Raw genomic sequence first — 136512 nt, 5'->3', positions numbered from 1 at the left:
AGACCTCGGTTCAGTTCCTGGGTTGGGAAGAGCCCCTGGAGAAGGAAATCGCAACCCACTCCAGCATCCTTGCCTGGAAAATCTCATGGACAGAGGAGCCTGGTGGGCTGCAGTCCATGGGGTCGCAAAGAGTCAGACACGACTGAGTGACTGACACTAACACCATTAAACTAATTATCTTATTTAGCACCCAAACCAGAAAATAATTTTCCTCCAGTTACCACCATTCACCTGCTTGCTCAAATCCAAAATATGCAGGTCATCCTAGAGTCCATGTATGTCCCTGAAAACTAGTCGATTATCGAGATTTCTGCCTCTGCTTCTCTATGTGAACCCTCTCCTGCCCCAAACTAGGCTGACTTACCTTAGCCTCTTAAATTTTTCTGCTTGGTGAATCTGCCCTGATGGCCCAGACAGGAGATGCTAATACCTTCTCAAAGTACTGAGTTCTTACCTTACTGCGTTCTTTCTGTAATTAGTCACTGGAAATTGGCCTTCTCAATTAGTCTCTATATTTGTTACTATGTTGTAAGTGCCTGTGAGGCAGGCAATTGAGGCCTCTCAGAGGTCAAATGCCTAAACCATCCTTATTTATTTTTTTAGGCTTCTGGTACATGGGAAAAAGGGGAAGAAAATTCCAAAACAGGTTACCAAAACTGGCTGCTTTTAAATGTTTAGGTTTCCCTAGTAAATACTTTGAATCCACGCATAAAATTTATTGCCTATCTTGGTAATAACATGAAAGTTTCTGAATTGTGCAGCCCTAGACCAAATCCACCTCTATGACCAGCTAACAGATTACCATACCCCCAAAGGCTGAACACAGCAATGTATCTTAGAACAGCCCCCGGGATGTGATAGGGTGGCAATGAGGAATAGTTAGTTGAAAGATTTTGAGATGATCAGAATGGGGTGAGAAATGTCTTCTTTTCCTATGTCAATTTTAGATCTTCTGTATCTTCAGCTTTTTAATCTGAAACACTCTGATGGTTCCAATCTTTCTTTGTTTAAAAAACCCAAACAAAATGAAGTCAAAGCAGGGTTGCTATATTCGCCTGGCGAAGGGACCCAGCAGACCCAGTTTCTCCTAGCAACAAAAATGGCACTCATTTGATTTCACTTCCATTGTGGAGAGAGAAAACTCACTCAGAACCTCAAACATCACTCCAGTCAACTTCTAGACCACCGCCACCTGTATATCAGTCTATTGTTCCCTGCTTTACTATTGCCTGCAGGTGCAACTGCTGGTAAGAACCTAGGAATCCAAGTTTAATTAGATCTCAATCCATAAAGCAGATATGTTGCCCTTGGAAGGAGAACATGGGGCCCTCCTCCACAAAGCAGAGCATACCTGCCAGGCAGACAGCAGAAACCCCAGGGAAATCACCAGGCTAGCAAACCAGAAGGTCCTTCCTCAGCATCCTCCCTGCTTGATTGCACCACTTGCAATCTCGTGCAGAAGAGGTTCAGGCAGCCCTAAAGTGGTGGGCTTCAAGGTTCAATCACTAGCTTCCAGCTGCCAGCCATCCTAAAAATTTATACCCTTCCCCATCCAGAGAAAAACCTCCCTCCTAATGACACCAAACATCACCCCCTGAGCTAAGACAAGAAACAATACCTGCAACCCATATTGGCTGCTTTTTTCTGAACACCCCCTGACATACATGAATACTCACCACTCAAAAGGGAAATGTTTTTAAACTCTCTCACTTAAGGATAATGGGAAAATTTCAAGGTCTAAATCAGGTGTTAGGGGTTCATTCCCATTAACCAAAGCCACTTAAACCAATGGCCAGGCCTGCGTACGGAAAGAGAGAACTCCAAATAGCCTAGAGATAGAGATTCTACAATTTACTTGTTGGATTTTCAACCTCAATATAAAATGAATACTATGGAGAAAAACTTAAACTAAAAATTCAGCTTGAACCATCACCAAGATGAAGTATTCTTAAATCTTAGTGATTCATATTTCAAGACATTTACATATTCAAATACACTAAACCAATTTGAACTATTTCCTGAGCTCACTTTACCTCTTGTCTTAATTCTCAAAGCAACGTATATACAAGTATATGTAGCTTTAATTACATTTTATTTTCCATCATTCCATACCAGTTCTTTCTCTCCCAAATTTCAACTGTTTTTAAAGACTCTTCTTATTTATTAGCAGCATTATGAATAAATTTATTATTAATAAGTTAGCCTTACATTCACACTTCCTCGGTGTCAAGTCCTATGCAATTCTCTTCTTCTAGAAGAGAATTTACAATGGCCCCAGTCTCAAGAAGGAAAGGCAGATACTGACTGACTTAAATCTGAAACTGCCCCCTCTTCCTTCTTGGAGACTATTCCAATGTCCTCACATCTTTCCAGCTTGAACTTGAGCAGATATGTCTTCCGAACATGTCACAATGCCTGCATAAATGTGAATCTAAGGACCACCCCCTTTTGAACACCATACCTTCCGGTCCAAATGTTGTGCCATAGAGTATTTCTCAATGAGACTCACCTTGACACTCCATTCACATGACCACAGTCATGTCCCACCTGCTGTGAAAACCGGAGCCAGAGCGCATGTCTGGTCTTTACCCTCTCTCATCCGGGCCATCAAGATGGATAGACGAAAAGGCAATAGCAGCGGTAACATAATAAAGCCTGACTGAAAAGACTGATAACGACAAACCATCTTCTAACATACAGTGCCTCAAGCAAGAGATTGGCACAGGTGCTTAAGTTGGGAGCCACAGCCAAAACAAAGTTATAGGAATAAGATGATGGGAAAACATTTAACTAGGTCAATACTGAAGGTCACTTGTCTTCAAGGAATACACAAACTGAGCTGGGTGAATAAATAAGTTAGAATAAATTTTTATAAATCAATATGAAGCTTGCACAAAGTGATGTGAACAAGAAAGAAGCAATGGTCTGACTCTAACCTGGAGAGCCAGAAACTGCTACCTATCTGCATTCAAGTCTTATTTCCTCCTTCAGTGGAAACTCTTGGTGAACAAGGGCCATGTCCCCTAGAATGCTTCATACCTAGTTAGCACTCAATAAATAGCCAATGAATGATGAGCTCCTACTTGGGACCCCACCTCCCTGAAACACTGGCCTGAGTGGCAACCAAGATCAGAAAGAGTCAGAGTGACTAATTGCAAATTTCTGGGCTCACTTCGTATCTACTAACTCAGATTTAAATGTGGCCACCCCATCAGCATACCCAGAGGTGTTTGTCTCCCATCAGTACATAAGCCATGATGTGTCTGCTCATATCAGGCTTCGTATTAGACAAGGGTGGATGGTGCAATAGCTGCTCTTGAGACCAAACGATAATCTGTCTCTGTCAGATGACAATAACCATTCTAGAGTGCTTCCATTCTATTTATTTTACTCTATTTTATCATGTATTACTAAGACATTATTTTATTTTGCTCTCTTCTGTACAGTTCAGTTAGGTTCAGTCACTCAAATGTGTCCGACTATTTGCCCCCGCCATGGATTGCAGCATGCCAGGCTTCCCTGTTCATCAACAACTCCCAGAGCTTTCTCAAACTCATGTCCATTGAGTCAGTAATGCCATCCAACCATCTCATCCTCTGTCACCCCCTTCTCCTGCCTTCAATCTTGCCCAGCATCAGGATCTTTTCCAGTGAGTCAGTTCTCTGCATTAGGTGGCCAAAGTACTAGAGCTTCAGCTTCAGCATCAGTCCTTCCAATGAATATTCAGGACTAATTTCCTTTAGGATTGACTATTTGGATCTCCTTGCCATCCAAGGGACTCTCAAGAGTCTTCTCCAACACCACAGTTCAAAAGCATCAATTCTTCAGTGCTCAGCTTTCTTTATAGTCCAACTCTCACATCCATATATGACTACTGGGAAAACCATAGCTTTGACTAGACAGAACTATGTTGACAAAGTAATGTCTCTGCCTTTTAATATGCTGTCTAGGCTGGTCATAGTTTTTCTTCCGAGGATCAAGTGTCTTTTAATTTCATGGCTGCAGTCACCATCTGCAGTGATTTTGGAGCCCAAGAAAATTAAGTCTGTCACTGTTTACATTGTTTCCCCATCTATTTGCCATGAAGTGATGGGACTGGATACCATGATCTTAGTTTTTTGAATGTTGAGTTTTAAGCCAGCTTTTTCACTCTCCTCTTTCATCAAGAGGCTTTTTAGTTCCTCTTCAGTTTCTGCCATAAGAGTGGTGTCATCTGCATATCTGAGGTGATTGATATTTCTCCTGGCAATCTTGATTCCAGCTTGTGCTTCATTCAGCTCTTCTGTACACTTGGTTCTTATACCCATAATTCTTTGCATTAAACATTTCCATAACTCTTTGAGTTAAACATGGAGATGTTTAAATAACTAAAACCATTCATGTCACATACATGGGCTATCCTTAACCACACATTCAGAACAACAAACAGAACACTTAACCTGAAAATATAAGACAGGATAAGGCAATCCAAAGACTTATATCTTGAAAAACAAAACCGACAAGTAGTAAGAACAAGTATCATGTCATATTACCTGCCTGTAGCCAACTCTTCAAAATGTAGAGGCCTAGATTGTTTCTGTTAGAAGTGTCGCACCTGAGGTAGGTAGGAAGCTAGCATCTACTATGTGCTAAACTTTTCATGTATTTGATTATCCTTTGAGAAAACCCAAGAAGTATGCTTTCTACCACAGGTGTGAGGAATATGAGACACCAAGAGATTAACTAACCAACACTAGGGCACAGAGGCTCCTCCCAGGTAGCACTAGTGGTAAAGAACCCTCCTGCCAATGCAGGAGACCTGGGTTCTATCCCTGGGTCAGGAAAATCCCTTGGAGAAGGACATGGCAGCCCACTCCTGTAGTCTTGCCTGGAGAATCCATGGGCAGAGGAGTCTGGCGGGCTACAGTCCTTGGGGTCACGAAGAGTCGGACATGACTGAGAGACTAACACAAGGCACAGAGTTGGTTAAAGATCAGAGCCAGGATTTCAAGTTCTTTATATGTCTGACTCCAAATCCCATTCTGTCCCCCTAGATCAGGGCAAAGACTAGAAAAATCTTCTCAGCTAGCCCCATCAGACAATCTTCATCAACTACATTTGTGTAGGTTAAACATAGTAGGGAAAGGGCTCCTCCTTCTAGGACTCTCTATAACTGAATTGTCAGCACATGTGAAGGAGGTGAAGCTTTGCACGTAGTTAGAGTGTTTATTTACCACTGTGGTAATGAAAGTCAGAATGCACAGGGCTGCCAGCAAATAAAAGAACTGAGTAGCCTGAGACATCATTTGACAAAGGTCTAGACACTGAGATGAGTATCAGCGATGTGGTAAGAATCTAAAGCAGTCATCTATAGTTCCAGGCTTCATGCTACTTCACAAATCATATCAATGAAAAATGTCAAAAATTGTCAAATTACACACTTAAAATTTAGGGCTAAAATTTATTGTATGTAAATCGTATTTCAATTGAAAAGGGAGAATGAACTGTTCTGCACTTCCTTCTCCCCTGGCAGCCAGGAACACAATTTTGATGGATGGAGCCTTAGCAACTATTTTAGATTATAAGGCCCAAGTTGACGAGAAGGAGCAGTGAATCTGAAAGCAGCTTATTCCTGACAACTTTGTCAGGATCCATTCCATTCCTGAATACTTCTGTTGTCATGAATATTTTATGTAATATGCAAATAAATTCTATTGTGTATAAAGGAAAAAATATTTAAATCTATCTTGTATAGCAAAAAAATAAAAATTGTATGTGTCAAAATAATAGCTAACATTTACTGATTGCTTTCTGTATACCAGTCTCCATTCAAGTAAGTGCTTTGCATTTTAACTAATTTAACCTTCATAAGAAGCCTCTAAAGTAGATACTATCAGATACTATTGTCACTCTAATTTTACAGATAAAGAACCTGAGGCAAAGTTAGGAACTAAAATGTCTATAATCACACAGGTGATAAGTAACAGAACTGGAATTCATATCTAGCTCTGGGTCTATAGCACCTCTATGACAATATACCATAAATACAGTTAAAAGACACGTGACCAAGAAGATATTGACAATTAACATAAAACTGACAAAGGCTGAGTAGGCAGAATGTCATTTTTAATCAGGGATCTGTTAAAAAGAAAAAAAAATCTGCTCCCCTCTACCCCTCTACCATGGGCAAGGAATTGTTCTTAACAGACAATTCAACACAGAGAAAACCTTAATGCCTGATAATCAAATGAAAAAAGTCCAATCTCATGAGAAATCAAAGAAAATTAAATTTAAATCAGAGCTATTTTTCTACTTATTGGATTAGAAAAATTAAAAAGATATTATATCAAGTGTTGGTGAGAGTATGAGGAAATGGGAATGCTTACACACTGTCAGAAGTATAAATTTGATTGCTGACTATAGTCCAGCATGTCCATTTGTACTATGTACTCTAACAAGTCATAGATATGTTCTCTTGAATATAAAAAAAAAACTTTATTTTTGCATTGGTAGTAGTAACATGAAATTAGAAATAATCTGAATATCCATCAACAGAGAAATAGAAAAATAACATGAAGTGACCTATACAGTAGAATATGATGTGTGTGTTTGTGTAAAAGTCACTCAGTCATTGTCTGACTCTCTGTGACCCCATGGTCACAAACCCATGGAATTCCCTAGGCCAGAATCCCGGAGTGGGTGGCCTTTCCCTTCTCCAGGGGATCTTCCCAACCCAGGGATCAAACCCAGATCTCCCATACTGCAGGTGGATTCTTTACCAGCTGAGCCACAAGGGAAACCCAAGAATACTGGAGTGGGTAGCCTATCCCTTCTCCAGCGGTAGAATATGATACTAGAGTTTAAAAAGACCTTTTTAAAGATAAAAGCATTAGATCTATATTGAGCAACATGGACACGTTTTTTTAAAGCATTAAGTTGAATGAAAATTGCAGGTTGCCAAATACAATTATGGTTTGATGTAACTTACGTAGTTCTTAAACACCTGAAACATAATACAATTAATTGCTCAAGCACATATGTGAATATAAAAACATAAAAGCAAGGATAGGCATTAGTAATAGTAGTTTCCTTTGGGGAGAGTGAAGGAGACTAGAACTGAGGGATGTCATGGAGTGCTTGTTCTGTAATACCGTATTTCCTTTATTTAAAAGAAAAACTTGAAGCAAATAATACAAAGTGTCAGTTCTGCATGGTAGGAAGACTAGAGTATGCCATACATTATTTTTGTGCTTTCAATTTTTTAAATTGATATACTTTATTTTTTAGAAAAGCTTTCGGTTTAGAGAAAACTGAGCAAAAATTACAGAGTTCCATGTTTTTTCTCCCCAACTCTCACAATTTCCCAATTATTTTCTTCTTGCATTAATGTGGTATCTTTGTTACAATTGGAGAACCAATCGATACATTTTTATCACTGAACTTCATCATTTACATTAGGGTTCACTTTGTGTTTTACAGTTCTTTGCATTTCACAAATGCATCACGTCATGTATCTCTCATTACAGTAGCATGCAGAATGTGCCACAAAAACCTCCTTTGTTCCACCTACTCATCCCTTTCTTCCTGCCCCTGAGCCCTTGGCAACCATTGATCTTTTTACTTTTTCTATAGTTTTGTCTTTTCTAGAACGTCATATAATTGGAATCATACAATATGTAGCCTTTTCAGATTAAACCCTTTTATTTAGCAATAGTGCATTTAAAGTTCATCCATGTCTTTTTCTGGTTTGATAGTTCATTTCTTTGTAGTGCTGAATAATATTCCATTGTATGAGTGTATCACTGGGTTTTTTGTGGGTTTTTTTTTTTGCTGTAGTTGTTGCTTGTTTTTGTTTTTTATCCATCCCCCCTATTGAAGGGGGGGGGGTCTTTGTTCCAGTTTGGGGTGACTATATTATACAGCTGCTATAAACATTTAAACATTTATGTGCAGGTTTTTGTATGGACATTAGTTCCCAACTCATCTGAGTAAACACCTAGGAGCCTATTCCTGAATCATATGATTAGGGTACGATTTATTTTGTAAGAAGCTGCCAAACTGTCTTCCAACATGGCTGTATCATTTTGCATTTCCAACAATAAATGCAGAGAGCTGTTTCTCCAAAGCTTCTCTAGCATCTGATTTTGTCAATGTTCTAGATTTCAGCCTTTCAAATAGGTGTACAATAGTACCTCATTGTTGTTTCCATTTGCATATCAATCAAGATACACAATCATTTGCCATCTGCATATCTCCTTTGATGAAGTGACTTACTTTTTACTTGGGTTATTTATTTTCTTATTGTTGACTTTTAAGAGTTCTTTGTATATTTGGATATCTATCTTTTTATCAGACACATGAATTGCATGTATTTCCTCCCACTTTGTCGTTTGTCTTTTCAGTCACTTAAAAGTGTCTTTCACAGATTCTGAGTTAAAATCTGAGTTAAATCTGAGTTAAAAGTTTCAAATAATATGGTATAAATTATATATGCTTTTCTTTGACGGGTTGTGCACTTGATGCTGTATCTAAAAATATCATACCCAAGGTCATCTTGATTTTCTCCTATGTTATCTTCTAGAAGTTTTATAGCTTTGCTTTTATATTTAGGTCTATGATAAGAAAGCCCTCTTCAATGCAAAGAAATAGAGGAAAAGAACAGAATGGGAAAGACTAGAGATCTCTTCAAGAAAATTAGAGATACCAAGGGAACATTTCATGCAAAGATGGGCTCGATAAAGGACAGAAATGGTATGGACCTAACAGAAACAGAAGAAATTTAGAAGAGGTGGCAAGAATACACAGAAGAACTGCACAAAAAAGATCTTCACGACCCAGATAATCATGATGGTGTGATCACTCATCTAGAGCCAGACATCCTGCAATGTGAAGTCAAGTGGGCTTTAGAAAGCATCACTACGAACAAAGCTAGCGGAGGCGATGGAATTCCAGTAGAGCTATTTCAAATCCTGAAAGATGATGCTGTGAAAGTGCTGCATTCAATATGCCAGCAAATTTGGAAAACTCAGCAGTGGCCACAGGACTGGAAAAGGTCGGTTTTCATTCCAATCCCAAAGAAAGGTAATGCCAACGAATGCTCAAAGTGAAAGTGAAAGTGAAGTCGCTCAGTCGTGTCCGACTCTTTGCGACCCCATGGACTGTAACCCACCAGACTCCTCCGTCCCTCGGATTTTGCAGGCAAGATACTGGGGTGGGTTGCCATTTCCTTCTCCAGGAGACGTTCCCGACCCAGAGATTGAAACTACCACACAATTGCACTCATCTCACATGCTAGTAAAGTAATGCTCAAAATTCTCCAAGCCAGGCTTCAGCAATACATGAACCATGAACTTCCTGATGTTCAAGCTGGTTTTAGAAAAGGCAGAGGAACCAGAGATCAAATTGCCAACATCCGCTGGATCATGGAAAAAGCAAGAGAGTTCCAGAAAAACATCTATTTCTGCTTTCTTGACTACGCCAAAGCCTTTGAATGTGTGGATCACAATAAACTGTGGAAAATTCTGAAAGAGATGGGAATCCCAGACCACCTGACCTGCCTCTTGAGAAATCTGTATGCAGGTCAGGAAGCAACAGTTAGAACTGGACATGGAACAACAGACTGGTTCCAAATAGGAAAAGGAGTACGTCAAGGCTGTCTATTGTCACCCTGCTTATTTAACTTATATACAGAGTACATCTTGAGAAATGCTGGACTGGAAGAAACACAAGCTGGAATCAAGGTTGCTGGGAGAAATAACAATAACCTCAGATATGCAGATGATATCACACTTATGGCAGAAAGTGAAGAGGAACTAAAAAGCCTCTTGATGAAAGTGAAAGAGGAGAGTGAAAAAGTTGGCTTAAATCTCAACATTCAGAAAACGAAGATCATGGCATCCGGTCCCATCACTTCATGGGAAATAGATGGGGAAACAGTGGAAACAGTGTCAGACTTTATTTTTGGGGGTTCCAAAATCACTGCAGATGGTGATTGCAGCCGTGAAATTAAAAGACGCTTACTCCTTAGAAGAAAGGTTATGACCGACCTAGACAGCATATTCAAAAGCGGAGACATTACTTTGCCGACTAAGGTCCGTCTAGTCAAGGCTATGGTTTTTCCAGCGGTCATGTATGGATGTGAGAGTTGGACTGTGAAGAAGGCTGAGCGCCAAAGAATTGATGCTTTTGAACTGTGGTGTTGGAGAAGACTCTTGAGAGTCCCTGGGACTGCAAGGAGATCCAACCAGTCCATTCTAAAGGAGATCAGTCCTGGGATTTCTTTGGAAGGAATGATGCTAAAGCTGAAACTCCAGTACTTTGGCCACCTCATGCGAAGAGTTGACTCATTGGCAAAGACTTTGATGCTGGGAGGGATTGGGGGCAGGAGAAGGGGACGACAGAGGATGAGATGGCTGGATGGCATCACGGACTCGATGGACATGAGTCTGAGTGAACTCTGGGAGTTGGTGATGGACAGGGAGGCCTGGCGTGCTGCGATTCATGGGGTCGCAAAGAGTCAGACATGACTGAGCAACTGAACTTAAAAAATTTGTTGTATGAATAAAAGGCATATGCATCTAGAAATTATGAAATGGTTTATTCATAATTTGCCAATCTGCTATAAAATGTTGATATGTGACAGTTCAAAGTTGTGAATCTTAGTTTTCACTGAAAATTAGGGTTACTAGAGATTAAATTTTTTAATAATATATGTAATTAAAACTATTAAAATAATAAGAAAGCTCTATATGCAAAGTATATAAGGAAAGTAAGATGTACTTTCGGTAAGAAAAGGTATGAGGTATGAAGATGCTTTTTTGTTCACGGAAATGGGGAGTAATTTTGTCCTGGCTTAGAGGTTATTTAAAGGCTGTTTCAGAATAATAAAGGAGAGAAAGAGAGGAAAAAATAAAGGAGAACAACTGAAAATATTTAGAAATTTGGAAATAGAAAATCTTGTATAGTCAAGTTGGTTTAAATTGAATGAATTTATCAGAATTTTCTTTTTAATAAGCTTTAATATAAAAATGTGGATATATATGAAACTAAAATTTAATTGTGTCTCTCTGTTCAAAGAACAAATTCTTTTTGAGGTTTTTCTCTTTACCTTCTAAGCAATCAGCTTAGGAAAAAAGTCCATAAAACCAAGAATTTATGTCTTATCAAAATATTTCTTATGCTTCATGTTATCTTTATGAGGTGTTCAATTACTTAAGAAAAACTGAGTCAATATTAAGAGAGTTAAGATTTTTATTACAACATAGGTAATTGTCTATATTTGCCTTTGAAACCTTTTTATTGTCACCTTGGTTAAATCAGTAAATATTAATTCACTGTGACCTGTGGTCCTATTAATGTTTCAAACCTTTTGATATGTTTTTTTACAAACTTCCCAAAACCAAATTCTAAGTGAAATCTTTTATATTTGGAACTAACTGTGGGATTTTCCCAGAGAGTTCCGGGAAAACTTCAAAGAATTTGTTCTCTCAAAAGAAAAATGTTAAATTAATTAGGCTTATTTGATATGTCTAATTACATGAGAATAAGAAATGATGCTAAACCTTCTTTAGGTTATATTTGTACGACTGCATGTTACTATTTTAAGTGTTACCAAGTCCAAGCTCACTCTCCTCACCACACGATAGGCCAACAAATCCAAGAAATGAGTTGTTGAGGCAAAGAATATGACTTTATTCAGAGAGCTGGCTGACAGAGAAGATGGCAGACTGAAGTCTCAAAGTCATCATCTTGTTGGGGGCCTTGATGTCAGGTTCTTTTATGGATCAGAGATGGAGAGAGGCGAGGAAACAAAGTAAAAAGGCCATTTGATTCTCGCAGATTTCTCTGAGAATGACACGCCTGACAGGGTCAGATTGTCTCCCTGTGAGCTAAATAAAAGCACCTTAAGGGTTGGGCTTCCCTGGTGGCTCAGAGGTTAAAGCGTCTGACTGCAATGCAGGAGACCTGGGTTCGATCCCTGGGTCGGGAAGATCCCCTGAAGAAGGAAATGGCACCCCACTCCAGTATTCTTGCCTGGAGAATCCCATGGACAGAGGGGCCTGGTGGGCTACAGTCCATGGGGTCCCAAAGAGTTGGACACAACTTAGCGACTTCACTTTCACTTAAGGGTCAGGCAGAGGGGGCAGGATTCTCTGAGGTAGGCCATTATGTATGATTTTAATAACAAAAATGGCAAAAATAAGGTTAAAGTCACAGCATGAAGTCAAAATTAACCCTTCCCAGTTACAATTCCCCACTGTCAATGGCCAGCTCATAATCTTGTGGGGAAAGGGGGTGACAACTGTTCTGCTTGTCAGATGGATCTTTCTGGGAGTGTCTGTCTTCAGTGCCAATGTTTTAAATGTCATGATTTGTCTTCTTTTTGTTCTTTTTTGCAAAGTGTCCATTTTACACTTGTAGACAGAAATATCGAACTTCAAACCCAAGAGGCAGCAACTCAAGTTAAGAAATTTAGCGCTTCTCTCTATGGAAAGATGCAAGAGTCGGGGCTCATTCGAATGATTTCTGTGGTATGTACCTCATCTGTCTTGGGACCCTACTCCTATATTCTCAGTTTCCTCAGAGTTCACCATAGGAAGTGACTGCAGTCTAATTCGCCTTCCTCGGGGCTCACTGGCTCATGCTGAAGGGCTGCAATCACTGATTGCATTTCTCAGGTCTTTCTTCTTAGTCATGGATTTGACCGATATTTGGGAAACATTTCCTGATTAACTTTTGTCTCATGGTGCTGAGAGGCTCATCCCAGATCAGGCCAAAATGCTTGATACATCACACCAGTTGGTAAATTTTGAAACAGGCCCCATCAATAATTAAAATTCTCTGGTTTCTGTCTAACTGTTAATATAATCCAGGAGACATTTCCCCTTGTTGTTTCTTCTCATACCCAGAATCATATTATTACAACTATTTCCTCAAAATATTTAGCCGCAGAAGTTTCATTGGAGGCCTGATTTGCACATTACTGCAAGAGATAACAGTCTTATAAATTGGACAGAATGTAAGTAGTGCAGCCAGTAACACTGACAATGACCTGGTGCAGCAGTGAGACACAAAGCACAATTTGAAGGCAAAGAACAAATTTAAACAATGATTAAATTTATAATCCAATTGCAATGGCTGAGAGACCCAAAAGAGGCATAACTGATTTAATGAGCTGTTCACAGTTTCAGTGTACTGGCCATATGTACTTAGACATTCATAGCTTAATCTTTGAGACAAGTATATGTTACTGGTAGGATCAACAAAGTAGAGAGAAAAAGATACATATTTCAATTTTGCTCACAAAAGATATAACTTACCAAGTTGTTATAAGCCATAATTTAAGGAGAAGATTTTCCTTATACTTGGAAAACACAGATTTAAATCAGTAATCCTTTTAGATAAAAACCATAAAAATTACAACCATATTCACCAGTTTACTCAGTCCTATGTAACTAATCCTTTTTGTTAACAGCTTTATGAAGTCATCAGCTTTTTCATTAGAATTCTTTAATTTATTACTCAGTTCATCATTGTGGTCTGAAAGTCAGAAATTTGTATTTATCCAAAAGTCCTTTTTATAAATCTTGAAGAGGAGACATTTTTGCAAAGGTATTAGAGTGAAACCATAACTGTCTGCAAATAACTTTAAAAAGGCACAGTTTAAATCTGAAAGTGAAAGTGAAGTCACTCAGTCGTGTCCGACTCTTTGTGACCCCATGGACTGTAGCCTACCAGGCAATTGACAGAGCCATCCATTTACTACTGTGACATTCAACACTTTCAGAAAATAACTAGAATTATGACTGACAATATTCCACCAGGATAAATCAGGTTATTAGGAACTCCATATAATCTCTAGAATATCTGCATCATTTATCATATAATGTAAAATTTGTTAGGTGGCACTAGTGATAAGAACCCACCTGCCAATGCAGGAGACATTAGAGCCGCAGGTTTGATCCCTGGGTTAGGAAGATCCCTTGCAGAAGGACATGCCAACCCACTCCAATATTCTTGCCTGGAGAATCCCATGGACAGAGGACCCTGGCAGGCAATATTCCATGGGGTCTCAAAGAGTTGGACATGAGTGAAGCAACCTAGCACAAAAATTTATAATTCATTTGACATCTCCCTTACAGTTAGGGCTTCCTTGGTAGCTCAGCTGGTAAAAAAAAAATCTGCCTGCAATGTGGAAGACCCCGGTTCAATTCCTGGAAGAGCCCCTGAAGAAGGAATAAGCTACCCACTCCAGTATTCTTGGGCTTCCATGGTGGCTCAGATGGTAAAGAATCCGCCTGCAATGCAGGAGACCTGGGTTCAATCCTTGGCTTGGGAAGACCCCCTGGACAAGGTCATAGCAACCCACTCCAGTATCCTTACCTGGAGAATCCCCCTGGACAGAGGAGCCTGGTGGGCTACAATCTATGGGGTCCCAAATAGTCAGACACGATTGAATGACTAAAGCACAGCATAGCACAGCCCTTACAGATAAATATACCGAGTGAACCTAATTAATATCCTCTTTTGGTGTGCCTCAGGGGCCCTTTGAAGCACACCAAAGTTAGCTTAAGGTCAAAGAAACTGTATTATAATTTGATTTGGGAAGTTTTGTCAACGGAACACCAAAAAACTTTTAAAAATACAATAGGACCATGAAAGTGAAAGTGAAAGGGTTAGTCACAGAATCGTTTTGGACTCTTTGTCATTCCATGGACTGCAGACTGCCAGGCTCCTCTGTCCATGGAATTCCATCCACTGGAGTGGATAGCCATGCCCTTCTCCAGGGGATCTTCCCTATCTAAGAATCGAACCTGGGTCTCCCATATTGCAGACAGATTCTTTACCATCTGGGCCACAAGGGAAGGCCATAGGTGACTGTAAAGCTTAGCCAAAGTGACAATAAAAGATTTCAAAGGCAAATACAGATTACTAGAGAACTAAATTAACTTAAAGTCTGTTATCAAAGGCAGTTTAGCATCTTCAGAAAACGTGTCTGTTTTAACAGGGAGCAAAGCCAAATTTACGTTTTGCCTCAGTTTACTTTAAAGTTTTATTTACTGAATTAAACTTGTTTTAATTTGACCACCTCATGCGAAGAGTTGACTCATTGGAAAAGACTCTGATGCTGGGAGGGATTGGGGGCAGGAGGAGAAGGGGACGACCGAGGATGAGATGGCTGGATGGCATCACGGACTCAATGGACGTGAGTCTGAGTGAACTCCAGGAGATGGCGATGGACAGGGAGGCCTGGCGTGCTGCAATTCTTGGGGCTGCAAAGAGTCGGACACGACTGAGCGACTGAACTGAACTTTCCCAAAACGACTGAAACTAGACAACCTGATATAAACTGAAATATCATCCACAACAGCCCATGTATGAACAACCTTCATGCCTGTTGTTGTGTAAGTCACTCAGAAGGTTCACTGGAACACACCTGATGGCAGCCTCAGAAACATTCAAACTGCAAAACATACTTAGAGCTCAATATCTTGAAATCTGCTCAGTTGGCTGTCATCTGGACTCAAAAACCAGTTTTAAGGTCTACTCCAACCATTAAACTTTATTTTCCTTTTGTTTCTATAGAAATGCCTTACTAAATCCCTGATTGCTCAGATCATATAGTGGAAACCCACGCAAACATCACCTCCTGAAATGAGACACAACTGTTGAACCAAAATGACCTATTACCAAATTAACAGACCGACTCAATCAAACAGAAAACAATGTTCTTAAATTCACTCTATTCTGCTTGTTCCTGTCTATATTTTCCTCCCCCTGTGATGATCCCTTATCTCACAACTTCTAACCCAATTCAGCTTTAATATGTTCAGTTCAGTTCAGTCACTCAGTTGTATCTGACTCTTTGCGACCCCATGACTACAGCATGCCAGGTTTCCCTGTCCACACCAACTCCAGGAGCTGCTCAAGTAAGAGAAAGAAAGTGAAAAGTGAAGTCGCTCAGTAGTGTCCAGACTTGTTGCAACCCCATGGACTATAGCCTACCAGGCTCTTCCATCCATGGGATTTTCCAGGCAAGAATACTGGAGTGGGATGCTATTTCCTTCTCCAGGAGATCTTCCCGACCCAGGGTCTGAACCCAGTCTCCCGCATTGTAGGCAGATGCTTTACCATCTGAGCCACAAACTCGTGTCCATTGAGTTGGTGATGCCATCCAATCATCTCATCCTCTGTTGTCCCCTTCTCCTCCTGCCTTCAATCTTTCCCAACATCAGGATTTTTTCCATTGAGTTAGTTCTGCGCATCAGGTGGCCAAAGTATTGGAGTTTTGACTTCAGCATCAGTCCTTCCAATGAATATTCAGGACTGAATTCCTTTAGGATTGACTGGTTTGATCTTCTTGCCATCCAAGGGACTCTCAAGAGTCTTCTCCAACACCACAGTTCAAAAGCATCAATTCTTCAGTGCTCAGCCTTCTTTATAGTCCAACTCTCATATCCATACATGACTACTGGAAAAACCATAGCCTTGACTAGACAGACCTTTGTTGGCAAAGTAATGTCTCTGCTTTTTAATAACCTATCTAGGTTGGTCATGTGACACTTTCTAAAAACATGTGACAGTTTATAGAAATAAAGCTACAAACTGGGAACTAAAAGAATCTATAATACACCATGCCAAAGTATGCCTATTTGACATAAAAATATTTTTGAGCTGAAGGGTGGCTCAGTGGGTAAAGCGTCTGCCTACAATGCAGGAGACCCGGGTTCGATCCCTCGGTTGGGAAGATCCCCTGGAGAAGGAAATGGCAACCCACTCCAGCACTCTTGCCTGGAAAATCCCATGGACTGAGAAGCCTGGTAGGCTACAGTCCATGGGGTCGCAAAGAGCTGGACACAACTGAGCAACTTTCCTATTCCCTTCCCTTGAAGGAAATTAAGAAGCAGCAAATGGAGGAAAAGATTTTTCTTTTCCCTCTTTCTGCCTAGAGGCAGGATATACATTCTTTCACTAGAAACAGATTCTTATCAGTGCAGAGGTGGCAAGTGGAATCTGCAAACAAATCTTAGCCAAACTTAAACAAATGTTAGTTTCCTCCCATATGTTTATATTTCCACAGTTCACTGCCCTTGAAAACCAAAATTGTTTTCTTTTGTCTTATCATTTCTCTACAAATTTATTGTTTTTCGTTGAAGACACTCTATAAGTCGGAATTCTAAGCTGCCACTTTGAGTTATTTCTCATTGAGGTTTCTTCTGCGTGATGTGTGCTGCACGTGTTGAAACAAAAACAACAAAGACTGTTAGTTTTTCCTCCTGTTAATCTTTTTGTTAAAAACACCAGTTGAAAATCTAAAACGCATAGAGATCCAGTGTTGCCGTCCCAATATATGTTGTTGTTGTTATTGTTCAGTCGCTCAGTCGGGTCTGACTCTTTGCGACGCCATGGACTGCGGCACACCAGGCTCCCCTATCCATCACCAACTCCCGGAGCTCGCTCAAACTCATGTCAAATGAGTCAGTGATGCCATCCAACCATCTCATCCTTTTCGTCCCCAATACATGTAAGGCAACACATTCTAATTTCCAGAGATTAGAACTTGCCCATCTTTGAGGCTGGGGGCAGGGGGACGTTATTCAGATTGCCATATCCCGTTAGGAATGCCAGTCAGAGGGAGGGCCTCTGACCATCATAAAAGTAAAAATTTTAAAAATCACCAGCAGATGGTGGGGAGAGAAGAGAACAGAAATAGAAATGTTACAACTGGGTTTTTCTAAGTGAAAGTGAAAGTGTTAGTTGCTCAGTCTAGTCTGACTCTTTGCAACCCCATGGACTGGAGCCCATCAGGCTCCTCTGTCCATGGAATTCTCTGTCCATGGAATTCTCCCAGGCAAGAATACTGGCATGGGTTGCCATTCCCTTCTCCAGGGGATCTTCCTAACCCAGGGATTGACCTCAGGCCTCCTGTGCTAACAAGCAAGGAAAACAAAGGAATGAGTACAGAAATCCCCAGAGTAGGCCTGTAGGAATTAAGCAATCCTAATTTTACTTTGACTGTTTCTAATCTTTGGTGCACATAACTAGACTTGTCCTTCACAAAGTTAATTTCTTAATCACTGTCTGACCCTAGGCATCCTGCACCTGCATTCTTCCCCCACACACCCTTGTAACACTCCCTTGCAGCATTCTTCAGAAAGAAAATCACAGGCCAATAACCTCAGGGATGACCAAACCCAGTGTTATGGCTGTGTTAGAACTTTGCAGAAGAAAGAAGAATGTAAAACCGTCACTGCCCTGATCCTTATCATATACCGCTGATGAAAACATCAAACTATAACACCTCTCCCTATTTCCCAGGGAGAGGGGCACAGTTGAGGTGCTAGCCTGATGCGGTCCCTCCTTGCCTGGCAAAGGAATAAAGCTACCCTTTCTTTCTCCTCCATAACTGTCTCTGTACTTCTGTTTGTCATCGGCGCACAGAGAGCCAGATTTTGGCAGCAGAAGGAGCCCCGTTAGACTCTCAGATTCCATCACTGAAGAAAATTCAAGGGCTTAGTATTGTCTACTTCTCAAACCTGGCTGCACCAGAGAATCCCCTGATGAGCTCATAAAAAATAACTAATTCCTGGACCTCAATTGCTAAAGATTCAGCTTCAATTATATCAAAATCTGCCTTTATATATGTAAATAAGTCTGCTTTTGTGCATGTGTATACATATATAAACTAAGATCACGGCATCCAGTCCCATCACTTTTATGGTAAATAGATGAGGAAAAGATGGAAGCAGTGACAGAGTTCCTCTTTTTGGGCTCTAAAATTTCTGCAGATGGTGACTGCAGCCATAAAATTAGAAGCCAATTGCTTCTTGGAAGGAAAGCTATGACAAACCTAGACAGTGTATTAAAAAGCAAAGACATCATTTTGCAGACAAAGGTCTGGATAGTCAAAGCTATGGTTTTTCCATAGGCTTGTATGTATGCATCCAGCCTCACATGTATGGATGTGAGAGCTGGAACATAAAGAAGGCAGAGCACCAGGGAATTGATACTTTTGAACTGTGCTGTTGGGTAAGACTCTTGAGAGTCCCATGGACAGCAAGGAGATTAAACCAGTCAATCTTAACCAAAATGAACCCTGAATATTCATTGGAAGGACTGATGATGAAGCTGAAGCTCCAATACTTTGGCCATCTGATGTGAAGAGCTGACTTGTTGGAAAAGACCCTGGTGCTGGGAAAGATTGTGGGCAGGATGAGAAGGGAGCGGCAGAGGATGAGATGGTTGGATGGCATCACTATTTTGAAGGATGTGAACTTGGGCAAACTCTGGAAGATACTGAGGGACAGGGAAGCCTGGTGTGCTGCAGTCCATGGGGTTGCAAATAGTCAGACACAACTTGGCAACTGAACAGCAACAAACTGTATATACATCTCCTGGTTTCTCTTTGAAGCAGTTTCCCAGAGCTACTGTGAAGCTATTTTCCAGACTAGACAATAGCCTCAGTAAGTGAAAGTGAGTGAAGTCACTCAGTCGTGTCCGACTCTGCGACCCCATGGACTATAGCCTACCAGGCTCCTCCCTCCATGGGATTCTCCAGGCAAGAGTACTGGAGTGGGTGCCATTTCCTTCTCCAGGGAATCTTATTGACCCAGGGATTGAACCTGGGTCTCCCGCATTCCAGACGCTTTAACCTCTGAGCCACCAGGGAAACCCTCAATAAGACCCTGAATAAAACTCAAACTCACAACTCGCATGTTGTACATTTTTGTTTAAGTGGACGGTATGTTAGCTCTCCAGATGATACTTGTTAACTAGAGGTTAAACTGCTAAGCCCTCTTCTTATTTCTGGTATCTGAGTTTCATTAGCCTCACCAATTTCAACAGTAAATGCAGGAAGGGAGGGGAAAGAGTGGCTCACCATGAATAACCGGTTCCTATTATGTGCCAACACCTAATACATTCTGCATGCACCAATTAAGTTAACCTCTTGATTATCATTTACATTTTTAAAGATAAGATAATGATCAGTTCAGTCACTCAGTCGTGTCTGACTCTTTGCGACCCCATGAATTGCAGCACGCTAGGCTTCCCTGTCAATCACCAACTCCCAGAGTTCACTCAAACTCACATCCATGGAGTCAGTGATGCCATCCAACCATCTCATTCTCTGTCGTCCCCTTCTCCTCCTGCCCCTAATCCCTCCCAGCATCAGAGTCTTTTCCAATGAGTCAACTCTTTGCATGAGGCGGCCAAAGTATTGGAGTTTCAGCTACAGCATCAGTCGTTCCAAGGAAACCCAGGACTGATCTCCTTTAGGATGGAGTGGTTGGATCTCCTTGCAGTCCAAGGAATAGGGTCTTCTCCAACACCACAGTTCAAAAGCATCAATTCTTCGGCACTCAGCCTTCTTCACAGTCCAACTCTTACATCCATACATGACCACTGGAAAAACCATAGCTTTCACTAGATGGACTTTAGTTGGCAAAGTAATGTCTCTGCTTTTGAATATGATATCTAGGTTGGTCATAACTTTCCTTCCAAGGAGTAAGCGTCTTTTAATTTCATGGCTGCAGTCACCATCTGCAGTGGTTTTGGAGCCCAAAAAAATAGTCTGACACTGTTTCCACTGTTTCCCCATCTATTTCCCATGAAATGATGGGACCAGATGCCATGATTTTCATTTTCTAAATGTTGAGCTTGAAGCAAACTTTTTCACTCTCCTCTTTCACTTTCATCAAGAGGCTTTTTTGTTCCTCTTCACTTTCTGCCATAAGGGTGGTGTCCTCTGCATATCTGAGGTTACTGATATTTCTCCCAGCAATCTTGAGTCCAGCTTGTGCTTCTTCCAGCCCAGCGTTTTTAATGATGTACTTTGCATATAAGTTAAATAAGCAGGGTGACAATATACAGCCTTGACATATTCCTTTTCCTATTTGGAACCAGTCTGTTGTTCCTTGTCCAGTTCTAACTGTTGCTTCCTGACCTGCATACAGATTTCTCAAGAGGCAGGTCAGGTGGTCTGGTATTCCCATCTCTTACAGAATTTTCCATAGTTTATTGTGATCCACACAGTCAAAGGTTTTGGCATAGTCAATAAAGCAGAAATAGATGTGTTTCTGGAACTCTCTTGCTTTTTCCATGATCCAGCAGATGTTGGCAATTTGATCTCTTGTTCCTCTGCCTTTTCTAAAATCAGTTTGAACATCTGGAAGTTCACGGTTCACGTGTTGCTGAAGCCTGGCTTGGAGAATTTTGAGCATTACTTCACTAGCATGTGAGATGAGTGCAATTGTGCGGTAGTTTGAGCATTCTTTGGCATTGCCTTTCTTTGGGATTGGAATGAACTCTGACCTTTTCCAGCCCTGAGGCCACTGCTGAGTTTTCCAAATTTGCTGGCATATTGAGTGCAGCACTTTCACAGCATCATCTTTCAGGATTTGAAAGAGCTCAACTGGAATTCCATTCCCTCCACTAGCTTTGTTTGTAGTGATGCTTCCTAAGGCCCACTTGACTTCACATTCCAGCATGTCTGGCTCTAGGTGAGTGATCACACCATCATGTTTATCTGGGTCATGAAGATCTTTTTTGTACAGTTCTTGCCACCTCTTCTTAATATCTTCTGCTTCTGTTAAGTCCATACCATTTCTGTCCTTTATCAAGCCCATCTTTGCATGAAATGTTCCCTTGGTATCTCTAATTTTCTTGAAGAGATCTCTAGTCTTTCCCATTCTATTTTTTTCCTCTATTTCTTTGCATTGATCACTGAGGAGGGCTTTCTTATCTCTTCTTGCTATTCTTTAGAACTCTGCATTCAGATGCTTATATCTTTCCTTTTCTCCTTGGCTTTTCACTTCTCTTCTTTTTACAGCTATTTGTAAGGCCTCCCCAGACAGCCATTTTGCTTTTTTGCATTTCTTTTTCTTGGGGATGGTCTTGATCCCTGTCTCCTGTACAATGTCACGAACCTCATTCCATAGTTCGTCAGGCACTCTGTCCATCAGATCTAGTCCCTTAAATCTATATCTCACTTCCACTGTATAATCATAAGGGATTTGATTGAGGTCATACCTGAATGGTCTAGTGGTTTTCCCTACTTTCTTCAATTTAAGTCTGAATTTGGCAATAAGGAGTTTATGATCTGAGCCACAGTCAGCTCCCAGTCTTGTTTTTGCTGACTGTATAGAGCTTCTCCATCTTTGGCTGCAAGGAATATAATCAATCTGATTTCAGTGTTGGCCATCTGGTGATGTCCATGTGTAGAGTCTTCTCTTGTGTTTTTGGAAGAGGGTGTTTACTATGACCAGTGAGTTCTCTTGGCAAAACTCTATTAGCCTTTGCCCTGCTTCATTCCATACTCCAAGGCCAAATTTGCTTGTTACTCCAGGTGTTTCTTGACTTCCTCCTTTTGCATTCCAGTCCCCTATAATGAAAAGGAGAGTGCCAGGCTGCGAAGGCGCATGAGTGGCCGAGAGGAGCTACCCCATGCCCAAGGTCAGGGGCGGCCGCTGAGAGGAGCTACCCCACGTCCAAGGAGCGGTGGCTGTGTGAGCGCAGGAGGGCCGAGAGGAGCTACTCCACATTCAAGGTCAGGAGCGGCGGACCTGAGGAGATACTCCTCATCCAAGGTAAGGAGCAGCAGCTGAGCTTTGCTGGAGCAGACGTGAAGAGATACCCCACATCCAACGTAAGAAAAACCCAAGTAAGATGGTAGGTGTTGCGAGAGGGCATCAGAGGGCAGACACACTGAAACCATAATCACAGAAAACTAGCCAATATGATCACACGGACCACAGCCTTGTCTAACTCAATGAAACTAACCCATGCCATGTGGGGCCACCCAAGACAGGTGGGGGTCATGGTGGAGAGGTCTGACAGAATGTGGTCCACTGGAGAAGGGAATGGCAAACCACTTCAGTATTCCTGCCTTGAGAACCCCATGAACAGTATGAAAAGGCAAAATGATAGGATACTGAAAGAGGAACTCCCCAGGTCATTAGGTGCCCAATATGCTACTGGAGATCAGTGGAGAAATAACTCCAGAAAGAAAGAAGGGATGAAGCCAAAGCAAAAACAATACCCAGGTGTGGATGTGATTGGTGATAGAAGCAAGGTCCAATGCTGTAAAGAGCAATATTGCATAGGACCCTGGAATGTTAGGCCCATGAATCAAAGCAAATTGGAAGTGGTCAAACAGGAGATGGCAAGAGTGAAGGCTGACATTCCAGGAATCAGCGAACTAAAATGGACTGGAATGGGTGAATTTAACTCAGTTCAGTTCAGTTCAGTTCAGTCGCTCAGTCGTGTCCGACTCTTTGCAACCCCAAGAATTGCAGCACACCAGGCCTCCCTGTCCATCACCATCTCCCGGAGTTCACTCAAACTCACGTCCATCGAGTCGATGATGCCATCCAGCCATCTCATCCTCTGTTGTCCCCTTTTCCTCCTGCCCCTAATCCCTCCCAGCATCAGAGTCTTTTCCAATGAGTCAGCTCTTCGCATGAGGTGGCCAAAGTATTGAAGTTTCAGCTTCAACATCAGTCCTTCCAATGAACACCCAGGGCTGATCTCCTTTAGAATGGACTGGTTGGATCTCCTTGCAGTCCATGGGACTCTCAAGAGTCTTCTCCAACACCACAGTTCAAAAGCATCAATTCTTTGGTGCTCAGCTTTCTTCACAGTCAAAGTCTCACATCCATACATGACCACTGGAAAAACTATAGCCTTGATTAGACGGACCTTTGTTAGCAAAGTAATGTCTCTGCTTTTGAATATGCTATCTAGGTTGGTCATAACTTTCCTTCCAAGAAGTAAGCGTCTTTTAATTTCATGGCTGCAGTCACCCTCTGACCATCGTATCTACTACTGTGGGCAGGAATCCCTTAGAAGAAAAGGAGTCATCATCATGGTCAACAAAAGAGTCTGAAACGCAGTAACTGGATGCAATCTCAAAAACAATAGAATGATATCTGTTCGTTTCCAAGGCAAACTATTCAATATCACGGTAATCCAAGCCTATGCCCCAACCAGTAATGCTGAGTAAGCTAAAGTTGAACGATTCTATGAAGACCTACAGGACCTTTTAGAACTAACATCCAAAAGAGATGTCCAAAAAAGATAATGAAAAAGAGATGCACTTCATAAAGATTACAACACCTATCACAATAATGTTGTGACAGAACCAAGATTCAATTCCAAAGCCTATGTCCAAAGGGGACGAAAAGGAAAAATAATATTTTTTGAGCTTCCACCCATCTAGGAACTCTATAGAATCCTCTCAATTTCATGAGGTAATATTTTCCTCCTAGGTCAGTAACTTGAAAGGCTAGCTAGCTTGTCCAGGCCGCACTACTTTATACGTTTTCTCCTCTGGGTGAGAAAGCCCGGCTTCTATAAGATGTTACCTTGAACTTCACAGACACTCTCATTTCAAAAATATAGTCTGACCATTGCAGGTTCACATGGGAGTGTCCCCTTCACCCTTCAAACTTATTTTAGAGGGATTCTTATCCCACTGCTGCTGTCCATTAACAGTCTGCTATGCTCAAGCGAAGAATTGATGCTTTTGAACTGTGGTGTTGGAGAAGACCCTAGTCCCTTGGACTGCAAGGAGATCCAACCACTCCATCCTAAAGGAGATCAGTCCTGGGTTTCCTTGGAACGACTGATGCTGTAGCTGAAACTCCAGTACTTTGGCCGCCTCATGTGAAGAGTTGACTCATTGGAAAAGACTCTGATGCTGGGAGGGATTGGGGGCAGGAGGAGAAGGGGACGACAGAGGATGAGATGGCTGGATGGCATCACTGACTTGATGGACGTGAGTTTGAGTGAACTCCGGGAGATGGCGATGGACAGAGAGGCCTGGCGTACTGTGATTCATGGGGTCACAAAGAGTCAGACATGACTGAGTGACTGAACTGAACTGAACTGACTGATACTCAAAATAGTGGCACTTTGAAGAGTTGACTCATTGAAAAAGACTTTGATGCTGGGAGGGATTGGGGGCAGGAGGAGAAGGGGATGACAGAGGATAAGATGGCTGGATGGCTTCACTGACTCGAAAGACATGAATCTGAGGAACTCCGGGAGTTGGTGATGGACAGGGAGGCCTGGCATGCTGCGATTCATGGGGTCGAAAAGAGTCGGACGCGACTGAGCGACTGTACTGAACTGAAAGTTCCCCAAATATTCCAAACTCTCTAACATGCTTCCTTAGCTCTCTACAGTCTTACTGCTGCTTGGAACCCTTCCTTCCCTCAACCAATGACATACATCCTGCATGACTCAGTTCAAGAAAAAAAGGAGGAAGAAAGAGATAGAAAAACTCCATTCAACAGTCATTTCATCTCAACCAAGCAATCTCCCTGATCCACCGTGCAGGTGTGAGGAACCCTATTCTGTGTTCCCAAGGCACTGTCACGGAAATTTCCTGAATGCCATCATTACACATCTAGGGTCTCTCTCACTGCACTGCGAGCTTCTAAAAAGCAAGAACTATGTCTCTGTGTTTACATTCTCATTGCCCAGCATTTATTGAATGAATTGTTAAACAGGTAAATAAATGATTGGTTGGGTCGGTGAGTATGCTTATAGCTCTGTCTGAGTATAAGAAGCAATACCCAATACCACATAGTCTTAAGAGTTAAAAGAGAACTCGAGTGCTCTTGCAACATTGGCATCCCAACAGACCAGGTGTCAGGGTATTTGTCATAGGGACAGGAACAGACAGTCTCCACAGGGCATCTGGTGATGCCCTCAACCATTTCATAAGAAGCAATGTTCTAAGCCACGAGTCCTCAACCTTTTCGGCGCCAGGAACCAGTTTCACAGGAACTTTTTCCATGGGCAGGAGTGGGATGGTTTCAGAATGATTTAAGCACATTACATTCATTGTGCTCCTATGAGAATCTGATGCTGCCTCTGATGTGACAAGAGGTGGAATTCAGGTGGTAATGCAAGAGATGGGGAGTAGCTGTAAATACATCACTCCTTGGCCACCACTCACCCCCTGCTCTACAGCCCAGTTCCTAACAGGGCACAGACCGGTACTGCACCATGGCCCAGGGGTGGGGACCCCTGCTCTCAGCTGTGCAGAAGATGTAGCAAATCTGGGACTAGCCCCATGTTAGCTCCCAGGGGGCAGGAATGTGTGGAGATGGTGAAATACCTAATAAAGTAGTGAGTAGGAAGAAGCCTGCTAAGCATCACATTGTGGCCATAGAGGCAAGGAGCCCAGGCTCGCTGACCTGGAAGGGACAGGGGACAGAAAGTGTTGGCATCCATCTATGTCTAGAATAGCAGATGGTGGCAAACTGTACTGAGCAAGGGGCAGGACCACCGGAACTTCGTTCTCCCTAACTCACAACACTTGGGTAAGTATGCTGAGAGATGTTTCTGGATACCTTAAAAGATGTTTACAGATGTTGACTGCACTGAGATAGTGGTTTACACCAGGTCTTGGACCTGAACCTCTAACCTTTGATGCAGCACACGGGTGTGCCCCTGGTGGGTGCAGCTGTGGCAGAAGAAAATACAAATGCACTCAGGCCCAAGAGCAGTCAGCTGAGTGCAGGGGATCCAAAGCCTATGAAGCCAGACCTCCCCTGGCCTGTTCTCTAAGAGTGAGTCCTCTCATCTACATGGTGTCATGTTCTATGTATAGTGTGACAGAAATAAATGATGAGAATCGTTGGGTTAGACTATATGAGACTGATGAGCAACACCAGGGGTTGGGGATGTCAAAAAAAAGGATTTCACTTTGTAACTAGGACAAGAATTGTGACCTCTCAATTGTACAGACCAAGGTCATCCTATTTGTGTGAGTGTTTCTGTGAGTTCAGATGGAAGATGGGACACTAGAGTGTTGTACCATTAAAAAGAACTAAACAATAGTAACCCACAAGAGTAAGTCCCATGTTCTCAGCAAAGGTTCTCACCAGGAGTTATTTACTCCTGAAAAGCAAATAAATGAATGTGAGTGACATGTCATCCCCCAAATAGCCCATATTTCCTCATCCCAAGAAGAAGATCAGGGGCCAGAGCAGCCTACAACCACCGCCTGGCACCCACTCTCTTGCCTCTACTGCAGAATGGCCCAGGGAGAAATTAATTCTTAGGAACTGCAAATTCTCATGGAATTCCTCATGAAAGCATCATTATAGCAAGTGAGGGAGAAGAGGGCACGACTGTCAAGGAGCTGATGCCTCAGTGGTAACAAATCTGCCTGCCAATGTAGGAGACGCAGAAAACATGGGTTCAGTCTCTGGGTTGGGACAATCCCCTGGAGGAAGGCATGGCAACCCACTTCAGTATTCTTGCCTGGAAAATCCCATGGATAGAGGAGCCTGGTGGTCTGCTAAGTCCATGGGGTAGCAAAGAGTCAGACGCAACTGAGCCACTGAGCATGCACCCATGGGCCATTATCCCCATGGTAATTTACTCACCAAGCACTATTTGGCTTTTCTTTTTTTTTTTAAAAACTCTGTTTATGGGTGCTCAGTTCCCGGACCAGGGATGCACCCAAGCACAGCAGTGAAAGCACAGAGTCCTAACCACTAGGCAACCAGGAACTCCCCGCCTTGGTCTTCTTAAGGGCCGATCTGAACTCAGGACTGGACACTGCTGGGCAGGGATCCAACCGGAGAACCAGAGTGCTCCCTGAGAGAGGACTAGAGGTGTTAGGCTTCTATTGAAATCCTGTTCAACCAGAAACAATGAATAACTGACAACAAACACATCCCCCCACATTACTAAGCTGATTAGATATACTCTTCAGAGTCATGCTAAATGGCTTAGAGATATCCTAGAGCCTGGGTGCAGGCGCCAAATGTGGCAAGGAGGCTCTGGTCACTCCCCACAGGTGTCAGAGCAGTCCCACCTGTCTGAGTGGTTCTGGCTACCATTGCTCTGCTGTGACCTGAGTGGGCAGGAGAAGGCCAGACCCAGCTGGTACAGAGTAATAGGAGTCAATAGCCCCAGGGGTCTGTGTGTACGTGCTGAAGTGAGCGTGGCACTATAACAGCCCTAGCCTAGAAGCAGCTAGCTCAGAATAAATAAATAAACAAACAAGTGTGTCATCTAAAAAAGCAGCTGACAACTGAGATCCAAATACACCCTGCCAAGGTGGGGCTGATACCAAATAGAGGAAGCTAAAGCTAATTAACACACATCTAGCCTCAGCCAGAGGTGCCGATGTCCCCTGTACTGCATCTGTCAAACACTGCCAGTTGGATTTAAACTCTTCTACATCCCACATGAAAAGACCTCCAGGACTTCCCTAGTGCTCCAGGGGTTAAGAATCTGCCAGCAAATGCTGGGGACACACCTGGTCCAAGAGAATTTCATGTCCCGTGGAATATATGTGTATCACAATTCCTGAGCCTGCACTCTAGAGCCCATGAGCCACAACTACTGAAGCCCATGCACCCTACTTCCCATGCTGAGCCACAAGATAAGCCCCAGCAATGAGAAGACCACACACTGCAATGAGAGAGTGGCTCCCACTTGCTGCAACTAGAGAAAGCCCACATACCGCCATGAAGACCCAGTGCAGCAAGAAATTAATAAATGAATGAATAAGTAAACAAATAAAGCAAAAATACCATGTGATATAGCAATTCCACTTCTGAGTATTTACGCAAGAGAAACAAAAATCGCTATCTCAAAAAGACATATGTACCCCCATGTTCCCTGCAGTTTTATTTATTGTAGCAAAGACATGGAAACAATATAAGTGTCAATTGATATAAGTGTCAACTGACAAATAAACGGATAAAGATGTGATACACATATCACACACACACACACATACATACAATGGAATATTCTTCAACCATAAAAAGGAAGGAAATCCTGCCATTTGTGATAACATGGATGGACCTTGAGGGCATTATGCTAAGTCAGACATACACACAAACACTACTCCATGAGAATATATGTGACCTTAATTATACATGGAATCTAAAAAACCATAAACTCATAGATACAGAGAACAGTCTGGTGACTGCCACAGGCTAGTGGGAGAGGAGGGGTAAAATGAATAAAGGTGGTCAAAAGGTATAGCTATCCAGTCATAAGATAAATAAAACCTAGGAATGTAATATTCTGCATGGTGACTGTAGTTAATAATACTATAGTGTGAATTTGAAAATTGCTTAGAGAATGGGGTTAAAAGTTCTCATCTTGCACACAAAAAATATGTACCTGTATGTGATGATGGATGTTATCTAAGTTTTTTGTGGTGATCATTTCTCAGTAGATATGGGATGGACAAAAATGTTCACTTAGAACAGCTTATGAAAAAACCCAAACAAACTTTTTGGTCAACCCAATACATATATCAAATTATTATCTTATACACCTAAAACTAACACAATGTAATCTGTCGATTTTATCTCAATAAAAAAGAAAGGAAAACAAAACAAACAGCCAATTTAAAAGTAGGCAAAAGGGCTTCCCTGGTGGCTCGTTGGTAAAGAATCCACGGAAGACACCAATTGTCTCTGCCAATGCAGAGACACAGGTTTGATCCCTGGTCTAGAATATTGTAATTAGCCTCCAATTAAAATAAATAAATTTATATTTTGAAAAAAGAGATTACACATGCTGCGGAACTGTTCCTGTCCCCTACCCCTGCAACCTCAGGATCAGGCAAGTAGTCACATTTCTACCTCCAGATGTGAAGGGAAGAAACAATAAGCTCTGTACCCCAACAGAGGCTCCCTGTTTGGAGGAGCATCCCATCCTGCTGGCTTGGCAGCCCATTCCAAAAGAATTGAAGGTTGCTTACAACGATTAATGGAATTGGCAAAATAAGATAAAGATGAATCAGAAAAATGAGAAGGTGAAGCGCTTGGTTCCTCTGGATTGGGAGTGAGAAAGACTGGTAGCAATTTAATGGTCACTAACTTCATCTCTCCCTGCTTCAATCTGTCCCTTCTTTACTGGACCTTCCTGATTTTAGCTCTCTTGTCCAGGTCACTGAAATCCCAACTTGCTGCATTCAACAGCCAATTCTCTCCTCATCTTACTTGAGCCACTAGCAGAAATTCACAGAGTGGATCAGGGCCTTCTGCTGGAAAATATTTTGCCCCCGGTTTTCCTCCTCTCTGGTTCCTCCTTCTTTTCTGCTTTCTTTTATCTCACAGGTCCTTAAAATTAGCAAGTCCTCTGGCTCAGTTTTTAGAACTCTTTTCTACCTGCCCTCAGTACTGGGTTATCTCATTCTGCTTCACAGCTTTAAATACTACATCACGTGTCCACCACTCCTAGATTTCTATCTCGAGCCCAGCCTTCACTGCTTAACTCTCAACTCCCAAATCCAGCTTCCCACTCAGTATCTCCACTCAGGTGTCCGACTTACACCTCAAATCCCAAACCATCCAAAATAGATCTCCTAACATTCGGGACGAGATCTGCTCCAGTTTTTCCCGCTCAATGACAACTTCATCTTTCTGGTTACTTGCCCTCTCCCTAAAATGTAGAGTCATCCTTAACTCCTCTCTTTCTCTCACTACTCACATCTAACCCAATAGAAAATCCTGTTGGCTCCGTCTCCAAAATATTCCCTGGGGCTGTCTACCCTTCACCCCTTCCCTGTAACCACTTTTATACAGGTCTGTGTTATTACAATGGTCGAAGTAGACTCTGCTTCCACCTCTGCCCTTCACGTTGTCCTCAACACAGGAGCCAGTGTTACTCTATTGAAGTGCCAGTTGCGCTCAGGTTTTCACAAGAACCTCTGTAGCCCCAAGTGATTTAGCCACTGTCCCAGACTTCTCTCGTCCTCTCCTCCACCAGCCACACCGGCTTCCCTGTTTCTCCTTGCACAACAGGCTTGCCTCCACCTTCCAGCCTTTGCACTTGCCACTTCTCCTGCTTGAAATGTTCTTCCCCTTTTCTCCTTTTAGCCTTTGCTCAACAACTTTCTCAGGGAGGCCTTCCCTGATTCACCCTGTTGAAAAACTGTAGAGTGCCTCAAACCCCAACCCTTTTTCTTGCTTTACTTTCCCCATAATAATTCTGCATCTAACACACTACAGACTTTGCTGATTTATTTTGTTGATTGCATCATGGCTCACTAGAATAAACGCTTCAGGAATGCGGGATTTTTCTTCCTGGTCTTCTTTATTGCTTAATCTCTGGTTCTTAGAGCTGTGCTTGGCATACACTGATTAAGTACACAAATGTTGGACTGATAAATGGATGAATGCATAGATGGAAGAGTGGACAGCTGGATGGATAAATAAATGGATGGCTGGCTGGCTGGCTGGCTGGCTGAATGGATGGATGGATGGATGATGGATGAATGGAAAGAGTGGATAGCAGAACCTATGCTTTAGTTGCCACATCCTGAAAGATCTCAGAAGGAAAAAATGCTCCACATCAAGCGAAGTAGAATTCAGCATTTGAGACACATTTCTTCCCACATTTACTCTGCCTATCTAACTACACTGCTAGATTCTAACATGAAAGGAAATGTCCATAGAATCATTAAATTAGGCTAGTCTTAGCTTTGTCTTAATCTGCCACAACCTACAATTAGTCGGCTGTGGAAACACCATTAAGGGAGTTGAGAATGGCAGGACGTGACTCCAGTGCTAGGGAAGCAGAGCTAGAGAAAGAGTTGATAAACTAGAGGTAACCATTGCTGAGTTTCTACCAGGAGACAGCTGCTGCACTGGGCTCTTTGCGGGCATTATGTCATTAAATCCATACCACTCTGCAAGTTCAGAAAGCTTAAGTTCTTTGCACAATGTCACACATACACAGAAGAGTCAAGCTAGGTCAGTGTGAATGAAAAGTTCTTGCTCTTTCACACTGGAGACTACTCTAGAAATAGTGAAATACTTTTGACCATTTCAAACCAGTTCTCCGTCTAATCATTCATCATCCATGGTCTGAGTAACACCTTAGATTTGAGGCAGAAGAGTTAGGGAATACGAAGTTAAAACAAAGCCTTCATGTCTTGGTTAATGCTGAAAATGTGCCAACAGAATAAAAAAAAAAATCAATAGACTGTAACCTGACAACTTTCAGTCAGTTTTATACACATATACACATCCAGGTGCACACCAAACCCAAAGAGTAGGAAAACACAGTATTAAAATATGCCACACTCTTACCTTTGCCCGCATTCCCCATAGTTCATGAGTACGGAGACGTGCTTCTTAGTAGCTGACAATCCTGGCAGATGCTGTTTTAATGCTCGAGAAAGACAAGCATCTTTCACCAGCATCAGCCTTGGAACAGCTCCAGAGAAATCCTTTTCTTCCTCCCACTCACACATTTCTCCCTGGGCATGGCACACATTGCCAGTGGCCTCCACCTCCACCCAACCTACAGAAACCTGGCCCATAACACCCTGTAATTAATGTCATCAGACAAGCAAGACTGAGTGCCAATCCACTATGCACGCTCTCTGCTTAGCAGAAGACACTGTCCTTTGCAATCAGGGAGGCACTCCCCAGCCACTGTCAGCAGGTGCTTCTCCAGGTCCTGAGAAGGATTTACAGCCTTTATGCCCACTCTCACCAAGTCTGCCTCCTGACTAACCATTTCTATGAAACTGCTCAGTCATCCAGCTTAGGTAGCCAATGTGTAAGCACAGGAATAGTGGAGGCTTCCACAGGGATAAGGCCTGCTACCCATGACTCTGCTTCTCTCTCCTGGGCCAGTCCACCAAGCCAACCCACCCACACCTATTCCCACCCAAGGGGAACAGAGAAAACTACAGGGTGCACTCCTTACCTGTGCACAGCCTATGAAGATTAAGAAAACTCAGGAAAGAATATTCACAATCACTGGGGCTGGTTTCAGTATTTGGACCCACCAGCCAATAAGAATATTTCTTAGTTCTTGCTTAAAAAATAAGACATACTGAACTGTGTGTAAAATGCACCCATGAAATTGAGGTTGTGCTAGATAAAGACCATAACACAAAGTAAACCAAGTAGATGTAGAAAATTCATCTTTTCAAAGGATATTGCCAAGACCTAAATCATTCTATTAACTAGAGTTTCTGAATCAGTATGGAGATGGTTCTAAAAGGGGAAAAGAGACCTCTGAAAACTTCCTTTTAAAGGAGGTTAAATATGCTATCAATTAAGATCAAGGGGAGGAAAAGGGGGAAGTAATGACAGATTTTTCTCTCCTTGGGCTTCAAAATCACTGTGGATGATGACTGCAGCCATGAAATTAGAAGACGTTTGCTCCTTGGAAGAAGAGCTATGACAAACATAGACAGCATACTAAAAAGCAAAAACATTACTTTGCTGATAAAGGTCTGTATAGTCAAATCTATGGTATTTCCAGCAGTCATGTACAGATGTGAGACTTGGACCATAAAGAAGGCTGAGGGCTAAAGAATTAATGCTTTTGAATTGTGGTCCTGGAGAAGACTCTTGAGAATCCCTTGGACAGCAAGGAGATCAAACCAGTTAATTCTAAAGGAGATAAACCCTGAATTCTCATTGAAAGGACTGATGCTGAAGCTCAAGCTCCAATACTTTGCCCACCTGATGCAAAAAGCCAACTCACTGGAAAAGATTCCAATGCTGGGAAAGATTGAGGACAAGAGGGCAGCAGAGGATGAGATGATTGGATGGCATCACCAACTCAATGGACATGAACTTGGGCAAACTACAGGAAATAGTGAGGGACAGGGAGGCCTGGCATGCTATAGTCCACGGGGTCACAAAGAGTCAGACACGACTTAGTGACTGAACAACAGCAACAGAGGTCAAGGAATGGGTAGCAGTTTCATTAGGCGCTTATCTGGATATATAAACTTGGAGGAAGATGACAATAGAGGTTCTTGATTTTTTTTTTCTCACTCTTGTTACCTCACTCTTGCGTGACCTTGGATGCATAGAAGCAGAACCAGCTTCAAGGTTTGTATGGCCAAGAACAAAATGAAAATGTGGGTCCCATGTCTATAATTGTTGTGGTGTTGACAACAGTAACAGTAGAGCATTAAAATAAGACTGAAGCTCTCCCATCTAAAACTGGACACTGTACAACTATACAAGTTGCACAAACATGAAGCTGGCCCTGAAGATAAATAATTTCTCTTCTGTTTTTAGAGCAACCTGCATGGAAACTACAGTGTAAATAAATGCTCTTGGGCACCATCAATCCTGGGTAGAGTGCCTGAAAGCTCAGTGTCCCTGTGAAGCACCACTCCATGCTGGTATCACTTGGAGAGAAGAGTAATTCCTGCCATCTGACAGAATCCTGAACTGGACGTCCACAAACATGGCTGTTCCACTGAAGATTCAAAAGCTTTCTTCCCCTGAGACTAAATAGACATTTCTCCAAAGAAGATATACAGATGGCCAATAGGCACAGGAAACCATGTTCAACATCTTTATTAGAGAAATACCAATCAAAACCACAGTGAAGTACCACCTCATACTGATCAGAATGCCCATTATTAAAAAGTCTAGAAATAACAAAAGCTGGAGAGGATGTGGAGAAAAGGGAATTCTCCTATATTGTTGGTGGGAATCTAAGTTGGTGCAGCCACTATGGAGAATGGTATGGCGGTTCCTTGAAAAATTGAAACAGAATTACTACATGATCCTGCATCCCAGTCCTGGGCAATATACAGAGATAACTATAATTTGAACAGATGCATGCCTCCCATTGTTCACAGCAGCACTATTTACAATAGCTCAGACTTGGAAACAACCTAAATGTCCCTCAATGAATGAATGGATAAAGAAGATGTGCTCTGTATACACAATGGAATCTACTCGGCCATAAAAAAAGAAAATAATGCCATTTGCAGCAACATGGGTGGACCTAGAGATTATCATACTAAATGAAATCAATCAGAAAGAGAGAGACATGTACCATATGATATTAGTTATATGTACAATCCAAAATGAGACACAAATGAACTTATTTACAAAACAGAAACAGTCTCAGAGAGACAAAAAACAAACTTAGCTACCAAAGGAAAAGGGAAGGGAGGGTTAAATTAGGAATCTGGGACTAGCAAATACAAAGTACTATATATAAAACAGACAAACAGCAAGATCCTACTGTATAGTTGTGTGTGTGTGTATATATATATATAACTGAATCATTTTGCTGTACACCACAGATTAACACAACATTGTAAATCAACTACACTTCAAATATAAGAGAAAAAAGCTTTCTTCATTGCCAGGAGAAATATCAACAACCTCAGATACCACAGATGATACCACTCTAAAGACAGAAATTGAAGAACTAAAGAGCCTCTTGATGAGGATGAAAGAGGAGAGTGAAAAAACTGGCTTACAATTCAACATTGAAAAAACTAAGAGCATGGCATCCAGTCCCATCACCTCAAGGCAAATAGAAGGGGAAAAGTGGAAGCAGGGGCAGATTTTATTTTCCTGGGCTCCAAAATCATTGTGGATGGTAACCAGAGCCATGAAATTAAAAGATACTTGTTCTTTGGAAGGAAAGCTATGACAAACCTAGACAGTGTATTAAAAAGAAAAAAAGAAGAAACATCATTTTGCCAACAAAGATTTATATAGCCAAAGCTATGGTTTTTCCAGTAGTCATGTATGTATGTGACAGCTGGACCATTAAAGAAGGCTGAGCACTGAAGAATTAATATTTTCAAATTGTGGTGCTGGAGAAGACTCTTGAGAGTCCTTTGGACTGCAAGGAGATCAAATCAGTCAATCCTAAAGGAAATGAACCCTGAATATTCATTGGAAGAACTGATGTCGAAGCTGAAGCTCCAATACTTTGGCCACCTGATGTGAAGAGCTGACTCATTGGAAAAGACCCTGATGTCGGGAAAGATTGAAGGCAAGATGAGAAGGTGACAACAGAGGATGACATTTTTAGGCGGCATCACTGACTCAATGAACTTGACTTTGAGCAAACTCAGGGAGATCATGAAGGACAGGGAAGCCTGGCGTGCTGTAGTTCATGGAGTTGCCAAGAGTCAGACACAACTTACCAACTGAAGAAATAAAATTCCTGTTGTACTTAGGTTTACTAGAGGTCAAATAAGACCTTATTCTATCTGTTACAAATTTGTCAACAAAAAAAGTAACAAACTTTAAGAAAACTAAGATTTGTGCTTTCAATAAAGGGAAGTATGAAGTATAAATAAAAGTACTGAAATGAGCACAAAATTCTTTTCTCAAGATCTACTTTTCACAAAACTTTCTGTTGCATTCACTTAATTTATTCTAGCACAATTTTAACTTTTTAAGTTGTAGAATATCTGGAGAGCTCCTAAAATACATAATTATATCTAAACATTCACCCAAAACTCTTAATTCATTTTCACTTTTTTTCCTCAAAAATTTTTTCACATAAAGTTACTTTCCTTGCTGACAAATTTGCAATGGATGTAAAATCTTATTTCAGTTCAGTTCAGTTCAGTCACTCAGTCATGTTTGACTCTTTGCGACCCCATGAATCGCAGCACGCCAGGCCTCCCTGTCCATCACCATCTCCCGGAGTTCACCCAAACTCATGTCCATTGAGTCGGTGATGCCATCCAGCCATCTCATCCTATGTCGTCCCCTTCTCCTGCCCTCAATCCCTCCCAGCATCAGGGTCTTTTCCAATGAGTCAACTCTTTGCATGAGGTGGCCAAAGTATTGGAGTTTCAGCTTCAGCATCAGTCCTTCCAATGAACACCCAGGACTGATCTCCTTTAGGATGGACTGGTTGGATCTCCTTGCAGTCCAAGGGACTCTCAAGAGTCTTCTCCAACACCACAGTTCAAAAGCATCAATTCTTCAGTGCTCAGCTTTCTTCACAGTCCAACTCTCACATCTATACATGACCACTGGAAAAACCATAGCCTTAACTAGACAGACAGACCTTTGTTGGCAAAGTAATGTCTCTGCTTTTTAATATGCTATCTAGGTTGGTCATAACTTTCCTTGCAAGGAGTAAGTGTCTTTTAATTTCATGGCTGCAATCACCATCTGCAGTGATTTTGGAGCCCAGAAAAATAAAGTCTGACACTGTTTCCACTGTTTCCCCATCTTAGGTTATATTAAATGTAATGAAAGCATTTTGCTTAATATTATATTTAATGTTGATGACTTAAGACATGTCAGTTCAGTTGCTCACTCAGTCTGACTCTTTGCAGCCCCGTGGGCAGCAGCATACCAGGCTTTCCTGTCCTTCACCATCTCCCGGAGCTTGAAACTCATGTCCATTAAGTAGTGATGCCATCCAATCATCTCATTCTCTAACGTCCTCTTCTCCTCCTGCCTTCAATCTTTCCCAGCATCAGGGCCTTTTTCAGTGAGTCAATTCCTCACATCAGGTGGCCACAGTATTGGAGCTTCAGCGTCAGCATCAGCCCTTCCAATGAATATTCAGGATTGATTTCCTTTAGGATTGACTGGGTGGATCTCCTTGCAGTCCAAGGGACTCTCAAGAGTCTTCTCTAGCACCAAAACTTGAAAGCATCAATTCTTCGGTGCTCAGCTTTCTTTATAGTCCAACTCTCACATCCGTACATGACTACTGGAAAAACCATAGCTTACCAGGTACTAATTTAATATTGACAATTTCACAGTTCACATGAACCTGAAATTCAATTAACTTAATTTTGTTTGAACTTAGAATTGTTTGGTTTGTAAGCATTAACTTTTATTTAAGCCAATAATAATTGCCAGTTGCTTGGAAACCTCTGGAGAAATCTGGAGAATCCCATGGACAGAAACCTGAGTAAAAAAAAAAAACAAACAAAAAAACTGGCTTAAGGAGCTTCATTTGTGGTCTTTGCTTCAGCTCCTGGAAAATCCCATGGACAGAGGAGCCTGGTGGGCTGCAGCCCATGGGGTCGCTGAGGGTCGGATATGACTGAGCGACTTCACTTTCACTTTTCACTGTCATGCATTGGAGAAGGAAATGGCAACCCACTCCAGTGTTCTTGCCTGGAGAATCCCAGGGATGGTGGAGCCTGGTGGGCTGCTGTCTATGGGGTCACACAGAGTCGGACATGACTGAAGTGACTTAGCAGCAGCAGCAATGGGTCTTACAGATGCTAATAATAACATTAGAATAATTAAAAGTTAACAGAAAAAGTTTGTAAGGAAAGTCTAGATATTATTTCCAACAAGGAAAAATTTTAAAGGAATTTTCTCAATGAATAAAGAAATCTTTGGATAATTACTTAAAATGGGAAAATTAAAATGGACATTTATGTGATTAAAACAAGGAAATCAGTCCTGAATATTCATCGGAAGGACTGCTGCTGAAGCTGAAACTCCAATACTTTGGCCACCTGATGTGAAGAGCTGACTCATTGGAAAAGACCCTGATGCTGGGATTGAGGGCAGGAGGAAAAGGGGACAACAGAGGATGAGATGGTTGGATGGCATCACTGACTCAATGGACATAGGTTTGAGTGGACTCTGGGAATTGGTGATGGACAGGGAGGCCTGGCGTGCTGTGGTTCATGGTGTCGCAAAGAGTCGGACACGACTGAGCGAGTGAACTGAACTGAACTGATACTACTATACTACATAAGGTTAAATGGGCCAAAAGGGACCCCCTGTTCTGTGCTGTGCTTAGTCGCTCAGTCATGTCCAATTCTTTGCGACCCCATGGACTGTAGCCCACTAGGCTCCTCCGTCTGTGGGGATTCTCCAGGCAAGAATACTGAAGTGGGTTGCTATGGTCTTCTCCAGGGGATCTTCCCAACCCAGGTATCGAACCCAGGTCTCTCACATTGCAGGTGGATTCTTTACCATTTAAGCTACTAGGGAAGCCCTAAGAAAGTGGAGGAGGATGCAATCTAAATTTGGAGAGTTTACTCTCAAAAATAGTATGGCAAAAGCCAAGTTTTCAAAAACGCAAATGAGCAAAACACACAAACAACCCAAGAAGATCAGATAAAACATTTACATCTCAAAGATATAGAGAAATGTAAGTTTCTAACTAGAACTCCTTTGTTTGAAGTCTGAAAAGATATTTTACTAAGTTAGCTCATAAGCTTAATGTAACTTAACTACATAGCAATGAAAGAGCCCCTCAATTTTAAGGTCGAGATTTCCTTTAATTTCTAATTAAGTGAATACTTATAGGTTTTGTACACATATTAAGCCAGCTTGGGTGTTGGCAATCTGTTGTTCCTTTTTCTTTTATTCTTAAACCTTTATTTCCCATTTTGAAGTCAATGTTTCAAGATAAAATTGCAAGTGACAATCATGTGATGGGCCAGTGTGTGCTGCTTCGGAGCTTAGCTTCTCTGGTTTTGCTCCAGAGTTATTTTAGCCCCCTCCTACATGTCTCGGGTCTCCCAGTGAAATATAAGACTTCCCCAGGTGCTCAGATCATGGAATGGCCAAATATTGTGCATGTCCCTGGTTGAGCACCTTGTTAATTACATGAGTGGGTTTCCCTTTAGGGACAGCCTCACAGCGTGAGGTCTTGCCTCTACTTTAAATTTCCTTAAAGTTTCTCAGTTGCCTGAGGAAGCTGTTGCTGGCGAGGAGGGTAGAGCCCCTTCTTCAGAGCTCAAAACCACTCATTAGATTTCTGTTTTATTTTGACAAACTCTACTAAGGCAACCAATTCAAGGAAACACCACAGGCCAGTTTCCTTCCTAATAACTTAGTCCCACCTTGGTCAGTGTTTAACTAAGTAAAGTCTTCCGGTCTCTAAATTGAGAATAACAACTACTCAGTATCCAAACTGAGGCTCCCCAGTGCCTTGCACACTGAGGATCACCTACTCAAGCAAAATCTTCCCATTGCCTTTTTATACTGAGGATACCCACTCAGTACCTAAACTGAGCAAAATCTTCCTAGTCCTACAACTGAGGATAACCCACTCAGTGCCTAAAGTGAACAATCCAGGTACCTCTTCTTGAAACCAAGTTTCAAGGATAACCTCTTTTCCCACCAAATATATCTTAGGATCATCAACTAAAACGGGAGACCCGAGAACCAGGAGAGGCTCTTTCAAATCCATCTGGACCCCCTGAGCAGGCAGATGGCACAAAGGGCCTCTGCTGGTACCAAGCCTCCAGATTTTCAGACAGCTCGGGTGGAGGGGAGAAATCTACTCTGGTCCCCTCGTGGCCTCCCTAACTGTCGACTTGAAAAACAGTCACAACCTAAAAGTTGAGAGTTACTTTATTTGGTGGGAATTTTTAGGACTGCAAGCCCGGGAGACAGCATCTCAAGTGACCCTGAAAGAACTGTTCTGAGGAGGCAGGGGGAGGGGTCCGGCTATATAAAAGCTTGCAACAAAGGGCAGGTAAAAGCACTTTTGTGAATTAAGGAAAATCAGATATCTCAAGGAATTTAGCACTTTTCTATATGTGAGAAGATGCAAGAGTCTGGGCTCACTGAAATCATTCCTTTCAAATGCATCTCAGCTATCTAGGGCCAGTATCCTGTGTTTTTCACATTCGGAATTCCTCAGGGCCCTCCACAGGGAGTGGCTGCAGCCTGATGGCTGCTGATCACAGGGATTCTTCTCCATCCTGAGTATCCTGGAGGGCTGGAATCGCTGATGACTGAGACATCTTTGTTTATTGACAGGGCAGGAAACATTCCAATTCTCAATAGAGATGACCACAAAACTAAACTAAATTAAATTAAAATGTTAGCAAAGAAATGAGGTCTATGCATTTTGTGGCAGCAAGCAGTACTTTTCTCTCCCTGATGAAGAGAAGGCTTGTGAGAACAGCAAAAAAGAGACAGGGTAGAGATCACAGCGGGAAAAAGAGGACATCTAGCCCATATCCAAAACTGACTCAACTTGGTCTTACTCAACGCTATTTGTCCCACTTTGCCAGTTTTATATCAGACAGCAGCTAGGTTTTTTGTTGTTTGGATCCCAAGAAAGTTAAAATGTGTGTTGGATAGGATCTGGCCCCATCTCGCATTAGAGGGGAAAAGTTTTAAACGTGGATTTCTCATTGCTTCTCTGGGAGAATGAAAGTGATAAGTTACAGTACACGTGCTTCTCTCTTGTGGAGCCCAGGCTCCAGGGTGCCTGGGTTCAGCCGTTGTGGCGCATGGGCTTTGCTGACCCTCAGCACGTGGAATCTTCCCAGATCAGGGATCAAACCCGTGTCTGCTGCTTTGTCAGGTGGATTCTTAACCACTGGACCACCAGGGAATTCCTGCACTCTCATATTCTTAAAGTTTATCATTGCTTTTAGGGAGCCCAGCACTAAGGCTGTATCTCATCAACCCCAGCCTACAGTGGAGGGACACCACTTCTCAAAGACCCACCCCCTTACTAGCGCATTTCTTATTATCTTAATGAATAGAGTATCCTCTGGCTCCTCTTGGATAACATGATAATGGATGTGTTCTCTGGTCTTATTTTATAAATCCACTTTAATATTCTCAAGTTTTGGAGCCCTCTAGTGCCTTCTGCAGTGCTCTGCCAAGGCAGTTCTATTTTGTTATCTTTATCATGCCCAGGCTTCGAAGAGCCATGCCAGTGGCTTCTAAGACAGGCTCCAGGTATCCTTGTCAGGTCATTAAATTCTGAGTCACGTTAAGTTCCCATGTCAATAAACTTTCCCTATCTGATACCCATGTACTCCGGAGCTCACACACATTCTCCTGGTTCCTTCAGTTAAAATTACCTGGGTCCTCCAATTCTGGGGAGAGGCAAGGTATTTCATCCTGGTGACAGAAGTGTATTTCTCTCCTAGGCTGTTGGTGTACGGCCAGTGAGGTATAGTGGTGCAAATACTGAGAAGGCTGAACATCACTCTGTGGAGCAGCCACCTCGGGGAGTCTTTCACGGTTCCAGGCAAAGAGAGGCGATTTTACTCTAACAAAGAAAAGGTGACTGCTTCTGCCAACCTTAAGGGTTTAGGCAAAGAAATAGGGGAGGTCCAAATTCTGGGACCTATCCACTCAAATACCTCCACTGCAGGTCTGAGCCCCACTTCTTGGTCAAGGCTCTGACTTCAGCATAAAAGACACATCAAGACTACTTTGCAGCTCTGCAGTTTTCAGTCAAATTTTGGGTTTGATTTTTATCACCATCTTCTGATCCTTGCAAGTGATAGAGGTCTGTATAAACACTGCTGTTGAGGCCCTCTGGTTTTCATAGCTTGGACTGAACTTCTAGTTGTCTGAGCTGAGCCTGTCATTCTCTTCAAGGTTTCTGAGGCAATTAACATATGCCATCTCTTCTCCTAATACTGTTCAAGTGCTGGCCCTATTGCATATTTGGTCTCCTCTTCCACTTATACCTCATCCTGTTGCAATAAGGAGGAGACTAAGTATTGTGACATGAGAGCGTGGCCAGAGATCCTGTCCCTTTTCCACAGCAATGGAATCCTTGCTGACATCTCACCAGTAAGTGATCTGATTCTAGAGTTTCATCCCAACTACTGGCTTTTCACTAATGTTTCCAGGAACATGTCTTACTTTATGTCCTTCTCCACATAGTCAAAGGATTTAGTATAGGTAATGAAACAGAAGTAGATGTTTTTCTGGAACCCCCTTGCTTTCCTCATGATCCAATGAATGTTGGCAATTTGATCTTTGATTTCTCTGCCTTTTCTAAACACAGCTTGTACATCTGAAAGTTCTTATTTCACATACTGCTGAAGCCTAGCTTGAAGGATTTTGAGCATTACTCTGGTAGCATGTGAAATGAGCACAATTGTATGGTAGTTGAAACATCCTTTGGAATTGCCTTTCTTTGGGATTGGAATGAAAACTGACATTTTCCAGACCTCTGGCCACTGCTGAGTTTTCCAAATTTGTTGACATATTGAGTGCAGAACTTTAAGAGCATCATCTTTTAGGATTTGAAATAACTCAGCTGGAGTTTTGTCACTTCCACTAGATTTATTTGAAGTGATGCTTCCTTAGGCCCACTCAACTTCATGCTCCAAGATGTCTGGTTCTAGGTGAGTGACCACACCATCGTGGTTATACAGATCATTATGGCCTTTTTTTCATATCTATAGTTCTGTGTATTCTTGCCTCCTCTTCTTAATCTCTTCTGCTTCTGCTGGGTCCTTACTGTTTTTGTCCTTCCTCATGCACATCCTTGCATGAACTATTCCCTTAATAGCTCCAATTTTCTTGAAGAAATCTCTAGTCTTTCCCATTCTATTGTTTTCCTCTATTGTTCTGCATAGTTCATTTAAGGCCTTCTTATTGCTCCTTGCTGTTCTCTGGATGTGTGCATTTAGTTGGGTATATTTCTCTCTTTCTCCCTTGCCTTTTACTTCTCTGCTCTCCTCAGCTGTTTGTAAGGCTTCCTCAGACAACCGTTTTGTGTTCTTGCATTTCCTTTTCTTTGGGATGGTTCTGGTCACTGCTTCCTGTACAGTGTTATGAACCTCCATCGATAGTTCTTCTGCCACTCCGTCTACCAGATCTAACCCCCTGAATCTATTCATCACCTTCACTGTACAATCATAAGGGATTTGATTTAGTCACATCTGAATGGCCTAGTGGATTTCCCTACTTTCTTCAATTTAAGTCTGAATTTTGCAATATGAGGAGTTCATGATCTGAGCCACAGTCAGCTCCAGGTCTTGTTTTTGCTGACTGTATAGTGCCTCTCCCTCTTTGACTGAAAAGAACATAATCAATCTGATTTCAGTATTGACTGACTGGTGATGTCCACGTGTAGAGTTGTCTCTTGTGTTGTTGGAAGAGTGTGTTTGTTACGATCAATGTGTTCTCTTGGCAAAACTCTGTTAACCTTTGCCCTGCATCATTCTGTACTCCAGGGCCAAACTTGCCTGTTATTCCAGTTATCTTTTGACTTCCTACCTTGCATTCCAATCCCCTATGATGAAAAGGACATCTTTTTTGGTGTTAGTTCTAGAAGGTATTGTAGGTCTTCATAAAACTGATCAACTTTAGTTTCTTCAGCAACAGTGGTTGGGGCATGGACTTGGATTACTGTGAGGTTGAATGGTTTGCCTTGAAAATGAACTGAGATCACTCTGTCGTTTTTTGAGGTTGCACCCAAGTACTGCATTTTGGACTCTTGTTGACTATGAGAGCTACTCCATTTCTTGTAAGGGATTCTTGTCCACAATAGTAGATATAATGGTCATCTGAATTAAATTTGCCCATTCCCATCCATTTCATTTCATTGAGTCCTAAGATACTGATGTTCACTCTTGCCATCTCCTGCTTGAGCACATCCAATTTACCTTCATTCATGACCTGACATTCCAGGTTCCTATACGATATTCTTCTTTACAGTATCAGACTTTGCTTTCACTACTAGACACATCCACAACTACACACCATTTCCGCTTTGGCCCAGCCGCGTTATTCTTTCCGGAGCTGTTAGTAATTGCCCTCCACTTTTCCCCAGTAGCATACTGGACACTTTTTGGCCTGGCTGGCTCATCTTCCAGTGTCACATCTTTTTGCCTTTTCATACTGTTCACGGGATTCTCACAGCAAGAATACTGGAGTGGTTTGCCATTCCCTCCTCCAGTGGACCACATTTTGTCAGAATTCTTCACTATTATCTGTCTGTATTGGATGGCCCTGCCTGGCATGGCTCATAGCTTCACTGAGTTACAGAAGCCCCTTCCCCACAAAAAGGCTGTGATCCATGAACGGATCCAATACATATGTGCATATGCAATGGAATATTACTCACCACAAAATTAAATACTGCTATTTGTAGCAATGTGGATGGATTCAGAGAATATTATGTTTAGTGAAATGTCAGAGAAAGGTAAATATTATGTGATATCACTTATATGTGGAACTAAAAATAATACAACTAAATAAATATACAAAAATTAGGGGTATAGGATTAACAGATACAAACTATTATACATCAAACGGGCTTCCCAGGTGGTGCTAGTGGTAAAGAACCCGCCTGCCAATGCAGGAGACTCTTATAGGCCCAGATTCATTTCCTGAGTCAGGAAGATCCCCCAAAGAAGGGTACAACAACCCACTCCAATATTCTTGCCTGGAGAATCCCATGGACAGCCTGGTGGGCTACAGTCCATGGGGTCACAAAGACTCAGACATGACTGAAGTGACTCAGCACTCATGCATACAACAAATAGAAAAGCAACAGGGATTTACAGTATATTCAATATCTTATGATAGGGAAAAGAATCTGAATAAAATACTGGCCACTATGCTGTATACCTGAAACACAATACCATGTATCAACTACACATAAAAGAAAAGAAGCTAGAAAGATTTTTTTTTTTTTTTAATGGACAGGAAGAAAGGGGGAAGAAGAAAGGGAAGGAGGGCCAGAGGCATGGAGGGAACTTGGGAGGCACCTGGCAGACCCATCGCAGAGGGAGTTGTTGCCTAAGTAGGAATTTGGATGAGACAGTCTTAAGTCAGATGACCCTTCCCTGGCCCAAGTATAGAGCATAAAGTTTGACTTCCATATATTGTGAAATGATAACCACAATAAGTTTAGTTAACATGCATCCCCTCATATAGGTACATAAAAAGAAATGGAAAAAAAAAGGCAAAAAAATTTCTCTTTGTGATGAGAGCTGTTAGGATTTACTCTTAATAGCTATCATATATACACACTTGTCTTTATAAAAAGCCATTTGTTTATAAGAACATAATGAACAATCTTTACACACACAATTGCTAGTTACAGGTGACAGATTTATTAATATTTCAGAGATAAGAGAGTCCTGGGAAAGTACGTCACTGGCTCCTTGCTCAAGTTAAAATGGTTCATGACAAGTACATTACTATTATCCCTTATGAATGGCTAACCAGCGCCCACTGCAGAAGGAAAATCTAAACAAAGAGACATAGTAATCATTATGAAGATTTAATTTGTTTGCATTTATCTCTCCACCAAAACACCTGAAGGTGATTTATACAATAGCAATGAAATCATCTATAGCAATTGCAATGAAATCACTCTTGAGAGTCCCGTGGAGAATGGGGAGATCAAACTGGTCAATCCTAAAGGAAATCAACCCTCAATATTCATTGGAAGGAGTGATGTTGAAGCTGAAGCTCCAATACTTTGGCCACTTGATGCGAAGAACTGACTTATTAGAAAAGATCCTGATGCTGGGAAAGATTGAGGGCAGGAGGAGAAGGGGATGACAGAGGATGAGATGGTTGGATGGCATCACCAACTCAATGGACATGAGTTTGAGTGAACTCCGGGAGATGGTGATGGACAGAGAAGCCTGGTATGTTGCAGTCCATAGGGTCACAAAGAGTCAGATATGACTGAGCAACTGAACAGAGCTGAACTGGATGAAATCATCTGCTGTGAAGAAAGATGTATAGGACACAGAACACTGAGGAGGTATGAGAAGAAAGGGAAGGAGGCAAGAAGAGTTTGACATAATATCTTTGTCATCAAAGTTTGAAAACCAGCTCCATGGAGGTGTTTGATGCCATGCTGGAAAGTTTTAATTCTGTAAGTAATGAGCTTGCTAAGGGCTTCAAGCTAGAGAGTGACACAATCTTTTTTTTAAATTAGTTATCTCTGAGGAAATGATGTGTAGACTTTCATTTACGGTTTATCTTCCCCACTGCAATGTGAGCTCCTGAAAGAGGATTTTATCTGCTTTGCTCACTGTTGTATACCTAACACAGAGCAGGAAGTAAAACAACAACAACAACAACTTTTCATTGAATGAACAAGCAAATCCTGGCAATTAGTAAAAAGGGAGAGACTTAGAGATCATGAGCCAAGGCGAGGTGTGGCTATGCTCTGTGGTCTAAATCACTCAAGAGTTGCTGGGCACACAGGTATGCACAAGCTGAGGAGATGAGGCTGGCTAAAATTAAGGAGCTTCACAGTTCACTATTGATTTTTGCTTGTTTGCTTGTTTTTTCAATCTAGATAAAATTGACCTATAACATAATACTCATTTCAGGTGCACAATGATTCTATATCTGTATATATTGCAAAATGATCACTACAATGTCTAATTAATATCCACTACCACACAGAGTTACAAATTTTTTTCTTGTGATGAGTTTTTAAGATCCACTCTCTTAGCAACTTTCATTTATACACTCTAGAATTGTTAGCTATAGTCACCATGCTGTACATTACATCCCCAGGTCTTATTTTATACCTGGAAGTTTGTACCTTTTGACTCTCTTCACCCATTTCACCCACTGCCTACTCACACTACTCCCCACCTCAAGCAACCACCAATCCGTTTTCTCTTTGTTTGTTTTTGGCTTTGGGGGAAGGGGTTGAGGTACAATTGACATGTAACATTATATTGGTTTTAGGTGTACAACATAATGATTTGCTATTTTTATTTACTGTGAAAAGATCACCATGATGTCATTAACATCCATCACCACACACTTACAAAATTTGTTTTTCTTGTGATAAGAACTTTAAGATCTATTCTTTAAGCAACTTTCAAATATGTTTTACAATATTGTTAAATATTTTTACTATAGGCACCATGCTGTACATTACACCCTGTGACTAATTTTTTATAGCTGGAACTTTGTACCTTTTGACTATCTTCACCCATTTTGTACACCTGGCCTGCCCCCATTCTCCCCACACCCCCCCATCCCAACTTGTTTTTTGAGATTCCATATGTAAGTGAAATCATACAGTATTTGTCATTCTCTATTTGACTTATTTCACTTAGCTTAATGTCCTCAAAGTCCATCCAAGTTGTCATGAATGGTAAGATTTCATATATATATATATATATATGTATATATGGTATATATATATATGGTATATATGTGGTATATATATGGTATATATATATGGTATGTATGTGGTATATATATGGTATATATATGGTGTGTATATATATGTGGTATATATATATGGTGTATATATGGTATATATATGGTGTGTATATATATGTGGTATATATATATGGTGTATATATGTGGTATATATATGTATATATGTGGTATATAGGTGGTATATATATGGTATATATATGATATATATATGGTATATATGTGGTATATATATGGCATATATGTGGTATATATATGGTATATATATGATATGTATGGCATATATGTGGTATATATATGGTATATATATGATATATATGGCATATATGTGGTATATATATGGTGTATATATATGGTATGTATGTGGTATATATATGGTGTGTATATATATGTGGTGTATATATGTGGTATATATATGTATATATGTGGTATATATGTGGTATATATATGGTATATATGTGGTATATATATGGTGTATATATATGTGGTGTATATATGTGGTATATATATGGTATATATGTGGTATATATGTGGTATATATGTGGTATATATATGATATATATATATGGTATATATATGGTATATATATGGCATATATGTGGTATATATATGATATATATGGCATATATGTGGTATATATATGGCATATATGTGGTATATATATGGTATATATATGATATATATGGCATATATGTGGTATATATATGGTGTATATATATGGTATATATATATATGATGTGTATATGTGTGTGTGTGTGTGTGGTATATATGTATACCACATCTTCTTTATCTATTCATCCATCAGTACTTAGATTGTTTCCATGTCTTAGCTGTTGTAATACTGCAATGAACATGGGAGTGCATATGTGTTTTTGAGCTACTGTTTTGTTTCCTTCATATCAATACCCAGAAGTGGTATTGCTGGATTATGTTAGCTTTATTTTTAATTTTTCCAGGAAATTCCATACGCTTGCCCACAGTGGCTGCACCATTCACCATTGTTTTTCCCTCACATCTCCATACATGCAGATGGGGCCGAACTGTGCTCAGTCAATTCTATAACTGGCTCCAAAGTTAGCAGGATTTCAGTCAAAACAGTTATATAATCCCAGGTTACAAAAGAATATTAAAAACTTCAAAGACAAAGAAAATAGTATTTTTAATCCCTCCCTTTGCTAGTTTAAAATCTCCCATTGTGTAAATGTAAATCATCTGCACAAGTGTTTTATGCCTTCTTTCTCTTTTTTGTGCCCCATGGAGAAAACCAGTTCATCATTCCCCCTCGTGTACCTTTAAATATATTAATAAGTCATAAAAATTACCCAATGTCTAATTAGATTAATCCAACCTCCAAAAGTTTTGGTAAGAAACGCTGCAGTTCTCCTTTCTGTCTGAAAGTTATGGGAGTGATTTTGTCACTGCCCAACAGGGAGGTTTCTCTGTGTCCAGCATCACCGTCCAAAGGTCAGCTCAAGTCTGCCCCCTAGAGCAGAGTAACCAGTGTGCTTTCACAGTAACGCTCAACCGTGTTCATTTCATTTCTGACACTGGGGTTTTCTGGAGAACAGCCACTTTCTATTTTATATGCTTCTGCATTATTTGAAAGTGTGACAGGTGTTGTTTATATAAGTAAAAGAGTTTCCATGGAGGGGTGAATATTATCTACAAACTCAAGTTTTCATTTCAAGAGAGTAATCTATGACAGTTTATTGCCTAAAATAGGCAGAATTATTCAAGTTATAGAACTCTGTTTGTTCAGAGTCACACTCTCAGACTATATATATATATTGCCTCAGTATTATGAGATAGGCACCTATGGGGCTCTGAGAATGAAAAGATGATTAAGATATGGTTCCTGTGAACTCAAGAGTTCACAGTCTAGATGGGCAGACAGACGTGTACATAAATCATTACATGCTAAAACCCACATGAGTTATACTACAGCACAGAAGAGAAGGGAGAGAGAGAGAGAGGGAGGAAAGAAGGAATCAAGAATAATAAACTTTAAAATGTTGTAACTACTATTAGGCCAGTTAACCCAAAAAGTAACACCATGGGTTAATCAAATTCCAATTCTTTTTAAACTCCCTAGAATTTACAAAATAAAATTCAAGTAATACAAAAAAAGGCTTAGAGAATTAAGTCAGGGTGAAGATCAGTACTGCCCCAAAGAAATGAGAGAGAGAGGTAAATTTAAATTTTCTAATAGCCACATTAAAATAGCAGAGGGACTTCTTTGGTAGTCCAGGGGTTAAAACTCTGTGCTCTCAATGCAGGTGGCCCAGGTTTGATCCCTGGTCAGGGAAGACATCATTTTGTTGGAATCAAGGCAAGATATATTATTATCTTTGTTGCAATCAAGGGGCCTGAAGTGACGTGGTGGCAGTGAGAATGGAATTTAGTAGGTCCCAGTGGAGAAGGCAATGGCACCCCACTCCAGTACTCTTGCCTGGAAAATCCCATGGATAAAGAAGCCTGGTTGGCTGCAGTCCATGGGGTCGCTAAGAGTCAGGCACGACTGAGAGACTTCACTTTCACTTTTCACTTTCATGCATTGGAGAAGGAAATGGCAACCCATTCCAGTGTTCTTGCCTGGAGAATCCCAGGGATGGCGGAGCCTGGTGGGCTGCCGTCTATGAGGTCGCACAGAGTCGGACACGACTGAAGCGACTTAGTAGCAGCAGCAGCAGTGATATTTAGAGGCAAAATAGGCAGAGGTTAATGATTATTGGAATGGAGAACAAAAGAAGAGTACAAGATGGTTTCGAACTGAACCAAGTTCTTAGTTGACAACTGGTAAATAATAATAACCATTTACTGAGATTGGGAACATAAGAGGAGGGAAAGACAGGGGGCAAGAAATAATGATTTACTTTTTAAAAGTGAGTTTGAGGGAATTTCCTGGCAGTCCAGTGGTTAGGACTCCATGATTTCACTGCTGAGAGCCCAGGTTCAATCCTGGGTCTGGGAACTAAAATCCCACCAGCCTTGTGGTATGACCATAAAATTAATTTAAAAATGAGTTTGCAATGCCTATGAAAACTGCAACTAGATATATGTCTAAGGTCCAGTTGTGTGTTTGGGTGTGGTGCTCAAGAGAAAGGTCTGCATCACAGGAAGAGATTTAGGGGCCATTTGGGGCTTCCCTGGTGGCTCAGATGGTAAAGAATCTCCCTCAAGGCAGGAGACCTGGGTTCAGTCCCTGGATCAGGAGGATCCTCTGGAGAAGGGAATGGCAACCCACCAGTATTCTTGCATGGAGAATTCCATGGACAGAGGAGCCTGGCAGGCTGCAGACCATGAGGTCAATTGGACATGATCGAATGAATAACACACCACATAGGTAGCTGACCCCATGGGAATGTTTGAGATTGCTCAAAAAGAATAAGGGGAGTCAGACATATGCCTAGAACACATGCCTAGACAAAGCCTAGAGGAAAGCCAATATTTAAGGGTTAAGGATTCCTCAATAAAGACTAACCAAGAAGGATCAGTGAAGTCCAAGGAACCAGAGAATACAGATCATAACAACCAGAGAGGACTTCAGAAGGGAGAGAGTGGTCAGCAATGTCAGAAGCTGCCAGATAGTCAAGCTAAGGAAGTAGAGCAATATTTTCATACAATTTGACAGTAAAGGGGACAGGAGTGACTTTGAAGAGAACAGCTTCCAAAGAAGGTAAGGATAAAAGTCACATTGGCACAGACTGAAAATTCAGGGGGGAGTGTAATAGATACTCTTCAGGAAGTTTTCTGTGAAAGAAGAGATAGCTAAGGTGGTAACTCAGGGGGTAAAAATGTTAGTCACAGCCATGTCTGTCTTTTTGTAACCCCATGGACTGAGCCCACCAGGCTCCTCTGTCCGTGGAATTCTCCATGCAAGAATATTGGAGTGGGTAGCCAATCCCTTCTCCAGGGGATCTTCCAACCCAGGGATCAAACCTGGGTCACCTGCATTGCAGGCAGATTCTTTACCATCTATCTGAGCCACCAGGGAAGGCCAGGGTGGTAACCATTGGCTATTAAAAGTGGTACCTGCTGATATGTTATGAGGGAAACTTTCTAAGATAGAAGAGACTTGAGCACATTCTAAGCATCTTTCCTTTGTAATAACCATTAAAATTATGCACTCAACTATTTTATTGACTTTAAAAGATGTTATGACATATTGTTAACGGAAATGAGTTCATGTTTAGAAATAAGTTGTGTGCATGTATCTGTGCACATAGATAATATTATGAAAAGAGAAAATAAAGTATATCTCTGAGTAAGTATAATAAGAATTTTTAATTTTTATTCTCTTTATATTTTTATTATGACAAGTATTGTTTTATTTTGAAACAAATTTTAAAAAGGCAATAAATAGGCAAAGTCATATTCAGAGAGTCCCCCCTCTTGCATGTACAATGGTCCTGAAAGTGTGCTGAAAATGGACTTTCCTCCAACTTGATAAAATATTGAATAAAATTCCTAATTCTGATTTTTCCAGGTATCATCATCCTTGAAGGGGAAGAACCTTCATGCGTATCCTGGCTGGAGTGGAAGGTGGCTACTCTCTCAGTCAGCCAGCCAACACTCCCTGAGAACTCCAGGTATTTCTCCTTCCCATGGGTGGGCCACTTCTCCCCAGACCTTTGTACTGGGGCCACAGCAATGCAAGGATCATCCCCACTTCTAAAATTTGGTTAGCAAGACTGAGAAGTACCCAAAGCAAAGGTGGGGAAACCAGTATTTCCCCTACAATGACAGCAGAACACAAACTTCAAAGGCAGGTCAGGTCCCATTCTCCACCTTGGTAGCAAATACACCAGGTACTACATTGAAGCCCTCTATTACTCGTGTGAAAAAGCATCACTGAGAGGCTACATGAAAGTATCAACCCAAAAGAGTGAAGCTGACAAATTGTATGAATTGAAAGAATGCCAGTTAATTATCATCAACATTTTACTTTTATTTCACTGTTTTCCTCTTCTCTTTTTGTTTCTTTTTTACTAACTATGCCAAAGTTAGTTTGTTCTTACATAAGCAATCAGTTGTGGTATAGTTCTGGGAGATCTTCTTTACAAAATAGAGATTCTTGCTGCCCTTGGGCATTTAAAGATCCAAGACAGAGATAAAGAATAAATAGGGGGCAGGAAGAGAGACCCAGCTATAGACAACAGACTTATGGACACAGCAGTGGAAGAAAAGGGTGGGACGGATTTGAGAGGGTGGCACTGAAACCTATATAGTACCGTATGGAAAACAGATAGCCAGTGGGAAGTTGCCGTATGACACAGAGAGCACAAATCCAGTGTTCTGTGACAGCCCAGAGGGGTGGGATGGGGAGCGGAGGGAGGTTCAAGAGGAGGGGACATATATATATACATATATATAATATACACTTATGGCTGATTCACATTGTTATATGGCAGAAACCAACACAACATTGTTAAGCAATTATCCTCCAATTAAAAATTTTTTTTACTTTTTAAAAAAAGAATAAACAGGGAGATTTCAACTATCTCTTCTTCTAGGGATAAAAAATAGAATATGGGCTCAATGTGTTTAATTAACCGGACTGTGGTGATGGTTTCACAAAGAATGTCATATACATACACGTCAATCATCATGCTGGACAATTTAAATATACACAAATTTATTCATCAATTATACTTCAATAAAGCTGGAGAAAGAATAAAAAGTGCCTGCTTCAACAGCACATACAGTAAATTGGAACTTCTCTGGACACACAGAAGATTAGCACAGCGCGTGTGTAAGGGTGACGTGCAAGTCTGTGCGAAGCATTCCGTATGTTTCAAATAAGTCATGGGGTGTAATGTACAGCAAGGTGACAATAGTCTACAATACTGTATTGTATATTTGAAAGTTGCTAAGACAGTAAGTCTTTAAAGTTCTCATCATCAAAACTATAACCCACTTCCAAGTCCTGCTTTTCTCATTCACATCGGTCCATTTACAAGCAAATCACACACAGACTAAGTCAGGACCCACTGCCAAAGGGAAAAAGATGTCCTGCCTCAGGTTAGGAACAGGAGTCAGAATAAGCTGAGCTCTGGCCCTAACTCTGATTACCACCTCAGCAGTGAAAGACAGAACTTTCCTAAACTCCAGTTTCCTCTGCCAGCAAGTAAAAAGACTACACCCCACCTCGGGAGTGGTGAGGACTATTTCAGGTCATGCATTCAAACTCTCCGCATAGTACCTGGCACCTTTAATTACCAGTTCTCATTAAATAATGGCCATTAGACATATGTAATAACTTCTAGTAAGGAGTTCGAGTCACACCAATGACTTTTATTTAAGATTATTTGTGAGGCTGATGTGGAAGAAGGGTTGGTGAAGATGTGTAGGTGGCTCTTTAAATATCTCTCTTTATATTTTCAAGAATAACTTTATTCTATTAAAATACCTTTTATTCTTTTTATTTCCCTAAAAGGCAACAGAGCAGCTCATACTCTGAAAAGCAGGTGGGGTATGATGCAAGCTGTCTTGGGGAGCAGCTGAATCAACTACCCACCTGAGTCACTCAGCATCTGCAGACCCTCTTACAGGTACCGTTCCTGGGTCTGGTAAATTGGGGCTCAAAAAACACAGCAGCATCGGTAGTCGTGGTGTGGAAGCAAAGGGTTATTTGAGCGCTTTTTCAGACAGGGTGGGCAGGTACACTCCTCCGTGCTCTTCCTCCCTACAGCTCCTTTTTTCCTCCACTTTCTTGCGAGACCTCACTTCCAGAAACCGGCGTTCTCTCTCATTTCTCTCCTTTCTGCTCTCAGGTCCCTGATAAAGAAGGGTTGGAAAAGGGTAGATAGCTGACAACATTCAACATTTTTCCTAATTATCAGAAATGTACAAAACTCTATTCATTCAGGAAACTTTCACATCTTAGTTTTTAGTAATAAATTAGCACAAGCCTAGAGGTGTTGCTAAAGCTTTAGTCATAAATAAAGGAAGAGAGGCCTTGGGCATCAGCAGATGGTCTGTGGAGGAAACTCAGCCTGCACGTGACTCTGCCTCTAAGGCACAAAGGGATGTGATTTCACAGTAAAATTAATATCCTTCTGGTACTTTTTGAAAAAGAATGTGGCAAGCGAATCATACATTGAATGATTCTAACCTCCTCATGGTCACTAAGGCTTTGCACTAAGTTTTCAGATAAGGACTAGGTAAAGAATGACGTGTCAAGAATGACATTCAACCACATAAACATTCCCCAACAAGTTGTCCAGGGGTCCACATTCAATGATCAAATGAACACATACTGTTGTTCTAGGATGGGGCGATATGACACCAACTAGACTAGAGACCCTACTTCTTAGATTCTACACCTGCGTGGAGGGAGACAATCAACCAATAAGACTGAAAGAAAATTCAAAAAATAACAGGCAGTTATAAATGTAATGATAACTATAAATAGGGTGACGTGATAGGGAACTGTGTGGAGACTGGGGGCAAGGGGGGAGGTGTGCCTCTTTGGTTTCCATGGTCAGAGGGTTACTTTCAAAGGAATTACTTACAAAAGACGAGTACTGATAAATGTGGTGATGGTATCTATTTACACTTCAGTTTTTTAAATAAATAAAATCATGATTCCCCCATCATCCACTTGAATTGGAAATGCTGCAGAACTCCTGAGTGCCTAAGAGGTGAACATAAGCAGTAGCACTCAGATGAGCAAGTCATGACTAGCCCAGCAGGGTGAGTTATGGGGATGTCTGGTTACTGAGGGGGTGTTATCCTCTGTACAGTGTTAAACTGTTTTCATACTGAGATTATCTCGTTTCTATCTATAATGGTCCACTAGTCAAATCAGAAAGCAAAACAAATGATGACGCTGAGATACAGGTTAAGAGGGGCTTAAAAATTGTACTAGCCCTGTAAATGTGCCTCCAGATTATTTTCATTAGTTTCAGCACTTGTATTAAGTCCATCATTCTGCTCATAATTCATATTTAGCAGCCAGGAAAATCCCTAATCCTTTTAAGAACAGTATAAAACAGAGAAAATATAGTGATGATTATTTGCAATTTGGCTTTTTCCTCATTGAGAATAAAGACTATGTGAAAACTGCTCATAATAATGACCTGAAATATTTTTTTCTTATCTTATCACTTAGAAACAAAGTGAGAAAAATTATTTTTAAAAGCCAGTTGAGTTTTTCAATGTCAAAAGGAAAAACTTTCATGTGTTGGTCATGAACAGATCAGAAAGCAGTTTTCTGGCTCTTCTTGATGCTAAAAGATGTAAAATTTAAATCCACATAGTACTATACATTTGGCCCCCAAATAAAAGGCAATATACATCATTTTTAAATTTGCTGACAAATCACAATTTTTAATGTAGTTAGTTTCAGAAAATTGCATTAACTGTTAAACAGAAAAATGTTTTAAAGTATGTATTTTCCAAATCGTTTTATTTGGAATGAAGAAAAATTTTAGAATATAAAAATAACATGAAATTTAAAATATTTAATTTAAAATTATTTATCATATATATTGATCACATAATAGGAAAAGAGTTTTAATGATTTTGTAAATTCCTAGCAGGTTTCTAGGTTATTATACAGTTGTCCCTCAGTATCCTCAAGGGGACTGGTTCCAAAACCACCTACAGGTACCAAAATGCATGGATGCCCAAGTTCACAAGTGCAGAACCCAAGGACATGAGGGCCAACTACATATAACTATGAACAGAGTTCTTGAGTCAAAAAAGTTGAAAAGGCTGCCTTGGTTATCTTGGCACTCAAAAGGAAGAACTTGAGAAATGAATGAAACAAACATTATTATATTTTAAGGATAAGGTAATGACATCTCTTTAAGTAAGAAAATTGATTTCAACATTACACACTTATGTAAACAGATGACATGATTTTTTTCTGTGGCCATCAGAATCAACAAAGAATTGTTCTGATTAAAACTTTTTTCAAAACATATTTATATTCTTCCTTATTCTAGAAAGAATTTAAAGCAAGTCAGTTCCCTGATTAATATAATTAATGACTTTAACAAGCAGTTTGGAAATAGATGCGAAAAAATGTTTCATTCCTGCCAAAAACTCATAATGTGAATCTAATCATGAGGAAATATCAGATGATTTCAAACTGACACGAAAATCAGTTGCAACACATGATCTGGAATCTTGATATAAAAAATATTATTGGGACAACTGGAAAAATATGAATAAGGCCAACAGATAAGACATTGTGTTGGTGTTCATTTCCTGAGTTTAATTACCATACTATATTTATATCCTTGTGCCATTGTTTGGGGATGGGAAGGAAAGAGAGAGTAAACGTAAATGGGATATGTTCACGTTTAGAGGGAATCTAGGTGAAAGGTGTAGTCTTGGCACTATTCTTGCAACTTTGTCTGAAAGCATATCTAAAAAAAAATATGAAAGCATATGCCGTCTTTATCTTTCATAAGACTGGCTGGTTATGTTTTAGAATGAAGCTCAGTTTGAAATCATCTGATATTTCCTCATGATTAGATTCACATTATGAGCTTTTGGCAGGAATAAAAGCATACCTAAAAGCATATAAGCATATCCAAAAGTCTGAAAGCATATCTAAAAAAAAGAAGTATTAAAAAAAAAAGACAAAATAGAAACCCTTAATAAGGTTTAGACACAGTAAGTGACAGCTGTTCACTATTCCTTCCTTATTCCTTTTTTGATCCAGTAGAGATAGCACTTACTGAAGGGGAGTCATAGATATACAAGGTCACTGTGAAAAAAGTAAAGAGCCACCGAGAGGCAAAAATGCACAGTGACAATCCCAGCAGCCATCTCAGCTAGGCAGAAAGCATGGTGCTTGCGGGATCATGAGGTGGGAATCCCCTGTCTTCCCCAGCCAGTCACAGAGTGCAGCTCAAGATCCAGGTGGATCTAGCCTTACTTATTCACTCCATCTACTACATGGCAGAAACATACCATTATTCTTCTTTTGCAAAATAAAACCAAAATCAAAGACCCACCAAAAAAGAAGTATGTCGCTCAAGGCTGCTCAGTGAACACACTGCAAAGTTGAAAAACTAACCTCCAATTAATTGGTCTCTAGTTTGGTACTTTATGTATCAGTTTGGGCGTCATCAGTGGTGCTTCTATTCTTCCCCCGTTTCCTGCCTGTGTGTCCCTTATGCCTCACTTGGATTCCCACGAGGCCACTGTGACCACTCCTGCTCCTGCTCTCCATGCTGTCCAGGGAGTTCCTTCTGTGTGCTTTTTAAAGATACAGGGGGCACAACGCCATCACAAACTATTTCCTACCAGATTACATAGGAGAGGACAAGAGCATTAGGGACAGTTTTTTCTTCTTCAAATAGTGAAAGGAGAACAAATCACAATTATTTGTAATAAGGGTGATAGAAACAGTCTCAAAGAACTAGAGGACATTGGTAACAAAACATTCCAGCCAGTACTTCTTCAGGAATTCTTCCTACACCGGATGTCTTTAAATAATAAAATTTAAAACTTTTATGTACATCTGGGCTATCTAAAATGGGTGTCATTTTCCAAAGATCTCAATGCTTCTGCTGCTGCTGCTGCTAAGTTGCTTCAGTTGTGTCCGACTCTGTGCCACCCCAAGGACTTCAGCCCACCAGGCTCCCCCACCCCTGGGATTCTCCAGGCAAGAATACTGGAGTGGGCTGCCATTTCCTTCTCCAATGAGTGAAAGTGAAGTCACTCAGTCATGTCCGACTCTGTGTGACCCCCATGGACTGCAGCCCACCAGGCTCCCCTGTCCCTGGGATTTTCCAGGCAAGAGTACTGGAGTGGGGTGCCATTGCCTTCTCTGAAAGATCTCAATGCCAAATTGTAAATAAGAAGTTAGATTTATTCTCCTCAAACTGGGAGAGTACGAACCCTTTGAGTTTCCTTTTCTAAGACAGCTTAAATATTCAATAACTCTGTTACATACCAAAGAGACGGAACGTTTGGTTCTAAAGCACAGTTGCTGTTCAAAGGAGTCTGAAAATGACTGAATTTTGGAATGGGATCTTCCTTTTGATTCCAGTGGCTCCTTGAATGACCCATCCCCTGAGCACTTTCTGTGATCCCGCACTTGAGTGTGGCATCGAAATCCCTGGTCCTCATAAGAATACCTTCTAGGATGGCTGGCAGACGACATCATTCTGGGAAGCACAGGAAACTGGGAATACAGAATAAAAAATGTTACAATATAAAAAGACTGCACAATATTAGCACAGAGACAGAATGTCCATAGATTACTAACCAAACGAATCTCATGTTGAACTGAAATTTTATCTTCTTGATCAGTAGGACCTTTCTACAGCAGTGAGGCAGTGGAGTCAATTGGTCAAAACATTAAATATCCCAAGATTAGCTTTGTTGCTCCTGTATCATTAGGGTGGTATAATCAAGTGTCCCAAGCCTTAAACTGACATGTAAAAAAAAATTTCAAAATAATCAAATGAAATTTTTTTAAAAGCCATAAACATTAAAAAATAATAATACAAAGATGAATAGTTGTGTGATTTCTGTATGGAGAAGGAATTTCTAAGAGCAAAGAACAATAGAAGAAGTCAAAAGGAAAAAAATTAATTTAATCACATAAGTAAAGCTAATAAACATGAAAAAAAATGATGCGGTGGACAAAAAACACAAAATATTTGCTACGAGTTACTAATATGTAATAAACACTCTGAAGATAAATAAGTATATTCACATATACATACAAACATAGAGGTCAGATAACACAATGACAGCAATAGAAAATGATCAACAACAACTGGAAAATGATTAAGAGACAGAGTTCACAGAAGCCAAACTTTTGAAAGAATTGTGACATTTGCTCTCTCAATTTCTCTCACTCTCCAAACCAATCCAATCCAGCTTTTGCAACCACATGTTAGGATATTGGTCTCCATGTTGCCAAATGCTGTGCATGTTTTAGCCTTTTGTTCTTTATGTAGCTTTCAACTCAGGTGCCTAGGGAGCCATTCTGAAACAGTCTTTCTCTTGCCTTCTGCCATGGTACCTTCCTGGTTTCCCCTTCACCTTTCTGCCACTGTGTTTTAGATGTTTGCTCACTTCTCCCTTCTATCTGCTCACAACTGTTGGAGTCCCCAGCACTCTAAACCAGTCCTCCTTCCCTTCCTTTGCTTTCTCACTTAACACTGTCTCCCTAAATGTCTCACCCCTAGACTTCAATTTCTATCTATATCCTAGTTTCCTCATTTATACTGACTTCTCCTCTGAGCTTCTGCCTGCTCAAAACTTCTCCTCTTGGTTTCCTATAGGCACACAACCTGATCCGTCCAAATTCGAACTCATTGCCTCTCCTCCCCAAACCTGCTTCTCAAGTGCCCCTCAATTTAGAAAAGGCGCCGCCATTCACCTGGTTGCTTGGGCTACCTTCCACATCCAATTGCCAAGTCAGTAGAATCCACCTCTCAAGTGTCTCTGAAAACCACTGACTTTTTTCCAGTGTCACTGTTACTACCCTAATCCAAGTCATCATTGCCTTTTGCCCAGATTACAGTAGCAGCCTCCTTCCTAATTGGAGCTATCCTGGGTTCACTCTTACTCACTTTATTTCACTTTCCCCACAGCAGCCAGCATAGTTAAAACAACCTCAACAAACATACCCCATCACGCTTCATCTTGCACCACCCTCACCTGTTCAGGGGCACAGCCTCACTGGTCACTTCCTCCAGCTCACTTGCTCCTAGCCAGCACAGGCATTTTTACAAGAGGTCCTCTCTGGCTGTGACCCCACCCCTTCACGTCATCACTGGCTAATCACACTTCACTCACAATGGAAACCACACCTCCCAGAAAGCCTTGCCTACCCCCTTGATTGGTCCAGGGCCCTGAAGCACTGTTAGACTCTTCCTGAGGTCTCATACTTCTTCAGGACACTTTTCACAACTGTCGTCGATCTTTTGGTTAATTTTGTTACACGTCTCTCTTCTCCAGTAGACTGTGTGCTCCACCGTGTCAAGGGCTACATTTCATTCTCTCCTAGAAACTCAGTACACAGCACTTTGCTGCCTTCACAGCATGAGTTTATTAAATATACGTTCAATGAATAAAAGTATAAAGAATGAAAGAAAAAGAAATACCAAGTGGTGAAAACTGTTTAGGCTTATTAGTAGTAAAAAATTTTATTAAAATGAAATAACATAAAATTTTGCCTTTCAGGCAAAAAAAAAGGTTGTTGTTGGTTTTTTTTTTTTTAATAATACTAACACTAGCAAGTGTGCAAGGGGATAGGCACTGTCATTCCTTGCTGGTAGCAGGACTATAAATGGATACAGCTTTCTTGAAAAGCTGTTGACAATATGAATCAAAAGGCTTAAAATAAGGTCCTCATTGCACATGGGCAGAATTGCGTCATCCCTCCCCGCCAACCTGCCCCACCAAATTCACATATTGAAGCCCCATGTGAATAGCTCACCATGTGACTGTATTTGGGGGTAGGGCCTTTAAAAATTAACTTAAAATGAGGCCATCAGGGTGGCCCTAATCCACTCTGACTAGTGTTCTTACAAGAGGAAGAAATTGAGAGATACAAGGGACATACTCATATGGAGGAGAGACCACATGAAAACACAGGCAATAGACGGCCGTCTGCAAGTCAAGGAGAGAGCCCTCCGAAGAAACCAAAACTGCGGACACCTTCATCTTGGACTTCCAGCCCCCAGAGCTGTGAGGAGATGAATATCTGTTGTTCAGGCCACCTAGTCTGTGGTGCTTTGCTATGGCAGCCTGAGCAAGCTAATACATACATCTAGAAACTCGCTCTCAAACAAGAATCAGAAATATGGTTAAAGATTTATAAAACTGCTAAGATACATGAGGTAAGTCTGTACATATTGGTCCATTTACTGTAGGTCAGACGTGGTGCTTGGTGGAAGATAAACTGAGGAGCAAAACAGAGTGTCCCCCTCTCAGATCATATGTCTACATAGCAGATAAATGCTAAATAAATGGGGCACATGCCGGCATCCTTGGTCAAATGCTATAAAGGGAATGTTCAGGGTAAAATGAGAGGGCACAGTAGAGTAAAACCCCATATATTTGGGTGGGTATTGGGGTAGCTGAATCAGGAGAGACTTCTGGAAGGTATGACAATTAAGCGACAACCTGAAGGATAAGCAGGGTTCATTAGGGAGCAGAGAACGCTTAAGGAGGAGACCATGTGTGCAGAAGCCCTGCCACAGAAAGAGCCTGCTGACGTGGAAGGAAGAGAAGCCTGGTGGGGAGCGCCTGAGGGGAGTGGGGAGTCTGGGATGGGAAGGCAACGAGGGGCTGGAAATCAGGGGACATCATAAGATGGGTAATCCTGAAACACACCTAAGTGTGATAAAAGGCTTTGTCTGTGATCTGGGGTCATTTTCTTGCTTTTCCTGTTTAGTATTGTACGTGTTTTCTATGCTGATCACTTATTATATTGTCAGTAAAAAAAAAAAAAATAATAATATGCTAAAAAATTGAGACTGGGACACAGAAGGACAAATACTTCATGATTCCACTTATATAACATATCAGAATTGGTCAAGCTCCTAGAAGCAAGGAACAGAATGGTGGGTGCCAAGGGCTGGGGAGGGGTATACTGGGGCAGTTGCTAATTAACAGGTATAACATTTCAGTGCACTGGTTAAGACTCCACGCTTCCCCTGCAGGGGGCGTGGTACCACCCTTTGTCAGAGGACTAAGATTCCACATGCCTCACGGTGCAGCCAAAATAAATACATAAATAATAAGTTCTAGAGTTCTGCTGTACAACATTGTGCCTAAAGGTAACAATACTGTATCATATACTTAAAAATCTGCCAAAGAGGGTAAATATCTTGTTACATGTTCTTACCACATCAAAAATCTTAAAAGTAAAATTTAAAAGATGTGAGACTGGGAGTGAAATGTATGTGTTTGTACAAATGTTCTCTTCCATTGAGAGGCATAAAACAATGGCAAGGGTTTCCATCACAGTGTAAATAAAGTGTACCCTTAATATCTCCTTATGTCAGATGAAATTTCCAGCTAGTCTGTTTAGGTGTGGAAGCTTGTGAGAAACAAGCTTTAAAAGCACTCTTATTGGTAACATAGAAACATATATTACCATATGTAAAACAGATAGCCAATGGGAATTTGTGTAAGTCTCAGGGAACTCAAACTGGGGCTTGGTGACAACCTAGAGGGATGGGATGGGGAGGGAGGCGGAAGGGAGGTTCAAGAGGGAGGTGACACGTGTATACCTGTGCCTGACTCAAATGCAGAAACCAACTTAACACTGTAAAGCAATTATCCTTTGATTAAAAATAAATAAACACACATAAAAAGCACTCGAATTGGTTACATGGAAATTTTCCCACTTTTAAAAATGTTTTCTTAGTAAGCAAGCTTTGCTTTTGGAATTCTATATGCCCTCCTAATGAAATTTCCCCCACAAAGACTTGAATCAATGCCCTAAATAGCTTTCTTTTGTTTTCAAGGTGTGGAATGTCACCTCCATGTCCATGGATCAACCTGATCCATCCATCTCCTGTGCTGTGACGCAGGTCCTCGTGTGAGGCATGGGATCCCCCACACTCTGAGCTCATGACCTGGGCTCCCCGGCTCCCAGGCTCCAAAGCCTGCAGCAGGCATGGACTTGTGGGACAGTTACCACCCAGGAGTTAATAGTGCTGACTCTCACTAGAAAATAGTGCTCTGAACAACCTTGCTATTTCCCACAGGGATGCCAAAAAACCATTTCTGTCAAAAAAAAAAAATCCTATGCACTCTTGACTCCAAGCCATAGGTATCTTACCTTTTGAAAATCTATTTATGTAACACCTTCACTCTAAGAACTACTTGAAGTTTTTTATTCTGGGTTTAATTATAATCACCTTTCAATTGTACCCCTCCTGCCCTCTGAGTAAATGCAAGCACCTGAGCATGATGAGAAATAAGTGGGGAAAAGATCCAGGTGTTGAGATAATCGAGGCCCATGTTGAATCTTAGTGCACTGTGTGTATCAGGCACCCTGGGGACCAGGCCTTATCTCTAACGTCTGAACAAATCCTACAAGGGAATCATTCTTCCCCTTTCACAGATGAGGAAAACGAATCTTAGTTTGGCTAAGAGACTTCCCTAAGACTTACATGACTAGTGACTTTACGGAGCGGTAAATGCTTAAGCATAAGATGTCTCTTCCTTGGATTATTGTTGTTGTTGTTGTTGTTTAGTGACTAAGTCACATCTGACTCTGTGACCCCACAGAATGGAACCTGCCAGGCTCCTCTGTCTATAAGATTTTCCAGGCAAGAATACCGGAGTGGGTTGCCATTCCCTTCTCCAGGGGATCTTCTCAACCCAGGGATCAAACCTGCATCTCCTGCTTGGAAGGCTGATTCTTTACCACTGGGCCACCTGGGAAGCCCCTTAATCAGATTAATAATACCAAACTTTTATCTTCAACAATAGCAACAGATTCATTCTAAGTGAAACATGGCTTTAAATAATGTACCAGTTATAACAAAATCCTATTACAAAAGTAATAATAATTTGTAGGTCTTTGGGAAATAGTCTAAATGAATTTTATATGAGGAATATTAACTGCCTATCAACAGAGCTTCCCTGGTGGCTCAGAGGATAAAGCGTCTGCCTGCAAAGCAGGAGACCTGGGTTCAATCCCTGGGTTGGGAAGATCCCCTGGAGAAGGAAATGGCAACCCACTCCAGTATTCTAGCCTGGAGAACCCCATAGACAGAGGAGCCTGGCAGGCTACAGTCCACAGAGTCGCAAAGAGTCAGACACGACTGAGCGACTTCACACACACATCACACACATCAACAGAGCCAAGAGATTTATAAATTAGTCCACTAGCATTATACAGAAACAGCATCAGGAAAAAAGATTCAAGTGTTCAACTGGTAAAATGGTAGGCCAATACCATCCACTGGATCTCCTTTAGAGAAACTAAAAGACAATTTAAACTCTGACACATAAGGAAAACGAGGAGGAGGTGGGAAAGAGAGGAGGAGGAAAAGTGCTTACTAGGTGCCAGGCACTGTTCTAAGCACACTGCACACATTACTCACTGAATGCTAACAAGACCTGCATCATGTATGTACTGTTTTCATCAATCCCATTTACACAGAGGGACTCTGAGACAGAGAGAGGCTATGCTGCCAGTAGTAAACACTGGGAGGCACCTCAGAGCCCTCGCTCTTACTCACTCCACTCTGCTGCCTTCCCAGAAACTCCTCTATCTAGGCATCTATTGATAGTAGAAGAGAGGAAACAAGTCCAGGGAACATGATAAAAGCTCCCCTGTAGAATTGTCACTGATGCCCGAAATTTATTACTAATTTCTCTGGATCAAGTTTGTCTCCTCTTGAAATGGAATACAAATTTAAGCTGAAAAACAAGGAACCACATTACTCACGAAACTTTAGGGCATTCCCCTCTCTTCAAGTGTGAGAAACCCTCTAAGGGGGCCAAGGCCCACCCTACCCCTGTAGTGAGCAACTACTGGAGAACCACCACGGCAGTGAGACACTACAGTGGCGAGAGTGTGCAACAACCCTTAGGCCGTTCAGTCAGTCCAGTCGCTCAGTCGTGTGCGACTCTTTGCGACCCCATGAATCACAGCACGCCAGGCCTCTCTGTCCATCACCATCTCCCGGAGTTCACTCAGACTCACGTCCATCGAACCATCTCATCCTCTGTCGTCCCCTTCTCCTCCTGCCCCCAATCCCTCCCAGCATCAGAGTCTTTTCCAATGAGTCAACTCTTCGCATGAGGTGGCCAAAGTACTGGAGCTTCAGCTTTAGCATCATTCCTTCCAAAGAAATCCCAGGGCTGATCTTCTTCAGAATGGACTGGTTGGATCTCCTTACAGTCCAAGGGACTCTCAAGAGTCTTCTCCAACACCATAGTTCAAAAGCATCAATTCTTTGGCGCTCAGCCTTCTTCACAGTCCAACACTCACATCCATACATGACCACAGGAAAAACCATAGCCTTGACTAGACAGACCTTAGTCGGTAAAGTAATGTCTCTGCTTTTGAATATACTATCTAGGTTGGTCATAACTTTTCTTCCAAGGAGTAAGCGTCTTTTAATTTCATGGCTGCAGTCACCATCTGCAGTGATTTTGGAGCCCCAAAAAATAAAGTCTGACACTGTTTCCACTGTTTCTCCATCTATTTCCCATGAAGTGATGGGACCGGATGCCATGATCTTCATTTTCTGAATGTTGAGCTTTAAGCCAACTTTTTCGCTCTCCTCTTTCACTTTTATCAAGAGGCTTTTTAGCTCCTCTTCACTTTCTGCCATAAGGTCAATCAAGGGAAAAAAATTAAAATTAGATATATCTTCTACAGCTTTCTTCCCTGGTAGCTCAGCTGGGAAAGAATCTGCCTGAATGCTGGAGATCCTGGTTCAATTCCTGGGGCAGGAAGATCTGCTGGAGAAGGGATAGGCTACCCACTCCAGTATTCTTGGGCTTCCCTGGTGCCTCAGATGGTAAAGAATCTGCCTGCAATATGGAAGACCTGAGTTCGATCTCTGGGTTGGGAAGAGCCTCTGGAAAAGGAAACAGTTACCCACTCCAGTATTCTGGCCTGGAGAATGCCATGGACAGAGGAGCCTGGTAGGATACACTCCATGGGGTCACAGAGTGGGACATGACTGAGCGACTTTCACTTCACTTCACTTCTGCAGCTTTAAATTGAGACTATAAAGACAGAATATGAAATTAGTTAAAGGTGATTGTTTTTAAAAAGGGGGAAAAAAATCCCTTGGGGTGCAGATAGGTAAGAGGTTTATTTTGAACCCTCTCAAATGATACCATGTGGGCCAGCACATGTTGTGCCTATGTGAGCATCAAAGAAGCACTGAGAAAGCCCAAGGCCAGAGAACTCAGTTCCCCCTTGAAGAGGTCTATCATCTGGCATACTCCTCACTTCCACTAGGCCCTAACTGTGTAGAACAAGGCTAAGAGAACCACATTAATCTGAAGATGACTAGAAAGTCAAATCAACTATTTAAAATTCACTTTCATTGAGTAGAATAAATAAGGGATATGGAGATTTTTCTACTTCAAGTTTGTATTCATGTGACAATGGAGGGAGGAAGATTTGTTCAATAATGAGAAAGAAGAAAATATTTTTTTTTCACACAAGCACCTCAGGACAGTAAAGTTAGATTTTTAATTTGATGTAAATCAGCAATCACAGATTATAATGAGTCTTGTCAAAAAGTAGCGTGTGTTCTCTATAATCCAAAAAATTCGTAATAAATTTCAGGCATCAGAGACAATTCTACAGGGGAGCTTTTATCATAACGCTCCACGGACTTGTTTCCTCTCTTCTACTATCAGTAGACACCAAAAGTAGTAGGGTTCTCTAAGATGGAGCAAGCTTTATACCTTGTCTACCTCATTCTTTCTGCCAAATTTGTATTTTCCACTAGCTTGGACAGGCCACAAGCACAGACGCCATATATGTCTTCTTTTCCCCTGCAATCCTATTGTGCCTTGAACAACAACTGGCGCACAGTCGGTGTTCAATAAATATGTTTAATGATTTAATGTTCCATCACTATGGTTTTGCAAGAATCGTGAGGCTGAAGAGCCATAGTGAAACCACATGCAAATAGGAAAGAAGGGGAAAATTATTTGCATGAATATAAAACTGATGGATGTAGGCTACTAACAGGTTGCAACAAGGGAGGAGCCTTTGAGTGGAGCAGTGGGGAGAGAAAAAAAAAAGATAACGCTAAGAGTAAGCTTTTTTCTTTTAAGTTATTTTTTCTGAGCTCAAAGCAAAACACAAAACTTGAAAACCTAATTGTTTTCATATCTCTAAAGTAAGAAAAATTTGAGCACATTTTAGAGTCAGGAAAAGTTAAGTATCCAACTACAGATTCACTTCAGAAATACATGGCATTGTGTGAGTAGGGATGAAGAAGCAGGCCCTCCATTCTCCAGGACTCTGCCTATTTGGCCCGGGGTCCCCCAATCTGCGTTCTGTGATTCGTGCTTTCTCTACTCAGTTAGGTCATCATGTTTCACCTGTGCTTTTATTTCCTTAAATAAACACATACTTTCTGCATGCTAGTCTGCTAATTATGGAATTGTCAACTCAGAGAATCTAAACAGGTTAACTCGGCCAAATGCCCAAAGCCAGTATGAGCAGGAAAAGATATATGGACCCTCTTTAGAAATGTTATACAAAGAAATTCTGCTATTCTCCAATAGTTTAAGGCAAACAACACTGCAACCCCCAAGTGGATTCTCTAAATAAGGTAGATCATCCTAGTTTTTAAAGTCTAATAAATGCTAAAATCTATTCAAGAAGCTATATTTGATGTCATGTTTATTTGTTTTCATATTTTGGTGGCTCCAAAGGGCTGTTGTGACAAACTGTGAACCTCATTTTTTTCTCTTTGTTTCTCTCTGGTTCTCACTATTTGGCTAAACACTAGTCATATTCCTGGTCCACTCATTATGAATACCTCCTTCAGTGTGGGCCATAAAAGATTAAAACAAGAGCATAATAAGCAAGGGTTTATTTTATAACAGAATTATGGAAAGTGAGACTAGAAGGGTTCTTGTAGATCATCCAGTGCAACCTCTGCCCTTTTTCACTTAAAGAACCTGGAGTTCAGTGAAGTGTTGAAATGCACACTTGGTCCCTGATTATGCTTTTTAAGAGAACTATTTTCAAATATTTGTGTCTCAAAGAGGTCTCATTCCTCAAACTTGCTGATCATTGAGAGTAAAAGACTGCTTTACATGCTTTAATATACTTCACATACATTGTGCTTCTGGGAACTTTGGAGCTAAAAATAAAATAACATCACTCCCAAACCTTATTTGGTTCTGGAGTTAGCATAGCAGGGGGTTGGGGAAATATTCTCTGGTACCTGGAATTCTAAGTGTACGTATACCCACTGCCGAGTCCACACCTGGTCAGGTCCACCCATTCCCCTCTCAAGAGCTCTCCTGTCCCCTGCCTAGCCATGGAAAAACAGTGCTGAGGGTGGTAGAAGATTGGCTTTCTCTCCCACCAGGAAACTAAATGAGAACCAGAAGAAAGAGTACATCAAATTGACCAGGGGTAGTGATTTACTAAGTAGAATCCCCAATTCCTTAGATGCCACCAAATAATGGAGCTATCTGCAGTATTTCAAAAAGACTGCTGGAAATCAAACAGTGATCCACACCAGTGCTACACAGACTATAACATCAGGTTTCTTTCCTTTGGCTCGAATTATATTACCTCTCAATAGGATTATCCCAGGCTTATCAGGAGCTCTGAGTAGCAGTTAAATATATCTTAGGTTGCTAAAAGTGAAGGAATCATTACTTAATAGATGAAAATCGGGTCCCTTGGAGGACAAGATAAAATGATAAAAGGGATTTTTTGTGAGTATAAAAAAAGGTTTGGAAGCACTCATTTTAACCAAAGAAAACTTTATATCATAGGACCCTCAAAAAAATTGAAGAGAAACCCCCTCCCCTGGTTTGGTTCTCCCCTGGTTCCATTGTAACAACTCACTGGGCAGGGCAGGGAGCTTTTCCTGTAACTGGCGTCTTGTGATCCACGGCGGTCCCGGACTCCTCGCTCATCCTCCTCTATCCAGCTGTGACCCCAGAAGCTGCTCATCCATTTGGCAAAAGACACATCATCATCATCATCGTCATCTTTGTGCTCCATGTAAAGGCGCTTCAGAATATCCAAGGCCTGTCCCTAAATCTAGCAGAGAGAAATATCACCCAACAGGGCTGACTCAATGAAACCCAGGATCTCCCCAAGAGACAAAACGAAACTGATGTTTTCAAATGGTCTCTGATAATGGAATCCTTAAAGGAGAAAGATTTACTAAACAACCACTTCACAATCAGGCAGCCTCTGGTAATGTCTATTTATAAATTGTGCAGCCCACAGTCCCCTCCCCTCCCCCTGTCTTTTTAAATTGAGAAGCTTTTGAATCCTTCCATTGCTGGGGTTGTGCCTCGCAGCCGAAGGGTGGGAAGTACAGTCCACTGCCTGGTTTTCCCTGTGCTTTGTTGCTGATGGCATGTGATGGCCTCTCCAGCTGTCAATGGTGATAGAGCATGACCCTCATAATATGCCTGTCAGCTCCAGGCCAGCTCTAAAACGGGGCCACTTACAACGGACAGACTGCAGCCTGCAAGATCGCCGGCCATTGGTATGTCATATCTAGAGCCAGATTCTCCTAATAAATAAATTTGATACTGAAATAAAATCTAGCTCCTGGGGCAAAAAGGTTTTTTTTGTTTTTGTTTTTTTTATGTGCTATTTATACATGTACAAAGGTAAAGGATATACATATGCAATGTGCAAATCTGAAGTGTACAGTCTGATGAATTTGTACATACATATACCCCTCTAATGACCCACAACTACACAGGTGAAGACATTCCCAGTACCCTGGCAGTCTCCCTCTTTCCCCATTCTAATCTCATCTCCCTCCAAAAGGTTAAGATTTCTGACCTCTATCACTGTAGGTTAAGTTTGCCTGTTTGGACCTTTCAATGGAATTATATAGTATGTTTTATTCTGTGTCACAACATTACATTAGTGAGGTTTGTCCTCGCTTTTATAGTAACAATAGTTCATGCTACATAGTATTGTACAGTATGATTATCCAACTTTTTAAAAATTCAGTCTACTATTGATGGTCTTTTGGGGGCTGTCATATTTGGGTTGTTTCCCTTTGGGGCTGTTATTAATAGAGCTTCTGTGAACATTAGAGTCTCTCTTAGTAGGCTTTTTCTTCCCTAAGGTAAGGAGAATATTACATTTATTGAGCCCCTACTTTGTGCCAGGTATGGAGTCAAGTATCTTACATATGTTATTTTCATTATTAACTAACCTGTGCTTGGGGTATTTTCATATTTTATAGATGAGGAAATTTAATTTATAGATCATCACTTTCCCAAGGTGAAATTACTTTTGAGCAGCATAGCCAAGTTTGAAGCAAGAAGTAAGCCCAGGTTCTTCTCTCCACTGTTCTGCCAGTATTCCACGAAATTTTTGATAAATTTTATATTTTTAAATAGAAGCATTCTTGGACATTTTCCATATAAAGTTTCTTCCTTGAGCTGTAAAAATTGACTTAACTATAACCAATGTTCCTAGAGTACTATGCTACAACTTACCTTAATAAGGGAAAGTAACCAGTGCACAAGATGGCTAATATTTTTATTGTTTGCTTTAAATTATAGGGTTCATGCTTGTTACTTTGTAATATTTTTATTAAAGAATGGAGAAAGCCTGGCTTCTCAGTGACCCAGATGAGAAAGGAAAATATATAATTCTATATCATCACTGTTGGTTGTCTCTGTCATTAAAGAAAGAAATCAGATAATTTTCCTTGGGGAAACAGAACCAGGTTTGTCCACAAAAGATGACTATGGAGGGACTTCTTTTTTTCTGTTTCTCTTAAGACAAAACTGTGTTTTCTTCCAATTTCTGAAAAAAAAAAAAAAAAAATCTGGGCAGGGGGTGGAGAACCCAGAGCAGATAATATCTAATTACTTCAAAGTATTGTAGGGGAAAGGAAATAGGACTTCTTCTTCTTAAAACCTCTTTGAATAATATCTGTCTCTTGCACTTCTGAGTGTGAAAGTCATTCAGTCGAGTCGGACTCTTTGTGACCCCATGGACTATACAATCCATGGAATTCTCCAGGCCAGAATACTGGAGTGGGTAGCCTTTCCCTTCTCCAGGGGATCTTCCCAACCCAGGGATTGAACCCAGGTCTCCCACATTGCAGGTGAATTCTTTACCAACTGAGTCACCAGGGAAGCCCAAGAATACTGGACTGGGTGGCCTATCCCTTCTCCAGGGGATCGTCCTGACCCAGGAATTGAACCAGGGCCTCCTGCATTGCAGGCAGATTCTTTACCAGCTGAGCCACCAGGGAGCTCTCCCCTTAACATCCTATGTGCTCATAGGGTATGAGCGCTCACTCACTATGTGCTCACTCTGTCATATCCAAGTATTTGCGACCCTATGGACTGTAGTCCCCGAGGCTTCTCTGTCCATGAGATTTTTCCAGGCAAGCATACTGGAGTGGGTTGCCATTTCCTACTCCAGGGTATTTTCCCAACTCAGGAACTGAACCTGAGTCGCTTGCAACTCCTGTCTTGACAGGCAGTTTCTTTACCACTAATGCCACCTGGGAAGCCCTTAATGCCTTACAGGCAAAAACAAATCAGATATTGGAAATGTGCAGAAAAAAGGTATGTGTTTATATATATACATATACATACATATATACACACACACACACATATATATATATATGAATTTATTATGAGGAATTGGTTCATGAAATTATAGACTGGAAACCCCACAATCTGCCAGTCTGCTAGCTGGAGACCCAAGAAAGCAAGTGGCGTAATTCAATCTGAGTCCAAGGGCCTCCATGGAAAGCAAGGATGTAAGTCCCAGTCCAAGTACAGAGACGATGAGATGAGATAGCTCAGTGCAAGCAGTGAGGAAAGAAAAAAGGGTGAATTTCACCTTCATTTGCCTTCTGTTCTACGCCAGTCCTCAACCGATTGTATGATGCCCACCCACAATGACCAATTTACTTTACTGAGCCCACTGATTCAAATGCTAATCTTATCTGGAAACATCCTCACAGATATCTCCCCAAATAATGTTTAGTGTAGGTACCCCCATAGCCAGTAAAATTGACATATAAAATTATCACAAAGGAACTAATCCCATTCCCAAGACTCCACCCTCAGGATCTACTTATCTTCTAAAAGGCCCCATCTCCAAATAACATCTCTCACATTTAGAATCAAGCTTTAACACAAGAACTTTGAAGGACCGCAGACATTCAGTTCACAGGAAGCTGCCTACATGACCAGTACCCAGTAAAAGCCCTGGGCATTAAGTCTTTAATGAGCATTTGAAAAATGTTTCACACATTTCATTTCACACTTACTGCTGGTAAAATTAAGCACATCTTATGGGAGTGAAATGGAAAGGGAATTTTGGAGGCTTATTCCTGGTATCCTTCAGACTTCACCCAATATGTCTTTCCCTGATTCTATATCCTCTCAGTGCCAATAAATTTTATCCACAAGTACAACTATGTGATGAGTCTTGTGGATTATTCCAGCAAATCTCTGAACTAGGGGGTGGCAGTTGGTGTCAAAAGTAGGATTCACTAAAACAACCCCAACTCACTGAAATGTGGCTAAAGCAGTGTCTGGAAAAAGGATGAAGGGGACATAATAATAAACTTTTGATGCAAACTGGCTACCTAGTCATCTGTGGTATGAAACATCAGCAGAGATGATGTCTGTTGTGAAAGGTAAAGATTACCTATGGAATTTCAAAATGATACAGGCAAGTCCAGGAGAATCCGCTCATTGAAGGTATTGATTGCTTTTGGCAATGGTAGCTAAAGTGACAAGATTAAAATTTGCAGTTGCAACCTGGATGATGCCTTAGGGTCTTGTTCTCTCCTCCCAGTGGGAGGGGAAAAGATTGTCAGTGCCAAGGCTAAAGCAAGCTTCAGATAAACCAGAAATAAAGGGGAAGGGAAAAGCAATACTCTGTCCTCTGGTACAGCTGCTGCTGCTGCTAAGTTGCTTCAGTCGCTTCTGGCTCTGTGCGACCCCATAGACGGCAGCCCACCAGGCTTCCCCGTCCCTGGGGTTCTCCAGGCAAGAACACTGGAGTGGGTTGCCATTTCCTTCTCCAAAGCATGAAAGTGAAAAGTGAAAGTGAAGTCGCTCAGTTGTGTCCGACTCTTAGCAACCCCATGGACTGCAGCCCACCAGGCTCCTCCATCCTTGGGATTTTCCAGGCAAGAGTACTGGAGTGGTGTGCCATCACCTTCTCCGTCTGGTACAGCAGCCCCTTACATTCCAGCTGGGATTTCTCAGCAGCTGTAATGCCAGTCCTGAAAAGTGTTCAGGGGGTTGTACAAACTTGCAATGAAAAAAAGGAAGAGGAAGAGAGAAAGAATCTGGATGTATGATAAAAACTGATGTAAAATACTATATGCCTATAATATCATACATGTTAGAGGGATTATCCCAATCAGGGAAAGCTCCCCAATAAAAGGTGTTGGTAGAACATAAAATCCTTGCTTTTTGGTGCTGGTGGATGGGTTAAAATTTAAATGCTAGTTATTGAAAGCTCACAGCTGATTATTTTTGCTAAGATTTTTGCCTGTTGAAGCCTATGAGAAAGGTAGGCAACATATAAAGAGAGAAAATCTCTATAGGAAAATCTACTTTTGAGTTTTAAAAGTCAGGTTTTAATTTGCTCATAAAGTGAAGTCGCTCAGTCGTGTCCGACTCTTTGCGACCCCATGGACTGTAGCCTACCAGGCTCCTCCCTCCATGGGATTCTCCAGGCAAGAGTACTGGAGTGGGTTGCCATTTCCTTCTCCAGGGGATCTTCCCAACCCAGGGATCAAACCCAGGTCTCCTGCATTCCAGGCAGACGCTTTAACCTCTGAGCCACCAGGGAAGCCCAAGTTCTTGTAAAATCAGATGTCTAATTCTTAGAGGCTGATAATTTTCCAGCCTAATGTGCATATTTTTGAGTGGGTCAATTTGAACTTTAAGTCTGGCAGGATGAAAGGGGCTTTGAACCTCACTGTCTGGCCCAGTAGTCTCTTGGCTTTGCTGCTGCTAAAGAAGAAAAGTCCTTTTTGGAATCCTGGATTCAGAGATCCTATTTACCTGGACCTCACGGGAGGCTGAGGGGCTTGCCAGGTGGCTCAGTGGTAAAGAATCTGGCTGCCAGTGCAGGAGCCATAGGAGACGTGGGTTCGATCCCTGGGTCGGGAAGATCCCCTGGAGGAGGAAACAGCAACACACTTCAGTATTCTTGCCTGGGAAATCCCATGGACAGAGGAACCTGGCGGCTCCATGGAGGTTGCAAAGTGCTGGACACAACTGAATGAATGAGCATGCATGCAATGTCACATAATGATCGTGAGAGACTGTTCCAACTTCTGAAAGCAGACATAGGCTCAATGAATAGAATTCAGGCTCTGGGAGATGAAAGACATCCTCCCCATCCACCTTGTGGGGCCGTAAACTATAAAAACATTATGGATGCTTACTGAACCCCATGGGTCACTTGCAGATGTCCATGGGAAAGGGTTTGTTCTCTGACGGGACCATCTGAAACCAAGATGCTAGTAACTTTATCTAATGTAGGGACGAATTGCATCTGAGATGATTAATCATAAGAAACTTGTGATTCCTGTCAAAACTCCAAGTTGGGAGAGAGCACATTACGGGGAGTGGGACCTCTCCACCCACTCCTAAAAGACAGGGTTCTCACCCTCCTTCCCAAGGATATCTCCAGTTATTGACTTGTGTTTGGGTTTTACTAACAATATTATTGACAACAGTGGACTGGTAACCGGACTCTAATTCACTCACCTTTCTTTCTTAGTTAGGAATTTTTAGTATTAAATCCCCAAACAGAGATTGAGCTTCTCCAGGCTATTTACCAAATAAATGATCAGGATGATAGGGATTGGGGTTATGTAAATCACATTCTGCAAACTTGAAAATTCAGGATTTTGTCCTGCAAGTTCCTGAATATGATGTGTCTTTCTGGTTAAGCTTATTAAAAATGTTTTTCTATCTAAATTCATCTATTTCTCTGTTTGAATTTATTAAATGAACACTTATTAAGTGGACTGCAGGGTGTCAGTTGTGAGCTGCACTTCAACAACAGATCACAAGAGAAATTAAAATAGAGAAAAATTAAATACTTACAGGTCCCATGGGTAGGTCAAGGCAGAGTGCAGATGGAGAGAAGCAGGGCCTGGGGAACATGTTTTTATTAGAATTTATAGGGTAGAGTGCTTTGCAGTTTCCAGGCTAAGGCCAGATTGGTCAGTTCAAACCAAAAAAGCAGTGCTTTGATAAGTCCCATTATGACCAACCTAGATAGCATATTGAAGAGCAGAGACATTACTTTATATGGAATTTAGAAAGATGGTAACGATAACCCTGTATGCGAGACAGCAAAAGAGACACAGATGTATAGAACAGTCTTTAGGACTCTGTGGGAGAGGGAGAGGGTAGGATGATTTGGGAGAATGGCATTGAAACATGGATACTATCATATAAGAAATGAATTGCCAGTCTAGGTTCGATGCAGGATACAGGATGCTTGGGGCTGGTGCACTGGGATGACCCAGAGAGATGGTATGGGGAGGGAGGAGGGAGGGGGGTTCAGAATGGGGAACACGTGTACACCCGTGGCGGATTCATGTTGATGTATGGCAAAACCAATACAATATTGTAAAGTAAAAAAAAAAAAAAAGTTCAAAAAAAAAAAAGAAAGAAAATCAGAGACATTACTTTGCCAACAAAGGGCCATCTAGTCAAGGCTATGGTTTTTCCAGTGGTCATGTATGGATGTGAGAGTTGGACTGTGAAGAAGGCTGAGGGCCGAAGAACTGATGCTTTTGAACTGTGGTGTTGGAGAAGACTCTTGAGAGTCCCTTGGACTGCAAGGAGATCCAACCAGTCCATTCTAAAGGAGATCAGCCCTGGGATTTCTTTGGAAGGGATGACACTAAAGCTGAAACTCCAGTACTTTGGCCACCTCATGTGAAGAGTTGACTCATTGGAAAAGACTCTGATGCTGGGAGGGATTGGGGGCAGGAGGAGAAGGGGACAACAGAGAATGAGATGGCTGGATGCCATCACTGACTCGATGGACGTGAGTCTGAGTGAACTCTGGGAGTTGGTGATGGACAGGGAGGCCTGGTGTGCTGTGATTCATGGGGTCACAAAGAGTCGGACACGACTGAGCGACTGAACTGAACTGAACTGAAGAGAGTGTAAGAAGGCGGCACTGGGAGGCAGGGGAGATTGTTGATTGCAAGGGCCTTTGAGGAAGTCATATCATGAACTTACATTTCCTTGTGATTCTGTGAGCTGCCATCTAGGGCATGGGTTGACCTAAGGCGACTACTGTCAGTTTAAGGTCACTGCTGGCCCCTTGGCCAAACAAAATGATGTTGAGACACAATAGCATGGAGAAGTTTAGCTAAATTCTCAACAGTCTCCTTATTCCAAACCCTTCCTGCTGAAAAGTCTAGATTAGAATAAAACATGATTGGGAAAAAATGTAAAGTTAAGATTATTGCATGAGATACTGATTAAGTGATAACACAGAAAAAACAAAACCCCAATACCTGTGAGATGCAAGGATAGGTGGGCATCAGTGATTTCTACTTTTTATAACTGCTGTCTTTCAGAACTGCTCCTAGGGGAATTCTCTGGCAGTCCAGTGGTTAGGACTCTGTGCTTTCACTTATAGGGCCTAGAATTCAATCCCTGTTCAGGAAACTAAGATCCCATAACTCTCCTGGCACAGCCAAAGAGAGAGAGAGACAAAAGAACTGCTCCTCCACGTCAATATTGCCTTCACAAGATGCTTTGAGGTCTTGAATGCAAACAGACAGCAGAGCCTATGATCACACCTAACAGTGCTGACTGCGACACCGCAGGGGATGTCCTCAGCCTCTGCGTTTCCATGAAGAACACCTGTAGGTGCTGTCCCACTCATGAAGCAAATGAACTGATGTCAAAGACAAGCAAAACTGATCGAAACTGCCTTCCTCCTGGAAATGCTTCCCCAACTAGGGACTCAGGACTTTCCCGGCAGTCCAGTGGTTAGGACTTCAAGCTTCCACTGCTGGGGGCATGGGTTCAATCCCTGGTTGGGGAACTAAGATCCCAGTGCTGCATGGTGCCACCCAAATAAATAAATAAAACTAGGAACTCAACTGAATTATTTGGACTGGACAGAAAGCCCTGAGGCATAAGGACTCACAGTGGGAAGCCACACCGGAGGCCCCGTTAACCTGTTTGCCTGACTCCCGTGTGCCTCCACTGGTGAGACTTAACAAGCGCACACTCTTCGTCTCCAAGGGCGCTCTCTGGAATTGTTATTTCTTGTATGTGTACCTTGACTATCATGGGCCACCTCAACATACCAGAATTGTGTTGTGCCTAAATTGATGGCTCAGGCCAGGTTAAGAAAAGGTTAATATAAATACTTACAGAGAAAGCCACCTAGCTTTCTAAGACTGACCTTTATTATTAATAGGATTTGTTTAAATTGGCTAAATCCAGGATCCCTGGAGGGCCATAATGAAAAGTCAATATTGCAGGATGCTTTCATCCTACTGCATGGGTCCTTGCTGATAGTAATTTTCCTCTAGAAATGCCTTGACCAAGAAGGTGGATGCTGCGGGAAAAAAGGTAACACAGTAGTCTGATGCTGCCTATCCTTAGAAAGGACTCCTTGCAAGGTTGGCCCTTACCTGCTATCTGGGCACTTGGCTGGCCATCTGTCCTCTGTAGTGATGTAAAACTTTCCCTAACTGGAACCCTCCTACACTGTTGGTGAGAACATAAATTGGTGCAGCCACTATGGAAAACAATATGGAGGTTCCTCAAAAAACTAAAACTAGAGTTGCCATATGATCCAGCAATCCCACTTCTGGGCATACGCTGCTGCTGCTGCTAAGTCGCTTCAGTCGTGTCCGACTCTGCAACCCCATAGATGGCAGCCCACTAGGCTTCTCTATCCCTGGCATTCTCCAGGCAAGAACACTGGAGTGGGTTGCCATTTCCTTCTACAGTGCATGCATGCATGCTAAGTTGCTTCCGTCTCTGTGCGACCCTATGGACAGCAGCCCACCAGGCTCCTCTGACCACGGGATTCTCTATGCAAGAATACTGGAGTGGGTTGCCATTTCCCTCTCCATCTGGGCATATATCCAGACAAAACTATAATTCAAAAAGATAAATGTAGCCTTATGTTAATCAGTTCAGTCTCTCAGTCGTGTCCGACTCTTTGCAACCCCATGAATCGCAGCACACCAGGCCTCCCTGCCCATCACCAACTCCCGGAGTTCACTCAAACTTACATCCATCGAGTCAGTGATGCCATCCAGCCATCTCATCCTCTGTCATCCCCTCTTCCTCCTGCCCCCAATTCCTCCCAGCATCAGAGTCTTTTCCAATGAGTCAACACTTCGCATGAGGTGGCCAAAGTATTGGAGCTTCAGCTTTAGCACCATTCCTTCCAAAGAAATCCCAGGGCTGATCTCCTTCAGAATGGACTGGCTGGATCTCCTTGCAGTCCAAGGGACTCTCAAGAGTCTTCTCCAACACCACAGTTCAAAAGCATCAATTCTTCGGCACTCAGCCTTCTTCACAGTCCAACTCTCACATCCATACATGACTACTGGAAAAAACCATAGCCTTGACTGGATGGACCTTAGTCAGCAAAGCAATGTCTCTGCTTTTCAATATGCAGAACTATTTACAAGAGCCAAGACTGGAAACAACCTGTCAGTTGACAGATGAATGGATAAAGAAGATGTGGTTTATATATACACTGGAGTACTACTTAGTCATAAAAAGAACAAAATAATGCCATCTGCAGCTACACAGATGGGCCTAGGGATTATTACACTGAGTGAACAAGTCAGAAAGGGAAAGACAAATACCATAACACTTATATGTAGAATCTAAAACGTAAGAATGAATTCATTTACAAACAGAAGCAGACACACAGACAAGAGATTTGTGGTTGCCAGGGTAGGGGGCAGGGGATGACTGGATTGGGAGTTTGGAAGTAGAAGATGCAAACTACTATATATAGAATGAATAAACAAGGTCCTACTATATAGCACAGAAAACTATATCCAATATCCTGTAATAAACCATAAGGGAAAACAATATGAAAAGGAATATATATATGTATGTATGTGTATAACTGAGTCACTTTGCTGTACAGCAGTAATTAATACAACTGTAAATCAACTAGACTTTAATCAAAATAAATACATATATATATATACAAAACTAAATCAATTTGCTATATACCAGAAACTAACAATACTATAAATTAACTATACTCAATTTAAAAAGAAAAAAAAAAAAAAACTTTCCCTAAGTGACAAGAGTGGCCTAAACTGCTTATACAACCAATGTGATTTATGCTGAGCAACTGCCTTTCTCGTGGAAGTCCAGACTTTTCATACATGCCAGGCAGTGCATGCCTACATGACCAGCCTCCAGTAAAAGCTTTGGGTTCTAAGGCACCAGTGAGCTTCCCTGGGAAACTACACTTGGCACATGAAATCACAACTCATTGATGGAGGAATTAAGCACACAGTGTGTGACTCCACTAGGAAAGGACTTCTGGAAGCCTGAGATACGTTTCCTCTAGACTTGACCTAAGCACATTTTCACTTTGCTGATTTTGCTTTGTCTCTTTTCACTATTATAAATCTTAGCTATGATTACAGCTACATGCTGAGCCCTGTGAGTTTTTTAGTAAGCCAGCAAATGTAGCGGTATTTTCTGGGACTGCCCAGTGCAGGAAGGAAAGACAATTCTTCAAACATGTGGCCAAAAAATTCCCCAAGTAAACAGATAAGTTTACTACCAAAAGAAAAAATATTCAGCCTCCATTATATGGAATTAGTCCATCTCCATTTCCTCCCCTCTCCACCGTCCCCACCCAGTTAAGCCAATTTCTTTAAAAGTATGAGAGAAAGACGGTTCTCCACTTTGCCTGTCCTAAAGTTCTTACGACAAACCTAGCGCAGCAAAGAAGCCGCAGCAAATGTCAAGTCTCAGCAGCTGGGGGAGAACGGCTCTTCGTCCTGTCCTGGAAGCCAGGGCCCAAGAGGAAGCCATGCAGCACTCTGCAAGCCCAGCTGCCAGCCTGACCGGGTAGAGGTTTGGACACCTGCCTTGGGGAGATGCTGCCAGGGGCACAGGACCAAAGGGAGCTGCCCTTTTGACCCTGCTCTAACGCTCTGCCTTGCCAAGCCAGTGTTTACACAGTGTCAAGTGGCTGAGACAGCTGCAGTTTTCTAGACAGTTTGAGTGTGCTTTTTTATTTTTCTTGTACTTATTGTGAAAGGAATTATCTTCTCATAGACGGTAGAACACTAGTAGTATGTGTGTTCTCATAAAGTGATCAGACATAAAGGGTGCCCAAGTGACAATGATCCTTGGCCTGTGTAAAAATGAAGTGGCTTTGCAGTGCCCTCTTTCATATTCACTGCTTCAGGAGACTGCAGTAATGAAAAGATGATTTTGCTTTTATTTCATTCTTCATTTATTTTGTTATTTCATTTCATTCCCTTTATTTATTTCATTCTCCATAGCCCCTACCTATTCATTTATTTTTAGTTCATTTTTTCTTTTTATTCTTGACAGTTAAAAGGAAGAATTATTCATTACACTGCTTTCAAGTTTGCCAAGTCAGTTTCACTCTGGAAAAGAAATGCTATGTACAGAGCTAAGGTGCCACTTTTTTTTTTTTTTTAGTACATCAATGGTTTTGAGACAGTTTTCACTTGCCAGAGAGCAGTGCTTGACTACTTGACACTGTGTGCTGTGTTCTATTTAATGTCCTAATTATCAGAATGCTCTTTTGCATGCAACATATCCTAATATCATCCATTTCCATGATTCTTATCCAGTTACACTTTGAAGTGTGCAACCCTTTTGAGGTGACTACCAAAGATACTGATTGCTGCCTAACCAAGTGTCCTAAAGCATGTATATGAAAGTACATCATGATCAATTTTTATTTTACGAAGTTGTATAATTTACATAATGAAAACTATTTTTAAAGTATTCAACAGCTGATGCAAAAAAAATTTGAGGGAAAGGTATGTTTTCAGAGGTTTGCCTACTAGAATATTGGTTGTATAAATATCCAGTTACTTTGGCATTAAGCAATCATTAAGTTCTGCAGGACTTTGGCTAATGAGACTTTATGACAGTCCAAGTTTTTAGATGTTGTAAAAGTTTTTTAAAAAACCATACCTCACCTGTTTCATAAGAGACCTTTAGAGATAGCATTAATTCTCATCTGCCAGAGACGGAATCTCTGTGGCTTTGTCTCCAGGAGTATTATTAATTGTATGATTTCTCAAGATCTTTTTGATCTCTGAGCACCTATTACTCTATAAAAGAGTAAACACACTATTTGTTAAAATTTGTCACTTTGTAAAAAACTGTATCAGTTCAGCTCACCAGTGTGTCATACTTCAGAAAAGACTTCCTCCCAGTTATTAACTGCAATTTCACACAGTTTAAGGGTGGTGCCTCAGCACCTCCTCTTGTGTCCACTAGCCTCCCCATAAAAAGTGCTCCAGAGAAGAACTGGGGGAATTAGACTCCTGTGAGCCTGACTTCTCTTTTTTTGTCACACCGAGTAGCACGTGGGATCTAAGTTCCCAGGCCAGGGATTGAACCCGTGCCCCTGCAGTGGAAGCTTGGAGTTTTAACCACTCGATTTCTGAGGAAGTCCCTGTGAGTCTCACTTCTTAATAGGATCAAATTTTGCAATGTAAAATAAAGAAGTGGATCACCGAACATTTAACAGAAATCATGACAAAATACTTAAGACATTTAGAAAAATAAACTGGAAAAATTAAATTTTGAGTCAACAGACAATGGGAAGTCTTCAGAATATTAAAAAGAAAAACTTTAATGAAGCTCTAGAACAATCTCTTTTGAGGATCAAATGCCACATACTATTAGTCTGAACATAGCCTTTATGAAAAGAAATATTGCAAGGTGTATTAAGAAGCTATAAAAAATATTCTCATCCCTTAAGTAAAAAATTTCACTTCTAAGTATTGTAAGTATATAATCAGAGGTTCATACAAAGGATATTTGTTTACCATAACATTATTTTAAACAGCAATAATGTGGAACTATCTTAAGAATAGAATTTGAAGATCAGGCTAATAAATTATGACATACTCATATGATGGAATTCTTTGCAGTCAGTCATTAAAAATATCATAGGATTTAATGACACAACCAACTTCTCAGAATAAAATATTTAATGACAAAACCAAAATATAATATAGTGTGATGGTCAATCTTATTTATCAACTTGGTTAACCCATGGTGCCCAGATATTTGGTCAAAAATTATTCCAGATGTTTCTTCTTCAAAAAAATATTCAGAAGAGTGTTTTTTTGGTTGAGATTTAAAATTAAATCAATGGACTCTGAGTAAAGTAGATTGATCTCCATTCATAGGTAAGTCTCATCCAAATAGCTGATGGCCTAAATAGAACAAAAGACCAAACTTCTCAGAACAGGAGGTAATTGTGCCAGCAAACTGCCTTTAGACTTCAACTACAGTACTGCCTCCTCCGGGGTCTCCAGCCTGCGAGCCCACCCTGCAGATTTTGGACTTGCCAGCTTGCACAGTCATGTGAACCAATCCTAAAATCAATCAATCAATCTGCCTGTCTATAAAAAACAGTGGGAGTCACACAAAGCTATACATGTGTTAAAGTTTCACCAAGTTCTGTGTGTATATTGCTGTTGAAATCTGAATAAGCTCTCCAGATTATATCTATGTCAATTTCCTGATTTTGATATTGCCCTATAGTTATGAAAGTTGTCGATGTTGGGAAAGGTGGGGGTGAAAGGTACATGAGACCTCCATATACATGTATTTGCAGCTTCTATAGTTATTTCATTGTAAAAGTAAAATGAAAAATTATTGCTACCAAGAAAAGTTCTCTAAATGGGTAGCGACTAGATCAAAATGCTATTAAACTACAGGTGTTCTTGGAATATAGCAATAAAGATAGCATAGCTTTTCCATCTCTCTGAATCCCTACAGAAAAACCAATAGAGCAAGCTCTAAATGAAATCGTCCATGGACAACTCTACAACAGACACAAGATGGCCCCACCCCCAAGTGGAAGGGGTGGGGTCACACAACCAACTATGAGTTGTCCATGCTGAAGGATACAGTTGTCCACCCTGAAGGAAGAAGGAAGTAAAAGGCCATCTGTTAGATCTAAGAATCAGAGAATCACGAAACAGTCAATAGTTCAGAAAGCACAAGAAATCAGGCTAAGAACAGTGCTATCCTTTATCCACAATGTTGTTGAACTGTTTTTTTAGATCTAGATTACAGATTTTCTTGGATTTTCAATATGGAGACATATTGTCTGTGAATAATAACAAGTTACTTCTTCCTTTCCACTATTCTTTAATTTTTTTATTTTTTTGTCTTACTAACACCTTCAGTAACGTAATAAACCTAAAAAGCTTGACTGGTTCTTAACTTCAAAAAGACTACTACTAATGTTTCACTCTTAGATATGATGTTTATTTAGACTTCCAGGTGATCTTTATCAAGGTTCTATAATGAAAATGTTTTCTAATTGGATCACAAGTAGATAGGGCAAAATACAACTTTGGTTAAATCTGGGTAGAAGATCATGGTATATTAAAAATAACTGCAACTTTTTGCTACTTCTTCCATTGAGATTTGCAGTCTAATTCACTTCCCCATGAATCTGTGCTGGTCTTACTAACATGCTTGACCCACAAAATGTAGTAGAAGTGAAGTTTTGGAAAGCTTTGCAACTTCTGCCTGCAACTCTTAGGACACACACACTGGGAACCATGATATGTAACATAAGTCTGACTACCCTGACTCCTATGCTGGAAAGACCACAAGGAGGTGCTCCACTTGATAGTCTCAAATGAGTCCAGTCTTCAAGCTATCTTCGCCAAGGTGTCAGATACCAAGGGAAGCCACCTGGAACCCTCCAGACCAGCCCATCCGCCAGGAGAGTAAATTCTGTTGACACCAGCAGAAGAGAAGACTCACTCAAGCCTTGCCCCAATTCCTGAGCAACAAAATTGTGAGATAGAATAAAATAGTTGTTTTAAACCTATACCAGGCTCCCTAGGTGTCACTAGTGATAATGAACAACCCACCTGCCAAAGCAGGAGACATAAGAGACACAGGTTTGATCCCTAGGTCAGGAAGAGCTCTGGAGGAGGCAAGGCAACCCACTCCAGTATTCTTGCCTGAAGAATCCCATGGATAGAGGAACCTGGCAGGCTATGGTCCATAGGGTCACAAAGAGTTGGACAGGGGTGAAGAAACTTAGCACAGAGCAGCAGAAACCACTACCACTTGGGACAGTCTGTCAAGCAGCAATAGATAACTGGAACACAGATATGTAAACTATTTTTACGGTTTTACACTTTTTCATAATTTAACAAAATTGAGTCTCCTCCTCATTATTGGAATTGAGGCAATTTCCCACTGGTTAGGAAAAACAACAAAAGGTAAAGACAGGCGAGTATAGCACGAGAATCTCAGGTTCAGCACTAGACCAATGCTAAGAGCAGGTCTGCATAACAAAGGTTACTAGTCTAATAGGAATGAATTAGAAAATGGGTAGATACTCCTCTAAGGGCCCATCACTCAGTGATGGGTCAGCATCTTCATGCAAATCAGAAAAAAGGAACACCTTTTTTCATAGCCACAGTCTGACATGAGACTGAGATGAACAAAGTGCAGGCTGAATCTCAGCCTCCACTTCTTCCAGCTTCCTTGCACGAGGCACAATTAGTATAACCTACATGCGATACCTTTATAAAGTACAAAGAAATATTTCTATATTTGCAAATGACATAAATTCTTGTGGGCGGCAATGAACTAAGTTGATGAGGATGGAAAGATCTTAGGAGTCTGTATGAGTGGGCAGAAAGGTGGCAAATGAAGTGCACAAAGTATAAATATGAGCTAACATCACAGCTAAGGAGAGGATCTAGGCTTGTTGCAGATTGTTCTTCAGATTGTTCCCTGAAGATAACACAGAGGCTTCCTTTGACAGCAAAAAGAGCAACTACTTGATTGAATCATTAAAGTGACATTCCCCCTGAGAAGTAGTACCACCCACTCAACTGATGCTCTGATGGAAGCTGAATAAGGGAGAAACCATTAAGAGTGGAGAAAAATTAATAGCACTAGGGCTCAGAAGAAACAAGGACTTCTATATATGAGCAGAATATGAAGGACAAATTAATCAGGTCCCAGGGAAAGGAACAGCAGTGGTGGAGGTGATAGCAGTGAACACAGCAAGCTTGGGACTGGGAACTAGTAGCTATGATGATGGTGGTGATGGAAGCAGACAGTTTCTGGGGATGGCAGCAGCTGCAGCGATTGAGCTGGTTTCCCAGTTCTCCCAGTGGTCTTGACCAGCAGTGTGGCACCAGACCATCAATGTTAGCGACAGGAATGGAGATAAAGCAGTAATCAGGAAACTGCCCAACACATACTTCATTAACTCTTTACTCAGCACTGACCATATTTCAGGTATCGTGTTCAGCAGATAAACGTTAACAAATAATGATTATATGCCCAGCCCCGTAATAGATGTGGGAATACAAAGATGATTAGATTAACGGTCCCCATCCTTCACAAACTCAAAATTGAGTATGGGGAGCACACATGAAAAAAAAAATTGTGGCAATGTGGTAATTGTGAAAAAGAGACATAAAGTTTTGTGTAATTCAAAGTAAACAGAGAAAACATATTCCTTTGTTCTGACACAGCATTAGAGCAGACACTGGGTTAGGCACTATATAAAACATGAAATAAATCAGATATATCCTGATCTGGGATGCTTATAGTCCAGTTGATGAAGCAGGGCAAATATTCATTCTTAAAAACAAGTAGCAAAGTGATATGTTGTAGAAAGTTCCAGAAAAGTATTTTAGGTTTTTAAAGGAAAGCCTGCATATAGTAGATACTCAGTATTGTCTTAAGTAAAGCTACATTCTACCTACTCAATCTTGAATGCTACTTTCTCCTTCTTTGATGCCCTTTAATATAGTTTACTTTAAAAAATCTTTACCAAGTGCCTCTCATATTGAGTGCCTGCTCTATACTGAATATCCCCCCACACACACACCAATCATATACTGAAGCCCTAACCCTCAATGTGATAATACTGGGAGGTGGGACCTTTGAGATGTAATTAAAATTAGATGAGGTCATGGGAGTTGGGCCCTGGTCCACTGGGATTAGTGTCCTTTTAAGAAGAGACACTAAAAAGCTTGCACCTTTCCCCACCTTGAGAAAAAAAAAGAGAGAAAGAAAGGAAGCAAGGAAGGGAAGGAGGGAGAGCAAGGGCAAGAGTGAGAAAAACAGGAAGAAAAAGAAACAAAGAAGAACCAAAGAAAGAAAATCACCTGAGGACACAGCAAGAAGACTGACACCTGCAAGTCAGGAATCGAGCCCTCACCAGAAACCTAACTGGCCAGAACCTTGATCTTGGCCTTCTCAGCTTACAGAACTGTAAGAAACAAATTTCTGTTCATTAGCCCAACAAACCTAGCATATTTGATTATAGCAGTCTACTACCAATAATCTCAGATATGCAAACGACACCACCCCAGTGGCAGAAAGTGGACAGGAACTAAAGAGCCTCTTGATGAGGGTGAAAGAGAAGAGAGAAAAAAGCTGGCTTAAAACTCAACATTCAAAACACTAAGATCATGGCATCTGGTCCCATTACTTCATGGCATATAGATGGGGAAACAATGGAAAGTTTCAGACTTTACTCTTTTGGGCTCCAAAATTACTGCAGATGGTGACTGCAGCTATGAAATTAAAAGACACTTGCTCCTTGGAAGAAAATCTATGCCGACCTAGACAGCATATTAAAAAGTAGAGACATTACTTTGCTGACAAAGGTCTGTATAGTCAAAGCTATGGTTTTTCCAGTAGTCATGTATGGATGTGAGAGTTGGACCATAAAGAAGGCTGTAGAATTGATGCTTTCAAAATGTGGTGTGTAGGAGAAGGCTCTTAAGAGTCCCATGGACTGAAAGGAGATCAAACCAGTCAATCTTAACAGAAATCAACCCCGAATATTCATTGGAAGGACTGATGCTGAAGCTGAAGCTCCAATACTTTGGCCACCTGATGTGAACAGCCAACTCATTAGAAAAGACCCTAATGCTGGGAAAGATTGAAAACAGGAGGAGAAGGGAATGACAGAGGATGAGATGGTTGGATGGCAGCACCAATGCGATGGATATGAGTTTGAGCAAACTCTGGGAGATGGTGAAGGACAGGGAAGCCTGGCATGCTGCAGTTCATGGGGTTCCAAGGAGTCAGATACAACTGAGTGACTGAACAACAAGCCATCCCTCCCAGACTAACGTCCTTCTCATACAAAATTCACATCCTTGTCACATGCAAAATACATTAATTCCATCCCAACAGCCCCCAAAGTTAACTCATTCCAGCATCCACTCAGAAATCTAAGGTCCAAAGTTTCACTTAAATATCATATAAATCAGGTATTGGGTGGGTCTTGAGACATGATTCATCCTGAGGCAAAAATTCCTCTCTAGTTATGAACTTGGACAACCAGACATGTTACATGCTTCCAAAATATAAATGGCCCTTGAACAAAAGAGTTCTGAGCTGTGAAGGTCCACTTACACATGGATTTTCTTCAATAAATATGTGTAACACTATGGTGCTTCCCTGATAGCTCACCTGTAACAAATCCGCCTGCAATGCAGGAACCCCAGTTCAATTCCTGGGTTGGAAAGATCCCCTGGAGAAGGGACAGGCTACCTACTCCAGTATTCTTGGGCTTCCCTGATGGCTCAGATAGTAAAGAATCTGCTTGCAATGCAAGAGACCTGGGTTTGATTCCTGGGATGGGAAGATCCCCTGGAGGAGGGCATGGCAATCCACTCCAGTATTCTTGCCTAGAGAATCCCTTTGGACAGAGACTGACCAGTCCATAGGGTCGCAAAGAGTCAGACATGACTGAGTGACTAAGCACAGCACAACTCTTCAGAGGTAACTGAGTCTGCGGATGCAGGCCCACACACATGGAGGGAGAGCCAACAGTAAAGTCATATTCAGATGCTCACCTGTACAGGGTGGGGGCAGCACCTCTAACCCCCCACACTGTTCAAGGGTGAAGTGTACAATGACAGGCATATTACAGATATGCCCATTCCAAAAGGGAAAAAATAGGAAAGAAGGGCTGATATAGCAAGTACAAATTTAGCAAAGCAAATTGCATTAGATCTTAAAGCTCAGCAATAACCCTCTTTGGTTTGATACTCTGCCCTCCAGGCCCACAGGGGTGGCAGTGTCGCCTCCACAGCCTGGAGTAAAAGGTGGCCCTGCTCATGCAGCTCTCTGCAAGGGTGGTCCTGTCTCTAAGGCACTGGGCAGACAGGTCCTGGTGGCCCTGCCCCCTGGATCTGTGGTAGGAGTAGTAGCCCTGCCATCTGAACAGCCCTTAGCATTCTTCCTTTTTCCTGAACATAAAGCAAGTTCACAGCTGAATAACTGTATGGTCCTATCCTGTAAAAGCCCCAAACTACAACAGCCTTCTTCATTCCATCCTATTTTGGGGGGGTCCTCTTTAGTTCCAGCTGGCAGTGTTTTTGCTGATAAAACCCTGTTTCTATTCCTGGCTTCTGCTGATATTGACAATTAAGTCCATAAGTTGTACTAATTATCCATCGAATAGTTTCGGCCACATCCTAGTGTTCTCTTCAGAATAAGCTTTCTTTCTCTCTCTTTCTGCAGAAGGCTCAGAATTTTCCAAATCTCCTAGTTCCTTTTTATTTAAAGTTTCTTCTTCAATTCATCTTGCTTCTCTTACATTTTACTATAAATAGTAAGGACTACCCAAGGCACACCTTCAATACTTTGCTTAGAAATCTCCTCTGCTGAATATCCAATCATCACTCACACTTCTAACTTTTAGAAAACACTGGGACACAATTCAACCAAGTTTTTTTTGGACGCTTTACAAGAAGGATCTCTTTGCTCCAATTTCCAATAACCTTTCCCTCATTTCTACTTGAGATCTCACTGGAATGGCCTTTATCATTCACATTTCTACCAACATTTCATGACTATTCATGTGGAAGTTTTGTCTCCTGTTTGCCTCTTTTCTTTCTGAGCCCTCACCAGAAACACCTTTAATGTCCTCATATCTATCAACAGTTTCTTCACAGCAATCTCAGCTTTTTTCTAGCACATGCCTCAAAACTGTTTCAGCCTTTACCCATCACACAATTCCAAAGTCACTTTCACATTTTTGGTATTTGTTACAGCAGTACTCTACCCTAGAACCAAAATATATAGGTATTTCATGGGGCTCTCCAGAGAAACAGAAATAGAAATTTATAAAAAGGAACAGATTCATGCAATTATAGAGGCTGAGAAGTCCCAAGATCTGCACTCAACAACCAGAAACCCAATAGAACTGACTGTATAAATTCCAGTGTGAAAGCTGGCAAGTTCAAGACCCCCAAACAGCCAATGCTTCAGTTCGAGTCCAAAAGCAGAAAAGATCAATGTCCCAGCTCAAGGGAACACTGAAGTTCCCTCTTGCGCAATCAATCTTTTTTTCTATTCAGGTCTTCAACCAATTAGGGAAGGCAATCTGCTTCATTCAGTAAAATTGATTCAAATGTTAATTTCATCACCACCAACAACAGCCAAAAACCCAACCCTCTCAGAAGCACCCAGAATAATGTTTGACCATATACCTGGGCACCTTATGGCCGGGTTGACACATAAAATCAGTCATTAACACTGACGATTTTTGGAGCTCTGGAAGCAAAAGATAAACAAAGTTTCTACTGGTATGGAGCTTATGTCCTCAATAAATAATTTCAAACACTTGTGCTAAGAATGGTGCCCAAGGAAACAGACAAAAGTGTGAGAAAGGAGGTGGGGGTAGGTAGAGACATTTATAGGAAGTGGAGCAATTCTGAAAGTCTGAGAGCTAGAGAATGAAATTGGAGTTACACTTTGGGAAGAAGAACCTAGTACCAAGCTGCAAAGTGGCACATGGGAGAGGTACCACAAACAGGGAAGCTAATACAGCATACAGGGAGGATGAAGGTAATGGGAAAAAAATAGAGGAAGAAGGGAAGAAACTATTTATCGAGCATCTACTATGTGTCAGACATACTTTTAAGTGTCTTCACATATTTGAACTGGAAGTGGCAAAGAGCACAGAAAGGAAAAAAAAATCAAAAAGATATTACAATCAGCAAGACTTCATAGCTGATTTTATGTTTCAGTTCAGTTCAGTTCAGTCGCTCAGTCGTGTCTGACTCTTTGCAACCCCATGAACTGCAGCACGCCAGGCCTCCCTGTCCATCACCAACTCCCGGAGTTCACTCAGACTCACGTCCATCGAGTCAGTGATGCCATCCAGCCATCTCATCCTCTGTCGTCCCCTTCTCCTCCTGCCCCCAATCCCTCCCAGGATCAGATATGTGTATATTGGAAATGGCAACCCACTCTAGAATTCTTGCCTTGAAAAGTCCATGGACAGAAGAGCCTGGCGGGCTAACAGTCCATGGGGTTGCAAAGAGTCAGGCACAACTGAGTGACTGAGCATGCATGCGCAAGTGTATACTGGGACATTTACTTGTGCTTGGGTAGACAGGCTGGAAAAAAGAAAGGTTCAAAAATGTCTAAGGTTTCAAGTATGAGTAACCAGTAAGACAACAGAGATGTTATGAGGAAAAAAAGGATTACACAAAGGAAGAGAATGAGGAGCAAAGAGAATGTGTTATATTTTTTTAAAAATGAGATATCCAGGCAAAGCTGCTCAATGAACAGTAGAAATTACAGGGCTAGAGGTGAAGAGATAAGTCATACCAGGAGATGTGTAGACAGATTATATGCAGATAACCTCTGAAGTTGAAGCAATGTACATCAGTTACTAATGCAGATAAAGAAGAGGATATATTTTTATGGATTCTCATACTTGAGGAAGATCTATAGGTGTGCTGTCCATAGTAGGCACTATTAATCACATGAAGGTACTCAAATCAATTTAAATTGAAATGAAAAATTTAGTTAGTTGTACTAAATACATTTCAAATGGCTACCATATTGGATATCAGAGATAGAAAACATTTCCAACATCACAGAAAGTTTTATTGGGCAATATGTATCTAGAGGTTTGTCAGTAAAAGAAAGAGGAGAATTTAGTCTTATGAAGAGACCAACCTAGACAGCATATTAAAAAGCAGAGACATTATTTTTCCAAAAAAGGTCCGTCTAGTCCCTTGGACTGCAAGAAGATCCAATCAGTCCATCCTAAAGGAAATCAGTCCTGAATATTCATTGGAAGGACTGATAAAAGACGAAGCTCCAATACTTTGTTTGGTCACCCGATGTGAAGAATTGATTTATTGGAAAAGACCCTGATGCTGGGAAAGACTGAAGGCAGGAGAAGGGGATGACAGAGGATCAGATGGTTGGATGGCATCACCGACGCAATGGACATGAGTTTGAGCAAGCTTCAGGAATTGGTGATAGACAGGGAAGCCTGGTGTGCTGCAGTCCATGGGGTCACGAAGTACTGGACACAACTGAGTGACTAAACTGAACTGACTCTCCTGAAAGCCAGGAAAAACAACATTTCAAATAGAGAATGACCCGTGGTATCCAGCAAAAGCATATGAAAACTAAAAGCAATAACGTGTGACCTCTAAAGCAGTTTCAGACTAGTAATAAAGTTAGAAACTGCTTATCAGAGATTTTGGATGAAATGAGTGATAAATAGGCTAAGGTAACAAGTATAAACAATTCTTTCAAGTAATTTTTCAGTGAAGAAAAACAAAGAATGGACCTAAGGAAGAGTTGAAAGAGAATCAAGCTAGATGTATGCCTAAAACGAGCACGTCTGTGGTCTCATTAGACGGCTTGGCCATCAACCAATTAACCAACTATCCACTAACTTCACCAATCAAAAAGCCTTTCATGTGGCAACGACAATTGAAAGGATAGAATTATACAAAGTTAAAGCTATGAGAAGCTTTGCTGTTGTTTAGTCACTAAGTTGTTACCCACTCTCTTGAGACCCCATGGACTGTAACCTGCTGGGCTCATGAGTCCATGGGATTTTCCCCAGCAAGAATACTGGAGTAGGTTGTCATTTCCTCCTCCAGGGGACATTCCCAACCCCAAGAATTGAACCCACACCTCCTCCATTGCAGGAGAATTCACCTCTGAGCCACCAGGAAAGCCCCAAAAGAAGCTTTGAAAGTCGCCTCATCATGTCCGACTCTTTGTGACCCCATGGACTACAGCCTGCCAATCTCCTCTGTCCAACAAATTCTCCAGGCCAGAATATTGGAATGGGTAGGTGTTCCCTTCTCTAGGGGATCTTCTCAACCCTGGGATCAAACCCAGGTCTCCCGCATTGCAGGCAGATTCTTAACCATCTTAGCCACCAGGGAAGCCCAAAAGCATAGAAAGCAGGTGTCCAGTCACACCCACAGCTTAGTACTATTAAAATCTAGATTAAGAACTCAAGTGTTTTGCATCCCACGCTATTAGATGTTCAGCCTCATTCAAATGCCTCCTAAGACACAGACCAGAGAAGTGAAGAGTTTCGTCTACTGAGTTCCTTTAATCTAGAAAGAAAATATCTGTTCACATACATAACATTTCAATTTTTAAAAAAATGAGACATAATTCTTTTACTTCTCTCCTTTAAAATTTAGAGACACAGAGAACTAAGCATTGAGTGCCTACTATTTTGCAACATTACACTAAAAAGACCTTGCTGCTGCCACTGCTGCTAAGTCACTTCAGTCATCTCCGACTCTGTGGGACCCCATAGACGCCAGCCCACCAGGCTCCCTTGTCCTGGGATTCTCCTGTCAAGAAACACTGGAGTGGGTTGCCATTTCCTTCTCCAGTGCATGAAACTGAAAAGTGAAAGTGAAGTTGCTCAGTCCTGTCCAACGCTTTGTGACCCCGTGGACTGCAGCCTACCAGGCTCCTCCATCCATGGGATTTTCCAGGCAAGAGTACTGGAGTTACCTTAAATACCATCTAATTAAATCTTTAACATATAACCTGTTTTCAGTATTTCACAGCTTAGAAATGCATGCATCAGTTCAGTGAGGTCACAAAGATAGTGACAACTTTTACTCAGTTTCACATTATATTCAATTAGGAAATGGAATAGACTAGGGAGTGGAAATGACATGTTTAACAAGGTAAAAAAGTAACAAGGACAAATTCATTTACTGATGCCAATCTTAAAAATAAAACCAACTCTTTAGATAAATAATAGCTACTTAAATAAAATGTTTCAAGACATTCTTAACATTGTCTTTGGCGGTAACCCAGTGGCTAGGAAACCCGTAGAAAGGACACTTCACGGTAACTTTTGTAACTTTTGATTGCAACTATAACAATCCACTGCCTATTACGATAAACAAGTTTCCTTTAAAAACTTTAAATGTTTTAGTTCCTACCAATAATTTGTAATTACTAGCATTCTACAATCCCCTGAGGCTGCAGAAAAACTGAAATTCCAAGAGAGAGTCTAACTTTGTTCTGAAAAGGCTAGGGAAAAACTACATTAACGGATCAAAGACTTGCTTTTGGGGGTTGGAAATCAGGAAGTGAGAGAAGTCATTGCCTGCAACAATCACTATTTGATCAATTCTACTGCTATTATTTTTAGCTCATCTTTTTAGCCTGTTGCTAAGGAACTCTACAGCCTGAAAGCAATGTACCAATAGGAACCCTTATGAAGCAAGAGAAAAGCAATTATCCTGACTTTCAAATTAGGCCATTCAGTCTATTTTGGTACCATTTAATAAATTATCTCCCTTCAATCTTTATGCAGCCGCTATAGTCTGCACATGCATATTTTCGCGTGTCGAAAATCCTCGGTTGTACCCAAAAGCAAAATCTTCATTTGTAAATTTTTATTATGAGGGTCTGCAGATCAGTATACCTGAAATGGAGAGCCATAGTTCTGGACTCTGATTTTCTATTAATACTTGTCTTTTATTCTTGCGAATACTCTGAATTCTAAACTTCTTGCAAGGAAAATTTTTGTATTTTTAAGAAATCTGGTGCAGAACATGGTGACAGGACCTGACAAAGCTATTAGATACATAAAGCTGAAATTTCTACTTGGGAAGATGGCAGGACAGTGGGTGGATCAGAGCACTGGGGAGGGCGCGGAGGCTCCCAAGAGCGAGATGTGGGCTGGGATGTCAAGTGAAATCCAGTATGACACGAATACGTACAGGAAAGATGGGAACTCTGGGTCTTCTCATTTCTACCCTCTCACTTCGAGAACCTCGTAACACCCAGACGTCATCGCTCTCGTAATTGGTGCAGAAGGTGAGTCGCAGGGACCCCGTTAAAGCTGTTTCAACTGGAGCCAACCTAGATTTCCACCGAGTCTGACTTCTGCCACCCGCCGTTGCCCTCAATAACCTCAAATTCTTCCAAACTAAAATCTGGCCATGGAAGAGCTAAGAAGACCGGTGATACCGGGCTATCTTCAGCTTTTGGCTTTCCTCCTACATTTTTAAGTCCTTCCAACCCGATGGTTTCCCGAGACACGCGCACGGACAGCCGAGTTAACTGCCGCCGGGCTCTAAGCAGCGCCAACGTGGCGGTAACGAGAAAACGAGGGGTCCAAATTCCACCAATGAACTAGGCGGCTCGTCCTACGCCCCGCCCACCACTCCTGCCAGCCAATAATCTTCAAAACTCCTGTGTTACTCCCGCCCATTCTTAGCGCAGCTTAAGAGCTTGAAGCTTCCTCTGCGCACCCGAACACTTTAACCCGCTGTTTATGCGCCCTTCCTCCGCTTCGCTAGCCTTCTTTACTGAAGGCGTAGGGAGCGGCATCGGCTATCACCGGAGGCCCCGGACCCCAGAAGTTAGTCTTACAATCAGCAGCGGTACGAAAGGAAAGAAAAAGGACTGCCTGGGACGTTCAGATCACGCCCAGTTTACCTTGACCCGGAAGTGATTTTCCACTCCTCTTTTCTCCCTGCCCCTCCTCTTTTCTCCCTGCCCCTCCTCCCTTTTTTGAGAAGGAAAAAGAAGGACGGCTAGGTCTGGCCCGGCATGCCTTGGGCTTCCGGTGACCTCTGGCCCTTTTCTGTCGTCCGCTCTTGCTGCCTAGCGTGCTTGTTCGCTCACTGCTTTCCTTCCCTACCTCCCTCCCGTTTTCCTTGGGACGCTGCCTGGTGACTGTGGCTCCCGCGACCAGCAAGGAGGCGGTGGCGGAGGACACTCGTTATGGCCGCCTCTAAGCCTGTGGAGGCGGCAGTGGTCGCAGCGGCTGGACCCGGTTCCGGGAGTGGGGTGGGCGGCGGCAGTGCGACTTCGGGCCCGGGCACCGGCAGCCTGCCGAGATGGCAGCTGGCGCTGGCGGTCGGGGCGCCCCTGCTGCTAGGCGCGGGTGCCCTGTACCTATGGAGCCGGCAGCGGAGGCGCCGGGAGACCGGGGCCCGAGGCGACTCCGGCGGCCTGAAGCGCAACAGTGAACGGAAGACCCCAGAGGGCAGGGCCAGTCCGGCCCCGGGCAGCGGACACCCCGATGGCCCCGGTACTCACCTGGAAATGGTGAGAAGCAGCCCCGGGCATGGAGGTAGAACCCGGCAGGTGCAGCCTTTCCTTGACGGGGTTGTGCCCCTCAAGGGGCTTCCCATCAGATGGAAGCTGCCAAGCGGCCGCGCATGGGTTTAGGGAAACTCAGTTCTGGCTGCCGTTATAGGGAATGGAGTAGCCCGAGGGCACAGGTTAGCAACATTCGTTCACAGTTTCCTTTTGGTTTCAGAAAAATATTTGCTTTTCTTCTCAGTGACACAGCGTTTATCTTTATCGTTGTGGGTAAGGGGATATTTGCTAATGTGATGATTATCTCTAACTAGTGAAGGAAGCCAAATTCCCTTAACGATCGGTACATTGTGATATGAATTGCCTTGATCATTTCTAAGGCCTAGGACTTAATCAGTAATAATCTTTTAATAACAAATGACTCCCTCGGTTGGGGAGTAAATACAGTGACTTGGTGGACAAGAGTAAAATGGTGTTCAGAGGTATTTATTTCATCTGTAGGAGTGAGTTCTTAAACTTAGGTTAGAAGCATCTTAAATTTATTTTTTTTAATTTTACCTGGAAACTTAACATGACCAAGCCTGACTGCGTGATACGGATTCTCTGACGTTAAGCCAAGCTTCAGAGTGCCTGATAAACTGCTCTGTATGGTTTTGTTGGAACTATTAAATCCTTCTGGTATCTGACAGCTGTTGGGGGAGATGGGAGGGAGTGGAATTGGCCTGGCTGCATTCAACAATACAGGAGTGAGCTGAGGGGGGTGGGGAGGATTTTTCTGAGTGTGAAATTGTATAATGCCAGTTACAGTTACAGAGTGAATCAGTTCAGAGGAAACTTTGGTCAGAAAACTCTCAGTTATATATATTTTCAAATTATTTCCAGATTATACTATCCAGAGTGATGACATGTTTTTATTAAGTGAGTGAGTGAAAGTCGGTCAGTCTGCCTGACTCTTTGCCACTTCATGGACTATACAGTCCTTGGAATTCTCTGGGCAAGAATACTGGAGTGTGGGTAGTCTTTCTCTTTTACAGGGGATGTTCCCAACCCAGGGATGGAACCCAGGTCTCCCGCATTGCGGGCTGATTCTTTACCAGCTGAGCTACAAGGGAAGCCCAAGAATCCTGGGTAGCCTATCCCTTCTCCAGAGGATCTTCCCAACCCAGGAATCAAACTGGGGTCTCCTGCATTGCATTCGAATTCTTTACCAGCTGAACTATCAGGGAAGCTCCTGATAAGTAGTCAATTTTAAAGGAAGTTCTGATGTGGAAGCAAACTACCTTAGTTTAGTGCATCCTACAGCCTATATATCAGGCATTGTGCTAGGCCCTGAGAGAATCAAATAGTCTTTCTAAGGGGAGAGTAACATACTGCTTTTAAAAAAAGTGTAGCAAAGATGCAGTACGACTATGCTGGAAAAAACCTATGGACTGTGAGAACCAGGAAATGTATGTGTGTTTTATATTGGGGTCTCCACCAGAATTACCTTGGAAAGTCATTTTATCTCTCAGATGTTGGTGTCATCCCTCTAAGAGAAGAGAATTAAAATATTAGATCTCTTTTATTTCAGCCCTGGGAGTGGTGATCACGGCACCATGAATTAGTCATCAATTGTCTTGTTTTCATGTTTCTGAAAGTCTCTGGCCATTTCCTATTTTGTTTGTTTTTAATCACAGAAGAACAGTGGATAAATAAAAAATACATAAAAGTTCTCAGTTCTATGTGCTGTGCTGTGCTGTGCTAAGTTGTGTCTGACTCTCTTTGACTTTATGGACTATAGCTCGCCAGGCTCCTCTGTCCATGGGGATTCTCCAGCCAAGAATATTGGAGTGGGTTGCCATGCCCTCCTCTAAATTACCAAAAAAAAGCTAGGCTCTGATTTTGCAGTTTCAAAAATGACCTACTCCATCTCACCTTTTTGGCATTTGATAGAATTTAGCATACTGTCAGATTTTAGATTTCCTTAAGCCCTATTTTCAGATTTTCAGCATTGTCTAGGTCAACACTGTGATAATTTTTAAATTTCATGGCGTTTGTAGTTTTACCAGAACAATTTTTTAGTTCACATCATTGCTGCTGAAAATTAGACTTCAATATTGACTTCTTTGTATAACTTGAACTGCTTTAAAATGATTACTTCTGACCCAAAATAAAACTGAGCAAAACACTTGCACATACTGTTCTTGCAGATTTTATGGAGTTGTACCTATAATCTTACTTTGAGTTACTAGATGATACTTTAGTAAAGCAACAGTAAAAATGTCTTTGCCATTTTTTTTAATGGAAATTTGTATTGTAACTCATGAAGATCAATGTATATTGAAAGACTTCGTTCATTTTTTTAATATCCCGATCCTTAGAGTTATTATTAGACTATTTGATGACAAATGGTAATTTATTATTTATCTGTGGTTGGAGAAATTGTTTTATATTTGAATAGCACCTTTAAATTGTCAACCTCAGTGGGCTTTGTAAATAAGAAAACGTTTGTTTGAACTGGTGGGAAAACTGACAGAATCCTGATGCTCAATTCTTTTCCACTTAATCAATAGTTGTAATTTTTAAGGGAATGCAGGAATGGACAAATATTGTCAGTTTAGGGCTCAGTATCAGTGAGCAGAATGGAAAATCAGTGGTTATTGTTTGTTGGCTTATGTTTGCCTTAATGTAAAACTGAACTAATTACTGGGCTCCTGTCTGTTGGGTTTGTGATACTCATGTCCAAACAGACTATACCAAATTGGCTTTTTCTGGGATAGCAAATACTTGTAAAGCAAAAAAATTCTATTTTTGTTTAATTAATGGGATTTCAGGATTTTACCAACTAATTACAGTTGATAGTGTGAGACAGAGGTAAAGTGTTAAATCATTTTCCACTTTGGAACATTATAAAATCTACCATGACTTGCCACTTTGTTTCAGTAATTTATTTTGAAAACTTGAGAATTAACAGATTTTTCAAAATTCGTAAGGTTCTTCGTGAATCATCTAATCCATAGAACTTCTCGGTCTCTGGGCCTGAGTTATCGCAGGGCAGCATCATTCAGATACACACCAGCCATGGCATCTGGCTGCACAAATGTCTTACATATTTCTCTTTTTAAACAACCTGTGAATTTTTAAAAGTGCATTTATTTACTACTGACTTTATAGTAGTGTTTTATCCAATTGTTCATTTGATTACTTAAAAAAGCAGTTATACCAGTTCAGGTTTTTTTTTAATGTTGCACAAGAGTGAAATGTTTAGGAACCACTAATCTAAGTCAATCCTTTAAAATAGGAAGGGAGAGATGTGTGTAAACATTTTAATAAAGAGGTCAAAAACTGATAACCTGCTGTTATCAGTCATGGTTGAAATTAAATAATTCCTATCCCAGCTCCAGTGAACTGTTTCTAATCTTTTTTTTTTTTTTAATCAGGATCACCAGTGACATAAGACATAAGACCACCTTTCACTCTTCATCTTACTTGATTCTTCATAGTATTTCACATTATTTTCTCTTAATTTTGTGATTTTTCTTTTGGTTTCTGAGACACTATGTTCTCTGATTTTAGTTGGTCACTTTTGTGTCTATCACAGGCTTTCTTAATGTTCCATACCTTCACTGGATGCTTATTTGCCCTCCAGAAGCTTCACTTAACACTTACATGATGGCCCCCTAATTTCTAGCTCAGACCCCTCAAAAGACCCAAATTTAAAGGAAATCTTCACCTCATTACCTTTTAAGTGTTTAACATCGGATTCTCTTGAAAATATTCCTTATCAATGTGGTTCATCTAACTAATTTTCCAAGCCAGAAACTTGTATAACTATCTTCCCTAACTGTCTATTCTTTTCATGTTCTCCACATCCAACCTAGAAAAATATCCAGAACATTCTACTTCTTAAGTATCTGACTACTCGTCCGTTCCCACTGCTATTATATCCTGACTGAATAACTGATACTCTTTATTGTCTTCCTCCAATCCATTTTGTCACTAATAGAGTAAATCCTAACAGTTCCATGTTTAAAACTGTTAAGCGGTATTCTGTTCATTGCTCGCAGGTAAGTTCAAATTCATCATGATTTAAGACTCTGTGGTCTTGTTCTCGCTTATCTCTTATCTTCATCTCTTGCACTTCCTCTTGTTTCTTGCCTTTGGATGTTCTGTAACACGGTCCATTATGCCTCCCTTTTTATCCTTCAGGGAGAATGCAGTGGCACCCCACTCCAGTACTCTTGCCTGGAAAATCCCATGGACAGAGGAGCCTGGTGGGCTGCAGTCCATGGGGGTGCTAAGAGTCAGACATGACTGAGCGACTTCACTTTTCACTTTGACGCATTGGAGAAGGCAATGGCAACCCACATTTTATCCTTCAAGTCACAATATATAGGTCATTTCACCTTTTCTGAAACCCTTTTATACCTAAACATACTGTTGTGTGATTGAGTACATCACACTCTGAACTGTTCTCTTCCAAAGCACTTAGCACTAGAGTACTAGAGTCGTTTATTCATGTTGCTACTAAACTTGTGAGTCTGTGAAGACTAGGACTTGCTCTATTTTGTCATTTTTCAGAACTAACACTTAGAAGGTGTGAGTAAATGAACCAGTGAAGCGTCATTATTTGACATTTTTTTTTAAATTCACAGAAATTGAATACTTTTTCAAAATTTCCAGCTTTTCATTTGTATTCTATCCTGGGGAAATTTGTGTTAACAGTCTTAAACCTCATTTAGGCATTTTTTAAATAAATTGCTTGATTTTGTATGAACTCAAACCATAATCCTGCAGAGGTAGCATCCTTACAAGTGAAAGTGAAAGTCACTCAGTCATGGCTGATTCTTTACGACCCCATGGACTGTAGCCGACCTGGTTCCTCTGTCATGGAATTCTCCAGGCAGGAATACTGGAATGGGTAGCCATTTCCTTCCTACTCCAGGGGATTTTTCCCAACTCAGGGATTGAACCCAGGTCTCCTGCAGGCAGATTCTTTACCATCTGAGCCACCAGGGAATCCCTCCTTACAAGTATATTCTTCTTAAAGAGTTCTCTGTATTATGATTTAGTAGGTGGGGTTGTAGATTTTTTACATTTCAGGACATAATCTAGAAAAGAACTTTCTTGTTATCTTTAGGTATCTTTTATCTTAAACTTGATTTTTATAAAAGTAGCAATTGGTCAATAAAGTACTGAAAGATTGTTTCTTATGTGGTAAGTGTTCCAGACTTGATTGCTACTTTCACAAAGCTAGGTTTCAAATTTTAAAGTATGCCTCTGGAATTTGGTCAACTTAAGGGAATAAAACCATTTAAAAGAAACAGTATGGAACCACCTGATGTATATTCTAACTGGATGTCAATGTGTAATTATGGTGATAAGTTCCCTCTTACCCACTGTTTCAGCTTTCTGGAGTTTCAGTTAACCACAGTAAACCATGATTTGAAAATGTTAAATGGAAAATTCCAGAAGTAAATAGTTCATAAATTTTAAATTGCATGCCATTCTGAGTAGCATTACGAAGTTCCACACAGTCCCACTTGGTCCTGCTCTGGATGTGAATCATCCCTTTGTCCAGCACATCCCGCCCCTTAGCATTCAGTTAGCTGTCAGATTGACTGTTGGACTAGTAACCTGTATTTTACTTAACAGCCCAGAGCACAAGATTAGTCATGCTGGCAATTAGGACATACCGAAGAGAAGCCATTAAAGTGCTGCTTTTCAGTAAAAAGGTGAATGTTCTTGACTTAATAAGGAAAGGAAAAATAATCATATGGTGAGGTTGCTAAGATATATGGTAAGAATAAATCTATTTCTGAAATTGTGAAAGAATGAGAAAGCTGTGCTAGTTTTGCTGACACAGACTGCAGAAGATATAGCTACGGTGTGTTAAGATGGAAAAGGCATTAAATTTGTACAGTGAGCTATTTTGAGAAAGAGACCACGTTCACATAACTTTTATTACAGCGTATTGTAATTGTTCTACTTTGTTATTACTTACGAATCTCTTATTGTGCCTAATGTATAAGTTAAGCTTTATCCTTGATACATGTATGTAGGAAAAAAATGTATATGTGGGCTTTGGTACTATTTGCCGTTTCAGGCAGTCACTGGAGACGGGTCTTCGAATGTATCTCCTGCAGATTATTCTATCTCCTTACACATGGATTAATGTACCTGATTCTAGCTCATTCTTTTTACAATGACTATGTTTCTGATCACCAGAGTGTTTTTTAAACACTTACTAAGAATTTACAGTGATTCCTATTGCCAAATTTATATCATTGAAAATTCTGAAGGTTCTTACTATAACTTGAGAAAGTAGACGGAGTTGGGTAGAAAGTAACTGAAAAGCAGTGCAGAGGATTCCTGGGAGTTGGGATTAAAATCCCCTATATTATAAAGAATTGGGTAGTTGTATATTTTCCAGTTTAAACTTTTTCTTCCAATAAATTTAATTTCTGCTTGGTATTGCCCTCAAAGCTTGTGAAAATAATGTCTAATTATTGTCTAATTACTGTTATTAATGTCTAATTGTTATCTTTAGGTATCTTTTATCTTAAACTTGATTTTTATAAAAGTAGCAATTGGTCAATAAAATATTGAAAGATTGTTTTTTATGTGGTAAGTGTTCCGGACTTGATTGCTACTTTTGTAAAGCTACGTAAAGTTTTACGTGACGTTTGGTAATCACTATGTTTCGTGACAAGAGTAGAAGGCTGGTGTTGATTGATAAGCTCACATTTTGTCCTAAATTTTATCATTGGGCCAAAATAATTAGCTTTTCTGTATTGTCCCTGTGGTAATGCCATTCTTTCTCTTCATTTTTATTAATGAAGGGAAGCAGTTAGAAAGTAATGTGGCTGTGGAGGGAGTGTGGTGAGCAGAAGGTGATAGGTTCACGGAGACATTGCTCTTCCCAGCTGTGGTTTGGTTGCCTTCTGGAGTGACCGTGGATGAAAACTTGCAGTTTGGTGATTTGCCTGTGTAATTTGATCCTTGTCCACTCAGTATCATTCAGAGCATCATTTTTTCTCCTAGTACAGTAAGGAAAGGAAATTAAGCAGGTTCTGATTTTGACCCTAGGAGACAAAAAAGTCTGTAATAATTTTTAAAGGGAATCTATTGTAAAACTTGACTAAATGGAGGGAAATGGTAAGTGAAAGAAGTAAACAGTCTGTAAGTGTTCTTGAATGTTTGTGTTCAAAATGTCTTGGTTGGTTTTAGGTTGATTTAGACTTTGCTGTGAGGGCTTCCCTGATAGCTTTGCTGACTGCTATCAGGGCTTCCCTGCAATGCAGGAGATCCCAGTTCGATTCCTGAGTTGGGAAGATCCTCTGGAGAAGGGCTGGCTACCCACTCCAGTATTCTTGGGCTTCTCTTGTGGCTCAGCTGGTAAAGAATCTGCCAGCAATGTGGGAGACCTGGGTTCAATCCCTGGGTTGGGAAGATCCCGTGGAGAAGGGAAAGGCTACCCACTCCAGTATTCTGGCCTGGAGAACTCCATTGGACTATAGTCCATGGGGTCACAAAGAGTCAGACACAACTGAGCGACTTGAAAAAAAAAGAAAAGACTTTGCTGAAATAAAAATAAGAAGTACCCATCTTGCTAAGGAGAGGAAGCCTTGTATACCTTTCCATATTTTTCTCTATTCTTTTAACTTATCTGCACTCACATGACTGCCTCTCCTTGTATTCGTGTGATATCCTGTATGTAGCCTTAAACTTCCAATAGACAGGAAAGAGTTCATTACCTGTTTGTGCTAATGAAACAAAGTCATTACTCTGACCCAAGAAAGTTCTTTGTTAATCCTCAAATCTTTAGTAAAAATAATAACTAGTCAAACATACTTCTCACAGGCATTTAATATAGCAGCTTACTTTCTATGTCAGCAGTCCCTAGTGTATTAGGTTGTGTATTAGCCATGTTCTCAATGACTTAGAAACATTGTAAACTTTTTATAAGAAATTGAAATAATGTTTATCTTGTTGTATTTAACATCAAAAGTAATTGAGTTTCATTATTTTGAAGTTTTTTTGGAGCACATAAAAGTTTGTGGTCATGATGTTTTCTTGGTAGATTGTACCTTTTATCAATAAAACCCCCCTTCTGTGCTCCATGCTTGGCATTTGAATGGTATTTTGTCTGGTACTGCCTTCTTTTTTGCAAGAATTTGCATTCTGTAACTTTTTTACGTTCTTTTTTTGACCTGTCATTTTGTTTTAGCTCATGCCTGTAGGTGGCGTGTAGTTATTTTTTAATTTTAAAAGGTTATTTTTAATAGGGAGATTTAAGCTACTCACATTTATTGTTATTATTGACATGTTTGGTGATTCTTGTCATATTTACTCCACCTTTTTATTTCTTCCTTTATCCTCCCCTTCCTGCTTTTTTGTTTTATTGATCATCTCCCCCACTTTGGAATTCATTTTTAGTAGTAAGGAAGTTGTATACCTCAGTTTCTGCTCTTGTGTTAAACCTTAAATGCTGATTTAGCTAGGTATAAGATTTTAAGTTAAAGATAATCTTTCTTCGGGACTTTGAAGTTGTTGCTCCATTGTTTTTTAATACATAATGTCGGTGATAGTCTGACCCCAGTTTGGTTCTTTTTTCTTTGTAGGTAATCTGTATGTGTGTGTGTGTGTGTGTGTGTGTGTGTATATATATATATATATATATATATATATATATATATATATATATATATTTTTTTTTTTTTCCTACCTGAAAACTTTAAGGATTTATACTGTGAAATTTCACCATGATATATCTAAAAATGTGTGTCAGGAATTTTCTGATATTTTCTGAAGACACTCCTTTCTATGCCTTCCTTCTAACATAGAGAGATAGGTGTTGGAACTTTGGGATTCATACTCCCTGTCATCTGACTCTTTTCCGAACTTCTCCTGCCCCTCCCCTCTACTCTTCTCGCATTCTGGCAGACTCACTTGCCTCTGCCTGCTACCTGTTTGCTCCTCAGTTATGCCCATTCTGATACACAGTCCATCTATTTTTATCATGATAATTCTTAGTTTTCAAGATGTCTAATTGGTGCTCTTTAAAAGCAGCCTTTTTTAAAATGAATGTGGTTACCGCTCATTCCTCTGATGTTAAATTTTCTGTTTGCTTTGTTTATCCTGCTTCCTCAAATACTAGTTTTTAAACTATGAGTGGGGTGCCTCTCTTTCGTGGTGTTAGTTTTCCTTTATGTTAGCAATTCTTGATGATATGGTTTCTTGGAAGACAGACACAGTGTGTTCATCACTGGCCTTTCGGGTGGAGGGGCTCCTCGCTCCTGGGTGATGCAGCCCTGCTCCAGTGTGGCTTCTGTTTCTCTAGTGGAATGGGAGGATTGATGAGGTTGCTTCAAGTGCAATTTTCCAGCAACTAGAAACCACAACTACATTAGAAGGTCCTAGTTCTATTATGAATGTGCCAAGGATTTTTTTTACTGTCAAAACTTTTGCAAGATGATTAAGGCTCTTTACAGGTAAAAGATTTCATATTCATATATTACTCTTTTTGTGTCTTAGTTGACTCCTTTCACTTTTTTGCATCTCATTTTAAAATATGCACGTTTCTTATTGGCTTTCCTGGTGGCTCAGCTGGTAAAGAATCCGCCTGCAATCCGGGAGACCTGGGTTCGATCCCTGGGTTAGGAAGATCCCCTGAAGAAGGAAAAGGCTACCCACTCCAGTATTCTGGCCTGAAGAATTACATGTACTGTATAGTCCATGGGGTCGCAAAGAGTTGGACACGACTGAGCGACTTTCACTTCGCTTATTGACACTAGCTACCTTAAACTAGCTGTTTAATATTCTGAACTTAGAGTTCCCTACACATCCTCCTTTGCACACTATACTTTTTAAAAACTAACTGTAGTTTCATTTAGACTAAAGGAGAAGGGGAACAAAAGGTAAATGGAAGGAAAAAGTAGCAAAAAAAAAAAAAAAGAAGCATGAGTAAGGGAGAAGATAACAGATACAAAAGCTTACTCTCCTCCCATCATCTCTTCATGACTGAGATGCCCTAGGTCCCAAGCAACTTACCCTTCACAAGGGCCCTGTCAGCTTACAGGGGCTTTGTGAGTTTGTTGTGGGAGCAGCTACTTCTGCTTTTGCTTTGTCAGTGTTTACCTGTTGGAAATACGTGGGTTCTTTCATAATCACATATTTATTAAAATTGAATGATCTTGACAAAGTTTGGGGTGAAGACGTGCCACAGAGCTCTTGGACCTAGTAGCTTGAACCTAAGTAACTGGATTTATCTACAAAGATGCTTCCCAGATGTTGACTGAAGCTTTTGCAACTATCCTCAGTGGCTATTAGCTACCAATTCATGAAGTATGTGAATTGGGTCCTCTAGGAAGCAGATACTGAGACAAAGATAGGAGTGCCAAATTTTTATTCATTTGCAAATCATAGATTTGGGATAACTGTTGTAATGAGGATGGCAAAGTGTGTCTAGTATCTGTTCTACACTGTTGACCAACAACCTAATTGAAAAACACCAATACATGTGATTAAATGGTTTTCAGAATGAAAAAGTCAAATAGCCAATAAACTTGGACAGATTTTCAAATTCATTTATAGTGGATAAAATGTGAATTAAAATAATATCAGAATATTATGTTACACTGGGGTTTTGCAACTTTGACACTATTGACATTTTGTATCTGATAAGTTGTTGCTGCGGGGTGCTGCCCTGTACATTGTAGAATGTTAGCAGCACTCTAGTGTCTACCTACTAGATACCAGGGGCATCTCCCCCGACCCCTAGGTGTGAAAGTCCAAAATGTTGTCAGGCATTGTGAAATGTACCCTACAGGGAAAATCATCCCTGATTGAGAACTAGTTTTTTGCCCATTAGACTGGTTATGAAAACTCTTGCTGGCAGAGTTCAGTGGAAAAGTGGTATACCTTAAAGCAACACAGCCTTTTGCGGGGGGAAAGTGTGTTTTTCAAGTTAAAGATTTACTTAGCAGTCCTATTAAAGACTCCTGTCTCCCATGAAGAGATAAATATGAGTGACTTGCGTTGTGACCACCCATTCTGCCCTTCCATTTTTTTCTTCAGTGTGTCATGTAGTCACTGTGAGCTGAATCTGTTACTGCGTATTGGTAAGTGTTTCATAATTGTTCCCTTGTATTTCAGAACTCGCTTGATAGAGCCCAAGCAGCCAAGAACAAAGGCAACAAATATTTTAAAGCAGGAAAATATGAACAAGCTATTCAGTGCTATACCGAGGCTATCAGTTTGTGTCCTACAGAGAAGAATGTTGACCTTTCCACATTTTATCAAAACAGAGCTGCTGCCTTCGAGCAATTGGTATGTATCGTAGGTTGGTTTTTCTTCTTTTTGTTTCTCTTTATTTGCATAATGTTTCAGCTAATGCCACTCAAATATGTCTAAAACACTTTTTGAAGTTGTTTTGAAATTATAGGGGTTTTGTTTTGGTTTTATATCCTTTAATTACATAGGTTTTTAAGAACAAATTTTAGTTTTGCTCATTCCACATATAATCCAAAGTTGTATATATCAGATTTTATAAAATTAGATAATAAAGAAAGTTAATGTTTCTGGTGACCCCATTCACCTCAGCGTTTAGGTCTTATTTCTTCAACTTTTGCCTCCATCTATGTAATAGTAGCATATGAGGGGGGAGAAAAGACTAAAAGATCAATTCCCATTACATTGTTTGCAGTGTATTTTTCCCGTTGCCGCTGTATCTGGTACAACTTTTCATAGCACACACAGATCTGTTTCATTCTTTTTAAAGCCAATAGGTAGTAGCTGTTACATAGCTGTATAGTGGAGGTGAAGTGAAGTGAAGTCGCTCAGTTGTGTCTGACTCTTTGCGACCGCATGAACTGTAGCCTACCAGGATCCTCCATCCGTGGGATTTTCCAGGCAAGAGTACTGGAGTGGGTTGCCATTTCCTTCTCCAGATCTTCCCCACCCAGGGATTGAACCCGGGTCTCCCGAATTGTAGCAGACGCTTTACCCTCTGAGCCACCAGAGAAGTCTACAGTGGAAAACATCTCCCTATTGATGAACATTTGAATTACTTCCTCTTTTCCCTGTTGCACTCAGTGTTGCAGTAAATATTTTTTAAATACTTTTTTGGCATACTTTCCTGAGAATAAAATTCAGAAATGGAATTATAAAGAGATAGTATTAGTCCCTATTCTAATAATAATATTTGAGCATACTTGTTTTCTAGTATCTCACTGTGTGAATTGGTCTTAATATTTGCCACTCTAGTAGAAGAAATATTCTATCATCTTCTCCTTTTTAATTTGCACTTTTTGAGATATTGGTGAAGTGGACCATCTTTTTCTATGTTTATCAGTCATTTGTAGTCTCTACATTTTTTGTTCGACCATAGTTTGTTGACTGTGTTATATATGAAAGGTTACTGTAGTAGGAGCCTGAGTATGTAGAAGCAGACAATTATGCATTGAACTCAGAGATCACGCAACAGTGAACTGTTAAATGACATCTGGGTAAGCCTTTGATTCTCTAATAGAGGAATGATTGCGGTTGGTGTGTCAAATAGTGGAAAGTAGAGTGTTACAAATGGACAAAACAGTGTATGTAATTGCTTCTGAGGGCAGAAAAGAGTTTGCCATGATTAAAGAAGTGTGGATAAAGGATCCTGGGATATAGAGAGATGAAATTGGAGAGGTTGCAGAGGCCAAATCAGGCAAAGCCTTGCAATGGTAAGAAGTTTGGATTTGATTCTGACTGTAATGGGAAGTATTTAAGGATTTTTAATAGGGCAAGAACATCATCTAAAATTGTTCTCACTGTTCTATCAGTATATTGGAGGGAGGCAAGAGTGGAGGCAGGGGGGCTGAGGAAGGTTGTTGTAGTTGCCAAGGTGAGACATGAAGGAAAGCTGAAAACCAGTAGAACTTGCTATTGCATTGGGTGTGAAGGGTGAGGAGAAGCAGGAGTTTTAATAATAGTGGCGTGAGGAAGGATTGAGACAGCCAAGCAGACGGTTGAATTGAGAAGTGTCTGTATTTTAGGAGAGTGATTTGGGTTAAAGAGATAAATTTGGGAGTCCTCTAATTTTAGGTGTTATAGGACCATAGATGTGATTACCTAATGGGATGAGTCCTTGAGCATTCCAGCAGAAATCAGATAGTGGGGAGAAGTCAGCTACAGAAATTGTGAAGGAGCAGCCAATGGAAGTAGGTGGAAATTAAGCAGAGTAGCTACTCCTTGGAGGTTTGGCAATAAGGAGGGCTGAGAAATGGGGTGGTAACTGTAGGGAATTACGGAATCAAAGGAGGGTTTTTAAAAGATGGGAGATACTAAAGCAAGTGTTTTTATGCTAATAGGAATGATTGAGTAGAGAAGTAGATTGTTGCAGAGGCAGGAGAGCTAACAGTGAAGTCCTTGACGTGGGGGGAGTATAGATCCTACTGCAAGTGGAGGGTTGGCCTTTGATGAAGTGGGTGCGTCCTCAGTTTTAAAAGGAGGAAGAAGGAAATGATATGATCACATAGATGCAGGTAGGTTATCAATGTGGTAGTAGAACGATGGCTTGTGTCCTTTACCTATTTTTAAAAATCAGATTGCTTATCTTTATTGCAGTTATTTGTATGGAGCTGTTATAATATGTTGTGGCTATTAACTGTTTGTATGAATTGGGAATATGTTTTCTGTTGTGGGACTCTTAATACTCAGCCTGCTGAGTGTAGAAAACTGATTTCTATTGAACAGTGCTTCCTTCAGTGTGACTTTTTTTTGTTTGTTTTTTAATACTTTCAATTACAGCAAAAATGGAAAGAGGTGGCACAAGATTGTACAAAGGCTGTTGAACTTAATCCCAAATATGTGAAAGCTCTCTTTAGACGTGCAAAAGCCCACGAGAAGCTAGACAATAAGAAGGAATGTTTAGAAGGTGAGGGTATTTTTGTGTTTACATGTGAAAATTACTAAAGGTTTTGTAGTCAATGGTAAATTTATATGCACCTCTGCCTATGAGTAGAGAAATCAATTGTGTTTAAAAGTTTGACTCTTCCCCAACTGAAACTTTGTTCTATAGTTTCAATTGACATTGTGGATACTTGAGTACCATCTCTGTTCCCAACTATTGAATTAAATGATTTAAAGTTTATATACTGCACATTTTAAACTTGGCAACATCCTCAGTGTAATTTCATGAATAAGAAATCAGAAGAGAGGTTTAGTTGAGTGTTTAAGATTCTGCATATTTTCAATTAATATCCTATATCAATATGAAATAATTTTGAGATGAATCATTAAAGAAAACGTTTTTTGCCCTTGCTATTTTCAAACATTATCCTTTACTCAAGTAGAAATTTTGTAATTGATACAAAGCATCAAGTGAATTTGCTGTTCTCAGTAAATATCATAAATATTCCTTGGCCTCTAATTAGCCATATCTGTTGCTAAAACTTCAGTTAAGGTATTGGCCACTGACCTACAAAGTACATTGTTCCAGTTAATGTAGAGCTAACCCAAAATGCAGATTTCACAGTCTAAAAGTGTTTTCCCACTACATATTTAAATCTTCTTTAAAAGCATCAATAATCAGAAATTTAGCCATAATTTTTTTTAAAATAATATCATTATTTAAAAGGAGAAAGCTGTTTTGTTTTTTAAAATCTGGGTTACCAGTTGAGAGTGGTTTTAGAGAACATTTTAGAAAAAACTTGAGGTTTTGCGGTATCATATACTTTGGTGATGGATAGGAGGAGTGTTGCTTTGAAAAAGAGATTTCTGAGTTTTGAACCAGACCTTGAAGTTATTAAGAGCTAATCACAGAGAGCCGTTTAAATGGGTTTTAGATGGAGAAATGGGATGGGGAAAAGACACTGACATTGGCACTAGCCAGAGTATCAGGGGAACATGTAGTAGGTTGACTTGTTTGGAGGAGCATGGGTTTGCAATTGTGAGAAATTGAATTCAAAAAGAGAGGGACAGTCTTGTTGACTACTTTGAATGAAAGGTTGGGAAGTTAAAGAAACATTGATCTTTTTCATTTCAAACCACTGTATATTGAGTTGTAGCATAGCCAGGTTAAAATGATATTTTGAAGCAGATTTCATTGAGAGCTCTGTGGCAAGATGGCTTTGGAGACAAGGAGTAACCTTGAGGCCTATAAAAAAAAAAAAAAAGAAAAGTAAGACCAGACATGAGAGAGCCACATTATGATTTGGCCTATACTTACTGTCCAGAAGAGAATATTCCCAGGTTACTTGTTTTATTTGCTATGTACAGTGTTAGAGCAGTGAGAAGCATCACAAATCATGTAGTATAGTCCCTTTCATTTCACAGGTGAGGAAAGTGAATTCTGGAGAAGTAGAGTGACTTCCTGAGCTTTGAGTTTGATTGTAAAGTATGTAAAACCAAAGTGTTAAGAATAAACTTACTGAAAATGACAGCCACGTAAAGCTATGAATTTAGTTTGGCTTTCTGTGGTAACACTGAGCCCATTTGATGCTGCTAGTCATCTTTGCAATAATTTTCATACTCACTGTTATTTTTTTGCATCATTTCTAGATGTCACTGCTGTGTGTATATTAGAAGGATTCCAAAATCAACAAAGCATGCTGTTAGCTGATAAAGTTCTTAAACTTCTTGGAAAAGAGAAAGCCAAAGAAAAATATAAGGTAAATTAACCTGCATTGGTTAATAATAGAGGAAATATGCATTGTAAAGGGTCATTGCTAATTTATCCTGCTTAAATTTGGGCATGATGGTAATGACTGAAATTAGATCTGGATTATATTTATTTTTCCTATATACTGGGCTTTTGTGGCCTTTTAAAATAAGAATGTGAACTATGTCCGGATTGCACCTAGAGAGTATTAAAAGAATTCACGTATATTAGAGGTTTCCAAACAGTGGCCTACAGGCCAAATCCAGTCTGCCACCTGTTTGATAAATGTGCCAGTAATGTTTTTTTGGAACTCAGCCACTCACACATTGTTTTTGGATGCTTTTAAACTACAACAGCAGAGCTGAGTGGTTGTGACACTATATGGCATACAAAACCTAAAATGTTTACTATCTGGCCTTTTACAGAAGAAAATTGCCAACTCTTGCTTTCTAAAGTTTTTAAAGGTATACTGTATAAATTGGCACTGGTCTTACACAGTTAGTAAATGGTTTAATTTAGTGTGTGGTTATAAGATTCTTGACATATTACATCTTCAGAGAGGGAAAGGCTGTCATTCAAAACGTGTTTTGAAAAGCTGGGACTGGCAGCATTACCATTTTCACTGTCTATTACCCTACAGTCTGAGCCTGATAGTCTCCAGTTATTTGAAAATGAGGTGCCAGTTTTTATGGCAGTGGTTCCCAGTGTTCTACAAATGCGTCTGCTTCTTTGGTTAGTGTTTTCTATTTCGATGTATTTAAATATGATTAAATTTCAGAATCGTGAACCTCTGATGCCATCTCCACAATTTATCAAATCTTACTTCAGTTCTTTCACGGATGATATAATTTCTCAGCCAATGCTTAAAGGAGAGAAGTCTGATGAAGATAAAGACAAGGAAGGGGAGGCTTTAGAAGTAAAAGAAAAGTAAGTGTGTCTCGAGTATAGTGTCTGCTTAATGCTTTTTGTGGGGGAATTGGATTGTGGGGGTTTTTGCTGCCGTAGAGGGCTTCCCTGATAGCGCAGTTGGTAACGAATCCGCCTGCAATGCAGGAGACCCCGAATCGATTCCTCGGTCGTGAAGATCCACTGGAGAAGGGATCGGCTACCCACTCCAGTATTCTTGGGCTTCCCTTGTGGCTCAGCTGGTAAAGAATCCGCCTGCAATGTGGGAGACCTAGATTTGATCCCTGGGTTGGGAAGATCCCCTGGAGAAGGAAAAAGCCACTTCATTCTCTAGGCCAGAATACCCACTCCAGTATTCTGGCCTAGAGAATTCCATGGACTGAATAGTCCATGGGGTCGCAAAAAGTCGGACACGACTGAGCGACTTTCACTTTCACTTGCTGCCATAGAGCCAAAGTGGGACTTTGAGTCATCTCTTTAAAAAACTTATTTATAGATAGATATGAATATAATAGAGCTTCCCTGGTGGCTCAGACAGTAAAGCGTCTGCCTACAATGCGCGAGACCCGGGTTCAATCCCTGGGTCGGGAAGATCTGGAGAAGGAAATGGTGACCCACTCCAGTATTCTTGCCTGGAAAATCCCATGGCTGGTGGAACCTGGTAGGCTACAGTCCACGGGGTCGCAAAGAGTCAGACACAACTGAGCGACATCACTTTCTTTCACTTTCTTTATGAATATAATAAAATTATAATATATAATAATAATATTATTATAATAAAAATACTTCTTTTCTCACACATGTCTACTATAACCTGAGTGTTACATCTTTGGTAACTCAAGGTTTTACTGCCAGGAGTCTGCCCAGCTTTTAAGGTCTACGTAATATTCTAAAGAGAGTTCCCAGAGAGTCAAGTGGTTAAGTATATTTGAGTAGGGGGACTAACTTAAAAAATAATTGTGTAGGTCAATATCCAGATGTTTTAGTGCAAGGAAGTTTCTAATTTAATTTTTAGAAGTGCCCGAAAGAGTGACTGTCTTCAAGGTTTCTCCTGCATGCCATTCTTTGAGTTTGTGTTTACTCTTGTAGAGAGCTGAAGTCAAAGTACAAGGTGCTGTGTTTAAAACTGGCAGTCAAGTGATATAATATATAAGCTATCTAGCCTGCTTATCCATTTATATTTAGCAATACTTTTATTCTGCTGTTGAGGCTAGCTCACCTCTCCAAGAGAAGACACAATATTATTACCAACATGACATTTTCTAATGAGTTTGGAAGAAAAGGGAATGCTGTTCCCATAGCAAAGCATAATTTTGCCTCTATAGCATATTGGGATGTTTAAGGGAAAAGATTGCTTTTGGTTTCTCTCTCTCAATTTTTCTACCATTATTGGCCACCTTTTAAGGGAGGATACTACACATAATTTTGCCAAGATGTTCTGATTTGTGTTAGTTGATGAACAATCTCTTTAAGAAAATTGTAGATGGGAAGTAAATGTTGAGGGTGATGCCAATAATTGCTTCTTCTGATTAGGTAGTCCTAATCCCAGAAAAATTACTGTGAAGTTTTAGTACCATTATTCTAAAAGCTACATTGAGACATGATTGGACATAACTGTCTCTCACCAGAACACTAACTGGAGTTGGTCCTAAGTTTTTAAATTCTACTTTACTCTGAGCCAACTTAGCTTTATCAATTTTTGAATGGAGAGATAATAATTACTTTTGAGGCTTATTGTGAGGTTTACAGGTCATGTTTGTAAGCATCTAGAACTTAGGTTCTCAGTAAATAGGAACCATTATACTTCCAATCTAATTATTTTGTGTTAGTGCAGGAGTATTAGAATGTTAATTATAGGAAAGGTTAGCACAGAGTTTCTAAGTTTCGACTGACATAACTTTTAAGTCACTTGCCAATTCTCTCTATTCAGAGTAGGTAGCAAATGAAATAAGAAAACATGGTTTTCTTACATAATGTGCCTTATATTGTTTCTCACGTAATATGCCTTATATATGTAAGATCCCTTCAAGAACATGTAGTATAATTTCCTTTCTCAGTTCAAAAAATCCCTTCTACAAGTGTTCTGAATAAAATCACCCTAGACAAGTGATGATATTGTGGTCATTGCTTTTTGAAAAATAAGAGAAGGGTATTTTCTTTAAGTCCTGTTTGATGGCAGAGTCTGCTGCTTTGATATTCCCACCTATTCATTCTGAAAGTGATGGGCTGCCCTTATAGCTCAGATGGTGAAGAAACTCCCCACAATGTAGGAGACCTGGGTTCGATCGCTGGGTTGGGAAGATCCCCTGGAGGAGGAAATGGCAACCCGCTCCAGTGTTCTTGCCTGTGAATTCCATGGACAGAGGAACCTAGTGGGCTCCAGTCTGCTTCTTTGATATTCCCACCTGTTCATTCTAGGTCTGTTCTTCTAGGTGAAATAGCACAACTTCTAGATGAGAGCCTTTTAGCTATTCCCTTGGCTTAATGTTTACAAAGTACAACTCAGGTCACACCTCTTCTCTTGGGTTCTGGGACCCCCAACTCACCTGATTATTTTCTCTTTCTCTGTTCTTTCTGTTCGTCATAAAGTAACTGTTGGGTGCCATCAGTGTGCCACAGACAAGAAGGTGACTAAGACAGGATCCTTTCCTATGTTGCATTTCAGTCTGTCATTCGCTTACTTTTTCATGTGTCTAAATGTTGAAGCCTGGACAATAACCCTAGGTTTCTGCCATTTTCTCTGCTGTTTTCCGTTTTAAAACCCAAGGCAGCAAGAAGACCCCAGTCTACATCAAAAGTCCTAAGGTGCTACTCCCACACACACCTCCACGACCACCTCCAGTCCCGCACTGGCTGGTTAACTTGTTAAGGGGGAAAGGACATTTCAGGTGTCCTGAGTGTGGCAAGGTTCAGCATTTGATCCTTTCTTAGTAATTTGTTATATTTGTTTTATTAGTAACAAATGATAAAATTTAAAATTTCCTCTGCTCATTTTATTTTCAGTTCTGGATATTTAAAGGCCAAACAGTATATGGAAGAAGAAAACTATGATAAAATCATAAGTGAATGCTCAAAAGAAATAGATGCTCAAGGAAAATACACGGCAGAAGCATTGTTACTACGAGCTACTTTCTACTTGCTTATTGGCAATGCCAATGCAGCCAAGCCAGATTTAGATAAGGTCATCAGCTTGCAAGAAGCTAATGTGAAGGTACTTTTAAAACTCTGTGTGTGTGCATGTGAAAAAAATTAATAATAAAAGGCTTTTAGGTATGTCTTGCCAAATTTTGGGCATTTCAGTTGCCATTCTCCAAAAGACTTATTTTTTGTTTTCAAAGGAACTACACCTGATAATGATTGAATTGGTGCAGTGAAACTAAAACAGACATATCAGTGATAGTTAACTTTAACTAAGAAAGGATTGTTTTTTCTACAGCATCTTTGGCTTCAGCTTCCCTGTATAGCTTCTGCCTACTGTATTGGACTATATTTGGGTAGGAGAAGGGGTGATGTAGCAGTGCTATAGATAATATAAATAACTTGCAGTATGTCATAATACTATAAATAACATGCAATGTGTAGTATAAGAATATACAATGGATTTAATAAAAAGTAACCACATTTAATGTATTCTGAAAGAGTTTATTTACATGAGGAAAACAACAAGATCTAAAAATATATTGTAATATGGAAACATATCAAAAGTTTTTGCAGTTGTTTGGTTGGAACAGCTTTTCATTTTCTAAGTGTTCTTGTGTATATGCAGTTATTTTCATAATTGAGATTTGGTGGGGATCTGTTAAATTATATGAGCCCTCTATTTCAGCATAATAAGAACAAATGTTGGCCACCAAAGTACTGTTGGTTGATTAACATCTCTTTTCCCTCACTGAATTAAGTAAACTCTGGCTTCCTTCACCTCCAAAAGAATCATTCATGTATTTTGTGGAAAATGAAAGTTGTTTACAAGGCTTAAGTATTTGCCAGCAAATTTTATCTTAACTTCTTGTAAACAAACGTAATTTAAACTAAGTATTTGTTTAAAGTCCTTTTCAAAATGAGATTTTCAAGTTGAAGATAGCCTTGTACTAATTATCTTTATTTCCTGATAATTAGATATGTTCTGTTTTTGTTATTATCATGGGGGCATTCTTACTTGTTTCATTGAGAACATCTGTGTACTTTTGCCTTGAAAAAAACTTTGGAGAAGAATCTTATTTCTTTTTCCCTGATCATGACTTTGTTCTAATGGCAGGTAGTAATGTACATATCATGCCATGTGCAAAAATGAGCTCAGAATGGATCAGAGACCTGAATGTAAGAGCTAAAACTATAAAACTCTTAGGAAAAAACATAAGGAGGAAATCGTCAGTACTTTAAATTAAGCAGTGGTTCCTTAGGGATGACACCAGCAGCACAGATGACAAAGTGATGGTGGGGGGTACTTATTCCACAGAATGGGAGAAAATGTTCCCAAGTCACATATCTGATAATGAGCTTGTATGCATACAATATTAAGTTGTCTTTATTACACAACAATAAAAAGCCTAATTTAAAAGTAGGAAAGGAGTCTGAGTAGACATTTTTCCAAAGAATATGTACAAATGACCAATAAGAACAAGAAAATATACTCAGCATCATTAGACCTTAGGGAAATGTGAATCAAAATCACAATGAGGTATAACTTTATACCCACTAGAATGGCCATAATCAGAAATTTGGACAATTAAAAGTATTGATATAGATGTAGAAAAAATTGGAGCTCTCACACATTGATAGTAGGAATGTAAAATGGTAAAATCCCTTTGGAAATTAGTAGGGGGTGGTTTCTAGAGTTACCCTGTGACCCAGCAGTTACTCTCTTAGGTATATACCTATGAGGATTTATGTCAAGACAAAAACTTGTACATGAATGTTCTTAGTAGCATTATTCATAAGAGCCAAAAAGTGGAAGCAACTCAAATGTCCACCAGCTGGGTGAAGAGATAAATACACTGATTTGTCTATACAATGGAATATTATTCAGCCCCTAAAATAGAATGAAGTACATGTAAGAATTAGATGAACTTTGAAGACCTGCTGTTTGTGGAAGAAGACAGACACAGAAAGGCCACATAGTTTATGATTCCATTTATGTGAAATGTCTGGAATATACAAATCCGTAGAAATAGAAGACGGAATGGTGGTTTCCAGGGACTGAGAATTAGAGGTGAAATAGAGAGTCCTGTTAATATGTATGAGGTTTCTTTTGGGAGCGGTGAAAACATTTCTAGTGGTGACTGGTTGCACAACATTCTAACATTCATATACTAAAAATGACTCTTACAGTATGTGAACTACATCTCAATAAAGCTGTTATTTTTTAAAAATAACTAAATGAGAATAAAAAGTAATGATGAATCTTTCCTCATTTTGGGTATATAGCTTCGAGCAAATGCGCTCATCAAAAGAGGCAGCATGTACATGCAACAGCAGCAGCCTTTGTTGTCTACTCAGGATTTTAACATGGCTGCCGACATCGATCCCCAGAATGCAGATGTTTATCACCACCGAGGACAGGTAAATTAATTTTCTTAAGGCATTCTGATCCTTGACTTGAGGGATGTGGTAGCATTTTTGAGAATGTCTTAAAGTTTTCTTATATCACTTATGATAGCTGTGAACAAAGTATCAGGGTGGTTTAGTTTGGGTTGACATTTGTTTAGTTCCATCTTGAACATTTGTCCTGATATTTACCTGTTAAAAACAGAGAGAGAGAAGAGGAAGGCTGCAAATGTTGGCTCGCCAGTTCAAGTTTGGTTTTTAGGCATTTCTGCTTCATAGGTTTTCAATGAGTAAAGTATTAAAAATTTAGTGACAAATTAAAAAAAACTTGTAGTGAGCATTTTGAGTTAATGCTTAGAATCAACCGAAAGACTTTTGTAGGCATCTTGTAAGGAATTATTAACCTGAGCTATCTAGACAGTATCACAAAAAATCTCTTCTGAATAGAGCTTTATAATTCTATGCATATTAGGTTTTTAGTAAAAATTCATTGTGAAGAAAACAGTTCCCAATTTCAGCCTCATCTGGAAAAACATGGCTTTATAAATCTGTTTGTGTGATGTGGCTTCTTGGAGTGCATTAGAGTGGAAAGTATGGACTAATCCATATAATAACAGAAAAGTTCAAGTCCTTTCTAATGGAAAATTTTACCTAATATTTCTGTCTGGAGCATCTTAAGAAGTATCGTGATAACCTTAAAATTCTTGATATTTTTATCCTTACTGGTGTATCTTAAGATTAATATGAAATGTAATTATTTAATGTCTGATCTACTACTTTGAAGTTTGAAAGTACAGAGACACTTCATATTCTAGGAGAAAAATCACTTAAGAGTGATTAAAAACTGATAGGTTTATAATGCTTTTTAAAAAAATTGAACACTAGTTCTAAGTTTTAGCACCTTTCCTTTAAAATTATAAGATTTTCTGGTTCACTGTTTCTAGAAATAATTCTATATTAGTAATTCCATGCTTAGCTTTATGCTGATTATGCAAAAAGGCACAGCATGTGCTTAACTGGTGTAGTTTTTGTTTTGAACTGCGCTTATTTGTGTACTTTTTTTCCTTAGCTGAAAATACTGCTTGATCAAGTTGAAGAAGCAGTAGCAGACTTTGATGAATGTATTAGATTAAGACCTGAGTCTGCTCTGGCGCAAGCTCAGAAATGTTTTGCTTTGGTAGGTTCTACTTTCTCTTGTATTTTCCTAAACATCAGTGTTTCCCATTGTTAACAAAAACAAGTATCTCATTCTCTACAAAATCTTCTGTTTTTTCCTTCAATCTGTGACAAACAGGGAGAAAAACATGTCAGCTTAAAGAAATAGAAGTGTGTATGTTGCTTGAGGTTCTGCTTCAGTGTTTCTCTGGGTGCTTTATTTGGTTCATCTTGATAGATGTTTGTCCCTGATTTTATGTGCCCCCTAAACAGCACTCTTCTGCCTACTCTTTGCCATAAAAGCCAGTACAAAGAACAAAAGCATTTCAAGGAAATACTTGGCAATCATGACACTGTATAACGCACCTCTCATTTCACCTTTGTAGAGCTGTTCAGAAACACAAAGTTGAAAATCAGGTAAAATAAGACCATTTCTAATGAGATGAGATATTTCCAATTAGCCCCATACCCTGAGTCCTAAAAGAATTTTCTTTTTAAATAAAAAAGTCAGTTTACAAACAAGTGAAAATGTTATCAGATGAAGGATACTATAATGCTTTTAGTAAAATGATAGTAAATGTCTTTGATATTCATTGATTTCTTTAATATTCCCCTATTTATATGCAAAGTTAACTTCAAGTTAGTCTGTCTGCTAGGATATTGAGCATCTGAAAATTGTATAGTGGCAATGAAGCCCTAATTGTACATAGCCTTAGAATCCCTGCTCTGCAGATATTCCTGTGGAACCCTTTTAGATGCAGCCAATTATGTTAGCAAATTACCTGCTCTTCTGGAAATATTTATGTAATTTTGAGTGACCATTATAATATGTTAACATTTCCTGAGTTTTTGAGTTCTTGATTTGATAGGCCTCTGTTGATTTTTTACACAGTATCGCCAGGCATATACAGGAAACAATTCTTCACAAATCCAAGCAGCTATGAAAGGTTTTGAAGAGGTCATAAAGAAATTTCCAAGATGTGCTGAAGGCTATGCATTGTATGCCCAGGTAAATGTCATTTTTCGTATTTTTTCAGTTGCTGGTTCTGTAAAGAACTGCATTTATGTCCTGAATCCTAGAGTGAAAATCAGAAAACAGTGCTCTTGTTGCAGCTTTTGTGGAAGCAAACAACTTTGTTCCTGGTTCTCAGGATGTTCAGAATGGTCCTAAATCACCTCAACGGGGCTTCTTTTCTGTGTTACATAATTTCAAAACTGTGGCCCTAAACTTGTAACCTGGGGAGACTTTAATAGAGCATTTCCCTCATGTTTTCATTTGGATTGGATTTATAAAAATTTAATTATTTTAGGAAGATTTACTGCATGCAGTTGGTGGGGAAAATGTCCTGGGAAACAGTTTTCTTTCTATTTGATTACTGTTCTTTTAAATAGTTAGTCTATAACAGATCATTTTAAGGTATGATTTGTCCAAAATTCTTGAAGCTTTCCTTGATTTAGTTTTGAAACTATGGAAAATTGGATTTAAATTTGCATTATTTTCACTTTTAATCATAGTTTGAACTCTTTAAAAGTTTATTAACTTTAAATCATTCATTTAGATGAAAATGATTAGCTTCTTATACCCACAGCTAATGAGTTTTCCCTCTAACTAAATGATATCTGAATGACTGTTGCTTAATGTTTAAGTTAAAAGCTGTTTGTGGTATCTCAAAACCCAGCCATCTCAAAATTCTATATATTTTGTCTTTTCTTTTTAGCCTAAAGAAATTTGTCCCTCCTTCTTCCTTATCCCCCCAAACATCACAGAAACAGGAAGCACTTAAAAATGACTATCCATGGTAGAGTCCTACCTCCAAACATCCTTAAGGTTTATTGATTTGTTTCTGATTTCCTTCATGCTATCATTAATCAAGTTATTAGAAAATTTCCACAGGGGTGAAACTTTCTTTTTCAGGGATTATTGAGAGGGACTGTGAGAAAACTGATTTGTGTTGGATCTATTCTGTAAAAGTCTTATACACCCCTGCATAGAGGTTGAAATTCTGGGATATGAAGTACAACCCAGGAATTCTTCAACCTCAGTTTGAAATCTTAACTATTCAGTCTTTAATTCCTAGACAGAATGACAATTAAACAAATGATACGTTGGTTGCTCACTGCATGCTGACTTATTAATTGTGAAAGCATGTACTGTCAGTTTTCAGTTCAGTCGCTCAGTCGTGTCCTACTCATTGTGACCCCGTGGACCACAGCACGCCAGGCCTCCCTGTCCATCACCAACTCCCGGAGTTTACCCAAACTCATGTCCATTGAGTCAGTGATGCCATCCAGCCATCTCATCCTCTGTCGTCCCCTTCTCCTCCTACCTTCAATCTTTCCCAGCATCAGGGTCTTTTAAATGAGTCAGCTCTTCACATCAGGTGGCCAAAGTATTGGAGTTTCAGCTTCAACAGCAGTCCTTTCAATGAACACGCAGGAGTGATCTCCCTTACGATGGACTGGTTGGATCTCCTTGCAGTCCAGGGGACTCTCAAGAGTCTTCTCCAACTCCACAGTTCAAAAGCATCAATTCTTTGGCACTCAGCTTTCTTTATAGTCCAACTCTCACATCCATACATTACTACTGGAAAAGCCATAATCTTGACTAGATGGACCTTTGTTGGCAAAGTAATGTCTCTATGCTGTCTAGGTTGGTCATAACTTTCCTTCCAAGGAGTAAGCGTCTTTTAATTTCATGGCTGCAGTCACCATCTGCAGTGATTTTGGAGCCCAAGAAAACAAAGTCAGCCACTGTTTTCCCCCATCTATCTGCCATGAAGTGATGGGACCAGATGTCATGATCTTAGTTTTCTGAATGTTGAGCTTTAAGGCAACTGTTTCACCCTCCTCCTTCACTTTCATCAAGAGGCTCTTTAGTTCTTCTTTACTCTCTGCCATAGGGTGGTATCATCTGCATATCTGAGGTTATTGATATTTCTCCTGGCAATCTTGATTCCTGTTTGTGCTTTTTCCAGCCCAGCATTTCTTGTGCTGTACTTTGCATATAAGTTAAATAAGCAGGGTGACAATAGACAGCCTTGATGTACTCCTTTTCCTATTTGAACTTTTCCTATTTGGAACCAGTCTGTTGTTCCATGTCCAGTTCTAATTGTCACTTCCAGACCTGCATACAGATTTCTCAAGAGGCAGGTGATCTCTGGTTCCTCTGACTTTTCTAAATCCAGCTTGAACATCTGAAAGTTCACAGTTCACATACTGTTGAAGCGTGGCTTGGAGAATTTTGAGCTTTACTTTACTAGCGTGTGAGATGAATGCAATTGTGCAGTAGTTTGAACATTCTTTGGCATTGCCTTTCTTTGGGATTGGAATGAAAACTGACCTTTTCCAGTCCTGTGGCCACTGCTGAGTTTTCCAGATTAGCTGGCATACTGAATGCAGCACTTTCACAGCATCATCTTTTAGGATTTGAAATAGTTCAGCTGGAATTCTATCACCCCCACTAACTTTGTTCCTAGTGATGCTTCCTAAGGCCCACTTGACTTCCCATTCCAGGATGTCTGGCTCTAGTTGAGTGATCACACCATCATGATTATCTGGGTTGTGAAGATCTTTTTTGTACAGTTCTGTGTATTCTTGCCACCTCTTCTTAATATCTTCTGCTTCTGTTAGGTCCATACCGTTTCTGTCATTTATTGAGCCCAAGATATCTTTGCATGAAATGTTCCCTTGGTATCTCTAATTTTCTTGAAGAGATCACTAGTCTTTCCCATTCTATTGTTTTCCTCTATTTCTTTGTATTGATCGCTGAGGAAGGCTTTCTTATCTCTCCTTACTGTTCTTTGGAACTCTGCATTCAGATGGGTATATCTTTCCTTTTCTCCTTTGCTTTTTGCTTTTCTTCTTTTCACAGCTATTTGTAAGGCCTCCTCAGACAGCCATTTTGCTTATTTGCATTTCTTTTTCTTGAGGATGGTCTTGATCCCTGTCTCCTGTACAATGTCACGAACCTCTGTCCGTAGTTCATCAGGCACTCTGTCTATCAGATCTAGTCCCTTAAGTCTATTTCTCACTTCTACTGTATAATCGTAAGGGATTTGATTTAGGTCATACCTGAATGGTCTAGTGGTTTTCCCTACTTTCTTCAATTTAAGTCTGAATTTGGCAATAAGGAGCTCATGATCTGAGCCACAGTCAGCTCCCAGTCTTGTTTTTGCTGGCTTTGTAGAGCTTCTCCATCTTTGGCTGCAAAGAATATAATCAATCTGATTTCGGTGTTGGCCATCTGGTGATGTCCGTGTGTAGAGTCTTCTCGTGTTTTTGGAAGAGGGTGTTTGCTATGACCAGTGTGTTCTCTTGGCAAAACTCTATTAGCCTTTGCCCTGCTTCATTCCGTACTCCAAGGCCAAGTTTGCCTGTTACTCCAAGTGTTTCTTGACTTCCTCCTTTTGCATTCCAGTTCCCTATAATGGAAAGGGCATCTTTTTTGGGTATTATTTCTAAAAGGTCTTTTAGGTATTCATAGAAGTGTTCAACTTCAGCTTCTTCAGCATTACTGTTTGGGGCATAGACTTGGATTACCGTGATATTGAATGGTTTGCCTTGGAAATGAACAGAGATCATTCTGTCGCTTTTGAGATTGCATCCAAGTACTGCATTTCGGTCTCTTGTGGACTATGATGGCTACTCCATTTCTTCTAAGAGATTCTTGCCCACAGTAGTAGATATAATGGTCATCTGAGTACCATAATATATAAAATTTTATAGCATGTACAGAAATTAAAGTGAGACGAACACACATAATTTTATGACGTACGTACTAAATAGTACACTTGTGTTTCGGCTTTATATTTAATTCGAAACAAACCAGAAGGTAACCATCCTTATCCCTGAAATGAAATTCAAAAGGGCGTTTTTGGTTCAGATTTCTATAAGCAGCTAAAAGAGTAAAGTAGCTTTTAAAGAAACCAACATTAGGAACAACTCTTTAGCAGAGGTTTCATAATTGTATATTTCTCCATCATTGTGTTAACTTCAAAATAGATTTTGGCTTCCTTGAGCATTGTCTTACCAGCACTAGCACTGTTATAAGTCTGTTTGCACTAAATTTCTGTCTTTTGGTCCCTCACTGATGTTTGCAACTTTTAATTAATATATATTTAGAGAGAGTTATATTTTAGTTACATAGTATGACTTTTTGCTTTGAACTCTGAAGCTTGAGCTTAGGTGCTGCCTGACTCTCAGAGTTACCGTTTCAGCACGGTCTCGTCTCCACCTAACCAAGCCTTCCATTTGTGCCATGGGATTTGCCTTAAAAGCTGATTGTAGCTTTTTTTCGTTTCACCAATTATTTTTAAGGATTAACTCTGATAACCATTAACATACCTACCTAAATTTATCCTTCCAAATAAGCATTGTTTTTAGGGTTAACATTTTTAATTAAATTTAATCCCCAAGGGCTTCCCAGGTGGCATCAGTGGTAAAGAATCCACCTGCCAATGCAGGAGACATAGGAAGACTCCCTGGGTCAGGAGGATTCCCTGGAGAAGGGCATGGCTACCCACTCCAGTATTCTCGCCTGGGAAATTCCATGGACAGAAGAGCCTGGCAGGCTACAGTTCATGGAGTTGCAAAAGAGCCGGACGCGACTGAGCAACTAAACAACAGTCACCCCAAAACAGTAATTTGGTAATGAATGGTTAAATGAAGTAAATTTTAATGACTAATAAACGACATAGTTTTAACTCCTTAGGGATACTGTTACCTAAATTTAACTGAAGTATCTCTTCACATAGGCATTAACAGATCAACAGCAGTTTGGCAAAGCTGATGAAATGTATGATAAATGTATTAATTTGGAACCAGATAATGCCACAACATATGTTCATAAAGGGTATGTATTTTGGGGATTTGTTTGTTTCAGTAAAAAAGCTAAATCGCTTGCATAGTAATAAAATGGATTTGTTTTGCTCACTGAGAAAGGGGACTGTGGTAGAGTCAGTGAGCTAACTGAAAAATTTCTTCATTGCTATGAATGCTTCACTCTTACTTTTTTTTTAACTTTTATTTTTTTAATAATGTTTCATTATTATATAATAATTAGTAAATGTGCTACTTGCACTCTAGCTTAAGGATTTCGGTTCTGAACATCCTGTCAGATGTTACTTGTATCAAAATAGGAGACACATAAATAGGTTTTTCCTGTTCTAGTATACTTAAATTATCATTTTTAAAACTTCACTGAAATTATACAAATTAAAATATTTAGCTGTGCAAAGGAAGTTAATAATAGAGCCTAGACCATTATAATAAGGGATTTAGACTTCATAATAAGGAATTTAGACTACAAAACCACTATAAGTTGAGGGGGAAAAAACCAATTTGATGCTGATTGTGCTGTTTTAGATTTTGTTTTCCTTATTAATTAAATTATAAACTCATTGAGAGCAGAACTGATACTGGGCCATGGTCGCATCTGACTGCTGTTTTGCATTTGCAGTTTACTTCAGCTTCAGTGGAAGCAAGATCTGGATAAAGGTTTGGAGCTTATCAGCAAGGCTATTGAAATTGACAATAAATGTGATTTTGCATATGAAACCATGGGAACTATTGAAGTACAAAGGTAACTTCTATAGTCTGTCCTTAGGAAAGTTAGGGAAGCTCCACAGATATTTATCTTTTTTTTTTTTCATTATAGATAGGTTATTGTCATTATTCATTGAATTTTTAAGTCTTAACATGCCTTTGGAGGCAAGATTCTCTTGAAACTATACAACTTTGGTTTCATGTTTTTTCAATTTAAAAAGCAAACTTATAAAAGTTGTTTAAGTCAAGCATATGCATTAAAAGGGAAGCTTGATCTTTCTTTAACAGTTGTTGTATGGTTGTGCCTCCTGTCACCGTATCATTTCTGTTGGAGGGGGAAATGTCTGCACTGTTCGTGGGCAGTGCACTGTAGCATAAAGCTTGGCAGCCACATTGCCCAAAGACATAGATCTTGCTACAGCCAAGTGGCTGGGCAACTTGCACCATCACCTCTGAGCCCTCACGTTTTCTTTCAAATTAGGGAGCTGGGTAAGATTTTTGCAGTTCTGACTTTTTCATAACTCCTTGATTTCTGTGTGTTTATCCAGAGTTGCACTTGAGATTCACCATTAACAGATGACACCTGTGTGTATGTCATAGACTTTAATGTAGCATGCCATCTTGACACTGGCATTGTCATCCATTTGAGTATCTACTCTAGGGCAGGTACTGAACTTCAGGTGCTTTCCAAATATTTCAGTTGATTTTTATCTGTCTTTATAAAGGTTGAGATATATGGTCTTCAATTTAGTTAAAGAGTATAGAAACTGATTCCTCAGTCAGTCAGTTCAGTCACTCAGTCGTGTCCAGCTCTTTGCGACCCCATGGACTGCAGCACGCCAGACCTCCCTATCCATCACCAACTCCCAGAGTTTACTCAAACTCATGTCCATCGAGTCAGTGAAGCCATCCAATTATGTCATCCTCTGTCGTCCTCTTCTTCCACCTTCAATCTTTCCCAGCATCAGGGTCTTTTCAAATGAGTCAGTTCTTCACATCAGGTGGCCAAGTACTGGAGTTTCAGCTTCAGCATCAGTCCTTCCAATGAATATTCAGGACTGATTTCCTTTAAGATGGATTGGTTGGATCTCCTTGCAGTCCAAGGGACTCTGAAGAGTCTTCTCCAACACCACAGTTCAAAAACATCAATTCTTTGGCACTCAGCTTTCTTTTCGGTGCTCAGCTTTCTTCACAGTCCAACTCTCATATCCATACATGACTACTGGGAAAACCACATCTTTGACTAGATGGACCTTTGTTGGCAAAGTAATGTCTCTGTTTTTTAATATTCTGTCTAAGTTGGTCATAACTTTTCTTCCAAGGAGCAAGCGTCTTTTAATTTCATGGCTGCAGTCACCATCTACAGTGATTTTGGAGCCCCCAGAAAGTCTGCCACTGTTTCCACTGTTTCCCCCATCTATCTGCCATGAAGTGATAGGACCAGATGCTATGATCTTAGTTCTCTGAATGTTGAGTTTTAAGCCAGCTTTCACTCTCCTTTTTCACTTTCATCAAGAGGCTCTTTAGTTCTTTGCTTTCTGCCGTAAGGGTGGTGTCATCTGCATATCTGAGGTTATTGATATTTCCTCCCGCCAATCTTGATTCCAGCTTGTGTTTCATCCAGCCCAACGTTTCTCATTATGTACTCTGCATATAAGTTAAATAAGTAGGGTGACAATATACAGCCTTGATGTGCTCCTTTCCCGGTGTGGAAGCAGTCTGTTGTTCTGTGTCCAGTTCTGTTGCTTCCTGACCTGCATACAGATTTCTCAAGAGGCAGGTCAGGTGGTCTGGTATTATCATCTCTTGAAGAATTTTCCACAATTTGTTGTGATCCACACAGTCAAAGGCTTTGATGTAGTCAATAAAGCAGTAGATGTTTTTCTGGAACTCTCTTGCTTTTTCAGTGATCCAGTGGATTTTGGCAATTTGATCTCTGGTTCCTCTGACTTTTCTAAATCCAGCTTGAACATCTGGAAGTTCACGGTTCACATACTGTTGAAGCGTGGCTTGGAGAATTTCTGGCATTACTTTACTAGTGTGTGAGATGAGTGCAATTGTGCCATAGTTTGAGCATTCTTTGGCATTGCCTTTCTTTGGGATTGGAATGAAAACTGACCTTTTCCAGCCCTGTGGCCACTGCTGAGTTTTCCAAATTTGTTGACATATTGAGTGCAGCACTTTTACAACATCATCTTTTAGGATTTGAAATTGCTTAACTGAAATTCCATCACCTCCACTAGCTTTGTTAGTAGTGATGCTTCTTAAGGCCCACTTGACTTCATATTCCAGGATGGTTGGCTCTAGGTGAGTGATCACACCTTCATGATTATCTGGGTCATGAATGTCTTTTTTGTATAGTTTTCCTGTGTATTCTTGCCACCTCTTCTTAATATCTTCTGCTTCTGTTAGGTCCATACCTCTTCTGCCCTCTATTGTGCTCATCTTTGTATTCCTAGAGTGGTTAAATTAATAAGGTGACATTGTGAGTCAGTAGTAGAAAGAAGAGCTGCTACTGCTGCTGCTAAGTCACTTCAGTCGTATCCGACTTTGTGTGACCCCAGACACGGCAGCCCACCAGGTTCCCCTGTCCCTGGGATTCTCCAGGCAAGAACACTGGAGTGGGTTGCCATTTCCTTCTCCAATGAGTGAAAGTGAAAAGTGAAAGAAAGAAGAGATGAACCCATATTTCACTGATGCTGAAAGTAGCTAATCTTCCTACCATCACTTATAGGGAACCAGTAGGAGTTGTCTTAATAACATTCAGTCACTCCTGGAGTCCTCTTCTCTCTCAGCGCCAGAGGAAGCAGAGTGTGTGTGTGTGTGTGTGTGTGTGTGTGTGTGTGTGTGTGTGTGTGTGTGTGTGTGTGTGTGTGTGTGTGTGTGTGTAGGGTGGTGAAAATTGTTGTGATTCTTTGGAACCATTCTGACAGTTGCATATAAATATTAAATTATTTCTTAATTTCCAGTTAATGTGAATAAAATATTCTTATGCTAGAATATGATTGGGTAGTAGTTCTTAATCTTTTGAGCAAAGATGTGGACTTTTCCTAGAATAATGCATATATGGAAACTCTCTGCACTTAAGTTGTTCATAGGGCGTGGGTTAAGGGCCCCTGATTTATGGAGTTTGATGAATTGTGTTTGAAATGTACTTTAAGAAATCCATTCTAAATCCTGCTTTACAAATAGATAAATGTTAATGAATGAAATTGCTGGTTAACGTAAGATTTAGCAAATCTTCTGTCTACCTAATATCTGAACATGAACTGTTATTTTTTTAATTGTCTGTTATGCACCATATCAATATATGTAGTAGGAGATTAACTACAGTCACCCAGAGGTACATTTTACTTCTTAGAGTTTACCTGTCATATATATGTGTGTGTGTTAGTTGCTCAGTTATGTCCACCTCTTTGTGACTGCATGGACTATAGCGCTCCAGGCTCCTCTGTTTTTGAAATTCTTCAGGCAAGAATACTACAGTGGGTAGCTGTTCTCTTCTCGAGGAGATCTTCCTAGCCCTGGAATCAAACGCAGGTCTCCTGCATGGCAGGCAGATTCTTTACCATCTGAGCCACCAGGGAAGCCCGTTATATATATAGTGGGGACTTAGTATGTATTGTAAGATTACAGGCATGTATGCATGTATACATACCCAATACTAGTTACTTTAAAACAGCTCTTGCCTCTTAGTAAGTATATAAAGCCTAGTCACAGACTGTAAGAGGTAAATTTTATGTTTTTTGACAAAACGTATACATCCATTTATTCAAAAAATGGATAATAGTTACCAAGCATTGTACTTGGTTCTGGGAATTGAAAGGTGTCCATTAAGGATCTACTTCTGCTTCATTGACTACACTAACGCCTTTGACTGTGTGGATCACAACAAACCGTGGAAAAGTCTTAAAGAGATGGGAATACTAGAGCACCTTATCTGTCTCCTGAGAATCCTGTATGCAGGTCAAGAAGTGACAGTTAGAACCAGACATGGAACAACTGACTAGTTCAAAATTGGGAAAGGAGTACAAGGCTATATATTGTCACCCTGCTTATTATATGCAGAGTACATCATGAAAAATGCTAGGCTGGATGAGTCCCAAGATGGAATCAAGATTCCCAGGAGAAATATCAATAACCCCAGATATGAAGATGATACCACTCTAATGGCAGAAAGTGGAGAGGAACTAAAGAACCTCTTGATGAAGGGGAAAAGAGGTGAGTGGAAAAGCTGGCTTGAAACTCAACATTCAAAAAAACTAAGATCATGGCATCTGGTCCCATCACTTCATGGCGAGTAGAAGGGGAAAAAAGTGGAAGCAGTGACAGTTTTTATTTTCTTGGGCTCCAAAATCACTGTGGACAGTGACTGCAGACATGAAATTAAAAGACACTTGCTCCTTGGAAGGAAAACTATGACAAACCTAGACAGCATATAAAAAGCAGACATCACTTTGCCAACAAAGGTTGATTTAGTCAAAGCTACAGTTTTTCCAGTAGTCATGTATAGATGTGAGAGTTGGACCATAAAGAAGTATGAGTGCTGAAGAACTGGTGCTTTTGAACTGTGGTGCTGGAGAAGACTCTTGAGAGTCCCTTGGACTGCAGGGAGATTAAACCAGTCAGTCCTAAAGAAGATCAACTCTGAATATTCATTGGAAGGACTGAAGCTGAGGCTTCAGTACTTTGGCCATCTGATGGGAAGAGCCAACTCATTGGAAAAGACCTTGATGCTGGTAAAGATTGAGGGCAAGCGGAGAACGCAGGCAGCAGAAGATGAGATGGTTAGATACCATCACCAACTCGGTGGCCATGAACAGAGGCGTCTAGCATGCTACAGTCCATGGGGTTGTAAAGAGTTGAAGACTTAGTGACTTACCAACAAAGACTGGTGTAAGCATATATATTCATCTGACTGTGCATAGGATGATAGAATTATGGGAGCAATGGAGATGGAGCAGCCAATTCCTGCTGGGAAAGGGGAAAATATTTTTCATGAAGATATTCTAGTCAGTATTTGAGCTGGGCCTGAGAAAGGTAAGGATTTGACTAGAATCAGGCAGAGAAGCAATAAATAACCTGACCATTGTTAGCATGAGTGAACTCAAGACCTGTGTGACTGGAGTAGAGATGTGGGGGCTAACGATATGCTGCTAAGGGTTGCACAGATCTGTGAAGGTAAGGTCCTTGAATACCCTTAATGTTCTTTGAGCTTACATCACTGCTTTCTAAAGGAGCCTCATGATGAAGTAGAAATGAGCAGAATTTAGGAAACAGATGTGACTAGGATTTTAAATAAGTCAGTGAATTTTTCTAGTCTCACTGTTCTTATCTGTAAACAAAGGCCACAAGTGACATAATATAAGCACATATAGTATTCAGTCATGTCCAACCCTTCGCGATCCCATGGACTATAGTCCACCGGGCTCCTCTGTCCATGGGACGCTCCAGGCAAGCATACTGGAGTGGGTTGCCATTTCCTACTGACCCAGCAATCAAGCCCAGGTCTCCCGCGTTGCAGGCAGATTCTTTACCATCTGAGCCACCAGGCAAGCCCTGTATTTGTAATAGTAGCTAACATTCATTGTTTTCTATGTGATAGGCATCATCTTGTTATAAAGAAGCATTTTATTAGTATCATGGTTGAAACTTAAAAGTCAGCTCCATTTAATTTTCGGGTTTTTTTCTTTTAGAGGAAACATGGAGAAAGCCATTGACATGTTCAACAAAGCTATTAATCTGGCCAAATCAGAAATGGAGATGGCTCATCTATACTCACTTTGTGATGCTGCCCATGCCCAGACAGAAGTTGCAAAGAAATACGGATTAAAACCACCAACATTATAAAATATGGGGGAAGGGAAATGACCCTCTTTTTAGAAGTTTACCCCTCTTCAGCTGAACCCTGAAGACACTGTTGTGAACTGTGTTGAATGGTGGGACTTCGTGTTTCCATTTGTGCTGTTGTCCTTTGTTACAGCTGTCTCATGTTTAGGTATTGTGGGAGTGGCTGTTGAAGAAAGTTTGCGGTGTGGCAGCTTTTATTCCCTGTGCAACAAAAGCTTAGAACCTGTTAAAGGGATATGAAAATAAAGTTGCAGAGAGTACAAATGACAATTGGCCATGCAAATAAAAACTTTGATTTGTTGATTTGACTTTTTTTCTGAGGGGGTGGGAGGGTGAATATGTGCTGGTTGATTTTGTCTTTGTGTGCGTGTATGTGTATATATATGAATATTCTACAGTTTTACAGCATGTTGGTTTTTTAATTAACATAGTACGTGCTGTAAAATAGGATTCTTTTAAGATTTGGTTAATCCCTTTCAGTTGATTCCTCTGAAGGAAACAAAGCTTAAGTGGGGATTTTGTTTTTACGGCAGCAAAATTGAGACCCTTTAAACCAGTGTCAGTCAGCATGCACAATGCCTCTGAAACATTCTGCAGAATGTTAGACATGGTGGCAACACTTAAATCTTTTGACCCCCTTCAACTCTAATAGATAATGTACATCATTCTTAAAGTCTACAGTAGCTCTTTTTCCTACAGCAAATCATGCAGAAGTGAGATATTCTAGTTGATGTATGTGCAGAAGCCTGAGTATTCAAGGGAGAGCAGACCAGGCATGAGGTAAGAGGAAATTGTGTTTATAATTGCCATGGTTATTTTCTGTTTAATAGGTACTACTATTTAATAGTGTACTTTTTAAAGAAAACAAAGATTGGTTATATATATATATATATATATATATATATAAAGATGAAATGTAATAAGTAATTAGCTTAAAATTTCTAGTGAAGAAACTGGGGCTGACAGTTCAAAAAGGATGAAAGTCCCATGTCTAGAAGCATAGTATTTCCTGAAGTGACAAGTTTAATGCTTCTTAACTATGGCTATGTGTACTTAAGGGATCGTGAGCCAGTATTTTCAAAGATGCTGAGGACACATGGCATGTCTTTTAGTTTTGAACTGCCTTTGGTCTTTAACCATGTCCAGGTCTGTACTGGGGGCACCGACAGCAGGGTTTTGTTTCTTTCATCTTACCTTTATCTCACCCTCTTCCTTAGCAATCACTTTGTTTTTTCAACATGTCACTTTGATAGATCATCCTTTTCTTATATGCTGAATTTTTCCTGGTGGGGGGTGGGGTGTTCTTAAAGAATGTCCTCTTTTGAGATATTTATGGTGGTTTTGAGATATTCAGGGTGGGAAGAGGTTTACTTAAGTCTGAGTAGAATAAAAGAGCAAGCTGTCAGTTGTACTTTTCTGGAAATATTATCTAATTAGAGTTTACATTGTTGGGAGTAAATGAGTATTTTACCCCCCTTTAAAAAGGTGCTTTATCCTATTAAAACCAAAAAGATTTTGTCAAAAATGCCATCTTTTTAGAAGCTACTAGAAATGACTCCCTTCCAAAGTCAGAGTCTGGAAAATATTGCGAGGCCTCTAATCGGTGGGGGCAGCGAACATAATTTAAGATGGCTTGGATAATGGAAAGTGGGAGAGTGCTGCCTCGTAGTTTTTAAATTAAGCACCTACTGTAATAACCCCTGAATACAGAAATGTTCTACATCTCTGAACAACCTCTGGCTTAAAACAGTTTTTATTTGCATGGCTGTAGTTACATTAACACTGATATTTTCTTCTCTCTTCCTACCCCTCGGGGTTTGGTAGAAAACACACAAAGGAAACTGAAGCATGTACCATTCGATACTGTCATTCCAGATCCTCATGGACTATTGCCTGTTCTGAAAAATATTTGAAACTGCGCTGAAAGCTGCATCTGTCTGTATCTTTTCTTTTGTAAATGACCTCACATGTAAATTCACCAAATAAATATTACATTCAAGCTTTTCAATCTATTCTTTAAATAGAAGGATAGGCAGTTTATTCATTTACCATAGTATTTGGTAAATTCATTCTCTTGTGGGCTCAAGCTAACTTTGACATATTGGACACGTTTGTATATGAAACACAGTAAGTTTTAGGTATTAAAGATGGAGTTTGCCATTCTTCCTCCTGGTGAAACAAAAGCCCTAAGGAACAGCTAGTAGAACCAGCTTACTCTATTCCTACCTTCACCTTACTTGTGCTGCACAACAGCCTGGAAGGTCACCAGGCAGACCTGAGCCCTGTGGCTCAGCTTATCCTCAAACTGGTTTCACCAGTGAGGGCTCTTTTTTTTCCCCCCACCAATGACTTTTGATCAGTCTTCAGCCACTTGGTCTTATAATCTGAAAAATCCTACCATCCTTAGGTATTTGTGGTACGAATAAGAGATCTCAGTGTAGTACTAAGCAGCTTTGGCTTTATAACACAATTCAAATTGTGTTAGATGGAAATTCAAATTGTAAATAGTTGTTTTTCCCAGGAGAGCTCAACGAATTATCATCTTCTTAAGGCTGTTTATAAACAGGAAGACTGTATACTTACCCAAAAAAATTTTGAGTAATAATGAAAGTAGTAATTACCTAAGACTGTCCTGGGTAAATTGAGTTGTATGGTCTTTGTATTTATAATGAAACGATATGGTAGTGGGAGAGCTAATAACTAATCAACCGTACCTTTAATTGTCTGCAAAACTGAACAGTTCAGTCAGTTCAGTTCAGTCACTCAGTTGTGTCCAACTCTTTGTGACCCCATGAGTTGCAGCACTCCAGGCCTCCCTGTCCAAAACCAACTCCCAGAGCCTACCCAAACTCATGTCCATTGAGTCAGTGATGCCATCCAACCATCTCATCTTCTGCCGTTCCCTTCTCCTCCTGCCCTCAATCTTTCCCAGCATCAGGGTCTTTTAAATGAGTCAGCTCTTCACATCAGGTGGCCAAAGTATTGGAGTTTCAGCTTCAACATCAGTTCAGTTCGGTCGCTTAGTCGTGTCCGACTTTTTGCAGCCCCATGAATCGCAGCACACCAGGCCTCCCTGTCCATCACCAACTCCCGGAGTTCACTCAGACTCACGAGAGTACTGGAGTGGGTTGCCATTTCCTTCTCCAGGGGATCTTCCCAACCCAGGGATCGAACCTGGGCCTTCTGCATTCCAGGCAGACGCTTTAACCTCTGAGCCACCAGGGAACCATGTCAACATCAGACTTTCCAATGAACACTCAGGACTGATCTCCTTTAGGATGGACTGGTTGGATCTCCTTGCAGTCCAAGGGACTCTCAAGAGTCTTCTCCAACACCACAGTTCAAAAGCATCAATTCTTCGGCGCTCAGCTTTCTTCACAGTCCAACTCTCACATCCATACATGACTACTGGAAAAACCATGATCTTGACTAGACGGACCTTTGTTGGCAAAGTAACGTCTCTGCTTTTTAATATGCTGTCTAGGTTGGGCATAACTTTCCTTCCAAGGAGTAAGCATCTTAATTTCATGGCTGCAGTCACCATCTGCAGTGATTTTGGAGCCCCCCAAAATATAAAGTCTCACTGTTTCCCTATCTATTTCCCATGAAGTGATGGGACCAGATGCCATGGTCTTAGTTTTCTGAAAATTATTAACTTGGTCTATTTTTAAGGCTTTACACACAGTGATAGAATGAATAGTGGTCCTCCAGAAAATATTCATGTGATCCCTGGAACCACTGTTACCTTATAGGGCAAAAAACGGACTTAACGGGTGTTACTCAGTTTACCTCGTGATTGGGAAAATATCCTGGGTTATCTAGGTGGACCCAAGATACAGTTGCGAGTGTCTTTGTAAAAGAGATTTCAGACAGAAGAGAAGGCAGTATGACAACAGAGATGAGAGCGCTGTGGCCCCAGGCCAAGGAACGCTGGCAGCCACCAGGAGCTCAAAGAGCAAGAATGGATTCTGCCCTAGAGCAGAGCGTCGCCCTGCGGACACCCTGGTTTCAGTTCAGTGAAACTGATTTTGGACTTCTGGCCTTCAGAGCTATCAGAAAGTAAGTTTCTATTGTTTTAAGTCACTAAGTCTGTGGCAATTTGTTACGACAGCCACAGGAAACCAATTCCCCTTTCGCTATTCTGTACAAGGCAGCCTATAATTGAATTATGAGTATTGCAAAGTTCAGCATGACCTCACATGCACTTAAACTTTGGCCAAAGGCATTTCAGGCAGAGTGAAGATTTAGTAAAGAAATGGGGCATTTGTGATGGAAAATCCATGTGATCATGGCAAAATCACCAGGCCAAAGCCTGCTCCTCATGAGGTAAAAAAATTGAGATGCCTCTGCCAGTACCAAGAAGAAATATCAAAAGAAAGATGCTATTTCCAAATGTTTTCATTTATTTCAAGGAGACAGTGCACAAATTCTGCTGGGGGTTGAGAGCTTGTATTAGTAGACCCTTCTAGACTACCTTCCTGCCAGCAGGAACTGTGCCAACCAAAGGAGGGGAGGAAGTTCAAGGTGAGAAGAGGCTGTGGGCAAATATGACAGCTGCCTTTCAAGGGCAAGGAACATGACTCGGTTTCTCCAGTTTTTTTCCTTTTGCTAGCACTGGGATATACCATGAATCCGCAAGTGCTGCCCTAGAGGCCATGGAGGGTTTGGCAGATAAGGTTTCTGTAGCATAGAGGTGAGGAAGAGCACAATTGAAACGGACTCCTGGATACCATTTAGGGGACTAGAAACTTTAAAGCAAAGGGGGACCAGATAAAGCAGGTTGGAGTCTCTGCACAGATGACCTATGGTCTAAATTATCCTTGAAGCCGCTCTATTAAGCAAATTTTACCCAATTTTAATTCTCAGAATACCTGCTTTACATCACGAACTGGAAGGGTCAGATTTTGCCCTACTTACTAAGTAGTTTCATGAATGCTAGCAAAAGATGTGAGAGCCTAGGTCAGAGATGATGGATCTACTTACCTAGAGCATGCTAAGCAGCACGAGCTT

At 40.5% G+C, this 136512-nt stretch overlaps 2 protein-coding genes and 1 non-coding gene across 5 annotated transcripts; 1 reads left to right on the top strand and 2 right to left on the bottom strand.

The window, feature by feature from the left end:
- Positions 1-54147: 54147 nt before the first annotated feature.
- On the bottom strand, positions 54148-95169 carry LNP1 (leukemia NUP98 fusion partner 1). 3 transcript variants are annotated; one of them, XM_052646817.1, is made up of 5 exons: positions 94553-94874; positions 75372-75420; positions 69133-69330; positions 58537-58767; positions 54148-54398 (listed from the first exon to the last, which is right to left on the bottom strand). In XM_052646817.1, the coding sequence occupies exons 3-5, from the start codon at positions 69289-69291 to the stop codon at positions 54249-54251; spliced, it is 540 nt and encodes a 179-aa protein (XP_052502777.1). In that variant the 5' UTR covers positions 69292-69330; positions 75372-75420; positions 94553-94874; the 3' UTR covers positions 54148-54248. The 3 variants fall into 3 exon arrangements, with proteins under 3 accessions (XP_052502777.1, XP_052502783.1, XP_052502790.1); XM_052646823.1 differs by lacking the exons at positions 75372-75420; positions 94553-94874 and adding an exon at positions 95087-95169; XM_052646830.1 differs by lacking the exons at positions 75372-75420; positions 94553-94874 and adding an exon at positions 70761-70866.
- A 192-nt stretch (positions 95170-95361) lies between these two features.
- TOMM70 (translocase of outer mitochondrial membrane 70) lies at positions 95362-131803 on the top strand. Its single transcript, XM_052642236.1, has 12 exons — positions 95362-95888; positions 107019-107192; positions 109653-109779; positions 111405-111514; positions 112283-112431; positions 115414-115621; positions 117835-117969; positions 119024-119131; positions 120002-120118; positions 124863-124960; positions 125567-125689; positions 131349-131803. Exons 1-12 carry the CDS (start codon positions 95562-95564, stop codon positions 131500-131502), a joined length of 1830 nt encoding a protein of 609 aa, XP_052498196.1. The 5' UTR covers positions 95362-95561; the 3' UTR covers positions 131503-131803.
- A 2852-nt stretch (positions 131804-134655) lies between these two features.
- On the bottom strand, positions 134656-134727 carry TRNAS-GGA (transfer RNA serine (anticodon GGA)). Its single transcript has one exon. It is a non-coding gene; the product is annotated as a tRNA-Ser (tRNA).
- Positions 134728-136512: the final 1785 nt, after the last annotated feature.

This window comes from Budorcas taxicolor, chromosome 1, assembly GCF_023091745.1.
Source record: "Budorcas taxicolor isolate Tak-1 chromosome 1, Takin1.1, whole genome shotgun sequence".
Lineage (NCBI taxonomy): Eukaryota > Metazoa > Chordata > Mammalia > Artiodactyla > Bovidae > Budorcas > Budorcas taxicolor.
This window is presented reverse-complemented; position numbering and strand designations above follow the sequence as displayed.

Bases quoted from the DNA above. Each gene is read 5' to 3' on its own strand.
- LNP1 (XM_052646823.1), bottom strand. From the start codon at position 69,291: ATGGAGCACAAAGATGACGATGATGATGATGATGTGTCTTTTGCCAAA. The intron at 58,768-69,132 runs GTGAGTTGTTAC...CTGTATTCCCAG, and splicing joins AAAGCTCCCTGCCCTGCCCA to TTTCCTGTGCTTCCCAGAAT. The intron at 54,399-58,536 runs GTATGTAACAGA...CTTCTTTATCAG, and splicing joins CCAAACGTTCCGTCTCTTTG to GGACCTGAGAGCAGAAAGGA.
- TOMM70 (XM_052642236.1), top strand. From the start codon at position 95,562: ATGGCCGCCTCTAAGCCTGTGGAGGCGGCAGTGGTCGCAGCGGCTGGA. The intron at 95,889-107,018 runs GTGAGAAGCAGC...CTTGTATTTCAG, and splicing joins CCGGTACTCACCTGGAAATG to AACTCGCTTGATAGAGCCCA. The intron at 112,432-115,413 runs GTAAGTGTGTCT...TTTTATTTTCAG, and splicing joins GCTTTAGAAGTAAAAGAAAA to TTCTGGATATTTAAAGGCCA.